The 144,179-nt window shown below is 38.3% G+C and overlaps 2 protein-coding genes across 3 annotated transcripts; both read right to left on the reverse strand.

Annotated features, from left to right (window-relative positions):
- Positions 1 to 30,522: 30,522 nt before the first annotated feature.
- On the reverse strand, positions 30,523 to 73,275 carry plod2 (procollagen-lysine, 2-oxoglutarate 5-dioxygenase 2). Of its 2 annotated transcripts, XM_079863150.1 has the most exons (20): positions 72,883 to 73,275; positions 55,904 to 55,995; positions 55,575 to 55,711; positions 52,594 to 52,757; positions 49,691 to 49,803; positions 49,414 to 49,477; positions 48,130 to 48,227; positions 46,043 to 46,144; positions 42,680 to 42,805; positions 42,463 to 42,584; positions 40,505 to 40,609; positions 39,504 to 39,629; positions 38,403 to 38,544; positions 36,802 to 36,864; positions 35,490 to 35,603; positions 35,175 to 35,240; positions 33,875 to 33,979; positions 33,463 to 33,609; positions 31,460 to 31,585; positions 30,523 to 31,361 (listed from the first exon to the last, which is right to left on the reverse strand). In XM_079863150.1, exons 1-20 carry the CDS (start codon positions 72,977 to 72,979, stop codon positions 31,206 to 31,208), a joined length of 2,265 nt encoding a protein of 754 aa, XP_079719276.1. In that variant the 5' UTR covers positions 72,980 to 73,275; the 3' UTR covers positions 30,523 to 31,205. The 2 variants fall into 2 exon arrangements, with proteins under 2 accessions (XP_079719276.1, XP_079719277.1); XM_079863151.1 differs by lacking the exon at positions 36,802 to 36,864 and having other exon boundaries at positions 72,883 to 73,274.
- Positions 73,276 to 86,444: 13,169 nt separating this feature from the next.
- LOC307154042 (phospholipid scramblase 1) lies at positions 86,445 to 97,748 on the reverse strand. The gene is made up of 7 exons (XM_079863938.1): positions 97,642 to 97,748; positions 97,017 to 97,105; positions 96,405 to 96,447; positions 96,060 to 96,280; positions 94,338 to 94,499; positions 87,715 to 87,873; positions 86,445 to 87,622 (listed from the first exon to the last, which is right to left on the reverse strand). The coding sequence occupies exons 2-7, from the start codon at positions 97,092 to 97,094 to the stop codon at positions 87,593 to 87,595; spliced, it is 693 nt and encodes a 230-aa protein (XP_079720064.1). The 5' UTR covers positions 97,095 to 97,105; positions 97,642 to 97,748; the 3' UTR covers positions 86,445 to 87,592.
- Between the last annotated feature and the right edge of the window lie 46,431 nt (positions 97,749 to 144,179).

Genomic DNA, 144,179 nt, shown 5'->3' on the forward strand with positions numbered 1-144,179 from the left:
GAAAAAAAAGTAGATTTTTGACTTCTGCACCTGGTCAAGCTCCTTTTTCTAAATGTATTGAAAAACAAATGTGAGTGTGTGTCACCACATTTCATATAAACGACCCTTGTTAGGGCAGACATTTAAATCTTCATAAATTAAAATAAAGGCATGAAGGATCAGAGTAGTGTTTATTCAGTAGCGTGTGTACCCATTTAAAACCCTGTAGTACTTTCATTTTCACAACACATCTTCCAGAGTTGTTTGTCAGCATCATTTTGTTGGGAAAAATTTTCAGGGGTTTATCAGCTGAATGTTCTTTTGACACAACTTACCCAATATTTAAACAGAATATGCTCCCACCAGTCCTGAGATCTCTCTCGCACACAATAACTGAAGCATATGTGCAGGCTGCAATGATGGCACTTTTCGTCCTCCTCCGCCTCAAAATCATGGTGATGTTTGGCGAACTTTGCATAGGCCTATATTACAGAGCTAGCATCAAGCATATTTCACGTTCGTCCATCTGTGCAAGATAATTTAACCCTTTAAGCGATGTTTCAGATAGTATGGCAAGTGTAAATACATGAATCGGATACAGTTGAAAGAATTGGACATCAAGACCTGCAGTGTAAACAAGGCCATATTTTCAGAGTAATAACAATTTAACTTTTTAAATTGATTAATTGAAAATAATTATTAGGCTATAATTTTTACCACTCTCCGCGCCTCCCCTGGCATGCTCTGGTGCCCCCCTGGGGAGGCACGCCCCACACTTTGAAAACCCCTGTTCTAGAGCTTAAATTGAATTGAATTGTCATTAATAAAATGGAATTTGGCATCAGTCTAACACCGTGTCCTCACCAGACGCGATGCGATAAGATTCTAGAGACAAGCAATCTGCCTGTCCAAACCAGCAGCGACGCAACTACGAGATGCGTCGAAATCAATCAAAACCCACAACCAATCAGAGTGGGCGGGCGGGCTCTCGCGGCAAGTGCGCAGCAGAGAATCTTGACGGCACTCACAAGAAAATGGAGAAGTACATAATACAATTCACAAATATTACACCATTTAAACATTATTAAAAAATCCATAGGCTGAGTTACTAAAACAATCTTTGTCAAAGAATACACTTGTTTGTTCACAGTTTGAACGTTCTTGTTTCCATTTGTTTAATTTCAAGATCTGAGGTGAATTATCCTTGTTGTTTTATACAGCTAAGCTGGGAGCACTAAATGATATTCAAAGTCACATTACACGCTTTTAACATTAAATAAAGCACATAAACAGTAGGCTACCTGAGATTATCATTGCTACACTTTGTATTTGTTGTTCCAGCCGCGACGTCGCAGAAAAATAGAAACCGTTTCTAAAATAGAATCGTCGTGTGTCGCCGTCGCGGCTGGTTAGGACAAAAACTCTGATTAACATGGAAAAGATACATTTTATCGCGTGTCGCGGCACGTGTTAGGACACGGTGAATCAGAATCTCTGATTCCGTTCTTTTCTCTGACATTTAAGGGTGACATATAGGCCAACAAAAACTCTTTTAGGAGACCCCTGGTCTTGACAATCAATATTTTGCTTCAAGAAGTACATAAAGCTAATCCAAACGAATAAAGCAGTTTTATCCAAGTCTTCCAACAAGACACAGGCTTGATTAATACATTTAATTGAGAAGCTTGAGCTGAGGTTTGTTTATTATGTGTCAAGCACGTTTGAGCTTCCCTTTAAAATATTTGCATTACATGTGTGCATTGTTGAATGTATGTGAATAAAAGACTAAATGAACTTACTTTCTGAAGCTTGAAAATAAAGATTCCCTAGACTTTCAATGGATAGACATAAAATATAATATATATATTTAAAAAAAATATTAAGATTAATAAAATTATGGTTTTGGAACAACATGAGGGTGAGTAAATCATGACAATTTAAATTTTTAAGTGGACCATCCAAGTCATGCATTTATGCTGATGTCATTTAAGCTGATGTAGTCCTGACATGTCCTACTTTGTGTGTCTTGAAATCATCAGCTGACTCTTCCTTTGAGATAGTAATAGACATGTCAGGATAGTTCTGACACGTAGTTCTAATGACATCAATGTCATTTTTGCCCTTGAAGACTAAACAAAATTATGGTAATGTAACAATTAAGCAACATTTATTGACAGTTTATGTTTATAATTCATGAGACAACTTTAAACCACTACAAACCTAGCATTAGCAATTACCTGACACCTTTATACAAAATCCAAGGCAAACTTCAAGTAAGTGCTAGTGGAAATATAACACAGCATTTTTTTTTATTTTTTTTTTTGTATCCATATTAAGAAAGTATACTATAACTAGATTTTTCAAGACTTCACTGGTATTCTTCTGGAGCAGTACAAAATGACTCTGAATCATAGACAGACTGAAATTTAAGTTGAAATTGAATTCTGCCAATACAGTCTGAATCAAAAATGGTGGCACACTTCATTACATCAAACTTCATTGGTCCTTGGATGTCATGATGTTATTCATGTGGTACAAGAAACAATATGGTATGATGTTAGTAGAGGTCAGTGTTATTTTTCGTCGTAGTGTTTTTGCGTAGCGCGTCTGTGTTGCACGTCATCACGCATCACACACATGACAAGCGTCGACCAATAGTGAGCATACGTGGTGACGTGCAACACAGACGCGCTACGCAAAAAAAAAAAACTACGAGGCCCAGAGAGAAGGAAATGAATAGTAGAATAAAGTCGTTCTTTTTGTTTGTTTTTGCGCACAAAAAGTATTCTCGTCGCTTGATAAACTTAAGGTTGAGCCACTGTAGTCACTTGGACTATATTAACGATCTCTTTAATAACTTTTCTGGGCCAGCAAGTTTCAATCACTTAGAAGCCTATGGAGGAGTGATCAGCTCTCAGATTTAATCCAAAATATCTTAATTTGTGTTCCGAAGATAAACGAAGGTCTTACGGGGTTGGAACAACATGAGGGTGAGTAATTACTGACAGAATTTTCATTTTTGGGTGAACTAACCGTTTAAATAATTGTTCATAACATGTGACAATTTACATCTGTACAACACTAAAGCCGATCAGTTTGATCAATGTGAATTCTACTTCGTTTTAGGCTCATAGTATTGCATCATTGTGTTGACATTGATATCACACCACCTCTCACTGCCTTTACTCTGAAAAGACTGATTTCAAAAACATGAAAACCTGTTAGTATGGGTCTCAAATTAGAAAACGTATGAAATGTCTAAAATGTTAACTAATGTTAGCAAAACAGCCATCATTAACGGTCCTCAAGCTACTTTGTTCAACGAGACTTTGGCTGTTTTAGTAAACTTAATGTAATAAGCATGACATGGATATACTAGATACAATTGATTAGAGCCCTGCACGGGCCTCAAATCTAGGCCCGAGCCCGGCCCTGGCCCGAGACGCTCAGGCCCTAGCCCGACCTGTGTCCGACAGCTCATCAGAATTAACAGCCCGAGTCCGACCCGAGCCCGTTTCTTTTTTTTTTTTTCCCCACAGCTTTTTTTTTTCTGCCCTATTTGCAGCCATTAAAATATGTCCGTTGTGTTAGTTATGTTTCTTTTCTTTTCATTTCTTTATTAAGTTAATTTAGACAAATGTTTGGAGCATTTAAAAAAAAAAAAAAATGACGACCAAGCAAGCCGAGCCAACAGCGAGTAAAACATGTTTGATCAATTTAGCCTCTCAAATCAACGTTAATACTTTACTTGGCTACAATAAAATCCATAGATATATAAAACACTTCAAGCATATCACACAGACAGTTAGTTTAATGTTTATTTATTAAACCACAGTGAGTACATTTTTTTGAAATACTGAGGCAGGCTCAGGCTGCTTGCAACAGCGCTCGCAAACGAAATGAGCAATAGCCAATCTAAACAAATTAAATTAAATAAATCAAAAGCAAACTTGCAGGCTATCTTACCTCAAAAATGCACCACAGAACATGGCCATTCTTTTTTCCAGTAGTTTCCAACAGTTAAACGAAAATAAAGTCCAATCAAACGAAAAACATCAGTAGTTTCCAACAGTTAAACGAAAATAAAGTCCAATCAAACGAAAAGTTAGAACAGTCTCTTACAGAGCATCGTGGAGAAAAAGAATAGCATCCACAGTGGAAGATTTTAACCCAGTCCTCTCTTCTATCACTCTGCGATTTTTCTCGTAATATTCTCCATTATTTGCACATGAGGTGAATCGTGGGTCGCGCTGACGGGAAACCTTCTGTGTGTGTGCGTGCGTGAGACTGTCATGTCAATCATATGTCAGTGTAATTATAAGATTATGAAAGTTATGAGGTTATTAAATGTCTTTCTATGTTTGTTTTTCTATCGTCGACATCAACTTCTCATATTTTTTTAATTAAAGTCTAAAAATATAAAAAGAAGGATAACCCAAAAAAGGCCCGAGGCCCGGCCCGCATGTGAACTATGACTTGAAAATTGGCCCGAAGCCCGTCCCTAGGGGCGTAAATAAGTCGGGGCCCGTCGGGCTCGGGCTGAAATGCAGGGCTTTACAATTGATGAAGCAGATCATATAACAATTAACAAAAAGTTTAAACATTGTAATATAGCGAATGGGTGGGTTTGCATTAAGTTACATGTTGTATCTGTGGTGTGAATTACGGTTAGAGAGATGTGGAAGATGGCCCGTCAGCCGTCTCTGTTTAAAAAAAAAAATCGCAGGACTTGTTTATCTTTGTCCAACTGTGAGAAAGCACACAAAATATTTATTAATTTTCCACTGACAAACTGTGGTGTAAAACACTGCATGTTTAACACTTGCCGCTGATAACTTTGATGTAATGGCGCGATGGCTCCTCGCTTCTTTGCTATAGCACATTAGAGTGACTGGGCTGATTAATCTCTGGGCTGGCTGATATGGAGGTACGACAATAAAACATAAAACGTTCAAATGGGCTTTAAATGGGGATAAAGAAGTATTGTTTATGCTTTTATTTGATTAGCTTTTAGTTTAGTTATGAAATAAAACGGCATAATAAAACGAGCCCTAGCCGATTGAAACATGTTCTTTTAAAATGAAAACATCTAGTTAAGCCAAAGAGTAACCGTTTCAAGTCAATTTAACACGATGCAATCATTGAACATGAAACCTGATACAATGGTGTTAAATCAATTTTGGTGTTAAATCAAAATGAATCGTTTAAACAAAGTGAACAGCATCAGAAAAAATTTGAGACTGGCTGTCTTGGATGGAGTTATGGTTGACGAACCTATGGAAAAGTTGTGGTGTAGTGTTGGGTTGACCGGGACAACAAGTAGCTCTGTCTTCGCAAGGTTTAGTTGAAAGTGGTGGTCCTTCATTCAGCAAGAAATGTATTTTAGGCAGGCTGAGATGCGAGCTACCGTCGGATCATCTGGTTGGAATGAGAGGTAGAGCTGTGTGTCGTCAGCATAACAGTGACAGGAAAAAACATGTTTCTGAATGACAGATCCTAGTGATGACATGTAGATGGAGAGGAGAAGTGGTCCAAGCACTGAGCCCTGAGGCACCCCAGTAGCTAGTTGTTGCCCACTTACAGTTGCTGTCACCTCCTGTTGCTTGACTGCTTCTTCCTGATGAATGCTACAAACACACTGTATATATGGTGTGAGCTGGCTTAGGTCACGCCTCACTACTGAAACTGTTTACCAACGTGAACCAACGCAAACAAACGAGACTTCACCAACGTGACTATAGCACGTGAGCACAGTAAACAAACAATGTTTCCTAGCAAGTACAACAATGTTAAAATCAAATGAGAAAAAGATACAAACACACTTACAGTTACTGTCACCTCCTGTTGCTTGACTGTGTGGGATAACAAATTTAAGATTAGCTGATCTTATGTCCTTACATAATTTAACATGAAAACTAAGGTACAGTAGAGTACATTGAATTTAGCATTTAAGATGATGATGATATCAGCTGTTAAGCAAAGTTTCCAGCAAGAGATTCCTGCCAGTCCTGTTCTCTCTATTGTTAATTAAATTAGTTAGATTACTGAGACTCTCACCCTTTGTCTTTAATGGCTCTTGGAGCCCCTGTACCAGTCTTTGAATAGATATGCTGATTGGATTAGGATTGGTAACACTCTAGAGTCTGGGGTGGGTTCCTATAGCTGTATACTTCATTTGCATGCTTTGTTTAAGGTTGTCACCCAGATGCTTTGTCTCCATTTCTAAGCACTGCCCTCTAAATGTATATAAACTACAATGTACACTGCTTTAGTTTGATTTGATGACTGCTCAATAAAGAATCCTGCTGAAGATACAACCAAGTCTCCTGGTCTTCGCTTCTGAGTTTCCTACAACTGCTTCTTCCTAAGTAACAGCAAGTAATAGTGTTTAGCCAAATGTGGTACTTCACTATTAGCTTATCAATAACTGCTATTGTTTTCATACATCCCAGAGGACTACTAAAATTACTATATTCAGGTTCATAATTAACATGAATAATGCAAAATATATAATTAAATAATAAAGTAAAGATCATGGTAACCCACTAGTAATGACTCAAGTGTTACTACATCCTTCAGAAGGAACTATTCATTATTTGGATCAGTATTTTAAAGTGAAAAGCATTATAACTCTCTAGTAATGACTGAAATCATTGTAAGCTTTTGAGGTTCTTGTATGTTTTTGTAAGGTTTTGGATAGCAATCCCATCCGATGGATTTAGTGACACTTGCGTCATGTGGGTTACCATGATCTTCACTTTAGAATACTGATCCAAATAATTAGTAATTCCTTCTGAAAGATTTGGTAACACTTGAGTTATTACTAGTCGGTTGCCATGCTCTTTACTTTAGAATTAATTATACATTGTGAATTACACTCATTAATTATGAACCTATATTGTAGTTCTTAGTAGTCGTCCTTATAGTAGTTATTGATTAGCCAATAGTGAATTACCTCATTCAACTGTGCTCTATTACTTACTCAGTAATCAGACTTTTTTAATTAGTTCCTGTGTAGTTATTAATTACAGAATAGTATGCTAAAGTGTGACAAAAAATCCACTCTTGCTTTTCCACAACTAGTTGGAGATATGCAATTTAAATTTAACAAGAGCATCCAAAATCAGTCAAACGTTTTGTAAACCCACCATGTCCTTTTTTTTTTTTTCGTGATACATCAAAGCAATTGACAGGTCTTTTTTCTGTTCTAAGCTCCAATACATGCATCCTTTTTCATTTTCTTTCACAGTTGTCACTGTATACTGTGTGTGTTTCCCACTTTCTTGGTACTTTTAAAATCACCCTTCCGTGACATCACTATCTACAATGCTCGAGACATATGCAATAGTATAGGCTAAATAAATATATTACTTAGCATAATATATTGGTAATGTATAAATGTGTTATATATTAAACATCATTGTGTCTTTATTGTTTTAAAACAAGTAAGCCTTTTGAGGTTGTGTTCTACATTGATTGTACCTAGGTTAGGGCAGTTTTCGCTTCGTTGTTTACATAACATTTCTTCACCATGGTAAAATAACTCTAAAATATGGCCATGCGTGGCTTATTGCTTTAATTTATTATATAATAGTATCTCTTCGAAGTTCTTACTCATATATAGCAGTCGTGTGGGCAGCTTTGGAAAGTGACACAGGTATCAGGGTCCTTAGAGAGGTTATTAAAGTGAAAACCCCAAGCTGTCACATTTATCTGACACAAAAAGCAGGACCAGAGGCATTAGGTGCTGTGTGCATCTGTGTGCTGTCTCTCTGGGCTGTAATGTGAAGAGATTAGTGAGTTCTCCAATGATTTCCTGATATTCTTCCACATTTTCGGTTGTATGACCAGACACCTTTGGCTCTGGACACTTTTCCTCCATAGATTTAACCTTGAAAAAAATCCTTGACTTTCCATTAGACCAGAAAAGGCCTCATAGCAGAAGTCATCCATGGTCATCAATCCTGTGTTCCTGGTCAAAAACAAAGTGAGGTTATTTTTCACACACAAGGATACTGTGCAACGGTGGTGGCCTCCCTAAAATAAATAAATAATTTTAAAGAAAAACATTGGGCGCCAGACAGGATTAAACCTGTCAAAATTGAAATTAACCCAGGATAGCAAAAAGTAACCACCTGTTACACAACAAATCGCAGTAATAATCCCAGAAAAGTTCTGTTTACAAGGTATTTTTTCTCTAATTATATAATCTCCACAATAATAATAATAATAACAACAAAAAAAAGGAGAAAAAACAACAACAATCCAAATAAAGTTCAACACTAGCAGTAGTAGATCAACTCGGTCTTTGAAATCCGTGCAGAAAACGCGCCACGCTAATCCACGTTTGCAGATTCGTGTCCAAGTTCATTCACAAATAGTCCATAAAAAAGAAAAGAGAAAAAAAGTAAACATGTGATAAACATTTCATTCATTTCATTGTAAATCAACAACATCAAACAATAATTTTGACGGGCAGCAACAATTACGAAAAACACTAAGCACACAGAATGTGCGAATGTGAAAGGTATGTGTGTGCGTAATGGCGGCGCAGAGGTACTGACCAAGTTTGCAGGTATGAAGGCAGCTAGAGAGTGTTGCGGGTCATCGTCAGACACCAAGATAGGCGGATAAGCAGCTTTGACTTGTCTTCAGAACAGCTCAAAAACAGTCGGTCTAACTTCTCGAACTTTACGACGCACCAGACATCAAACACAGGAAGCATCAGATTGACAAGTGGCCGTCTTTCCACGACAATCAATCACTCTCATTACTGGCAAACCTTGCATGCAAACTAACGGATGGCGCGTCGTTTCCAGGTACGACACACTTCCCAATATCCAACTTCCTTCCTTCGTTAATTGAAACACTCCACCCATTCACACAAAGGGAAAGTTAAAGTAAAACAAACAATGTTGTGGCACAGATTTTCTTCACTGCCACAACTGTTACGTCACTGCTCTGACACGGTTGGGTTGAAGATCCAAATGCAGCTTTATTGGGACAATCCAGGATCGTAATCCATATAACAGGCAAAGGGACAAACACATGGGCAAACAATCCAAACAAAACAAGGTCCAAGAAACAGGGTAAATCAGAACAATGGTAAGAGAATCAAAAACCAGCACACAAGGAAACCAGGATGTCACTCAAAATTTCAATGTAACACAAATACAAGACTTCGCAGGAGTCTAACCAGATAATGAAACACAACTTAATGTAATCACACATTACGAGAACAGACGTTGGATACTGGGAAATGAAGTTCATGGTGATATAGCACAGGAGATGGAAGAAGTGCCCTCTGGTGGCGATCATGAGCACTCCGGATGTGACAGATACACACATCTTCCATTAATTGAATGTGCCAATGCTGAGCTTTTGTTACTTGACAATAGCCTCTTTTCCACCGCTGGGCCAACCTGGTCTTGCTGCTTAACGTTTCCCTTCCGTGCCGATCCGACCCAGCTGGTACGGATATGGTTTCATTTTCCACTGTAAGGCTGATAACAGAGCTCTTTGGAATGCAATTCAAATGCATCAGTCATTGCCTTGGTAATACAAGAGTTTACAGACGATATGAGACACGACCATCTTCGCTCAAATACTGTGCCTGGCAAGCTACAGAGAAACTGGCAGCCAGACAACAGACAAGTGAACAATCCTGAGTGAACAATAATCCTGCCATGCCAAGCTCAAGTGGGAATATAATGGTTCCATCCTTAAATTCTTAGAACCATTGAGCCCAACAGGGGAAAAGCAGCTAATGTACAAGTTTGGTTTGCTTGTTGACAGGGATTGCTTTTCTGCCTTTTTTCACCATGTTCAGTTCAGTTCTTTTAGTAGTATTTTAGATTTTATTTTGGGTAGATTACACCGTGTCTACACCAGACGTGAACGTTGCAATGCACCAAAAGCCAATAGAACCCATTATAATCAGTATTTCTGTCTATACTAGATGAGAAGTTGCGCAACGAGTCCCCAACAATAAACTGATGTCTCATTGTATTTATTACGTACACCGTGCTTGAGCCACTTCTGACACAAAGGACTAATGGATTTGCAACAGGTGCTTTGACGGATAGGATAGACGGCCTCAAACTGTTTTGGTGCGATGCGACACATCAACGGACGTGGCCCGTCTGAACAGTTGAACAGAGTGTATTCTGTAACGTGACTGGTGCAAGTTACAGGAACTGCAACAAACAAAAAACAAACAAAAAAACACAGAGTAAATCAAACAATTTTCTGCTTAAATTGGCAGTTGGACTTGACAGAGGTCCTTAAAACTTACTAAAGAATTAGTGGTCAATGGACATTTTATGTACCTGATTTCAACAGAGAGGAAACACATAAAGCAAAGCCTGAGCCCTTTATCTGCTAGATTAGATGCCACTGACCCCAAAATATGAACATCCTTGTGTGAGGGACCCTCATACTAAAATTTAAAAGGCATCTGTATTTTATAAAGACCTGATTTATACACTGAAAAATATTATAAATCGAAAATTAGTTTCTTTCAATTTACATTGTTCTACTAAAGTAATGTAGCCTACTATTAAATATATATTTAAGTTTATTTATTTATATTAATCAATTGTAATATATTAATATATTTAATATATCAATAACTGTGATGTGATGCATCTGTGATGTCATGTGCATATCGTCTATAATTTCATGAATCTGAATATCACTGGTATATCACAAAATTTCCATCTGAATTTGTTCAGTCCAGTTGAGTCGCACCTTCTGCAGATGATTCTGTCATCATCTATTCATCACCATATTGCTGAACTTGACCTTTTTTCCCATGGAACACAGAGTCCAACCTAATCAAACATACCAGAACAAGATAATCACAAAGTTTCTGACCGGTCGATTGGAGCTAAACTCTGCAGGACAGTGGACCTTGAGGGCCATACAGATAGTACATTTGGTTTAAACCTTACTTTGCAGCCATTAAAAAAGTAAGTTCTATGTATAACTTACAATCTCATCAGAATCAGAATCTAACCAGAAGTAGTATGTCATCTGGGTGCTTTTCACCTACTGTTTTATGAATACTATGAATTCAGACATACTGTACAACTCTTTTCACATAGCCTACTGTTTGTTTTATTTTTATTTTACCTACTTTTATTTTATTTTTATTTTTATAGGCATATTCAGACAGAGCCTAAATGTGTGTGTGTGTGTGTGTGTACATAGTTGACTGTACAAATATTATTTTGTTTCTTTTTCTATGTTAATGTATTGTCTGCCAGAAGAAAAACAAATGAGCAAGCACTCATAATTAAAGTCATTAAGAAAAAATAGCTTAAATACCTCAAATTTATTGGAAACCAATCTGCAATGAGCTTATGTTCTTGTGCCAAATATCATCTTTCAGGCTAATAAAATAATTAGAACATGGGATTTCTTAAAGAATAAAAATACAGTTCCAAAAAAAAAAAAAGTCATTAAATTAAGATCAAATATTAACCATTTTTCACTCAGTTAACCATCACAGCTAGTTTTATTATTAACAAGTAAGTGTACATTTTACTCATTTTGCTTGGTTGTTGTTTGTAGTTATGTCGGTGTCTAAGGTGTTCAGAGTAGATTGTAGCACATTGCTATGCGGTTGCTTGGATGTTTGTTTGTGTGTGTGTGTGTGTGTGTGTGTGTGTGTGTGTGTGTGTGTGTGTGTGTGTGTGTGTGTGTGTGTGTGTGTGTGTGTGTGTGTGTGTGTGTGTGTGTGTGTGTGTGTGTGAGTGAGTGAGTGGTTACATGGTCATTTTTAGATGGATACTATGGTGGCTGCTATGTGAAGTAGCCCATGTTGTTTGTTCAAACTCCTGACCCCAAGTAAAAGCCAGTAGGTATAGTCGCGTTATCAAACATGACTAATAATGTTTCTGCGAAGTTGGGGACAAGTTACCAACGTTTTCATTGAAAGCTCTTTGGTTCCTCCTTGTGGTACAAAGTGGTGCAAAAATCCGTTGTTTCTGAAAAACATTTATTTGACAGTGTTTAGTATTTTTAGCCATAGTTTATTTATTTTATATTTCTTTATTTCTTTATTATTTTAGATTATGTGGTTCATGGTTCTAATTCTGATTTACTGGTCCTATTTCTGCACTTATCCTCAAGGGGGCAGAATGTGGATGGGGATATGGATTGTGTGTGTCTAGTGAGGTTTACCCTGTAGATATAGTGACACCTTGTGGATGATTGCTTAGGTCTGAGGGATTAAGGCAGGGTGGTTCAGAGTTTTATTGCAGCCTCCAAACGTATTTGTGCACTGCACTGTACGGACCACTTCTCTGTATCTCTTAACCATGCTGATTTTTAGTCTTAGCTGGTCTCCCAGCCTGGTCAGTTGATCTGCTGGTTTTAGAGGTTTGGCTGCTTATCAGCCGGTCAGGATTGGAGATCAGCTAACACCAGAAAACCACCTTTCACCATACATGGTCAATATGTTTGTGTAATTGCATATTTAACATGATTTTCTTTTAATTTGAATTATGTCTGATAATTTTTTTTTTTTTTTTTTTTTTTAGGTGGCACAAACCTACCAGCATAGGGACCGATTTCATATGTTTTTCTTAATACAGTAGAATATTTCACCTGACACGGTCAAACAGTAGCATCTCTGGTTCTGGTTATGATTTGTGCTTGAATAATATCCAGTCAAGATAAATGCGCAGACTTCTACAACACTTGATCTGGACTCCCATGCATTAGTGGACTTCATTCCACTATTATTCCACTCCTAGTGCATTAGTGCAATCCCCACAAACTGTAAATGCTGAGAATTAAAGTGGTTGAGGTGCAGTACATTGATTACTTCAAAACTACAAATTCAATTGTACAGTATAACTGTCCATTGTTTCACTGAAAATGTCATATGAGGTAAAAAAGCATTACATCTAAACAGCCATATAATATCAGACAAGTTACTGTATTATAAAGACACTTACTGATTATAACCCCCAGTCAGTTCTGATGTATATATGTTTAATTTTTGCAGATGTTAACAATGTGTCTGGTGATTTTGTAAGGGAAACCTAACACAATCTTTAATAACATGCTAACAAAAGATAGAAAAAATACAGGGGAAAATGGTTGTTGTCCTATTAAATTATTACGTTATACATAATGTCCAAAGATCCTATTGCACCAAGACTGGAAGGAAACAAAGTAATTTACTTTTCAACTAATGTGCTCAAAAAGCTCAGAAATGTCAAAAGAATGTTACGCTCAGTCTGAGATTTGAACTATAATGTAAGCTCATTAATTCTAATGGGCTTTGCAGCCATTCCTTCTTTACAGAATCAGTTCCACTTGGTCAGCACTGTCATGTGAAACTGAACACCAGTCATGAAATACATTACAATTCCTCTCAGCTTTCATTCAGGCTTTCTGAATAGCCCACAATTCACTGTTCTTAGAGCAGACACACTGGAACCCCACAGGTTGGCAGTGGGGGGGATTCAAGCCTGCTGGCTGACTGGAAGGGTAATATGTTGTCTGCTTCTCACACCCAGGTCTATTTCATGCATTCAGACCTTCCTAGCTGAGCCGTGTTATTTTGGCTAGAGAAAGATTTGTAAATTCTACTTGCTCATTCACAGTTTGGACTGAGAAAACCAAAGCCCCACCATTTCCAGGGGGCTCAACTTGAGGCGGTTAGCAATTACTTAGCAATTCCCTTGCAATCACTTATCGACCACACACAACACCTTGGCAATGACCTAAAAACAACACTGTACACCTTAGCAATGTCTTCACAAACACCTGGAACAGTGGCAGCCACCTTACATATATTTTCTGTTTTGCTTAGTTTTTTCCCTTATTTCCTCATTATGGCTAAATATTTCCCATGATGTTTCCCATTAAACAAACCTTGCACCTTCAATTAGCTCTGATTTGATTGTGTTCTTCTATATTAGCTCATTTGTAAAGCCAAACTTATTTTTTCTTTAAAAAATGTGTTAATGGGAATTATGTGATGTGAATTTCCATTTTCATTCTGTGATATGAATTCCATTTATCTGAATTTCTGAACCTAATTTCACATGACTCATTAGTCTGAAGTTTGTAAGGCCTTGAACTCAAATTCAGCGGATCTGTGAATTGAATTGAGAAATGTAATGTTTAATCAAATGTTTATATTGTTTTTAGTCATCTCTGTATCTTTATTTGAATGATCCTTTCAGTCCTTGTATGCTCAACGAATCTTTCTTGTACATCATGTCTGCAAGTGTGTTCACTACTAACTTTGTAAACCAATCTGTGACTTATTTACAGCTGACCGTAAGTTGATCACAGGGTGGTCAGAAGTGTTTTATGGCTTTTCTGCTCAGTTATTTGACCACAGAGAACATTTTGGACTGATCTGCTCAAGTCCTCTTTGGCTAATTTAAAACACTGGTATAAATGGGAAGGACATGCATCTTTAACATCAACGTGTACCTCTACTAAATGCTACCTGTCTGCCATTTAGAAGGTATGCAACATTAACTTACAGTAATGACACTCATTTCTCATAAAACGTCCGGCAATTTCCAGGAACCTACAATATAACTTGATGTAGTAAATATGGAAAGAAATGCTTTTAAGTAATGATTGCACAGCTGAGAGGGAGAGAGCAGTTTGATCCATTAAACATCACTTAGTGTGGTTAGTGCTGTGTTTTGTTGAAGAAATTCCAGATGCACAAGGTAATGACATCATGGAATGTGAGCAGGTCTGAAAGAGCAAAATAAATTAGAGAGCTGCCAAGAATGTGCTCTGACAAGAGTCAGAGTCCACTGCTTACATGTCCACTAGGACTAACAACCCACCTTCAGAGGCAGCCATTAGTCCCAATAGCACAGTGTTTGGCAGGAACAAGAGAACTGGGAAAGGAATAAATGAAGGAGAGTGAGCTGTTTAAAACCCCGGGTAAGAAACAGCAAATCCTGTGGCTAAGAATATCTCTGTGATGTTTGAAGTTATTGGATTTTTATTGGTTTTCAGGGAAAAGGGGGTTTTAAGAAACAACTTCAGAAAGAGATGGTGCTTCAGAACAGCCAAACGGATTTAGCTGCTTCGTCTCCATTCACTTTGTCTGTTCTGAAGTGGCAACCTATTGTTGTTTAGTCTAACTGCGTTTCTCCAGCTCATTTTCCTCCCCATGTGGCTGCTTTCCTGGAAGACCTTGCCGGTTGCCATTAGCTATTGTGCTCTTTGAAATCCTAAAACAGCAGAGGACCAGCCCAATGAACCCGTTCTTACTGTAATGATGGGGCTAAAATAAGATGCTTCCAACTGGACTGACAGAGAGTTGGAGGGGACAAAGAGTAAGAATACAGGATGTCATGGTTATTGTGGTAAATGCCTTTGTTGTTAAATCGGTGCATAATGCAATACGGTTCATGCTATGCATCCATCACCAGGATTGTAAATTTATACAAAGAGAAAGGGAGAGAGGAATGGGAAAGGCACAGAGCCCAAAAGTAAATTAGACTTGCCACAAGACAGAACCTCAGTCTTCTGTCCAGGATCCACTGTGGCAACGGTTTCTAGAGGCACGCAAGCAAGTCTTGAAAGAGAGACAAGAAGAAAAGTGACATCTAGGACCAGTGTTTATGAATGTCTGGTCAGGATCTTTGGAGATTCTGATGTTAAAGTTACTGGGTTAAAAAGCACAGCTAGATTTGATCTCTTTGTGGTCTTTGTGGTCTTGGAGTAAAGCTGTACTAGGTACTAGTGTTTCCACAGGAGGAAACAAAGGGTGATGGGTTCATGCTGCACCAAATGTACTCCTCTTTCCCAGACTTTGCTTCTGCATGCATGCAGCTGGGGACTTGGGGAAGTGCTAAATGCAAATGAAACAAACACGGGGCCAAAAGAAGTATGTGATTACCATATTCAACTAGAGATGCACAGAATTCATGGAACTTGGCTAAGTCTGGAATACGGCCGCATGATTGGCTCTAATTGAATGGGTTATTCACTGTCATGGATTGTCAGCTTTGATATAAACCACAGCAGCAAAGAACTCAGTCTGTCTGTGTGAGATGTACTCTCTCTAACATAGTGAGAGAATTTATCATCCTTTCTAATCATGGAGACCCGTGATTAGCATACCATATTTAGGTTTGACTCAATGTTAGGTTTGTACTAAATCTGATATGCCTGAAGGTTGTAATGTAATTGTACTTCTATGAGGTTTTCTTGGCTAGATCTAACCATTTGATGATATACTATCAATTGAGTCCATATGGTGCTTTTTAATTACTGATGCTGAATGTTTGATTAATTCCAACAATTATTCTAGCAGTTGCTTAACTTTCTGTACGTTTGAAGTATTTCCTATTTCTTCTTGCCAGAGAATTCAACAGCCATCTCATTTACTAAATTTGAAGAGAACTTATTCCTGTGAGACATTTATCTTAAGCCAAGCTAACATTACAAGACTGAAGCTTGTTGCCTATTCATGTTTTTAGTCTGCAACAAAAATCCCCGGGTTGTAGCTAACTCTCAGCATGTGCCCAACCCAGACGGTCTTCCAGTCTAGTATAAGCAGTTGTGAGACGTGCTGTGACTAGTCACAGATGCTACAACAGATTTCAGACTGTTTTGAAATTTGTCCGACTAGTCAGGTCCACTGTCTCTACTACTGAGAAACAAGAATGAGCAACAACCAATGAAATTACAGGACAGCAAACAAATGGGAGAGAAAGGTAAGGCAGGATCAGGAGCCAAAAAAAGATCCCATCGTATTGCCCCAATCATTGAATTAATCATATATACTGTTGGTGAGGACAGTGACCCTATAAAAGGCTCTTTTTTCACTTGACATCAGGTAACTTCTGTTCTCACTCGAAGTGGGGTATGCTTACTTTTGCCAGCGTAGTGGAATGCTAGCACCACCAGCATGGAGGGTTACACTTTATTTTGATGATCCACTTTAGACAGTCTACTAACTATAAGTAACTTTGCAGCTACAGTATGTCAACTAACTCTGGTTGGAGTATTAGAAGACTGTAATAGACTGTTAGGTTAGGGTTGGGGTTAGTAGAATAAGTTGACGTACATTAGTTACAAAGTTACTTAAAGTCAGTAGAATGTATGTTGGGGGACCATCAAAATTAAGTGTTGGCAGATATTAAGCAGACATTCTATTAATATTCTAATGACTGCTAGTTGACATGAAGTTGCAAAGTTAGTTAGTAGAATGTCTAAAATGGACCATCAAAATAAAGTGTTACCGCATGGAGCTCTCCCAGCCCCTTGTACTACCTGCCACAAATTCGACCAGTGGATTGCAGCATCTATTCTCATCTAAATTTGAGGCAAGTTGTTTGGCATCACAAACGATTACCGATCAGGAAGATTTGTCGCTTACAGTCGGAGGAGGAGTTGTAAATAGAGCAAGCAAGTCGGACTCTTTATGCTTACCGTAGTGATGCTCGCACAGTGTTTGCTGTCTTTATTGCAGAGAATGTGGATTAGATGCAATATGTGTCTAATATGCAGACGTTTCAAATGTTTACATGTACAGTACAGAAACACTTTTTTTAAATACTTAAGTACTGTTTAAAACAGAGCCTTGACCACCAAAATCCGACTGTTCAACTCCAAAGTGAAATCAGTACTGCTGTACGGCGCTGAAACCTGGAGGACAACCAAAGCCACCAACAGTAAAATCCAAACCTTCATCAACACCTGTCTCAGAAGGATTCTCCACATTCGTTGGCCTGACACTATCAGTAACACCAATCTATGGGAAAGGACCTGCCAACTTCCAGTGGAGGTAGAAATCTGGAAGAGAAGATGGGGTTGGATAGGGCACACCCTTCGCAAACCGCCAACAAACATCACCAGGCAGGCTCTCAGGTGGAACCCTCAAGGCAAGCGGAAGCGAGGCCGCCCAAGAAGCACATGGCGTCGCGAACTCGACGCAGACGTCACAAGGATGGGCTTCAAATGGAGTCAACTAGAAAGAATGGCCCAGGACAGAAATATCTGGAGGTCTACCTTTGGCGGCCCATACCCCGGGAGGGGTGGAGGGCATAAGTAAGTAAGTAAGTACTGTTTAAAACAGCGTCTGTATGTATAAGAATAAAGTTCAACATAAGCCTATACAATTTCAATACCTTCAATAACTTTAAATGACTTGTTTTTTTTTTTAACTTAAGTAACTTAATTTTTATCAGTTTTATTTTGTTAAACAATATAGTATTAATATTACACAAAAAGAGTTTTTTACTATTATAAAACATGGTTTCGAGAGGATTAGCAGAACTGAAGGTGTCATAATAAACAAAATGGATGTCATTGTTGTCCTTTTTAATTTAATACCACATAGTGCATAAAACAAAACAAAAATATTAGTCATAACAATAAACAATAAGAATACGCAAACAAAGAAAAAGGGAAAACAAGAAAGAAAAAGTAGGCTATATATACATGTATATTCAAATTAAAAGGAGGAATTTGAGTCATTGTATATGTCCATAATCCTAATGGCTTTCAAAATAAAATAAAAATAAAATACAAATTCAAAATATTCTTGAATTGTATAATATTAGGTTTTCTCTCAGACCACTTACATTTATGCATGTGAAACTTACCATGAAATATGAGAAGATTTCATATATAAATATGGCTCTTGTTTATGTCTTTTTTCCCGTAGTAAAAATAGCATCACCGTTGTTGTACAACTCCATTCAATTACATTATAAATTGATGTTGTTGCTATAGCCTACTTTCCATCTAAGGCAGTTGCAGATTATTAAAGCTAGGGTAGGCAATGTTTTTCATAAACTCTGTTTGTTATACTTATTGAAACTCTTTTCACATCCTGATAGCAAACAATAATTGAAGCAGTCTAAATATATAAAACAATAAATTTATAAAAGGAAAGGTAAACGTATGCAAAGGTAAAATTAAAGTACTGATTCACTGCTCTGTGGAAAGGCAGAAGTTAATTGACGTAATTGTGAAAAGGGCCTACTTAATGTTCCCAACCCTGTTCCTGGAAGCACACCAACACTGCAGATTTTGGACATCTCCCTTATCTAACCCATCTATTTCAGGTCCTAAAGTCTATGCTAACAAGCTAGTGAATTTAATAATGTGTGTTAGATTAGGAAAAGATGGAGTGCCTCTAAGAACAGGGTTGGGAAACACGGCCATAATTAATGCACCTATAGTTCATGAATAGTTGCGTGAGGTGCACATTAACACTAAACAATAAACTTTAAATCTGCACATGATGACGACTTTCAATCTTATACTGTGAGCCTTGGTTTTATACCTCAAAGGAGGGGCAGTTTGTGTGAGGTTTGGGAATTTTGTGTTTTGGGAAGATGTGTTGTCATATGGAGACATAGGTGCAGGACATGTAATTGTCTGGGATGTATAGTTTGTGGGTATGTGTGTCGTATGTTTGATGTGTACGTGTGAAGAGTACTCATTTTGGACGTCTCAAGAGAGACGGCTCCTGCATGGGCAGCAATAATCAGTAATAAACACTGAGCAGACAGCCGTGACACAATATCAGCACAAATACAAGATGACAGCACTGCAAACAAACATGACAGGGATGCGCCCAAAACATGCAGATTATTCCCACTGCTGTGCGCAACTAAAAACGATTTATCAGACATATATAAGATGAACAAGTTTACTTTGTTGATATCCCTGAGACTCACTTCCACATACATACCTCAAAGAACCTGCATACATCTGTTTGAAAACAGCTGTCTTGATTATTTTGGTCCTCGTAAAGGTTTTCCCACCGCACTGTTTGTTGAATTACTGAGGACTAGATTTTTGTTTGGTCTGGTCATGATTTGTAGCTGCTTGCACACATGTGATCCGGTTGATAGACATTGGCCAAATCGGGCAGAAATGAGTGCTGAGGTTCACTTTGTGGAGTTACGGCCCTGTTGACTTAGGCCTTCAGATTTGATAGAGGAGTGTTTCGGTTCGCTGCTCAAGCTTGAAAAACACATTACATCCACCCCGAAGTCTTCCTCTTCCTCAATGTCTGGCAATTCAGAAAGAGAAACACTATTGTGAAAGAAAAAAAATAGGCTTCATTGGGTCCATTCATCCCATAAAACCACATAAAGTATGTGTCTTTGTCAGAACAGACTGTTTGACACACAAACCTGACTGATTCTCTATGTACTCAGTGTCTGGCCATGGTTGGCACACTGTGCTGACAGATTGGACCTGTAGGCATCCTGTAGGCATTTATGATTATGATCACACAAACACGCATGTGATCTCTTCCACTTTCCAGAAACACCTCAATGTCAACATCATAAACCCTTGCCAACGGCCCTGTTAACCTCAACTAGACTCATAAATCCACTGGAGTGAGGGTAGGTATTAAAGAAAGAAAGAAAGACCGCCTTGGAGACAGTGCCACGCACCCTTGCTCATGAAACTGTTTGTGGGTAAAGATCTCCTTTTGTGTCTTTTCCATAAGTTGAAGGATACATGTCTGGGAGTGTTCGAATTTTAGATTGTTTTTCCAGAGTGTTGCTGTGTAATTTGACTAAATGGGCTTTGCCCTGCATTTAAAACAATCCAGTAAAGATTCTCATTGCTGGAAAGTAAACAAGCTGATGCACTCAAAAGCATACAATCAACCCTAATTACTGTTTATGAGAAAGGATATACCACTCACCTGAAAAAGTAGTAATGGCTGGGTGTTAGCGTCAAATGAATGGTCTTAACTATGAGGGCAGTAGGCATTTTCATCACATATTCTGCACACTGTGGTGTCTGTGTTTAGCTCTACGGCCTGTGAGTGGTCTGAAATGGACCTACAGGGCCCCAGTAGCAGCTGCCCACATTCACTGCCCACTAAATAAAAAGAATGAGAGGCCTTTTATGGGGTGTTGGCTGTGTTGCCCAGAGGCTGAATGTCCTTTAAACCATCTGGAAGTCAGTGTGATGTCACACCCTTGGACTCTGAAAAATATGATAATGCCACATAAGCAAAATAACACAGCAAAAGGAGAAAATGTAGAAAATGGTTTTGTTCATATATAAATGATAGGGCTGCTTGGTTGAAAAAAGATACAATAGCTGTGAAATTCTGAAGTTATGTTTAAAAAATGAGCAGCGTTTTTTCTTCTTTTTTTAAAAAAACAATGTAGATTCACTTCCAAACGAAGCTTTCTCAAATTGTAGGTAGTAAAATTATTACTTTCTAAGACAATTCATTATTGCCATAAGTTGAAGCAACATTGCATGTATATATATAATGAATAAGTCAATCATATGACATGTTGCAATGTTCCCAGCAAATATCAACATTTTTAATCAAGATTCAGAAAATCTGATACAGTATGTATTTTTATTTGTATTATGTATTATTATGTATTTCTAAGTAGGCTATCAGTAGGAAAAGTTAAATACAATAAATCTAACTAGTTTTTGAGTGTTACTTTTGGACAGTATTTTTAGAGTAGCCTATCAACTTGTTAGCTTAGCCACATGCTAACATATCATCAGTTACAACAAGGTTCTGTTTTTATTAGGATGCATGTAGGCAATAGACACTGAATCAGCTCTCCTGGATTTTCAGAGTTAGAATAAGTATGTAAGCTTCTTTAAAAAAAAAAAAACTTTCTCTCTTATGTGAAAATTGTGTTTACCAGTGGGGAACCTCATGATTTTCAAACATTTTTAATTGGGGGCATGTCAATTTAAGAATAATGGCAGAATCAAACTGCTATTTTTCATTTTTAATTAACTGGTAAGTTTTAATTGTGAATGTTGACAGTACAATTAGTTTATACACATTATGTGTACTGTTGAAGAATAGCAGTAGCACTTGCCATCTAATGTTAGATCATTTTCTGAGGTAGCATGAGAAGCCTAAATTATTCACCTAATGTGCTATTTTCTTTTTTTTTCCTTTTTTTTCTTTTTAAAGAAAGAAATTAAAATACCTAAATGATTGTTATATTTCAGCCAACTTCCAAACACACAAGTAAGACTTTAAGGCAGCATAAAACTAGGTGTTTAGCATGGCTAGAACCTAAAAGTCTGTTTTTGTCTTGAAGTTTACTTTACACAAAGTACTTATTGAACCATCCATACTACATTCAGAACTGCACACACATACAATAACATGTACTGGTATATTAACATACACTGTTATATTAATAGGACAGCACCTCCTCAAGATTTGTCTTCTCTTGACTTTGTTTCTCATCATTTTCTCCATCAGTACTTTTCCATGTGTCAAAATATGGACTGAGTCACTAGTTCATCTTTTCCCCACCAAGCTTTCCGTGCCGGTCCAGCTGTGGTGAAATTCCTCTAACTGAAGATACAGTGAAGGCCTTCGAATCACACTCATCAGTCCCACATTACATTAGAGGGGGAGTTAAGTGAATGCAGGGCTCATTTAAAGGGTGAGCATTTCTTAAAACATCTGAAATGTCTACATTGCTGCTCTCACATGCCTGATGTCATGACTCAGTTTCAGTATCCGATTTTTCTTTCCAAACCAGGAAGATCTTAATGTTCTCATCCACCGTTAAAAAAAAAAAAAAAAACTAACCAAACTAATGAACTAAACAAACCCAGTCATGGTCAGATAATTCATTTAATTTCTGAAAATAACATATGAAAAAATGAAGGTTGGATTTCTGGTATAGGATTGTTTCTGTCTTTAAGGACACTTTTTTTTTTCTTTAAGGACAATTAACTTGTTTCTGTCTTTAAGAACACCTCTTAACAAGACCAGCTTTGACCAGCACAAATTCCATGTCAAACAGGTGTACCAGCAATGCCTAGCTGGTGAATGCCTAGCAAAGTCTACCAAAATATTCATCAACTTGAAAACATAGAGCCATACAATAAACTTCCAATAATGTGATTTGTTAATCATAAATGCATTCAGAAAATGATACAGTTTTGAGTTGGCCCTGAGTTATGGAAACTACATGATTGACTTTATACACAGTACATGCCATTGTAAAAGTTGTACTGTTGGTCTGTCCCCTCACAGCCGAATTTTTATCCACGAAAAACAAATCAATATGGCATGCAAAATGCACAGCCTCAAACAGAGAGAAAAGAGGTGCATTTTCAGCTCTTCAGATCCCAATAGGCTGTTCCCATTCACCAAGTTACCCCGGTTACCACCCCCTGCCTTGAATTCATACATTTATAGCGATGGATAAGTCAAGTCCCACCCTATAGCTTTTAGCTTTCGAAAAGCACTCAGAAATATGTCACAATAAAGAAATCAAGTTGACCATAAATTTCATTACTTTCGTTTTCTGAGCAAGATACTGATTATGAGGTGACATGAAATCAAAAATCAAAATGGCAAGATGCAATAGAGGTTAAATTTAAAATTTACATTTTTTATAAGTTAAAAAAAGATTTACTTAATGAATTACAGTATTGTTTAATTGGACTCTTTTGGCCTTTTGGACTCAGACTTAAGTTTAAATCGGCCCATTTTGGACTCAGGCTTGACTTAGACTCGATTGGTTAAAGGCTCGGTGGACTCGAACCCAACACTAAATATTGGTAAGAATGCTGGTGGTTATACCAGAATACAGCATATGATTTAGACTAGTATGCAAAATATGCTAGTCATTTTAGTAGGCTATGAAGAATTTTTTTCTTCTAAATAGTGGTATGAATAGCTGTGCCGTAAACTGCAGAATATTTTCAATACCTAATCTCCAGCTTAGGCAAACACTATTTAGTCTGCTGTGTTGAATGGTTGGAACTGGTTTGTGAGCACCGGCTTTTATTCTGCCAAATGCTATACAAGAAACTCCACCTTGATGCCTTAGAAAACAAGGTGGTTCCACTCTGTGATAACTCTGAGACCAGGATTTACCTCCACTCCACCCCATAATAAATGTGTGAAAGTGTAATTAGAGAAAAAGAGAGGGTACTTGTGTGTCTGGATTTTTTTCTTAGACATAAACAGATGGGTGGCCAAGTTCCTTATGTGGTCAGGCCTGCACTGTGTAATCATTGCCGGTCAGTGGGCACTGCACTTGAAGGGACACATCAATTGACTTACGCCAGGTTCAGAATACACATTATGTTTGTCTGTTACGGTAGTCATTGTGTCAGATTATGCAATTTTGACTCCTTAATTCTTGTCATGTCGTGGACAAGAAATATGTCAGACTACTCATTGCTTCCTGACCAATCATTGCTTGCCGTCTTTAATGAAGTACGTGATGTCACAGACAAGGTGGTACTAGGGACTGACTTCTGGAAAGAAGACCGTAAACAAACAATGGCTACCGAAGCAGCATGTTAGCATAATGCTAAATACAGTTGCTAAAGCTCCTCCGCTATCGTTCACCAGCATTTATCTTTTTTCACTCTGTCATGGTAGTCCCTCGAGGAAACAACAAAAAGGCAGGATTATTGTTGCAATAGCTCCACAAACATTCCTTCCATTGCATATTTCCTCCAGGCAGCACCAGTACAATCGTCTCTCTTTCATTTCATGTTTCAAATCTGTGTACAGAACAGTTGGAACACAGTTTGGGACTTTAAGCTGTTTGGGAACTGTCGTGTAAGATATATACCAAACCACTTTGAAAACAGACTTTGCTCAGACACAGAATGAGCAAAACAGCATTTTAGATGCTGTGCAATGAGAATCGGTCCGCTGGTTGGTCAAGTTATACCATCCCATCGCAAAGTTACATAGGCCTATATTTTTTGAAGTGCATCAGGAAATTGATTAGGTAAATTTGTTTCCATTGTAGTTTATACTCACGTTTTCTTAACGGATAAAAAGTTTATCCGACTCAATTGAGTGCTTACGTTTTTTATCCGCATTTTTAGAATTTATGCTTATCCTTAGAGTTTCCATCCATTGTTTTTGTATGTGATATCTCAAAATGTGCATAAAAATAGGTGGATGGAAACATTGCTATTGTCATTTACGTCAAACGGATTGTGCCAAATACGGACTGATATCGTGTAGTAGTTGGAACCCGGCATTACACGTTCAATAACGACTCTTCACAAACCATGATTTCCTGTCTTTGACCTTAAATGGACACATTGAATGCAAAATTTGTTAATAGCTGTTTCAAATAGCTGTCTTTACAAATTAAACATTGGGTAAGCTATTCATAGTCTGATTTCCTGAACAGTGGAACTACCTCTTTTTCCGAAGAATGGAAGATGCGGTAAATGTTTAGAAGACCTTTTTGAAACCTTTTGAAGCTACTCTATCAGTATTTTTGGAATTACATTTGGTGTTGCAAAAATTACACAAAACGGTTTTAATGCTTACCAACATGTAACATGTAGGACCCTCTCGTTGAATGTGCAGAGTATCAGAAAAATAAATAAATAAAGTAAAGTGGCCTGATCTGACTTCACACTTCCTGTTCACTTTCACATTTTACACTGATCGTCTTGACTACAGATTTCCCTCTCAGCTCTGTTTGATAAGTTATCCTCAGCAAACCTGTAAGTTTATTAACCTTGCAAGTTTCCTGTGCCGCTGCCCTGCATCAATGTCATCTTTCAGAGCCATGAGCAGGGAGAAAGCAGCCACAAAGGGGTCTTTCTGTAGCTTGCTGCTGCGCTCGTGTCTCTGACCTACATGCCTCCCTCCTTCGCTGCATTTCTCAGCAGCTTTTCAAACCCGCAGACACAGACGGAAACATTGAACAAGTCAGGGATCTCTTCCCAGCAAGCCCCAACCAACAGACGAAAGATGAAGGGAAGGAAAAAGATCTCACACCTCAGCATTAGTGGGCATATCCGCTACCTTCCATCTCCATGGCAACTTTCAAACTTTACTCTGTGGTCTACACCGAAAGTGCATTCACATAGACAAGACTTGCAGGTACAAAGAATCATAAACTCATTTGCTTTCAATGACAGTTGAAGTCACATGAGTTACAGAAACTGCTTGTACAACATGTATCAATCTACACATGACTGGGTTGTTTTCTACTTACATTTTATTTATTTTTATTGGACAGGAAAGTATAGAGCAGGGTTCCTCAAATCCGGCCACTGTCCTGCAGAGTTAGCTCAAACCCTGATCAAATTCAACTAACTGTGATTTGCTAGTGATCCTGAAGACTTTGATTAACTTGCTCAAGTGTGTTTGATCAGGGTTGGAGCTAATCTCTGCAGGGAACTGGCCCTCCAGGGCAAGATTTGAGGAACCGTGGTATAGAGGATAGACGGGAAGTACACGGTGGAGAGAGGGGGAAAGGATCGGCAAAGAACCTCGAGCAGGGAATCGAACTCGAGTCGCTGGAGGTGCAGTTGCATTATATGTCGGAGCGCTGCCCACGAGGCTATCGGCATGACTTTGACTGGTTGATTATATGAAATTAGGTTTTATTAACAAAGTTCAGGTGGAAAACGTTCAAATGATCTATCCAGTCAGCATGAAATGAGGCCAATATACACTCACCTAAAGGATTATTAGGAACACCATACTAATACTGTGTTTGACCCCCTTTCACCTTCAGAACTACCTGAATTCTACATGGCATTGATTCAACAAGGTGCTGAAAGCATTCTTTAGAAATGTTGGCCCATATTGATAGGATAGCATCTTGCAGTTATGGAGATTTGTGGGATGCACATCCAGGGCACGAAGCTCCCGTTCCACCACATCCCAAAGATGCTCTATTGGGTTGAGATCTGGTGACTGTGGGGGCCATTTTAGTACAGTGAACTCATTGTCATGTTCAAGAAACCAATTTGAAATGATTCGAGCTTTGTGACATGGTGCATTATCCTGCTGGAAGTAGCCATCAGAGGATGGGTACATGGTGGTCATAAAGGGATGGACATGGTCAGAAACAATGCTCAGGTAGGCCGTGGCATTTAAACGATGCCCAATTGGCACTAAGGGGCCTAAAGTGTGCCAAGAAAACATCCCCCACACCATTACACCACCACCACCAGCCTGCACAGTGGTAACAAGGCATGATGGATCCATGTTCTCATTCTGTTTACGCCAAATTCTGACACTACCATCTGAATGTCTCAACAGAAATCGAGACTCATCAGACCAGGCAACATTTTTCCAGTCTTCAACTGTCCAATTTTGGTGAGCTCGTGCAAATTGTAGCCTCTTTTTCCTATTTGTAGTGGAGATGAGTGGTACCCGGTGGGGTCTTCTGCTGTTGTAGCCCATCCGCCTCAAGGTTGTGCGTGTTGTGGCTTCACAAATGCTTTGCTGCATACCTCGGTTGTAACAAGTGGTTATTTCAGTCAAAGTTGCTCTTCTATCAGCTTGAATCAGTCGGCCCATTCTCCTCTGACCTCTAGCATCAACAAGGCATTTTCGCCCACAGGACTGCCGCATACTGGATGTTTTTCCCTTTTCACACCATTCTTTGTAAACCCTAGAAATGGTTGTGTGTGAAAATCCCAGTAACTGAGCAGATTGTGAAATACTCAGACCGGCCCGTCTGGCACCAACAACCATGCCACGCTCAAAATTGCTTAAATCACCTTTCTTTCCCATTCTGACATTCAGTTTGGAGTTCAGGAGATTGTCTTGACCAGGACCACACCCCTAAATGCATTGAAGCAACTGCCATGTGATTGGTTGATTAGATAATTGCATTAATGAGAAATTGAACAGGTGTTCCTAATAATCCTTTAGGTGAGTGTATATTCGTAGCTGACTCACCTATGTTCCTTGACAATTTTCTGCATCCCTCAGCCACCCTGACTGCTCACTCTCAGCTGGTTTCCTATCCCAGGCAGGGATACAAGGGGGTACTCTGGGTTCGGGCCAAAATACTAAGCTCAGAGCCCCTCCTCGGACAGCACGCCAAAGACGCATACTCTTTACTCTATCTGATTATTTGTAAGTATGAACTCGTGAAGTGACAGTTTTGTGCCACTCACTTATACCATTCAGACAATAATAATGTAAAGAGTTTAACCCTCTACGGCACACATTTTGATGGCACATGATAAAAATTACCATACATCATGTATCCTAATCATCCCCATATACACTATATTGCCAAAAGTATTGGGACACCCTTCCAAATAATTGAACTCAGGTGTTCCAATCACTTCCATCACCACAGTTGTATAAAATCAAGCACCTAGGCATGAAAACATTTGTGAAAGAATGGGTCGCTCTCAGGAGCTCAGTGAATTGAAACGTGGTACCATGATCAGATGCCACCTGTGCAATAAGTCCATTCGTGAAATTTCCTCAATACTAAATATTCCACAGTCAACTGTTAGTGGTACTGTATTATAACAAAGTGGAAGCAATTGGGAGCAACAGCAACTCAGCCACGAAGTGGTAGGCCACGTAAAATCTTAGAGTGGGGCCAGCGTATGCTGAGGCTCACAGTGCGCAGAAGTCGCCATCTTCAGTCAATAGCTACAGACCTCCAAACTTCATGTGGCCTTCAGATTAGCTAAAGAACAGTGCGTATAGAGCTTCATGGAATGGGTTTCCATGGCCAAGCAGCTGCATCCAAGCCTTGGGGCTTGGCCCCTTAGTTCCAGTGAAAGGAACTCTTAATGCTTCAGCATACCAAGACGTTTTGGACAATTTCATGCTACCAACTTTGTCAGAACAGTTTGTAAATGGCCCCTTTCTGTTCTAAACATGACTGCGCCCCAGTCCTGACTATAACCCGATAGAACACCTTTGGGATGAATTAGAGCGCAGACTGCGAGCCATCTATCACTCTTTCTCTTCTCCACCAATAAGATGGTGTGTGGTGGGCGTTCTGGCGCAGTATGGCTGCCGTCTCATCATCCAGGTGGATGCTGCACATTGATAGTGGTTGAGGAGATCCCCCCTTTCTATGTAAAGCGCTTCGAGTACCCAGAAAAGCGCTATATAAATGTAACAAAATATTATTATAATTATGTAATAAAAAAAATGTAAAAAATAAAAAAAAAAAATTTGTGAATGTAATTAAAAAAATTAAAAAAAAAATTAAAAAAATAAAACCTGCCAAAAGGCTTCTCTACACCTTCATACACACAGATATTTTTTTTTTATGCATAGTTCAAGTAATTTGAAATAAGATTCCTAGAGCAAATACTCTTGTCTTCTTCTCACACCATGTGCTAATGTGACCATGTGTCAGAAAAGGATGTCCCACCTTCAAATGGTGCATGATAGTGACTCCCAAACCTTATTAGAATGTTCTTTGATACTTTTTCAAACATTATAATTGGTTGCAATCATTTAAAGAAACATGTACTGAACATAGGACTTAAGAAAACTCTCCATTGCCTGAGGGCAACATTGTGCGAGGGATAAGCTCATCTCTGATTCCACTTAAAATGATCCAGCTGCATGGAAGGAGGAACCAGTTTCAACTCCCCCGCACAATCCTTAAATTGTTGCGTTAAAATTGTATCTCATTTATCATACGAAAAGACAAGTTCAAGTATGTGTATCTGACACTGACCATGTACTGTAACAGCGATTGCATCAGTCTGGAGATGCATGAACACTGTCAACACATTCATTTCTCAGCTGCGATGACTGACTCTATGCATGGTTTGACAAGCCCAGTGGCATATACTTTGACAAGCCCAGTGGCATCACATACACATACTGTATTACATTAGTATGACATGTGGAATGTGCATGTTTCAAGATTTGAACCATAACTGAACTATGGACTATGACGCTATTTTCTTGTAGAAACAAACTTTGTTGCATTATTTTCCTGTTATCACTGTAAAGCTGCTTTGCTAATCTGCTAATATGTATTGTAAAACGCACTATATAAATAAAGGTGACATGTCATAACATATTTTCTTAAATTAATGGTGCAAAAAGAAATCATACTTTTTTAAAGCTGCATTTTATTTTACAAGGTCAGTGTCTAAATTATCGGAATGTTCCCAATCTTTATCTTGTCTTGATCATATTTTTAGTGCAAAAATCTTTTTTATTAACAAATTTCAACACAAAGCATTTATTGTCAAATATAAAAAACTTTTTCTCTTTAAAAAACATTTTTATTATTTCAACAATTTCAAAATAAGTTAAGAGTTTGACCTGGCTGAGACATTTAAAAGGAACAAGAAAGTAAAACATTTGACATCTCTGAGATATTCTCAGTTCAGAAAATAAGGCATATTTTACCTTGTTTTTACAGTAAAAAAAAACAAAAACACCTACAGCAAAACTTTGAAAAAAAAAAAAAAAGAAAAAAGAAAAAAGAAAAAACACTTAACCAGAATTAATTTAAAATCCTGTCGTTTCTTGTTGTGCAAACATACAAAATTATATGTATTTTGTTGACAGCATATTCATAGTTTCATAGTCATGTAACCTTGTCATGTAAGTAATGTAACATTACCTTCATGTCTTTAAAAACATGGTGCTACAACTGGAACTATTGAAGTCATGTTATTTCATTGCCAGTAACAGCTCTATAATCTATATTATTTTACAGTAATCTAGATTATTTTACAGTACTTGGAGCTCACCTTCCTTTGTACCAATTATCACACACAAAAAAAAATGTTTTTTAATTTGAATTGAAAACTGAAATTAATAATTTTACCTTTTTATTTTATTTTACTGATCGTAGGAAGCTGACAGTGTAATAATTGCTGCCTTGAAATCATGTTATGAGTATTGTTCATTTGCACACTTTTTTATTTTTTTGAGTTGGGGGCATGTCAGTTTGAGAATAATGGTGGAAGCTAATTCATATTTATCATAAAGTTGTAACTCCCAATATTGATGGTACAATTTAGTTTTATGACATTCAATGTAATGTGCTGTTGATGTAGAATAGCACTAAAGTTTGCTAGCAAATAAGGGTGAATGGGAACTTTCCAGGAGGACTTGAAGACAGCTATTATGAACGAGTGCCAATGCTAAACACCCCGAACCAAAGCTGTTTAAATGAAGAGTTACTGAGCTCACCTGATTTCTTTGTCAAAGTTATAGTAGAACAATTATGATCAAATATCTCATGTAATTTTGAGTACTGACCGAGGTTTATATGTATGAAGTCTGCCGGAGTGAGTATGTGTGTGTTTGTGTGCACCCACTTTATTAAACTTCTGATGAACAGCGTTTTCTCTTTCGACAGTAGTAAATGTTTCAAAAGACAGCAAACACAAACAGTCACACAACACATAAACCAAGAATAAATCAGTAAAAACAAACAGCTGACACTACACAAACATATCAAGGCTAGTAAATTTCTAGTGTAGAACTGCTAGAACTACCAGGGAGTCTAAGGATCTATGAAGGACACTGCTATGTAGCGTGTGCCGTTGGTCGTAGGTAGTCCTTCGTGAAGGTGGGTGAGTCTACCTGGATGCATGAAGCTCCAGCCTTTTCTAGGAGACTCTATGGAACAGTTATATCTGTGAAATCGGCAACCTCCACCCTGAAATAGAAGGAAAAGTGTCATAAGTTTGACTACATGTGATTGAAGTATTTCAAATCTATTTTAGGAAAAGTAAGGCCAGTATATCACAAGCTTGCCTGGAAATCTAAGCCCTTGTTGTTGAGAGCAACATTAATGGTGAAAGTTGAGGAATCGTGATGTGGCCTCAGATAGGCTTGTCTGTTTGGAGTGTACTTTACCACAAAGTTCATAATCGCATAGCCCTGAAAGACATAAAAAGATAGAAGACGCAATCAAAACCCAATTCAGATTTGCTTGACAACGATGTACTAAAAACATTTTTTCTTGTGCGTTTTTCTCATACAGACGACAATGTAGTCGATCTGTCCTTTTAATGGATGACCTACAAAGAACTCAGACTCATGGTGCAACTGGAGTTCACATTCCATGAGTCAAATCAACCAGTGACCTAATAACACTCGCCCACTCAATAGAGCACAGAGCCTTCCCGAAAGAACAGCGAGAGAGGGAAAGCTGAAAATTACAGAGAGAAAAAGATGACTTGACTCATTCCATGAATCACGTCAACCAAAGACCTAACAAAGCTCATCTAGCAAGCTGTGTTTTAGCTGGCTGCTGTTATAAGCCTTCGGAAATCATGCAGATGTGTAATGTAGAAAAAAGATCCATGTGGCTGACAAAAAAAAAAAAAATCTTTAAATTGCTCAAATTATATAAAATGCCCTATTTAAAACTAACAAGCAGCAGCTCAATGGTTGCATTAGAGTGTGAAGTCATGAGTCAAATCATCTAGACTTAACGGATGAATTTCAAGAAGCCTGTCAAGTAATTGTCTGGCTCATATTTCACCCCACAAAGAACAAAAATGCTGCAAGAACCAGTTATGAGTTCAAAACCAATAGTTTCCAATTAAAATGGTGGAACATCTAGTGTGGAATTTAAAAATACTGTGTGCGTTTCACAAAGAAAAAACGCACTGAAAATGCAAACAATGAAATGCAAATTTGCAATAATTCAACAAATAAAACAAATTTCCCCATCCTTACTGGTGTAAGGATACAGCTGGCTTTAAGTCTTTGGCAAGTGTTTTGTTTTGAGCATGCCACCTGCGTTTGGTTTAAATTTGTAATTTCAGATAATAATACAGAAAGACCTTTATAACTAAAACATGCATTACTGTAATGACAGTGATTAACTGTAATAAAAAAGTCACAACACACACACACACAAAAAAAACATTTATGATCTTTTGTTCTTAAAGGAATAGTTCACTTTAAAATAAATTATGTCATCATATACTCACCCTCATGTTGTTTCAAACCTGTATGAATTTCTTTCTTCTGCTGAACACAAAAGAAGATATTTAGAAGAATGTCAGTAACCAGACAGTTTCTGGGTCCCATTGACTTCCATAGTATATTTTTTTCCTACTATGGAAGTCAATGGGACCCAGAAACTGCCTGGTTACTGACATTCTTCTAAATATCTTCCTTTCTGTTCAGCAGAAGAAAGAAATTCATACAGGTTTGAAACAACATGAGGGTGAGTATATGATGACAGAATTTTCATTTTAAAGTGAACTATTCTTTTAATGTTTTCAATTGCCTTAAATCTTAAACTATTTTGATTTGGGGGTGAAAAATAGCCATGATTTTTCTATAAGCTTCACAGATGTTTTTTAATTGTCTTTTTTATATACTTTATGTAGGCTATTAACATTATGCAACATCATGCAGTTGTCATGTAAATACATGTGCCATACACCTTTGAGCAACTGCATACTGTCTGTGTAAATAAACATGCCATGTCAGATACAGCTTTTTTTCCACCTTCGAAGACTTTTGTTGATTTGGGGAAACTGTCTATAGTATTCTGGTTGAAGTAATTGATTAAATAAAAGATGACACAGATACATTTCATAGGGTAATCATACAAATTACCTTTACAAAGTAAAAAAAAAAAGGCCCCTTAATTGAAAAGTTGATTTTTTGACACTGGTTGCAACCTAATAAACATAGGAAGACATAATACCTTACAAAAAGATGAAGTAGAGGTAGAAGAGACATTCTGATTTAACAGCTGATTATGACTCAGTCTAGACCCAGAGAGACTGGCTCACCTTGGTGTAATAGCCAGAAAAAACCTTGAGAGTGACGGGGGAGATGAATTCTCTGATAAAGTGCAGCCATTCCTTATCGAAATTGATCTGTTTCATATGAATGTCATCTGTCGGGACACTCTCATAGCCTCCAGTGATACGCTTGTCCTGCAAAGAGAAAACACAATGACTGGGCAAACAGTCAATGATAAAAACTGCACAATTGCACTGCTGTGTAAAGTCTATTTTAAAGTTAATTTACACTGGAGAAAACAATCCCCAAAATAAGGATTAAATATGTGAGTAGATATTCACACATTTTCTTCTGCTAAGAATTTTCTTTTGTATTTACACATTTTTAAGTAATTTTCATTCAAGGGTGATCCCTGTACAAAGTGTACAGACTGTTTTAAGGCCGGCGGGTTTATCTGACCTGGTGATTTCCACCAGACCATGATCCATACTTTTCCATCTCCTCCACCAGCTCATCGCAGGCTTTCTCCGAGAACACGGGGAACCAGAAAACATCTGGGCATGGCTGCAGAAAGATAAACAGGTCCTTAATATCTTCTTTTTTTTTTTCTTTTTTTTTTTTTAAAGTATTTCATGTAGTGATACTGTAGCTCCCAGCCCAGTCCACAATCCAGAGGAAACCCAAACCAACATGGGAAGAATATGCAAACTCCACACAGAAAGGCTGGGACTCAAACTAGCTTGGATATTTTTTACACTGTAAATCACCAGATCCTGCCATAAACTTTGTCATAACTGGGCATCTTGGAAACTGCTGGTATGAATCCTATCTCCTCTGTATTTGGAGAAGTTGCCATCAAGTAACCACAGTGGACTCTGGGTTCGGCTTTGCCTTATCTTTTTCTCAATATACACAAAGTTGTTTAGACTTATCATTAATAACATGGATTTTCCTAACACTTCTATGCCAGAAACACAGTTCTAATTCTCATTCTTGCCTTTGGAATCCCAAATCTAGGCTCAACCTAACAAACACAAAGCCTCTTGTCTTCAGCATCATAGTTCAGCTAGGCCCATTATAGAAAACAACATCCAGGTCAGACAAGAATTTGGAGGGAGTGTTTGATGACCAGTTTAGCTTCACGCACCATTGCAAAGGCTGTCCAGACATGCAGATTTACACTTGTGCCCCTCCAGTTCGAACCCGGGCCCGTCCACATGGCAGGCGGGCGCGCTCTAACAAGGAGGCTAAAGACCGCAGTCTCTAGTTTAATTCGCTAGAGCGCCTCTTGAGATTAAGGGAGTGAGGTTTACACGCACAGCTCTTACTCGCCTACGTCTGTTACACACTGTACTTCATCAAGAAGATCAGGTCTTATCTAGTTCTTATCTAAACAATGTGCACCTCTAGACTGGAATATTGCAATGCTCAGCTAGCTGCCTTCTTGCATGGACACTTAAACTGCAGATGTGGTTCATTTGGTCTTCAGAAGAGTCTGTGCTAAACACTACTTGCTTTGCTTCACTGATTGCCAGTTGCTGCCCTCAAAGTTCAAGGTACTGATGCTTTCCTATAGAACAACCACTGGTTCTGCATTTGTGGCCTCCTTATTACATCCACTTTTGCAAATCTTTCCAATAATCTGGTCGATAAGAGAGTGAATGAAGTCTCTTTCCGGAATATTAAGTTTCAATGTACATCCACGGTGGAATGATCTTTCCCACTCTACCCAAACAGCATCTACTAAATTAATAAATACCTGCTCCAAGAGGTTGTCAGTAAAAATTCGAGTGTAGTTGGGATGGATGTATTTCTCTCTCCAGTCCTGTGTAAAAGAAAGAGAATTAGTACTCGGGCCATTCACTGACCTGCATTGCAAAAATTGATAAGCTTCTCAGCATTCATTCGGCAGCCTGACTAAAACCGAGATGGAGGTCAACACAGACTTATGTTTACCCTGTCATCACTCCACTTCATTACTGATGACAAATGAACCACTAAATAGAACTTCTGGGTTTGTAACAGACAATTTGTATACAGAAAACATTCAATCACAAATTGTGTAGTCACTCACCAGAGGGTTTTCAAATATTTGCCAAAGGTCATTGTTATAATGGGATGTGTTATAGTTGGCAGTCGAAATAATCCTTCCAAACTCATGACGATTTGTAACATACATAAAAACTCCCTGTAGCGGACAAAGGAAATGTAGTTAGATACTACAAATTATATTTATAATGGAAAAAGTCAAACATTCACAATTCAAAGAAAATATACACATGTACTGTACATGTAAAATGAGCAATAAACAAAACCCTAATAATTTAAAGTCAATGATAAAAGAAATCACAACAAAGCATCATCATCTTTTATAAATAAACCGGGAATGGTTGGGAACGGCTTTGAGAGGGAATGGAACGGGAACACAGGGAAAAGTGCAACTCCAGGAATCAACATTCCTGTTTACTGTACTACAAGCAGGGACAAGGTTTCTTGCATCTAAATGTGGGGAGATCCAGGCTTACTCTCAGTCTAGGTTTTTCCAAATCATTTTGCACCAATCTCAAAAATATTAGCAGAATTGTTGAATCCAATGCAAAAATACAAAAGTAATAAGTACTACATACTGTAAGTAACTAGGCTGAGATAAGTCTTGAAGCTTATGAGGGTAAGTTTCATGTTATTGGTATTGGTGTGCTTGGGAGAGGGTTGCTCTTGGATATAGAAGTCACTGCAGGGAAAACTATAATGCAGGATATCTATTAGATCCTTCATTGGCTTTTCCACCACTTAACTCAGAAGGGGTGTTTAATTTTATGGTTCTGTGTATATGTGTGTATATATATATAATCTGGTGCTTTGTCCAGGTTAACCCCATCAAAAAGCAGAGGTAGCTTATCAAAACAATGGCGTCAATTTCCCAAAGGGTTCCGCTGGTTAGCTGAACACCCTTGTCACTGCAAGATGTATTCTAAAATGGCGTTATGTTTAAATCAAATGTATGAATTCCTACTAGGACATGCACATAAATGTATGGAATAGAAAAAAAAAACATGAAACAATCACACTGAGCATAAAATGGGGGTTTATGGTTTTTCCACATGCATAGTAATTTATCTCAAATCTGGTTTACACTTTCCTTTTGATTACATGTTCTGTAATCTGACAACAATGCTTGTGATCTTGAGATTACATATATGTACCTCAAGCAAGCAAATATTAAATGTTAGTGGGTCTTTTACTTCCAAAAATATGCATTTATTACTTCATTTAGTATTTTAGTATGGCTGGAATATAACTTTCTAAACATTTGGAAAAGTGACGCCTTGCTTTATAACATTTGAATCTTAAATTATATAAAATAGAATAATCAAAACAAGAGGAACCTTTGGGGGTCTGAGCATATGGAATCTTTCCGGAGAAGGAGATTCTCTTTCTCTGTGTACTGTCTAAAACGAAGGAAAAGCACCATGTAAATTATATAATGAGACATAAACCGTTTGAGTAACAGAGAGAGATTAAGAAATTTGCATATTAGGGAAGAATGCCCTTTTAGGACAGTTGAGGTGCCTGTGTTTTAGTTGGCTGATTTTCTGTTTAGAAAAGAGCTGTGCACTGCCTTAAGGTGCCCTAAGCAGTAGACAGGAAGTATTTTAGTTAGAAAAACAGCAGAGTTAGTTATTAGTGGTGCAGGATGTTTAAGGAAAGGCAAAAACACACAGCCAGACATTCCCATTGGTTCAATGTCGTGTTACTTGTGAAAAAGGGAGAGAGGAAAAGGATGATGAACACTTTGAATGCATCACAGAGGCTGCCATAAACGGACAGAGAGGTCATGCCTTCACAACAGCACATTGATATACTTTGAATACTTGCCAGTTACATCTTGGTCACAGAAGTGCAGCAGATGTTTAAAAGCAATGAGAAATCAGGCTAAAATGTCATATGCAAACTAATACAGAACAATGGCTGTTTAAAAGGTTAAGATTTATTATCCACCCTCCTACTTTCCCCCTTAGTCCAACTTAAATTCTATCGACATAATCTGTAACATGCTGTCAGTTACCAAAGACAATGAACTGATCCCTTAGTTTGTAAAAAACAAATATCTTATTAGCAGTAATGAATGTACAATGGAAGTTTATGGGGAAATGTATTCTAGAACTGGATTTAGCACTGGATTAACTAGTTATATGTTACTAACATAATTAATGTGGGTGGAGTTTGAATATAAGTAAACAGTAATTGTAAGCAGTAAACAGTGTAATGTAAACATAATTTATGTGTGTATCATGTTTCCGTGATAACGGACTCTAAATGTTCAAGATAAAACTTGAAATATTGGCCATAACTTTGCACAGAAAAGTTAGTTATCAATTATACCACTCATGATAACACATAAAATGTCGTGACTACTTTCGAAATGGTATGTATTTTAACAGTTTTCCATTGTAAGTGCATTACTTTAAATGTGTGTTTTATTTCTTATTAATAAACAGCATGTCATTTATGCTGTTGATAGAGCTTAACTTAAACATTAACCCCCAGTTTCACAGACCAGGTTTAAGATAGTCTGAGACTAAAATGCATGTTTGAGTGTTTTAAATGAGGGCAACTTATACTGATATTTCTTAAAATATGTCAGTGCCATTGTTTTGTCACAAGATGGACACCAGTAGCTTTTTTCTAATACACGTTTATAAAAGCTATTTAAATGTCCTAATTGATCTAAGGCCTAATCCTGGCTTAGTCTAAACCCTGTCTGTGAAACCGGGCCTTTATATATTATACAATATTAAATATATAAAAAATTTTTATTTAGCATGAATTTTTTTATATTAATTGCACAGATACAAATTATATTAAATTGACATTGCATACCTAAATACTTGAAACCCCAGACTATCATTACATAAATTATATAATTGTAGCTGATCTAGATTACATTTTTTAATAATTGTACAACTTTGTGTTCCAGCGGTCATACCAAGTCTCTGGCATTCCTACACATGGCCATGTCAGGGTCCAGTCTCTCCAACACAAAGACATTCCTCTCTTTGAATTCATTCCTCAGAGTCTGGCCCTTTATGAGGTAGATGTGGGCCATGAAGGGGATGTTCCACAAACCACTATTTACACAAGAAAAGACAAAAGATTTGATTTATATATTCCATAAAAATATTAAGCGGAAAAACTGTTTTCAACATTGACAACAATAACAAATGTTTCTTGAGCACAAAATCAGCATATTACAATGGTTTTTGAAGAGGCATGTGACACTCAAGACTAGAGTAGTGATGCTGAAAATTCAGATTTGCATCACAAGAAATAAATTACATTTTAAAATGTATTAAAAACAACAACAACAGTTATTTAAATGTGTAATAATGTGTCATAATACTACAGTATGTACTGTATTTTTATCAAATAAGAGACTGTTAAAAAACGTTAAAAATTGCAATTATTAACTTTTGACGGGTTATATGCTTGTATGTGTGTGTGTGTGTGTGTGTGTGTGCGTGTGTGTGTGTGTGTGTGCTGGGAAACCCTACATTATGGGGACAAAATGTCCCCACAAAGACAATGATTTTGGGTATTGTGATCTTTCTGGGAATCCTTGTTTTTGTGGGGAAATGTTTTGGTCCCAATGAGCAAAAACAGCTTAGAAAACTTTCCGCATTTTTACATTTTCATTAAAACCATCTCTGTATGATTTATGTGACGGTTAGGTTTAAGGTACAGAATATAGTTTCTACAGTATAAAAATCATTATGTCTATGGAGTCCCCGCAAAGATACTGAAATGCGTGTGTGTGCATACGTAAATTATTTATTGTCCAATGAGAATAGAAACCATGTTTGGTATTAAATAGTCATATTTTAATAGATAGATTCAAATAGATTGACTTTGTTAAAGAAGTGGTCTGGTGAGAAATGTACATGCTAAAAAGCAATCTGAGTTTTAATAAATTCCTCTTTTTGATTCGGAGAAGGATAATTATGCATTTTCTTAATTGTCTAATAAGATTATATACATTGACATTTTAGATCTCAATAATTTCTGAATCACATTCTCTCAAGTCACTCACACACGCTTTCCTTGCACGATGTCAATGTAGTCTTCAGATCTTGCATAATAACCATCTAGGCTCAGGGCTCCCCAAAAGTTGGACCACAGTTTTCCGTGACGGGTGACAAGAGGGCCAATTATTTTTCTGAGGTGGAGAAAGATAAATGACACAAAAATCAGCATCAGCTCATAAATGTACAATATACTGTAGGTCTACTAAGAAGGCCTACAAGAAAATCTGATGTTGAAAGATGACCGCAAAACAGGTGTAGATTTGATGTACGGAATTTTTGCAAGATGACACTATAGCATATTGCTTTAACATAGCACAAGTAAATGGTTAAGATGATTCACAACCTCACACAAGAAAAATGTTCTCACTTGAATCATCTTAACCATAGTTAAGATGAAATAGTTCATCTTGCAGTTGTATATGGTATCGTTTTTATAATCATGAGGGTGACCCTGAAGTAACACATTCAATCCTTCACATCTAGTGTGACCTTAAATCTACAAGCATACAGAATATCACTTTACTGAGGTAAACATGTCATTCAAAACACATTAGTGGAAATTATAATGTTGGTCAACGATGTGAAAGCAAGCAAGTAAAATTCCACATTTCTATGGTCGCCAGTTACGATTTCACTCCTCAAGCCAGAAGCCAGCTGAGAGAGTTCCCAAGACCTCTCAAAATATCCAAAAAGGGCTTCCTCTATAGTCATGCGAAAGAGCGCTTAGGTTGTCACGTTAAATGTGACTGAGTTCAGGCTTGTTTTTTAGTTCGAGTCAAGTGCCATTTTAAGAGTTCATGCGATATAGAGCAGACTGTTCCTATGCGCCATGGGAAAACAGGAAGCCACCCATGCTTATTTTTAAACCGTAAGGGATTTGCATTCAGTCGGCTGTAATGTTCCTGTGGTTTTAGCACTTGAGGGATTCAAGTCCTTTCCCTCAGACAAAACGGTTACTGTGGAAGATTCCAGAGTATTGAAATGCTTAGCATCAAAGTGAAGCTACCTGTTTTGCTCGATGAGGAGTTTCAGGGTCTGTCGGTTGGTGAGCATCACATCTGCATCAATGCTGAAGTAATAATCACAAGAAAGATCCTTTCGGCACAAATCCCTGTAAGAAAGCAATGAGGGTGTCCTTATTAATACTGGAAACATTCTGTGCAATGTTGATTCTCTCAACCTCTTTACATGCAAAGATCACCATTCTTATTTAACTTTTTCCCCATCAGCATTTAAAAAAAAATGTTGCCAGGCACCCGGCAGCCTTTTTTTACCAAAATTCCATGGCCCTCAGAATATTTTTTTGTATGAATATCTGAACATGCAATATTTCAAAAGAAAGAACAGAGCATCTGCTTTTAAACAAAAGAAAATTATTTGATTCTGAGATTCTGTACTCTTTAAGATGTGCAAAAGCATATCTACCGAATATCAGTGGAAACACGGAGAGCCGGAAAATTCCATCAATGGTGGGGAAGCGTTGTCTCATAAATTACGGAAAATTCCGTCAAAGGTGGGGAAATAGTTAATCTTGAAACTGTGTATCATTAGAAAGGTTTAGGACTGTAGTTTCAATATTTGACCACTATTTGTGATTAAAAAAATGGTTATAGTGAAAAATGTCATAATTTCTGTCAGTAGTGAAAAATCAACTTGCAAAATCAATCCGTTTTTGATATTTCATATACAATAACAAGGCACAATCGCATCTGCTCTGGTTTATTTGTGATCACACGGGTCCGCTTCACAACATCCTTTAGTGCTGTCACATGTTTACTTGATATTTCAGTAAGAAAAACTGAATTGATAGCAGATGGAACATTCTGCTGAAGTCTTCTGTCTTTTAGTTTAGTTTTTTTCTCTCAGAATTTTGAAAAACTGCTCATATTTGCGAGAAATATCAATATCAAGTCAAAGTCGGAGATCTGAATATAAACACAAACATTTCTCAACATATTCATCCAAAACCAAATTGTATGAGCCCTTTTGTCCCACATTTCAAGGTATTTTAGAATAATATCTGAGACAAAGTTGATAATTACATTAAGCAAAGGACAATCCAAGTGTCTTTTAGTAATGTTCATTTGAGTATTTATTTATATATTACTCTATGTTCAGCTCTGAAGCACAATAATAGGTGTCTGAAACGATTTTTTTTTTATGTCTGCTCTGATGTCTTATGCAAACCAGCATTTTTCGAACCTACTAATTAAGACAAACAACGTGAGTGATATCACCATGACAGCAGCCACTAATGCCAAACACAGACATGCAGAGAAAATAGCATCAGGACCAGCTAAGATAATCAACATATGTATTTACACATCCCACTGAGTAGTCCTAAAACATATTTGAGTGTATATGACTTCATAAATTCAGTAAAATGGATGCTAGTTATTGGAATTGTCTGTGCAAATCTCAAACTGAAATTTAATATCTGAGTTTCGAGGTTTCCTGAATATGAACATTAGTAGTAGTGACACTTAAACAAGCAGCAATAATTACATTGGAACCAGCTGGTTATAAGTAATTGTGAAAAAGGCTCAGCGAAGTCGATTGAGAAAATATCATGACATTTATACTTGTATTAAATGTGTTAATTGCTTTTGGGGTCACCATATGAAAGCGATCATGTACAAGCAGATTGAAAGGGTTCTGGAGTCGAGCTAGGAATCTTGGAGACAGCTGTGCTAAACTGAGAGCAAATAGAAGGGTTCACAGGAGTGTCTTCTGTGTTTTGTTGGTACATTGCTAAAGGAGGGGCAGATTTACTGCTTTGTGGCGAGTCGGAAGTTGTTCCTGTGTTTTTTATTTGCAAGGAGCTGAAAGTGTGCTGACATGTGGCAAAGGTTTGTATTTATCTTTGATCAGGAGTTAGAGCTTAAATTGCTCAGATTTGCATTGTAATTTACTTAGTTATTTGCATATTTTCAAGAGTCACTCTTAAATTAAAGGGACGCTTACATTCCCATGTTCCTTGCTTCTCCTTGAGTTAAGCTCTCCTCTGGGCCAACAACCTTAAAACTGCGGAATACATCCTTGTTCTCTTCCCAAAACTTCTGTATGTGCTTCTCATGGTAAACCTCCTGAAGAACAAGACATGGAACAAGAACGGTCAAAGACAGACTCTAAAATCCAAAAGGTCAAATGCCTTTCATTGCTTTGTCAGCCAGACACTCACACTGTTATGAACAAAGAGATTCAGTTTATCTTTGGGATAATCTAGATTTAGGATCCGTCCGAGGAACTCCGGCAGGAATGGAGTTGGCTGCTCGATGTATACACCAACAGTCACTTGTGGAAATTCCTGTTTGGATAAAGAGAATAGTCTGGTCAATGCAGTTGAGTTATTCACAAAGTTTTCACTAAGGGTGGGCGGTATAACCAAAAAATATCACAGCAGGAGTCATTTTATTGCACAGTGATTATGTATCGCAACATAAATATTTTGCTGGAAAATTCAACTAAAGATTGTCTATTTTTTAATAACCATGTTCCTCCAACCATTCTCCTTGGGCCGAAGGATGGATAGTCAATCCATCACAGGGCTAACACACAGAGGCATACTTAATAACCATGTGGTAATGCTTATTTTTTTTAATAAACCAGTGAACTAAATATTTGAAAAACAAAAGATAGTTAATCTAATTTGATTATTTTGTCTTTTTATTTCGTTGATGCAAAAGAAGATGAGGTTATTCATAAAAAAACAGTCTACTATCAGTGCAAAAACAGTATCACATTATGTAACACTTAAATGAAAAAACCAAAAGACTCAAAAGAGTAAAACAACTATTAATTCTGAAAGGATGAACTACAATCAAACAGTAGTAAAATAGCTAATGGCCTATACCACACCCTTTCTCTTACCCTGGCTTGTTTTTGCTCTTTCACATTTCTTTATGTTCCTCTCTCACATGTAAATAATGAAAAGCTGTCCTGTCCTACACACTTATTATGGTATAGCAAAATAATATACAGTACCATCATACCATCCAGCCCTATTTCTCACATAGAAAGAAGCGCTGCTGGAGGTCTTCGAGAAAGTAGAAGCTTCTTTCCCATGACATTGAGCTTAAGGTTACATGGATCGGTCACCACTACTTTTGTGGTTCTTGACCAGTCTACACAGCTCACTAGATGAAACGGGAGCTGAGTGGCACCATGTAATTTCCTAGTTCCGACCTTGGCTCTGGGTTCCTGAAGGGAGTGTCCTAGAATCGAGCCAAATGTCTTTAAATTGTTACCGACAGCAGAGCAGGGAATAAACAGGAGACACAGGGGATTCTGCGGAGTCTAGACCAGGACAGTTTCCTTTAAAAGACCCTTTCAACCTCTGCATAAGCAGTGTGAGAATTTGAACTCTAGTCCCTTATTCAACAACCAGCCCAAAACCACTGAGCAAATGAGAGTGGTACGACCTGGCCACTTCCACGACAAACAACAGACTTTGGGCTGGGCCTCATCTCATCAGCCTTTCCAGTGCGTTTTAGCAATAAATCAAATGTATCTGATAGACATACACTATATTGCCAAACGTTTTGGGATGTCTGCCTTTACATGCACATGAACTTAAATGACATCCCATTCTTAATTTGTAGGTTAATATGGAGTTTGCCCACCCTTTGCAGTTATAACAGCTTCAACTCTTCTGGGAAGGCTTTCCACAAGGTTTAGGAGTGTGTTTATGGAATTTTTCGGCCTGATGTTGGACGAGAAGGCCTCGCAGTCTCCGCTCTAATTCATCCCAAAGGTGTTCTGTCGGGTTGAGGCCAGTCAAGTTCCTCCACACCAAACTCACTCATCCAACCTTTCTTTGTGCACTGGTGCGCAGTCATGTTGGTACAGGACGGGGCCATCCCCAAACTGGTCCCACAAGGTTGGGAGCATCAAATTGTCCTAAATGTCTTGGTATGCTGAAGCATTGAGAGAGAGAAAAACAACCCTACACCATAACCCCCCCTCCACCAAACTTTACACTTTGCACAATGCAGTCAGTCAAGTACCGTTCTCCTGGCAACCACCAAACCCAGATTCGTCCATCGGATTGCCAGACAGAGAAGCGTGAAGCACTCCAGAGAACACATCTCCACTGCTCTAGAGTCAAGTGGTGGTGTGCTTTACACCACTGCATCGACACTTTACATTGCACTTGGTGATGTAAGGCTTGGATGCAGCTGCTTGGCCATGGAAACCCATTCCATGAAGCTCTACACGCACTGTTCTTTAGCTAATCTGAAGGCCACATAAAGTTTGGAGGTATGTAGTTATTGACTCGGCAGAAAGATGGCGACTTATGCGCATTGTGCTCCTCAGCATGTGCTGACCCCACTCTGTGATTTTACATGGCATCCCACTTCTTGGCTGAGTTTCTGTTGTTCCCACTTTGTTATAATACCACTAACAGTTGACCGTGGAATATTTAGTAGTGAGTGAATTTCCCGAATGCACAGGTGGCAACATATCACGGTACCACGCTTTAATTCACTGAGCTCCTCAGAGCAACTTCCATAGTATTTATTTTTCCATAATATGGAATGGTGCCCCACAACTGTTTAGTTACCCATATTCTTCAAAATATCTTCTTTTGTGTTCAACAGAAGAAAGACATTCATACAGGTTTGGAACAACTTGAGGGTGAGTAGATGACAGATTTTTATTTATTTTTTGTCATGTTGTTTACAACTGTTAACTGTAAGTTGATGTTAGCTCAGGTCCATTAAATAATATTAACAGATACAACTTTAGATTTTAATAATGTATAAATAAGATTAATACATGCTATTTTTATTGTAAGTTCATGTAAACTGATGTAGTTGGCTTATGTTAACAAATGGAACCTCATTGTAAAGTGATCCTACTCAAATGTACAAATCACAATGCAGAAAGAAATATCTGTTGCTGATTCCGTTTCATTGTGACTTTGATAATGCTCTAAAAACATTAGCAGTGTGTTAGGAAATGCTGATAAACAAAAAAGTTCAGCTCCAACATTGTGGTGAATTTTGCACAGGCAAGTACTAAAGCAGAAATTAGTTATTTCTGAATCAGTAACTCAAACTTAATGTATAGAACTCAAAGTCCTTTTCGGCAACCTTAGCTGAACCCTACGACACATTATCAGGACAACCGCTGTAAGTTGCCCTGTGGATAAAACCCCACATTGAGCTGCCCGCTAAAGAGAGGTCTGGTTGGCAGCAACACCCCAGTAAGTGAAACCGTTCTAAAACCAAAAGCCATTTCCTGCACCACAGCAGTGTACAACTTCCTCTTCCTCAAGTGGCTTTTTAGGAGTGTTTAAAGGAACATATGGTGCTTAGGATGCATGTTATTGTTGGAAACAACACAGAATTTCCATGCCTCACTTTTTTACCTTATCTCAAAGTGAAAACTGGAAAAAAAAATTCACTTAATATTTTCAAACATGTATTAATAGTGTTGGAAATGTTTCATTGTTTTAAATGGCAGTTTTAGGACATAACTTTCTGGTGCTGAGAGGAAAAGGAACAAAAACAGCCACTGTGGCTTTCACTGGATGACTCACTTTAAGCTGAGACAAATCCACCATGTCTTGGTCACAGATGGTACAGCCTCGCTCATAGTTCCACACATTGGGGATGTAGTTGGCTAAGTAATTCAAGTATATCTGTGGAAAAGAAAGTCATTTTAGTTTAGTTATTCATTTTAAAATACATTTCAAAATATCTAAAATATATATATATAAACAAATATTTTAAAATATTTATTCTACATGGTCCAGATGATTTAAGCTCCAGAATAGGAAATGTCCACCCATATTCCAGCCCAGCCTGTAGTAGTTAAATCCAATTTTGGTTAGGACAAAAACCCAAAAATGAATCCTGCTGTCAAATTGTCATGAACTACTGTAACTAGAACTATAATTATTGCTGGACTGTTGCTTTAGATGTATCACACAACACACATTAAAGAACAAGTTTTGTATCTCAGCTGGGAATTTACAGGACATCATCGCCGGGAGGGAAAACTTCCATCTGGTGGTCATTTTGTATTTAAACAGTGTGATTGATCAAGCAGATTAACTGTGTTGAAAGGAATAATGTTCTCGGTCTTGTGTGTTGGCTTGTTGGGAAACGCCTCTTTATCTTAGTTTAGGATAATGAAATTAACTTGTTACCATAAACAGGTTGCCTCAAATTTTGCTGAAAGAGTAAACCTTAAATATTTATTTTTGATTGGTGAGATAAAGGCATGCATTTTCCAGGGACCCACCCCTCTGTGAAGCCCATGGGACCCCAAATCAAATATTATTTACACTGACAAACATTTATCACTGCTGTATATTTGTTACGCAGACACAGACGACTACTGTCATGAACATTAGAAGTAGGGGAATCTGTCAAGATACAATGATAACATGTTTCTATGTAAAACGACATGCCTTTATATACAATTGGATATTTGCTAAGTGATATTCCACCTTAATTTAAAACTGTCCATGTGCCAAAGATTTGAGTTTTTGTTCGCTGGAACACAAGCCCATATTCCTTGGTAATTTGTTCACTGACTGCTGGATACAGATTTTGGCAGGACAACTGCACACTCTTGTCATGCTGTTTTCGATTACAGGAAGTAAGAACGTAATTGTAAGGAGGGGATCTTCAATTCAACCCAGCCTCAACCACATTACAGATGGTATCCAGATGCAGTCTCGTCTTCGTCCCATGTTACATAGTTTTAGTTAATTTAACATTTATTGTTGACTGCTAAGACAGACAACCCCTTGGAGACACAGGTCATGACCTCTAGGTCAAAAGGTCAATTGTTTAAACATTACTGACAGAAAATAGATATTGCTCACAAATTCCAAGTGAAAAAAGGCTATAAACCAAGCCGTTGACTTCATGTTCTGGTTGTAAGCTACTACTGTGTATCCTTAAGCCTTGTTACTTTTATTGGACCTTGTTTTAGTATTTACGAGAACATCTGTATTCCCCAGGGCATGTTTAAGACACTGGAGATCAGAGAGATCATCAGGGACGGACACAGGGCAGCTTGAATGAATCAAAGAGCATAAGGGTGAGCTCTGGATGGATAATTATTCATTAGAAACAGCACAGATGGTTGGATATTAGAATATGGCTCCACACAGTGCTGTGTTTATTTAATCTGTCACTGAGACGCAGATGGAAAAGCTCTACGGGCTTGAGATTACATTATCACCAAGGCATCCTGCTGAAATGTCAAACTCTACTGCTAGGCTGAGAGAGTTGGGCAATGACTGTGATATTCCGGCCAAAGGACTGTCTAGTATTTAGTCACTAACTGTACAATTACAGTCAGGGGCATCACTTTGAAAATAAGTCATGTTGTGTTTTACTAGAAAATATTATTAGTTTCGAGGAAGATGAAATGAATGAAAGCAACTGCAGAAGGTGCAACTTGAATGGTCAGACCAATTTAGACAAGCGAATATGTAAGTTCTGTCAATTGAAAACCTCATTAAACCTACGTTCAGAACACTTTGTGTTCAAGTGTTCAATATCTGTTAGAATATGTGCATGAAGACATAACACTAAGACAACAGGAAACTACAGGTATTTTGATCCAGGTCTTCTTTCTGCACTGTTTGCATTATTCATTGACGCTTACCTTGGTGTTCACATTTCCATGGATAACCGCTGGCAGACTGTTGTAGACAGTATTCCTCACTCGCACTCGCTCCGTTCCAAACTTCAGGAGAACTTCATCTAAATTTAAAAAATGGATCTTTACATTTTTACATTCAGTAAGTCCATGGATTTCAGTGTTTTATTGCCCAGCAGGCAACAATTGTAAGTCTGGGCACTGAGACTGGATATTGTACACCTCTTCTCAAGTAGGCCACATAATTTGAGGTGTCTGTAGAACAAAAGGTGTGGGTGCTTTCACACTGACAGTTTTACAAGTTCACACTTACAAATAATCAGATCAGAGTAAAGGTTTATGCGTATTTGGTGTTTTGTCCGGGGGAGGGCTCCAAGCTTGGAATTTGGCCCGAACCCAGAGTCCTCCCCCCGTATTTCTGGTTAAGAAAGTAACCAGGTGAGTGTGAGGAGACGGGGTGGTGGAAGGATGCTGAAAATTGTCGAGGAGCATAGGTGAGTCGACTGTGCATATAACCCTCCACTCATTTGCTGATTGGGCAGACATGTTGATTACTGATTGTTGACAGCAGGTTGGAATGACGTGATGATTGGAATGATGTGATGATTGGAAAGACGTGATGATTGGATAGATCATTTGCATTCAGCAGATGACGATGTATTTAGTTCAATAAAACACATGTAAGGGATGATAGTGTTGATGGTTTACCTTGGATACGAGCGAGAGTGAGCCTGCAGTGTAATCGAGCAGAGCGAATGCAATCAGGGCGGCAAATGAATGTCTATCCGTTATCTCCTCTAAAGATTCCATTTGCAAGCAGCAGAAAGCCACCTTCATGCGACACACATACAGTAAACCCAAGTGTCGTTAAATTTGCTGCGCATAATAGCACCAAATGAATAAAAAAAAAAATATATATATATATATATTGACTGCATTCTGTTTTCTTTCATGCAGCCTGCACGTTTGTGATGACGTACAGTAAAATGAACGCAAGGGTTCGATGGAATCAAGTTGAGTTTGAAACCAGACCAACGCTGCAGGGGGCGCCGGGAACAATCGAGCTCGGATCCGGACCACAGCAAGCGTGCCCAGTGTGAAAGCACCCTTAGTGATGCTTGCCTTAATTACTTGATTACCATGAACTAATACTGAGACCAAAATTGTTTTGATGCAAAATCTAAATCAAACTTTGGCAACCCTTTATTCACCAGTATGATGCAATATATGAAAAAAAAAAAAGAATTGTGTTTAATAGCAAGTTTTACACAGCATCTTGGATTGACTCACCTACTGCTCCATTCAAATTCTGGAAAATCTCGCACTTGTGGTCCAAGGTCATATTAAGCCTTTCCTAAAATAAAGAAGAGAACACACTTGAGTTTGTGTAAAAGTGACGGTATGACCTTTGTCCTTGTGTAAACTGTTTATAGTTTCGTATTTTTAACCAGTTTGTTTTCTTTTGAATGGTATGATATGGTTGTAAGCACTTTATAAGTGCATGTGGTCAAGTTACAAGCACATTTGTGTTCTCGCAGAGTGCCTTAAGGCTTGTTTCTTCACTGACCCTCTGAAGTGGATCCACGTAGATCTTCGTGTAGAATAGCTGATCATCATCGTTATCATGAAGGTCCCACTGGTTCATAATCTTCTGTATGTATGGAGCATAGCCAATAAAGCCTGTGAAAGACATCACATTGGTTGTTTTATGGACTGTCTGTGTTGTAAAAGAAAGTATACAATGTAAAAGATATGTGTAAAGCGTTGACATTATGGGATGTCTGGATACAACAATTCCAATTTCAATTATGCCTTTTCTGAGAATCTTAAATCTCACTCCCAATTCTTGTGCGGTTCCTCAAACCCTCAAAACAGTGGGAAGTCTGGCAGAAGTATCTGACCAACAAGCAACAAGTGTTGTGTGGCCACGTCTAACCTCAGAAGGCACAGACTTTCTACATCTACTCAGGACGGAGGACTCTGATCAGCATATGTGCTGGCTCTCTGTGTTTCTATAGTAACCTGCGTACGGATTTCTCATCATTTTCTTAAAGCTCTAACCACAGTTGAAAATTGTAGGGCTTGGTTCTCACATTGGCCTCTGTGCAGTTTTAGATACCACCATTCCGCAGGAATTAGGAACTATTTTAAGTAACCGCCCTAGACATTTTTAATTCCTAATAACCTTTTTCTATTGCCTACATTAATAGGCTGATCTGAAAACCATTTAAAACACATCAAATTGATGTTTCCAGTGGCTTTAGTAGGAATCTGTACAAATCTGTTTAGAAGGCACCATCACACCTCAAATGATTTTACTGGAAATCGAGACTTGAGATCTTTCAATGAATCACCAATCCGCTAGAATGCAGAAGAAGATAAACAAGGCAAGTTTTCAAGCAAATATGATTTACATGTCAGTTCATTCACTAAATTAGCAGATATTCTTAGTCTGAAGGCGGTCACCTCAGATGTGGTGACATGAATCTTGTTTTATTACAGTGCAATAAAAAGTAAAACCCTTGACATAATGCCCAGGTTCGAAAGCAATAGCTGAAGCCAGATGTAATGCATCATGACATGTGGTTTTAATTTAGAATCCAGAATGTTTTTTTTCCCACAGATCAAATCAACTCTACCTTCAAGAAGCTTGAATTTGGGCAACACAAGGGATGATCAGAAAGAGACAAGCTGTGCAATGCAGTCTTTCTTATTTCCACAAATGCACTGGTCAACATGACATTTCTGGTCCAACTGAAACAAAACGGTAGTCACCACAATCTACGGAGCAGCTGAAGGGATAAAACCAACCTTCAATTTTGGATGTACAGGCAATCAAACAGGAAGTCCAACACAAACAAACTTGTCCTGTTAATGACACAGGCTCAACGCCCTGACAGGACACTACACAAGATGAAGTGACCACTGCAGTCAAAGCAGTAATTGACCAGATGAAAATAGAAAGAATCAGGACTACAAAGTTTAGACGAGCAATGACCACAGGGTTTTTTGAGTACAGAGGGGCTGACGTTACTGTTCTTCAATGGACAATCTGAGAAAGATGGGTGGATGCACACGTACACACACTCAAATGAATGCACCATTCATGAAGACCCCTGTATGAATAGTCCACTATGCCTGGTGGCCCTCAGGAAATTCCACAGGGTGAGTTGCCGCTTGGCAGTTTACACAGAAAACACTTTCTCTATCATATTATACAGATAAAAAAGTTCCACTGTTTGTACTTCGCTCTCTATAATCACCCTCCTTGCTTTGTTCTAAATCCTACCAGACCAAACAAACCCACACAGAAGTGTCCGGGGCAAACTGCACTGTGATGATACGGCTGAATGGCAGCTGGCCATGACCTCATGTGCATAAAGTCTTCCAGTGATATGCTGCCTGAGTTGAATTCTTGAAGACTGACCTCTCAAACACACAAGCAAAACATGCAAACATGGGATGTTGAAGAATGTAAACCATAAGGTATTACAAGCTGTGAAGAACCAATAGCACGTTTACAGACTAAACAGTTGTACAAATCAATTGTGCACAATCTTAACGTGCATGTGCTCTTAAACCAGATTCAGGTAGCCTGTTATAAACAGTACATGTCAACCGTTTAACTAACTGTCTCAGCAAAGCTGTCTTTATCTGTTGCTGAAACAAAACCTATTTCACACTGGTCTTTATAGCGCCCCTTGTGGTAACAGTGTGTTTGACACATGTTGGATGATGCATGAAAGCTAAAAACATTTGTTCATATACTTGAATGGTTTGTTTTAGTCCTTACATTTGCAAAATGCAAAAAGTGTTTACAAAATGCTGATTAGTGAATGTGAATATCTATAACACAACAAGACCATCGGTCAGGTTTTGACATAAAAATATAAGATGTGTACACAATGAATAACTTACCAGATTGGCAGTAAAGGTGCTTACATGCAGAAATTAGGGTAACAGCCAAAAATGTGTGCTAATCAGATTTTGACCAGTTATATACAAAAGTCTGTTTATTTATACCAAAATTGGTGAGAAGCTCAAGCACATTTATGAATTTAAAAATATCATGTAAATGCAGCAGATTTATCATTGTGATACCAATAATTATGTCTGAAACACTAACAGAAATGTTTCTAGCTTGCATGTGTGGTTTCCATGTGTTTATGCCTTTCCATTAAAAAATAATATTGATTAAGGCATTTACATTACTTTGCATGACCTTTATTTGGTTATTTAGCATAATCAGTATAAAATAACACAGGTAATGCCCTCATGCTGTTTTGATAGAATATAAGAGCTGTAGAAATCCAATTGAACCGAACTGAAATCTCAGTAATTGAGGAATTCTTGAGGAATCTCAATAATACAATGGCTTTGGGCTCATCTGATAAACCATTATGAGTAACTATGAAGCAACTTTCCTATTTTCAAATCCTATAGATATTTGCCATTCCCATGTTTACACACCTCCAGAGTTAAGAAAGCGTTTCCCACTCCGGACAGAAGGATACTTCTCCGCCAGTCGAGAATCTGGCCAGATGATTCCCTCAGCAGCGAACGCCAGCTTATGATTGGTCTGCTGGAACTTCCTGAGAATCTCCTCAGGTCCACCAGCAAAGATGAGGTCATAACTAAAGAGGGGAAATAAGTAAATTGTTACGTTCACTAAGCGTCCCAACGGATCAGTGATTTTCACATTTAAGACATTATCAAGCAGTTGCACAAATTATGTTTGCTAATCCACGTCCAGTTAATTTAATATGCTGTGTCTATTTTCACTGAACTGCTGGAAGGGAGTGGAGGGCATTTCTTAGGCATTTTGGTCTTCTATTTCAGACACTATTAATATGCCTGGTAACGTTAGTAACTATAAATGTCATCAGAGGAAGTAAACTGTGAGGGAGGCACCATGGTTTCCTCTCGTCTGGGGAACACCTGTGCACACAAATCATTTCCCTTTTTTCTATCATGACTTAAAATTCATCTCTGGAATATGTGACACAGCTTTAATGTGGCAAAATGGTCTCAACTACACCTGTAAAGGAAATAATACTGTAAAATATATTTCAGAGGAACCCAGAACTCTGATTTGCTAGCTACTTTCCTAAATGTTTAGCTTATACACAATGCTAGCTATTCACGAACGTGCGGCCCTGAATGTTATTCTAAACTTTTCTGAACTCTGAGCTGTTTAGGAGACCTAGAAATATGTGTAATTCCAGATATGGGTGTGTATAAATAGCTGCTTCAGAGTTCAGAGAGTTCTACAATAAGGACTTGATTCGATTTGAGGTGATTTATATAAATGACCCCTTGATAAAATGGCACTGCATGTGGCAGGTAAGCATGAAGTTAACTTCAGACACTAATCTTTTACTGCTTTGTGATCATAATAATCACTCACAATTCTGTAGAACACACCCAGACCTGCACAGCAAAAAAAAAAAAAAACTCGCCACACTTTCATTATAAATTGGCATGCTGTAATTTCCCTTGAAAGATGAAGTTAAATAACGTGCAATTTATTATGGTTGATTTGCAACAATTGAGCAAAACGCCACGATTTCTGCAAGAGCCTTGGTTTTAAAGGTAGGTCTACAGAATTGTTGAACAAATTCCCGACTTTTTTGCCTTCACACAGTCTTGATGTTTCCCATTGAACTGGAAATGATACTGCAAGATTTCTCTTACTGAGGTGGGTTAAAAAGGATATGCATTTACACTTATGACACATTTGCTATAGTTGATGAAAAACTACTATACATTTAGCCAGTTATTTTGCCTTTATCTAGACTATATATTTTTCTGGGCATAATTTACTTTAAATTACAGGTAATTACTAAGTAAATAATTATGGTAAGTATTGAGGAAAAGTAGTAAGCATTTTATGGCAGATTAGAGTCTATTCACAGCTAGTACCCACATAGAGAAATGGATATTGGAACCTTTTCTGTCTCTGGAATGTGGACCAGTATTTTTACTGTCTAGTAAGTCTGATACCATTTATGGGCCTTTCACACATGAATTGTTAACAAAGTTTATTAATCCCTAACACTTAATCTTGGGCTGTCTTGCTTCATGTTTCAGATTGTTCATATTTTACCCAGTAATAGTTGCCATGCAATGCAGTTTAGGCTTGTCAAAGGCTTCATAATGTAGAGTCTAAAGCGTTGCTAAACCCACTTTCAAAATTTAATTTCATATTTTGTTTTTCCATGGTTAAACGTGTATTTAACTAGTAAAAAAAAAATAATAAAAAAAATAAATAATAACCCAGGATTTAGTGTAGTATTTTAACAATACAACAGCTATACATCTTTGCTAAGCATCTCAAACTTTTAAAGTTGTTAATGTTCAAGTTCATGATAGTCCACTTTAGACATTCTACAAACTATAAGTAACTTTGCAACTACATATCAACTAACTAACATGTCATGAGAATATTAGTAGGCTGTTAGGTTAAGGATACAGATAGTAGAATAAGGCATTATTTTCACACTGCACGACTATCTGGGGTAACATTCAGTTGCTGCTGTGTGCACACTGCACGATGGATCGGCGACAGGGGGTTTCACATTGCATGACTTTACAAAAGAAAGAATCGCCGACAACTTCTGTCTGGTCCGCAAACTACGTTACACAACCAAACCTCTTTGAGTTCTCGCGGGAGACTGAAATTGTCATTAAAAATGATAGCCCACAAGAAGCTTGCGATCCAAATTGTCTGTGCACTGATTTGCAACGAAAAGGAGAAAAAAACAAAGATTGGGGAGGATGCGGGGAGCAAGGATTGTGTGTTCTGCTGTTGTACTGTTGCAAATGTACTGCTGTTGCTGCTGGTCAAGCAAATGTTTGTGCTTTGTTTCTGTTTGATATAATTGTCAATATATCTATTAAAATACTGATATTCTGGCCTATAACTCCTCCCCGATCATCCCGCTGCCCTGTATCTTGCTCTCTCATTGACTGGTCAGGTCCAGGTCCTGACAGGTCCAGATATTTAGCATGCTTTAGCATAATTCACACTGCATGATTGTCACTCGTGTGAACGAGCACCGATTTGCCAATGATTTCAGGCATTTGTCGGCAATCTCTCAAAACCTGTAGGTGAGTGAAAATCGGGGCTAAAATCGTGTAGTGTGAACTCAGCATTAGTTGACATGCACTTGCAAAATTACCTATATTGAGTAGAATGTCTGTTGGGGGACCATCAGTCTACTAATACTCTAGTGACTGGTAGTTGACCTTAGTTACAAGGTCACTAATAGTTAGTAAAATGTCTTAAGTGGACTATCAATATAAAGTGTATAGCCTGATAGCCAGACCATCTGAAAAGTTCTCAAAACCTGTACAAACCCATCAAACTACTAAAAGAAACCAGCTCCATAGCCAGATAAATATCATCCAACTGTCTTTTTTTTCAACAGGCAATTGACAAGCACACCTACCTGTCCACAAACAAGACCACTAAGTCCTCTTGGTCAGCCAGAGACTCCATGGCTTCCTTCAGCAGTCGAACCTTTTGACCTCCACCAATGGACCGACCGACATCCCCTCCTTTCCACACCTCTCCCATCCCCAACACCTGCATTCAGCATGTGTCAGTTCAAACAGCAGCTCAGTCAACATACTACCATCACACCTCCATCTACCTGCATGTTGTGAACGAGTTTAAAAATTAAGCACCCAGGTGAGAAGCAGTGGTCTCGCATTGGGGCATTGTGTGTTTTTTGGGTTTTTTTTGTGTGACATAAATGAAGTGTGAAATAAATCTTACCTTCACATTGAAGTTGAAGTAGTTTGCTGACTGCATGAAACGGTGGAAGCCATCCGTCTCCTCCGTTGCAACAGTAAGTACAAGCAGTTTTTCTGACAAAAGATAATCAAGAGAAAGAAAACAATTTTTAGAAATTAAGAGGTTCCAGGGCTGTATTCCTTGAAAACCTGAAGATATTTAGGATTGATGAGGTTTTCCAAAACCCTGCCATTCACTAAATAGACTCCTTACCAATATATGTATATATATATATATATATATATATATATATATATATATATATATATATATATATATGTGTGTGTGTGTGTGTGTGTGTGTATATATATATATATATATATATTATATATACACACACACACACCCATATATACATATATATATATATATACATATATGTTGCTTTTTGCCTACAGTATGAAGTAGAGGGTATCTTGTTACTCCAAACCAAACTACAACCAAACCTCAAACCTATGTCAACACTCACAAGACTGATTCCCAAAGTTCATCCCCTCCTCCTGTGAGGATAAATGCAGAGTAAAGTAAAAATCACCATGATTTGAAATAGTTTTGGCAGGACGTGTTCCATAATGTGTACAAGTGTTACATCTGATGGTGGTAACAGTGGTGCTGATGGTTAGCTGCAGAAGAGGGTCTTAAGTTTCTTAAGCACCCACTACATTTCCTCTGGACGTGCCAGTGAGCAGGTACAGACCCTCTAGTAGAGCACTGTGGGAAAATAAATTCCAGACTGGGGTGTGAAGGGCTGGGTAACTTCAATCGTCCGTCATCTCTTGGTTTGGAAAACAGCCCCAGAGAAATCTTAAGCAAACTTAAGAGTAAGGAACAGGATATGTGTACGTCAGCTGTAACTCTGTAACACAGTGTAGGTTTTACAACTGTACTGATTCAAACAAATGACAAGCATGTATAGAATAAAACCTCAATTGTTCTTGTACATGATTGTGTGGCCTTTGGAAAACTGCTTCAGTGCTTTGATTTACACTTAAAAGTCATATCCAGATACATTAGAGTGTTTTGTCACATGGTATTTGCGGTTCAGGTGATTGGCTTAAAAAACAGGTATACTGTACTGCTCATGAGCAAAGGTGGCACAATACTTGTCTTTGTTGAATTAACTGGATTAGAAGAAACTATTTGGGTTACCATATAGTGTCTTCACAAGTCACTTTCACTTTTTGACCACTAAGAAAAACTGCATTTAAAATGCTTTCTCTACAGTAGGAACTACGTTGGAGGGTTTCTAAATACACTGAACATTTAAATGGGTGGGTTTCTAAATACCCAGTCTGCCACATATGTGGCATTGTGCTGTGTGATAAAACTGCACATTTTAGAGTGGCCTTTTATTGTGGCCAGCCTAAGGCACACCTGTGCAATAATCATGCTGTCTAATCAGCATCTTGATATGCCACACCTGTGAGGTGGATGGATTATCTCGGCAAAGAAGAAGTGCTCACTAACACAGATTTAGACAGATTTGTGAACAATATTTGAGAGAAATAGGCCTTTTGTGTACATAGAAAAAGTCTTAGATCTTTGAGTTCAGCTCATGAAAAATGGGGGCAAAAACAAAAGTGTTGCGTTTATAATTGTGTTCAGTGTATCTCTGGTGAAAATCAAGTTGAATGAGAAGTCACAACTGGTCAGTGCCTGTGCCTCATTCATTTTGGAATGGGTCACATTATTATACATTCAGCAGTAAAATAAAAGTTATGGCAGGAGCAACAGGATTTCTCACCTCGTAAAATGGCTCAACTGTGCAATTTCAGAATAGTGTTAGTACTCCATATGTGCTGAGCAAAGCATGGAAATGTAACATTTACTATGTTTTATACATTCCTATGTATTCCTTCTCTGATGACGTCAGTTTGACGGCTATAAGGCCATTGACCACATCCTTAAACACTCGCCTCCAACCAAGATGGCAAGGAGGTGAACTTAAATCAAGCCTCAATCTCTGTTTCTTCTCATTTAATATTAAGTTTCACTACAAAGTCAGAATACTGAATTAAATTCTATTACAACATCTGGTTCATACTGACATTAAAAATCCAATGATTTCCACGCGTTAAGAATGTAGCTTACTGAAAATAATCTATCCCTGAGCCCTTCTGAAAATTTCATGGTTAGATGTTTAAAACGGCCCATCTATTGAAGTTGGAACAACAATGCCTACACGATGAATGTGCAGTATTTTGTCCTACAGTTTTTTCTTCATCTTACTTTTTTTTTTTTGCTTTTGGGCTTCCATTCTAGGGCTCTTAGCTCTTATCACCATTAAATATGCTGGCAATATGATCAGTCACATGGCTTTATGGCTCAACTGATCCAAAACTGAGAAAAGATGGCATCCTCCAGGTCACATATTTCCAGTGGGTCATGTACCATCCGAGTAACTGCCATTGAAATGAATGGAAATGACACCATATAGCTCTCTACAGGTCTATTAGATCTATTAGACTACTTGTTTCAGCTGTAGATTAGGGTGTGATACTTTCAGCAGATTTTACCATATTAAAGCCAATGAGAGAAAATTCCACTGAATTTCCTCCACAGTCAGAACTCAGTAGTTAGAAAAATAGCACAGCTTCCATGGAAGCATAAATAAAGTATAAGTCAATGTATGAGAAAAGAGCCAAAATATTCTGAAGAACACAATACAATTGCTAGGGACTTCTCAAGAAAAGGCTGAAAGCCCTGGAGACCGTCACAAAACAAGCTTCATTGCGTTTTTGTTTGAACTGAACTATGATCCCTCTGATTCCTTTCTAAGTTCCAGACTGAAATGCCTGGTTCCTCTCACATAGCCTACATAAGCTACAGTATGCTGTTCTATAAGATGCAGTAAATGTTTGATCTGGATGCTTAGACGGTAATGTTATATCCAACGTAAGGCCACTAGAGTAATGATGGTCACGCCATGTGCACATAGCATTCTATAAACGCCCAGGTCTCATTGAGCTTCATTGTCTGAGAAAGCCCCTTTCTAAAAGCAGCTTGAGTTTAAAGTAACAGCTGGGGAATTCTATACAATGAAATTGTCTGGACAGCTGTTTTTGTTCAGTGGTTACTTCAGCCTTAAACATGGGTCATGTTAAAGAAAATCTTAAGGGTCTTTAATCATTTTACACTCCCATGGGCAAGAAAAAAACCCTCTTTAGCTCAGTTGTTTCTCCTAGACAGCAACAAGATTAAATACAAATAGTGACCAAATGGTGACGTGCATTTGAGGTTTTAGGGTGCTGCAGCATCTCCTCAGGTTCAGAAAAGATATGCCTTGATTTGCCAATATGCCAAGTCTTCTATCAACATCTCAATATGAACTCAGCCTACATTTCGTATCAAATTCTTCCAAGATAAAATAACCTTAGCTATTATGGCCACATTCATTTTATAGCTCCATACATATTCTTACTGTATACCAGCAAATGTCTCCTTTGTCTCTATTTTGATTTCTCTTCTGGGATTTTATGAGAATTATCTGAGTTATATTGCAGTGAAGAATCAGTTTTGTCTAAGATCTTAGAGATCTTAAAAATCTTTAGAGCTTTGAAAGAGCAACCACAGAAAAATAAAATTTTCATGTGGGATTTGTAAATCATGGATAAATCAATGATTGCTTGTTTAACCAAGATATACTGAGCTATGTATCTTGTTTGGAATCGACATCTAAATGTCATTATTTTCAGAATACGCCAACGTTTTTCATTCACGTATACTTCATGCTTTGCCAATATAGAATTTATTACACCACTGGGACTGTGCCGGCATGCATCTTTCAATGTCCTTAAAATAAATTTTCACAATAATCCATGTCTGTGTATAATCAATCACAGCACGATATATATCTGACTCTATTTCATTCTGGCTATGCAGATCTGAAAAGTTACACCAGAAAATAATTTGGAGGCTATTTCCCAGCATGTCTCAAAACATTTACATAACAGATGAGGGTGGGCGATCGGGGGTGGATTGTTACATTGTCTGTAGTCGTCTCCAAAGGCCAACAAATAAACACCAATTGCTTTGACCCACAAGTGACCTAACCTTCCCCTGATCCTTTTAAGACAACATCAATAAATAAATGACCGCAGTACCCGACAATGCGTACACTAGCCACTCTCTTTCTGCTTGCCATGCAAGAGAGATTGAGGGCTGGATCACAAGCCCAGCTCACCAAACTTAGAGACAATCAGTTGCCATGGCTATAAATATACAGTACACACAACAAGTATGTGATGACGCACAACTTGTGCTGTAATGGTCGAACAGCACCGTCCGCAATGATATGAAGATAAACAGGTGACTTAAACATTCCACTCAGCTCAAATACAAGATTTCACGGGAAGATTTCTCTTCTGTCTTGTATCATTTCTATTGCTGTTGTTAAGGTGTTTAGAGTAATTGATTTTACAATGACAATTACAATGAGGGTTCTAGGTGGTTGATTGGGTACTGTAAGGTCAAAGATGGGCAACTTTGGTCCTGGAAGGCCACTGTCCTGCAGAGTTGTGCTCCAATAATGATAAAACTCACATGCCTGTAGCTTTCTAGTAATCCTGAAGATGTTGATTAACTTGTTCGGGTGTGTTTGATTAGGGTTGGAGATAAACTCTACAGGACAGTGGCCCTCAAGGACCAAAGTTGTCCATTCCTGTGCTAGGTGGTTGCTAGGTTCTTCAGTAAAAAGTGATCAGTTGGCTTAACTTAAAAAAGTGAGGAAACTCGTTACCTTAAAATGATTAAAGGGGGGGTGAAATGCTATTTCATGCATACTGAGTTTTTTACACTGGTAAAGAGTTGGATTCCCATGCTAAACATGGACAAAGTTTCAAAAACTAAGTTGTACGTTTGAAGGAGTATTTTTGTTCCAAAAATACTCCGTCCGGTTTGTCACAAGTTTCGGAAAGTTTTTTTCGAGTATGGCTCTGTCTTACGTAAGATAGGGCGGAATTTCCTTATATGGGTTCTAAGGGCACTTCTCCGGTAAGATCGCGGCCGCGCGCGCACTCATAGACTAGAGCAAGAGAGTGAAAGCAGTTCGCCATCAAAGCGCCCTGCCCGGCTTTTGGGAAGTCAATGTCACCAAAGAAGTGTGTTTTTGGTTGCCAGGGCAAGACAACCCTGCACAGATTCCCAAAGAACCCAGCGTTAAGGAACCCGTGGATGGAGTTTGTTTTCCTGAGCATAAACGGAGTTGTGTTGTAAGACTGTTGTTCCCTGCATTTCGACGATGATTGTTTTATAAACAAAGCCCAGATCTACGGATTTGCAGATCGTCTAATGCTTAAGGATCGAGCAGTCACAATGATAAAGTTTCGCGGTTGTGCGTTGGAACCGGACGGTGAGTAAAACTGTTTGTTGAACAAATGTCTCTGTGTGTTGTCACTAGCTTGGCGCGTTAGCACAGCTAAGCTTCGCCCACACGGCCCGCCCCCAGCCGCTCGGTTTTTTCCGGAAAGACTCGGTACAGCCAATCTTTCTGTTAAAAATTTAATAAAACAAAAGACTTTTTGGAGATATGAAGGATGCAATATTACTCTATAGGTACTCAAGATTAACAGGAGATTGAGTGAAAATGAGCATTTCACCCCCCCTTTAATAAAATGTTTTCACACATAACTTTTTATTTTCAATTACGGATGACATTTATTTACTTAATAATTTTAAGGCAATGGGTTTCCTTTTTTAAGTTAAGTCAACTAATCACTTTTTACAGTGTGGGTGGTTGACAGGATGTTTCTTAGTTGTTGCTAGGTTGTTCTGGATGGTTGCTTACTGGCCAGGCAAAAACTGAAAGTTTGATCAATTAGAAAAGCAATAGCATCATTAATCAAATGATTTGAGGTATTGGTTGTGACAGTCTGAGAAGAGTTTTCCACCTACATTTAATACTTAAGGTGTTTCACATTAACCATTGTTCAGCACATTTTCATGATCGAAATCAAGTAATTTCAACAGGGAATTCACTGCGTGACGTACATTTTTACAGATTTCGCATAAAGGCAGGGCCACACCAAGCCGATGGTCAGCTGTCGGGCAACGTCTGGACGTTTTTTAATGTCTGTCTGCTTCGTTTTTGGTGTGTTCTGCAACGCTGGCACTAGTCAGATGTCATTGTTTTGTTTTTTGGGGTGTGCGATTCAGCATATTGAATCGGCGTCAGGCTGTCTGTTCAGCTTAGCGAACGAGCCAGTGCAGGAGAATAAAAGCAAAAGTGATGAAAATGAGCATGTGCTAGTTGACAGTTGCTTTTAGTCCTTTTGGTGACCAACAGAAAGCTGCCTGGTTCGAAAAATGTGATTTCTGTGTGAGCTGTGCTCCCTGCATCACTTTAATAGACAATGGACAAACCCTAAGCTTAGCTTTTGAAAAACCAAGTATGATCAATAGTAATAGTGAGGCTTATTAAAATAATTTTCCGCTCAACTAAATGTGATTTCTAACTTGTGAGATAATAAGATGTGCTGTTTCTCTTATTTCTTTCTCAAAAGCCACTTTTGAAATGGTAAATAATGAATAATGATGTGATATTAATCTTGACATGTCTGCCATATGGAGCTTCACGGGAAGATGAAGATGTGCTTATAGTGGTTCTAAAGTATCTTCTCAAAGACAGAATCCTAGCCACCACATAGTGTAATCACTTAAAGCAGCTGCAATATGCACTCGATCGAGATGTATTTTCCATGATTCATTTAGCCTACATGTAAAACAGTAAGAATTGCAAAACCAGAATAATCATATTATGGGAGTGTGCACCTTGTAGGGGCAATAATGTCTGTTAATGGAGTCCACAGATAGTGCGTAATGTAGTGCAGGCAGACATTCAGTGCAGACAGAGAGGTCACTGTCCAACACTCCAAAGAATTTCATTTTCCGCTCCTTGATGTAGGAACACTGTTTTTAGAGCAAAAAAAAAAAAAAAAAAACTGCGGAAAAAGCTGTGTGGGCTTTTAAAAGATGGCTATTTTGAATGTAGTACATAGTCTGGGCTGACTTGAGGAGACAGTGTTTGACAGATCAGTGTGAACTGCTGAGGTCCAGAGGAATGCTGCTTGAGACAGGCTAGCTGTTTCATTTCTCAGTGTGGTGCTTTAAAAGTTTTCCTGCTCACACAGTCCAGGGCTGTCTGTGTAAACTTTCACAATGCACTGGAAGGGCACCGTAATACGCTCAGAACTTCTACCACAAAGAACAATTAAGTCTCAGTGGGAGAGTCAGAGTCCAAGATAAAGCAAAAGAATGCCCCTTAAAGTAAGCATTTCTCAACAAAATGACTGGAAACTAGAGAACACACTTTGTTTTCTCTGTGGCCCTCTCAGCTTATCTTCCAAGTAATGCTTGAGGCTCTGGAGACGGGTGTATGTTTAAGTAAGCTCTCAGTCAACAATAACATGACCTTTCACACTTTTTCGGTCAGCTCTCTGGTGGCTCGACATACATCAGGTGGGTAAATCATATGGGGGAATGAATTAAGAATGAATTGTACTTGCATGGTGTTATTGCCCATCTGGTAAGCTGGTTCTGATTGCTTGTTTGTGAAAGATAACGCAGATTTATCTGGAACTGTGCGTTATCACTCCAGGCACTTGAATGGGCTCTTTAAAATGCTGAAAGTTCTTGACTACACAGCGCATCTGCATTAATTCTGGTAATGGTGCTCTTCTCCATCATTTCATCATTATTTGATGAATTATTGACGCCATGAATGATGGTGAGGTGGTGCAACACTATCAGAGCAGAGTTTTGGCGAATTTGGCCATATTTTACAGGCCTTATTCTAAAAGCAAATGAATAATGATGCAAATGATGTAGAAGAAATGCATATCACTATTCAGAAATACAAAACAAAAATGTGTCTATTAAAAGTTTTTATGAAAGTTAATTTGAACAAGCCTTTGTTAAAAAAATAGTAGAATAAAATTGTAGAATTGTGCATGGCCTGGTTTCACAGACAGAGCTTAGATTGAGCCAGGATTAGGCCTTAGTTCAAATAGGACATTTAAGTAGCCTAGCTTTTATAAATGTGCGTTAGAAAAAAACAACAATACTGGTGTGCATCTTGAGACAAAACAATGGCACTGACATATTTTAAGATATGCAAGTGCAAGTTGCTTTCAGTTAAAACATGCATTTTAGTCTAGGACAAGGCTTAAGAGCCTATTTTATAAATTAATACTAATATTTACTTGCACTCCAAAGTCAACATTAATCTTCTCAAGAGGGTGCAATAATGGTGGGCTCAAGAGTTGAGGATTTGGAATTCTAAAAGAACAGTAGTCGATTGTATCCCAACTAAGACGATGTAGGACTGGATTGAGTACTGAGTCCTTGCAATTGTTGCACTATAAATGGGTTTTTGTAAAAGTAAATGATAATGTTATCATAAAAGATAAAGTTTTTCAGCCCATCAACTGCAATAATTCTGCAGTCTGATTGCATCTATTCAAAGCAACACAACCATTTGCATGCCATAAATGCGACATCATATTTTATTTATAATATTTTATTTTATTTCATATATAGTTGTTCTTATCTCTATTCCGTCACAATGTGAAGAAAACTGGCCAACCAATAATATTTGCACTTTTGGCGCATTGGTCTGAAAAAAAATACTATTTTTTTTTAATTATTATAATTTGAATCAAAATTACTAAAACTTTATAGAAAATAGAAAAACAAAATCTAATTCAAAATATTAACAAAACATATATAATAAAATAAAACTGTTTGCACACTGATCAGAAGCTACAAATGCAGTATTGTTAAACCTATTGGTCTCCTAAAGCAACAGGATGAAATAATTTTGTTTAGGAATCTAATAAAGAATGAAACTGAAAAAGTAATTTTATGTTTTGTATTTTTGCTCAGAATTGATTTCTGCTATAAAATTCTTAGAATTACTAACATCAGCTAAATCTATTTCTATACATGAAGCCAGTTTTAATAAGAACACTGTGTTACGGCAGCAAATAAAATGGAGGCTAACAGAGGTGATCTCACTTCAGGCAGTTCTGGGAAACACAGAAACATTACTGAGTCATATATAACTGACCTCATTAGGCAGTCTGATCCCTCAACAGCCAGACTTTACCACAACACCCATTCATTTATTCATTCATCGTAAGTATGTCACTATGTTTCTTCAACAAACCAGCACTTCCGAACTGGTGTAGGGAGCACCCTGTTCTGCCCGCTTAACATGAGCATGTTAGTTCAAACTCAACCAAAATCACCAGAATCAACTGCCAGAACATATATACACACAAATGTCTAGAGGTCAGACTTACCCCTCATTACACTGCAAGAAAAAAACGGAATCGTATCAGAAGAATTTGAATGTAACCACAGGTAGCTGTGACTCAACAACGAGATACTTATCTATAAACACAGACATGCTGATATTCCAAAATGCTCTAAATCTCTGTCTGTAGCCAGGTGACTGCCAAATGTGTTATCACTTAGGGACCAGAAACCAAATTTAAAGGCTGGGTGCAAAACAAACAAGTGGAAACTGGTGGTGGGGTGATTGTAGACAGACATTATTTCAGCTGTTTGCAACTTATATAGAAAAACTTTCTCTCTTGGGGCCTGGAAATTTCCTTGATTGTTTAAACATGCCCCTGTGTCTATAACCCGAGAATCTTGTAGTACACTGGCAGATGGGGTTGTGCTTCAAATGCACCCCTTCCAAAGCAGCTGTAATTGCCTCTGAAATGGAACATTGCATGACATCAGCAGCATCTGGTTTAACATGGGCCTGCCCACAGTATTTCGGTTGGGGCTTTAACTTACCAGTAACTCTTATTTATTTTTTCCTTGGCTGGAAAAACAATCACAAATATGAAGAACAGAGAAAAAGGAGGAGGATATTTGGTTAACATCACCAAATTTGTGCCTGCCGTGACCTAAAGCTCGTAATTACTGTGATCACTTCCTGTGCTGAGCTGAGTTGAGCGTTGCCATGGAGTTGCTGTTGGCCAGAGCATTTAAACAAGCCAAACAGAGGAACAGCTTCTGTTTGATTCTGGAAACCCTCGTAACCTAGAGATTGAAGACCGCACACAGTTATAAGAGTTGGATAAGGATATGAACTACGAAGGCAAGCATCACTGCTCATTTTTAGAGTTCCACTGTAAGCATACACTTAGTATTCAAAACGGTCATAACTGAAGTATACTTCGGCCTTTTCTGTGGATGTCTGTTCAGTGCTGCTCAAAATTCAGTCAATCTATTTAAACAATTTGATACACTTTTGTTAACCCAACTAGTCTAGTCAGATTGACAGCATCCAAACTGCATTTGAAAAATATAGTTGTAAACCAAGACAGACGTCACTACCTGCACCTCACTGCGACTAGCTGTCGTCCAGCTCCTCATTTTGCATAAAGTCCCGCTTTTCTCAACTTTTGGGCTAAACCATTCCTAACGCTTTCTACGTAAAAAAAAAACCACAATCCAACATGTGGGTACATGTATTCGTCCCGAACTTTAGCCTCCTTGTTAGAGCGCCCGCCTCCCATGCAGACTCAGGTTCGAGTCCCGCTTAGAGTGGGCGGTTCAAACTGGAGGGGCTACAGGTGGTGCCATGACCCGGATGGGAGTGAGGTTTAGAGTAGTGAATGTAACAGACGTATGCATGCATGCATGTAAACCTCACTACCCTAATCTCAAGAGGTGCTCTAGAGACTGCAGTCTTTAGCCTCCTTGTTAGAGCGCCTGTCTCCCATGTAGATGGGGCTAGGTTCGAGTCCTGCTTAGAGCTGGAGGGGCTACACAAGAGTACATTCGGTTTACTGCTTAGTGCTTAATACACTAAAGGATACTGTACTGTACCAACTACCTCAGAGGGGACTGAATGCCACAAGGTGGAACAAAGTCTAATTTGCACTACTGTCTGTTCAAAATTAATGAAAAGAAACCTAGCATTTCTTTTTCTGGTAGCACTTTAATTTAGGCTCCAATTCTCACTATTAACTAGTTGCTAATTAGCATATAAATAGGATATTGGCTGTTTATTAGTACTTATAAAAAAGCACATATTAGGGGCATATTACCAGCCCTGACCAAGTTGCTGCCCAAGGCAAGATTGTACCTGGTGCCCCTTGTTTCACAGCCAATTCCACCACTGATTATTGTGTTCAAAGACTCACACAGAAACTGCATAAATACTGGAGTATATGTGACCATTGGGTGATACAATTTTACATAAAATGTTGCTATTTTAAGGTAAAAATAACTGACGTTAACTCTAGCTAGATAGCTTTTTCAAAACAACCAACATCATCGTCTGACTACTATGCAATTAGATAAAATGTTCATTCAATACATCACATTACCCCTGTCTATCTCCCTTTTTCTTCCACTTCTCTTCTTCTTCCCTAGGAACCAGAGGGCTTCTTGGTATCTATGGCAGGCTAATTATAATTTATCAAGTGAGTGTGGCCATCTGTCACAATCAGGTAATTGAAGTTTGTAGTAGGTGTGTTCGACTTGAAGCGGCGCTGCGCAGACCGATTGGTGTATGACATAAAATTATCGCGAGAGTGATTAGAAAGCAGAAGGCTCTGTATGATTTCGAAAAAGCTCCCGCAGTACTTTGATGTCATACACCGATTGGTCTGCTCAGCACCGTTTCAAGTCGAACACACCTACAAGCTTCAGCGTGGGCACCCCTATGGATGGGCGGCACCCCTAGCATTTGCCTATTTCGCCTATGCCACAGGTGTAAGCATGGGTGTAAGCATGCCACAAGCATGGGTGTGCATGCTTTTAATTACGATTTAATGGATAAAGTGATTTTTAATGGTAAAATCTCACAGACTTCCATTGAAGGAGGCAACAAGCCTGCTCTAGTAACCAGAATAAAATAAACCCCAACGAAGAACATTCTCTGTGTTTTCACCTTAGAAAAATGGTTCTTGGCCAGATGAACTGTACACAGTCCGTGCACTGTCAGAGAAAATGTCCAAAAATTGCAGCTTTAGGGGTATAGCAGCTTTTCACTGGGGCAGTACCCTTAAAAGGAAAACGTTGTACCTTATCTACCCCTAAAAGGTGCATTTTAGTACCTTAGAGTAGAAATATGTACCCTAAGGTACTACTATGAACTTTAAAGCATAAATAATGAACAATTTCCTGTTGTACCCCTAAAGGTAAAAGTGTTGGAATTTTTTTTTTTTTTTCTGAGAGTTATTGTGTAAAGAATAAAACTCTTGTCGAAATATTTACAATATAGTAATGTATTTTACTGTAATAGTCACTTTAACATGCTGCTGAAGGCTGATGTCTTATGTGTTGTCTACAGGAACAGAAATGCTTAAGTGTCCCTCAGAGCTCATAGTTCATCAAATAAAAGTCATAGGAAGATAAATGGTCATTTCTGCCAAATCTGAGCAGCTGCCTGCAAAACTTGATCAGAGAAAAAGTAAAAACCGAGACTAGAGGCCACAAGGTTGTGGCACAAAGTTAAAATTTGACGATAAAACTGTATTTCTGTTTATGTGTCTTTTGGCTCGGACAGTCATTTAACGGTTTGTCAAACACAGCAGACATCCATCTAAACTGCTTTTACAAAACCATACTTCTTTAATCAAGAGTGTGGTTGACTGACACCATGTTGCACAAGACCAATTACAGGCTTGTGCTGCCAGGTCCAGCAGTCAACACTATAGACTAGCATATACTATATATGTTCTCTTTTACTGGGACTCGAAAGTTGTAAATCTCACACTGCAGTTCAACTCACAGGGCAGTATTTCATTGTGAAGGGTTCACAGAGGGATAAACGTGGGTGGACATTGAAAACTCACAGAAGGTGATAGTTCACCCACCGGCATTTGTGTAGAGATGACGTTTCTGGGCTACGCAGGCTGAAGGATGGGTTTTCAGACTGGGGTGATGTCATGCCGCAAACACTAGAGATTTCCTGTGTCGTTCACTCCCTTTCTGCTACATGAGCCATGTATTTTTCTTTCTATATCTTCCCCTGCATTTAGGATACCATGCGTCATCTACATACCAGTAACTGTTAATGACTGTAGCTTAAAGGGGGGGTGAAATGCTCATTTTCACTCAATCTCCTGTTAATCTTGAGTACCTATAGAGTAATATTTCATCCTTCATATCTCCAAAAAGTCTTTTGTTTTATTATATTAATCAAAGAAAGATAGGGTGTACCGAGTCTTTCCGTAAAAAACCGAGCGGCTGGGGGCGGGCCGTGTGGGCGAAGCTTAGCTGTGCTAACGCACCGAGCTAGTGACAACACACAGAGACATTATTTGTTCAACAGTTACTCACCGTCCGGTTCCAACGCACGACCGCGAACCTTTATCATTGCGACTGCTCGATCCTTAAGCATTAGACGATCTGGGCTTTGTTTATAAAACAATCATCGTCGAAATGCAGGGAACAAACAGCTACACAACTCCGTTTATGCTCAGGAAAACAAACTCCATCCACGGGTTCCTTAACGCTGGGTTCTTTGGGAATCTGTGCAGGGTTGTCTTGCCCTGGCAACCAAAAACACACTTCTTTGGTGACATTGACTTCCCAAAAGCCGGGCAGGGCGCTTTGATGGCGAACTGCTTTCACTCTCTTGCTCTGGTCTAAGAGTGCGCGCGCGGCCGCGATCTTACCGGAGAAGTGCCCTTAGGACCCATATAAGGAAATTCCGCCCTATCTTACGTAAGACAGAGCCATACTCGAAAAAAACTTTCCGAAACTTGTGACAAACCGGAAGGAGTATTTTTGGAACAAAAATACTCCTTCAAACGTACAACTTAGTTTTTGAAACTTTGTCCATGTTTAGCATGGGAATCCAACTCTTTACCAGTGTAAAAAACTCAGTATGCATGAAATAGCATTTCACCCCCCCTTTAATTACTGTGTGCAAAGGTATGGAAAAAAAAAAAGTCAAATCGGGGGCAATTAAGAGACCAATTTAGATTTTAATCTGCTGTGCACCTTAAATTTGGAAATTTACAGCCGGATTTCTTAAGGTCAGAATGTGTCAGTGCAGGGGTTTAACCGACAGCTTACGAAACGTGGTACAGTTTAAAGTCAACATGGTCAAAATGTATTTTTTTTAATGCATGTCAGTTGTCTTATTTTGTGTGATTCATCTGTGGATGTCACAAAATCACATTTTGTCATCAAGCCCTCTTCTTTTTCAGCCCCTCCCCTCCAACTATCTGGCTTCCATGTGACCTCTTACAATCCTATCAATTTCTGATGGATAAAACCAAGTCACTTTTTCTGGTTTCACTCATGTTTCTGATTATGGAAGTAAAATGGGTAACAAATGGTGTTGTCCATAATGAATAGGCTAATGCACGCTTATATATATATATATATATATATATATTTAATATGAAATATCATCCACTATTCAACCAAATAGAGGAGCCTAAACAGGTACAAACACATTTGATAGGTCAAGAGAGCTGTCTCCGTCCCCTCTTAGACAAGCCTAAACTTGGTTCATGGTATTGGCCTGGTCTGTTGGCAGATTTTAAAGAGAGTTGGGCTTTTTTTAGCAAATCAGACTGGGAGACAATCTTAAACAAGCTAAGACCAGCAAACAATCTTAGGTTTTTGTAAGCAAGGCTATTTGATTGATTATCAAGGAATATAATTTAAATGGAAAGACCAAAAGATCGAAGAACAGTTGGAGTAATAAAAGGAAATAAATTAAATAAATATGTGAACTGGCAGTAGATTTCTTTTGCTAGAAAATGAAAAGAGTGGGGGAAAGGGAAAAAAAAGCGAATTTTTCGCAATGACAAATGATATGGAAACAGCACTTTTGGCGGGTGACAAGGCTCATTGACTTGTACAGAAAAGCCTTGCAAAGGCTTCAAATGTGAAACAGAAGATTGACTCCTTGAAAACAGTACTTTAGTTGTGTTATACTAAACGGCAGATGTTACAAACGTTCTCAGCAGATAGCCTATACATACTCACATGAAATATTCACACCTTTGCCTTCCATAAAACTGTGAAATCACAGTCGTACAATACTCGAATGTGACATATGGCTGCACTTTGGGGTATTTGTTCTTGGAAAGTTTTACCTAGTGACCTTTCTAGAAAGATGCTTTTTAGATGTGATGTTATTTAGTAAAGCTTGCAATAAAGTTCTGACACTACATTTGTCCAGAACTTGACTTACATGTCATTTGCATTGCCTATAACTGCATTAATAAAACCTAATTGACTTTAGTCTACAGGCCCAATTAAGAGCATTGAATTAAATGATCCAGAGCACTGTCACAGTGGTGTTTGGTTTAGTTTGTTTTCATTTGGACTGTCACTGTCATTATCACTTCATTTGTATCACCTGTGTTTAGTCAATCATCATTATCTGTATCACCTGTGTTTTGTTAATCATTGTCATCTGTGTTTGCATTTAAGTTCCGTTGGTTCAGTCAGTCTTTGTCTGATCTCTGTTGTAAAAAGTGTGTGTGTGGGGCTGTCTATTCTGCTGTCTTGTATTTTGATCATCATTCAACCTTCAGCTTCTTCTGTCTTCCTGTAACAAGCACACAGGGTTGTTTTCTAAAATGTTTGACTTTTTTTTTTTTTTTTTTTACCAAAAAATTCCACTCTTAAGCACACATCACTTTGTCTCAAAGCTGGGTTGATAGATGCGTCAGGCTTATCGCCTTCTGCGCGCAATATAAATGAAGCTCTAGGACAGTCAAGTTTAAAGATTGACACATTTCTGTTGCATGGAAATGAATGAATGCCAAAATGAATGAAAACTGTATGGGGTCATATTTTTCTTTCTGACTAGGCATGTTGAAACTCAACAGAGCGACTTTATTCCTGTACAAGTAGCCTAACTAAAAAGTGCACAGGCAACTGTGCACAAAACATAGAGACGTTTTAATTATTTAAACAGGTTTTTATGCTGTTAATGTTTTACTATTGCAAATGACTGTACAACCTAATGGAATCCAGAAAGTAATTAAAAACTTGTTTGAGCTTCAAAGAAATGCTTGACTCATTATTGTGTGCATTAACTGTGTGCTTTGCAATTTTATAACAGTGTAGTTATTGCACTAGACAACTACTCTCAGCCTTGTAGTTTGAACAGCATAGTGTTATATCTCTCACACACACATTCCCTCACAACACAAATGTGTGAAAAAAGGTCTACCTGACATCCCTCACGTCCCAGCAAGAAGCAAGGTGTTCTGTAGTGGAGACTGAGGCTAGTTTTCAGACTTTTTATTCTCCAGTGAATATTTCTCATGGGGAGTTATTTTTGAAAATCATTTTCTGTCTAGGCACAAACATTAAAATCTTGACTACAAGAAATGGCAGCCTTATTGGGGAATATTGTCACATATGTGGGCTATATGAGGAACCCCTCATGTTAGGTTTTCCTGTTTTATGGGGACATTCCATAGACATAATGTGTTTGTTTTTTTTTGTGTTTTTTTTTTATACTGTACAAACTGTATATTATATCCCCTAAGCCTATACCATTACAGAAAGCTTTCTGCAGTCTTTTTTTTTTTTTTTTTTTTTTTTTAAACAAATCACTTAGTATGATTTATAAGCTGTTTTTGCTCATGGGGACCAAAAAAGGTTCCCACAAGGACAAGGATTTTGGAAATTGCAACCTTTGAGGGAACATTTTGTCCCAATAACGTAGGATTTGCCAGGACCACACACACACACACACACACACACATTGGGTGACTTAAAATGTTCCCTTGTGACAACTTCACCATGTGACTATCTTTAAAGGGGCATAATCTATTGATCAGATGATAATGATTTAAGGTTGTCATTGGTAATTAGAGTTACCATATTGTTCAGACCATCATTTTTAAAGACGTTTAGAGGAAGCTTAATTCTAGTTCTAATTCTAGTTCTAATTCTAGTTGCGTCGCATTCAGTGTCACAGCAGAGCGCGCTCCCAATATAACGGGCTCGCTTACCTGTTGGAATATCCTTGTTCCTCTCCATGCTCTGGGAATAATGAACACAGGACATCAGCACCAAAACGAACGCGCAAAAGCACCGATAATGCTCCATCGTCGCTTCGGTGAAGTCCTCAGGGACAGCGTGGACGAGCAAGTTTGCAAGTTTTGTTTAGCTCTGCTGCTGGTCAGCGCGTGGTGAGTCCGAGAAGTCCTGGGGTCAGTAGCTAATAAAATATTTCTCAAACATGTAAAGTCATTTCAATTGGAAAACAGTAGCAATACACGTGTTGATTAGTCCCTCAAGAACGAGCTGCGTGTGATGGTGCCCTCGATGTTCCCCGGACAGGGTGACAGGAGCGTGTGTGATTGAACAAGTCCAGCTGTGTTTGAGCTCCCCTCCTCCCTCCTGCTGCAGTCCTCAAACACGAGCTCAAATAATGCCCCCCTGCACCGCCCAATTCACACCCAGAGTCACGCTGCGTCCACTGTAAAATAAAAAAAAAATGTTTAAAAAGAAAGAGCACACTAAAAGTGAAAACTTGCTCTTATTTTTTAAATGCTGGTGTTGGAGCACTTTTTGACCACTTTGAAATTAGTTATAGATTAATAAAACGAAGTTAAAACTTTGAAAATGTAAAGAAATGACAAAATAGAAAAACCTTGTGACGTGTTAAATGGATGCAACAAATGATGTTAGAATAAAATAATGGCATTTTTACAGAGTGCATATGGGTGATTTTATAATTGCAGGTGCATTTTGTGTCCAAAGTCTTTTCTTTTTTTTTTTCTGCTCTTTTCAAATGGTTATATTTTAAATTATTTTATTAATACTCATTGTCATGGATCACAAGACGTTAAATACCATAACAATATAATATTTTATGTAAAAAATGTCTTATCTGAAAATCATGATTTCTTGTTGTCCGAATGAGTCAGTGCATTTTTCCCCATCGTGTATCATTGTGTAATCAAAATATTTTATTTGACTTTTCTTTTGGTAATATTTCATTTATTTTATTTATAAAAGCCCTAAATAGTAATTTTCCTAATTCTACCACATTAAATTATTTATAAATAACTTTTATCTTATACAAATGTGTGTCTAAATCTTGCGTCAATTCTGTTACCATACCATACTTTGCCTTTAAATTGGCGCAATTATCTCCCATAAGATACCGGAAAAGATGTCACTTTCCCTCACTGAGAAGATTTGAAGCACTGGAAGGTCTCTCTGAGAAAATATTTTAATCTAAAAAGGTCTTACACAAGTTATTTTGTGAAACGTCAAAATTGTTACCACAATATCAAAAGAAATACAGTGGGTTGTTTAAAAGCCTCTTAATCATGATTTCATTAGTGCCATGTGCTCTTAGCATTTGTGCTAGCAAGTGGAGTTTTTGGGTAAAAAGTTTAAAATTGTCAATTCTGTTACGGTCAAACTCTGTTATCAAGGTAGAGTAACAATGTTGACATGTAACAGAATTGACAGTTGACAGACAATACTATAGGGAAAACTGTGTTTTTTATGTGAAAAAAAAAAGAAAAGAAAGAAAAAAAGAACTGAATTATTAAGATTGAAGAATTTTTCCTTAACAGTTTTTTCCCTTAACTTTTTGAAATGTAAAATATCTCCAATTATAGAATCACTCATTTGAGAAATAAACTGAATGGATAATGTCACAATGCCTGTTTGTTTCTAAAATCAAAATAAGTTGAACAAAGCAAGATAGTAAGTAAAACGTACTTGGTTACTAGCATAACCTCGGTTCCCTGAGAGTAGGGAACGAGTATTGCATAGCTATACGCAGTGGCGTCAGGGCTCATTCCACAAGGGGCATGGCCTCTTCATGGGCTTGGTCCAATGGTGTACCAATTGAAGACATTTGTGCGGCAGCCAGCTGGTCTTCGCCGTCCACATTTGTAAGATTTTATAACTTGGAAGTGCCAGCACTGCAGACACGAGTGCTTTCTATCTGAGAGGCCTTGGCCCCTGAAGGTGCCTCAGGCTACACAGCCCCAGGTGATAGTTCAGAGTGAAGTCGTCAGCCAATAGCACGGCGTTTTAAAATGGGTTCCTACTGCGTATAAAGCTACGCAATACAAAGTGAACGTTCTCGATTCCTCGGTTCCCTGAGAGAAGGGAATGAGTATTGTGTAGCCAGCCGTGCTATTAAGCTGCACTTCAGGTCTGTCGCTTCATTTGTTTTAACCTGATTCCTATTGCGAAAATGGTCAGCTTATATAGTCAGCAGCCACGCCCATTATGGCACACTTCGGCGGCGCGCAACGCGGGAAGCGTCCTGATTGGATCGCGCTTTCTCACCGCTTCGCCATAGGTTCGTGCAGTTCCCGCAGCCCAGCCAATCAGCACGCTAGACAGCTCTGCATTGTGCTGGCTGTGCAGCTGCACTGCGTTTTAAATTAAAGGCTTCAATATTCTCGAGAAAAGGAGTTTTCCCACTGCGTATAGCTACGCAATACAAAGTGAATGTTCTCGAAAGGGAACTTAAAATTCTTGTGGAACAGTTTCATAAAGGAACTAAATAGCATCCCATTTCAAATGCCAAAAGTTTGGGTTACCGTAGAATTTACAGTTAGCTTTATCTAAAAGGAGGTCCTCATCATCATACAGAAGCAAATGTATGTGTGTAGGCGGTGGGTTGGGCTTTACATTGTGAGCACCAAATGACCCCCAAATGACCATAAAACCGAAAATCACCTTCATTGTGTGGAGCAGCCAACAGCCCTCATGAGGAAAATAGCTTATAAACATACTAAATGATACTTTAATGGAAATATAAAAGCTTTGGGGGGTAAATTTATAGTAGTGGATAGAAAATATCAGTGGTTCAACTATGACAGAAAAAAATATGAGCATATATAACTCATATAGGTAATATAAGTACCCTATAAATATTATGGTACTTGAATGCAGTACTGTACTAATTTACAGTAGTTCCATGCAAGTTTCTTTATTGGAATTGATGGTTCCGTGAAGAACCCTTTACATCCATGTAATCTGTCCAATGCACAGGAGGTTCTTTATAGTGGAAAACAGTTTGGTTACACTTTTTTTAAGGTGCCCGTGTTACAGTGTAATTATACATTTAAGTACTGAGTAATAATAATTAACTGCATGCACTTACTATTAGGATTAGGGTTTGGGGTTACACTTTATTTTAAGGTGTCGTTGTTACAGTGTAATTAGACATTTAAATACTGAGTAATAATAATTAACTACTTATAGGGTTAGGGTAGGATTGAGGGCTAGTTGCATGTAATTATGCATAATTTATAGTTATTACTATAGTAACTACATGTAACAATGACACTGTAAAATAAAGTGTTACCGGGTTTGGTTTAGGGTTAGTTGCATGTACTGTAAGTATGCATGATTTAAAGTTATTACTACAGTAACTACAGGACACTGTAAAATAACAAGGACACTGTAAAATAAAGTGTTATCAACGGTTCCTCTGATTACTAAAATCTTCTTATCACTAGAAAAAAAGTGGTAATTTTAAGAACTGTTCACTGAAAGGTTCTTTGAGAAACCCAAAATGGTTATTCAATGGCATTCAGCAAAACCCCCCTTTTGTAACTTTTATGTTTAAGTGTGATATTATCATCTGAATTCCATTACATGATAACACTACTGTACTTTTTTTGTGAAGATAGCTACTTTGTGGATCAAATTGCTGATAAGATAACTATACTTAGTGGATAAAATTGCTGATAAGATAACTATACTAGTGGATAAAATTGCTGATAAGATAACTATACTTAGTGGATAAAATTGCTGATACTGCCTGCAGAGCATTCTTTTGGGGATGTCAGCTGAAAGAAAATGGTTCAAATATACAACTTATTTCACTTCTAAAGTGTATTTTAGGGTTAAAGTTGTTATTGTTAGCAATTTAAAAAAAAAATATACGTCATTTATTAATGTTAGTTAATATTAATTGCTATCTAACGCTAAATACTGTAACAAATGTAGCTATTACTTGAATGTCAGTTAATGCATTAACTAATGTTAACTAATTGGACCTTAGTAAAGTTTTACTAAATGTATAATACCATAAACAATCGCCTGCATTGTGAGAACCAGACAACAGCCCCCAATAGGAAATAGCATATAAAGCTTAATAAACATTCTACATAATGTTGTAATGAAACAGCTCAGCGTTAATACAAAAGAAATCCCCAACTAGGAAAAACGAATGTGTTGAGGCTGCCCACATACATTCCCTGACCGCTTGATTACTGCTGTACTTAAATATTATATAATTTTCCCTGCGGGCATATAAATTGAGCTCCATTGCTTTACCACAATGACATTTCAGTACATTGAAAAGAAATATCATCTGTGCCAAACAAAAACTATATGTCAGAGTTGGATCTTGATCATGCCATTTATGCATTTTATTGTGGTCTCAAGCTTTCAGACATATGGTGTTGTTGCACACAGCGTTATAATGAGGTAATCTGGTTCACGTCCAACATTCTTAATAGCCACTGATTGATATCACTGAGGCCAATGTATTCTCATTCATTCCTTTTTACAAGATTCAGTTTCACTCATGCATTTAGCAGCCGAGCAATACAAATACTCAAAACACAAGTTCATCAAAGGTTCACAGTTCTCTGTGAGCCATTGACATGTCTTGTCACAGTCTTTGTCACTGCAGATGGAAAATGTTTCAGAGATAAATAATGGCAGGAATGATAAATAAGTGCAGAAATGTTCTCCAATAGATACTGTGCATCCTGTGACATTTCACAGCTTTGTGAGACAGAGGGGTTTGTTTGGACGGATTGGGGGGATGGAAGCCGGGGCCACTACTAAAGCGTGAACAGCTGAAATCACATATGTATTATACAGTTAGAAACACATTTGCCACATCTGGTCTTGGCTATTCATTGAGAATCAATATAGATGTGAGCATGGATGTGCAAATTACATGCATTTTGTGTGGGCAGTCAACTGTATGAGATTGCTTTTACATCGTTATAACTTTAAAATGAAGTGAATGCATATCTTGATTCACAGAAGACTGCCAGTGATTCAGAAAAATCTGAAAAATGTAATTATGATGTTGTCTAAAATCTGTCAATTCAAATGAAAGGGTTAATCTCACAAAGCCACACTTCATATGTCAACCCAAAATCAAAAGAGAGCATAAATAATAATTTAAGACTGACATTTTGCTTAAAGAAAACAATTATGATTTTTCTACATTACATTTTGTAAGTCAGTATAACGAGTAAAAAAAAAAAAAAATTGAATTTAATCTGTAACATTTTTACATCACAGTAGTATTTATTGTACTGCCTTTTAAGTATTTGCAACACTTTACAATACGGTTAATAATGTAAGTTTAGTGCATGTAATTTAACATGAACAAAAAATTAACAATACTTTTGCATCATTTATTAATCGGTGGTAATTTCAACATTTACAAATACATTTTTCTTTTAAATTGTATTTGCTAACATTTGTTAAAGCACTGTGAACTAACATGAACACACAATGAACACTTAGATTTTTACTAACAAAGATTAACAAATGCTTTAAAAAATTATATTGCTCATTTTTAGTTCATGTTAGTTAGCTCATCAACTAATGTTAACAAATGAGACCTTATTGTAAAGTGTTGCTAAGGCTAATGCACAACCTCTACGTCGGGGCCTTCCATTTTTTTCGCGATCTCCACACTTCCCCTCGCGAGTATGGCCCTCAGGTTTTGAATTATTTGAATATCCTGGGGTTGAGAGACTATGGTTATGGCGCAATGCCTAAGGTGGAGCAGACGCTTGCGCACAATCTCTCCCCTGACACAACATTGTCCCTCAAGGCCCCCGACCCGACCCTCCAAGCCATTTAGAACAACTTCGGCTTATACGACAGCAGGTCAGGCCGGTGCATGCCTGCACACAATGAGTATACTGCAGGCATACTAGGCCGACCTGCTAAAAGACCAGGATGAGGGAGAGGGAGTTAATGTGAGAATTACCCTATTTTCTATTCTTACTGGCCAAGGTTTTGGTGTCTATTCAAGGCAGTTTAAGATTTTATGGTGTAAGATCCGCTAAAAGGGAAATAAAGTTAATCAAAGTGTTTCTTGTTGTAATTCCTTTGAAAGGCAAAGAGATTAGTTTGAGGAGACATTGATGTCTGCAGGCAATATGGCGTTCATGAATCTCCATCTATATTTCCATTCATCGGAAATGTCAAGTACAGTGAATGTTGATGTTGATGACAGAGTCGGGCAGTGGTAGATCCAATAAATGAATCAGGGATAAACATTTTAACAGACGTTGAGACCTTTTGTCTTGAACTACGCAGTAAGACGATCTAAAAGCATTAGCCCACCTAGTTTTTTCCCCTAGTACAGGGAACAAACCGAAAATATATATACGTGTCTTTTTGTGGTACTGGCAGGCCTGGCAAATGGTTTCTCGATTACAATGATGAGTCACCCATCCAAGACGCCATGATCTCATGGACCTGATGAATCCTTTGCTATAATTTTTTCCAATAATAGCTTTTTTGTTTCAAATATATGCCTTTGATCCTGCCACTTTGCGTTAATTACAAACTGGCAACGGTAGAAGACCAATGCCTCTTGATAGACCAGTCGCTCTCAGTCTGACCACCTCATTTCCACATCTGTATACTGGTTTGAGTGAAGTTAAGATGGGAAATCCCACACTTCAGCCAAAATCACAAAGAGAACTTGACCTCCAGGGAAACACATATGTCATCTTGCTCTATAACCATCCTTAAGAACCCATCATTCATATGGGTGGCAATCTATGCATCCGCAATGGCGCCATTTCCAAGACTGAAGACAGGCAGATAACAGTGTTTCAGAAACACACAATATATTTCAGAAACACACAATATAGGGTATGGAGTCAATTGGCCACACAAACAGGAAAGCTAATTTACTTGAAAAGACTACTCTTGTGAAAAACTGTACATAATATTAATACACATATTATTAAATCAATGAAATATAAAGCCACTAAAGTCTACTTAAAAAGAACAAACTTTCATCTCTGTTTCTTAACACACTTTGATGATTATAACTTTAGAATTTGTGTTATTTGATTTTACATTTAGTTACTGTATATTTAAATATTCTTAATTCAACTTCTTCATTACAAATGTGTAAATACAAATATATACAAAATACTAACAATGTAATTTATAAATATTGTATTGTTATTGTCACTGAAAATCTTGACATTTGCTCATATTTAATTTGAAATCCTGCATATTCAAACTTGCCACATTGATTGGTCATGCAGGAATCAATGGTGTTCAATATTATAGACATCAAACCTTAGGTAATATGTTTTCGCACTGAATATGAATATACTTTAAATAGAATTTGAATAATTTACAATTCAGTCTGTTTCTCACACATGCTGTCATTTGACATGAGATGAATTAGTGCACAACCTTTTAAGTATGGGCTACTTGGTGCATTTTTGGAGTGTACTTTTCAGTGACCATTCGAGACATGGTCACACAACGGCATCATACGTTTGACCAAAGAGATGCTTATAAACCAATGAGAACTTAGGTGGAGCCAAGGAAGGACTCCATTGGGTAACTTTAGTTGTCCTCTTGGGAGACATCTTCATTTTAAGTTTAATTATACAGGGTGAGCTTCATGAGCAGTCTCTCATTAGAGTAATACCAAACATGATCATTAGAGAGGCCAGCCTGAAATGAGATGCTCGGAAATATATTTATACACCCTGACCATCACCATTTCCAGGGGGAAAAAGAAAGGACAAGCCTTTTGAGGAATGTGCACTATAAGCAGGATTTAGAGTACATGGTTAGAACAAAGTATATCTGAGAAAATCTCAGGGGAGCCCTTCACATGTGGACAAGACCCAAGAGGAGAGTCTCACCACGGCATTCTCTAACTCTGAACAATAACTCAGCTGGAGTGGATGCTTAAACAGTGCAGTATTCAGTGGATTCATTCAGCTGCACTGTATCTCGAGCCAGTTCTCAATGTCCCATCCACTGGAGACTGTATCTCCAAGCTTTGTTTGCACAGATGTTTGTAGGACCTCTGTTTGACTGTGTGGTCTTTACACACTGATACAGGAAATTCCACAGAGTGTGTTCTTTCTAGGGGTCCTTGAAGTTTGTATATGTAAGCAATGACATAATTTATTTGTTTGCAGGTATGTCAGCACATTCCTAAACATCCTTCATATACAGCAATCAAGTAGCCTGGTGACTGAAAATAATTGCACTCAAATAAGAAAACTCACACTGTTGTTTTTTTTTTTTTTTTTTTTTTTTCTGACATATGCACTTCAGTTGAACCCTATAAATCAAGGTCAAGTGTGAATTGTATCTGGAGCTGAGGTAGTGTAAATCCCCCGATCTTCTAGGAGTGTTCTGGTATTTTAGTATCAGCTTGGAGAGTTGTCTATCATGGAATTAATTTAATGAGAAAAGTGATGGATGTCTTAGGTTATATTAATTTTTGAAGTATTACTATCATTCACTGTATCATAGACATAATGTACAATATTATGTTCTTGGTCACTTAAGCCTTGGGCGGCTTACTGTGATTTCGCCAAGTGGGACATGTTGCTGGATCAGCATCCTTGTTGGTCTTGGAACAGCATTTCAATGATTTTCCATTCAATTTCCCACTCCTTAACCTAACCCTGCTAGTGCACTGTAAAAAAAAAAAAAAAAAAAAAACCTTCCATTGCTTTAACTTATCAAAATAAGTTAAGCAATTTTCAACTAGTCATTTTAATGTAATTTAAGTTGAAATAACAAACATCCAAGTTGATTGTTTTTGTTTTTTTCAGTGTGGGGCATGAGCAGACCCTAATACAGACAAATTCATCACAAATTGTCCAAAATGTTAAACAGTTACGAATTGCCATGATAGCTTGTTGGCTCTGACACTTCCAGTGAGCGTTCTCTTTCAGCGTACATGCACATTTATAATCGAGCTACACTGGGTTTTTGCGTATTTGAGCAATTGTTTTCAGTTTTCCAAATAAATATGACACAATGCATAATCGAATGTTTGAAGGATTAAATACATGCCGCATGTCACCTACTGTATATCTTTCGGAGCAGACCCACAATGGCAAGGCCAAATGTAAACTGATTAATGTGTATGTATACATTCTGGATGAAGCCAAGCTACCATCAAGGTTTATTAGTCCAGCTTTGCAAAAAAAAAACAACAACCTTTTTTAATAAATTACCTGGTACATTGTATGGCTTCAGTAATAAGATGTGAGAAGATGGCTTTTATTCAAGGTTAACCAGCATCACTTAAATGATGACTGAATGATTATAATTACTTTTTAGCAAAAGTTTAAATGTGATCGGTTAATTTCAGACAGTGTACTATGCCCCATTATAAAAGGGTGTGTACATTTATGCAACCAGGTCATTTTATACTTTATATAATTACACACCTATGTTAAAGTATGGGTATTGTGTAAAACTTAATTAAAAGTCAAAGTCTCCTATTAAAGTATATCACTTTAAGTAGTATTTAAAATAAGAAAAATTTTCAAATGAAGAAATGAATGAAGAAACTAATGAAGATTTTCAAATGAAGAAAACAATTACTTGATGTTGTAAGGAGTACAATTTATCATTTTGGCTTAGAATTGTAATTCATTACAATGACTCCTGACTGTGACATTTGTGTTCACTTACATAAATATATTGTCTTGGGTGGCTTAAAAAGATTTAGCTAACAGGACATGTTCCTGGATCAACATCCTTCTGGTCCTGAAAGAACATTCCTCTCGACCATATTTTAAAGACAGAGAAAGACTCTTCCTAGAGAACATTCTTATAAACCAATTTACTTTGATATAGGGGTTGACATAAAGGTTATTGGATAAAGTTGTTGCAGAACAAACAGAATATATTTCTCCAGGTTTTAGATGAGAGTACATTGAACTTCCAGGGAACCATTTCTTTCACTGTCATTGCACAAAAGGGGAGACACAAGCCAGAGATTTTCTCTTCACACCGATCGCAGCTTAAGTAAATATTTAGCTGTTTCAAACCAACCCAGCTCTTAAAGTTCAGTGATGAACGCTTTATTTATACCATTCTCCCAAAACAGGAGATTACAGTACAGCATCAGGGGTATGTATACATTAGTCCTTGTCCAAAAGTAAAAAAAAAAAATTTGAAATAATTTAGAAGTCATGAAGAGAATGAGTACACAGGTCTCCTTAAAAAAGGCTCAAAAAGGTTCTCAAAGCCACCGTACAAGGTTTGACTATCCAGATAACATTCAATTATAAAAAGAAAAATGTTCAAATCATAAAATCTGGGTCATTGCACATGATGACACCACAATGGTCTTGGCCAGATGTAAATATCCCTTTATAGAAAAAAGGCAGGCTCTTCAAAGGGAGTCGCTTCAATCCGTCATCTGATTTTTTTGTTACTCATAGCGGTTTGTGGTAAAATATTGCAACACTGGCCTGTAATGCTACCTGAGCAATTATAATTCTTTATTTTTTCTTTAGAAATGAATAGACAGCACACAAACCAAGCTTCACTCAAGGACATCCGAGAGGAAACATTCACGTCCTCATTCTGCTTGGCAGACTGATTTGGCTCTGTCCAATCTTGGTATTTTGAGTGAGTCGTGAAAGCCAGTTTGCCTAACTGATTGACTTAAAAAATTCTTCCTTTCAATAACAACACTGTAACAACTCTGACATTTGAGCCCCCCAACAGTCTTTCCAAAATAGACAATATTAGTCCAAAAAATAGTTTTGCTCCCTGAAAGCAGTTATTGAATGACTATAAACTCACAGCAGATTAAATATACAGTACATGGAAGTGAAACAGACTATAACATATCATAATAGCAAATAAACCCATACAGGTAATATTGTAATAGAGCATCACAGTAACACTACCTGTCTGAAGTGACATAGAGGAATAGTTCATAAGATTCATCATTTATTTACCCTCAGTCATCATATGACTTTCTTCTTTCTACTCTGAAACACAAAAGGAGATATTTATATCAAAATGTTTAAGCTGTTTTTGTTTTCCTCCACTCAATGAAAGCCGGCTGTTGAGCAAAATGTTCAGAGCAAGATAATGGAGCACTTTTACATTTCTTGTAATCATTTAGCAGACGCTTTTATCCAAAGTGACTTACAAATGAGGAGAGCAATAGAAGCAATCAAAGTAACAATAGGGCAACAAATATGCAAGTGCTGTGACCAGTCCCATTTAAACAGATATTAAGTGTTAGTATTAATGGGCCAAGTGTTGCCGAAAGAGATGCGTCTTCAGCAGTTTCTTGAAAATGGCTGAGTTAGGCAAGTCATTCCTCCAGCAGTCCATGTCCAGGTAAAGGTCCATGAAAGTGATTTTGTGCGTCTTTGAGATGGCCTCGCCCTGACCTCAAAGCAATATCGCCTCCCACTAGCAACTGACGTTAGAGACTAAGGTCTTAGCGACTTGACTGCACTGACCCTATTGGATGAGAACTGAACTGAGCTGGATAATCACTGTTTTATCCAGAGCTGCTTTATCTGTAACCAGTCCTACTTGATCTGCTTCGAGCGGCATTCGAACCGGTGTCTCCGGCATGGGAGGCGGGCGCACTGACAAGGACGCTAAGACCGTAGTCATTAGCCTCAGTCGCTAGTGCGAGGTGATCTTGCATTGAGGTCAGGGGAGTGAGGTTTACACACACAGCTCTTACTAGCTTGCCTCCATTACACTCACCCCCTTAAACCTCGCTCCCATCCGGGTCACGGCACCAAATGTAACCGGGCTTACTTGACTCGCTCAGAGCAGAATGACACAAGACTGCAGCCACTGCTTTAACGCAATAATGACTGTTTACTATTGCCTTTTGGCTACGTTCAAACTGCAGGTTGAAACGATCCAATTCCAAAGCCCCTATGCGACCTGTATCTGATCTTTTCATGACAGTCTGAACGACACAGATCCAATCTTTTCAAATGCGACCCAGGCCACTTGGGTATGTGGTCCAAATCCGATACGTATCTGATCTTTTGAAATGCGACTTCAATCTGAACGGCCAGGTCGCATGTATCCGACCCGCACGTCATTGATACGCGACAAACGTCATAATTCTGCGTTGAAGTAGGCGGGAATGAGAAGGTAAACACGGAAGATTGTAATTGTGCTGACTCCGTTGGGAAAATAACTTTAATATCGCTAAACGAGCTCCACTGTTGACATCCATGTTTAGCTACTTTCGCAAACAACAAGTGACGTCGTTGACCGTTGAGTACTCTTCTGCGCATGCGGGTCACTTCTGGGTCATTTCACGTTCACACAGGAGATCACAAAAGGTCGCATTTAATTGGAAATGTGAACGGCCTTGCAAAAAAATTGAGCATTAAGCCCTGCAGTGTGAACGCAGCCTTTTAGAGCTGTTTTAAACCATAATTTAATTCTGTTTGCATCATTGAATTATTATTTTCCTGTTTATCACTGTAAACTGCTTAAAAACAATCTGTATTGTATAAAGTGCTATATGAATAAAGGTAACTTGACTCGACATCTATTTTCATTGTATGGAAGAGAACAGCTCAGACATTCTACTAATCTTCTGTAATTGTGTTCTACGAAATAAATAAAAGGTTTAGAAAAACATGAGGGTGAGCTGAAGTAGTTTTTTTTTTTTTTGGTTCCAACAAAATAGGGTTATTTCATAATTCTATTAAAAGACAAGCAGTGACACATTACGAATGGCATATGTGCAGTGTTTGCTTTGATGCACTTGGCATTATCCTGCAGGATGAGAACTGAATATCAGGGCCCAGGAGAAATGAATCCTCAGCTAATTAATTATCTTTATTGCATTCCAGAGATCAGTGCCTCATGCGTTTCCATTACACTACATTTCTACTTTCTCTGCACTACTTTCTTTGTTACTTTCTTTGCATTGATGACATGCTTGACTGAAAACTCTCTGCTAAATTGCAATAAATATATATTTTTTCTAAAACCAATAAACAGCTTTTGTATGACGTACAGCCATGATCTCTTACATCAGTATTCATAACTCAGTTCATTAGGAGGCATTACTGCTGACTTGTTGACTGTAGCTTGAGGGTAAAAAGTTTCCACCAAATATTCATATCCACACTGCACAAACAAAAGACAAAAAAACTTTCTTATTTGGTATTTTTGTCTTGTTTTCCAGGTACAAGAAACAAGATACATTTAGCTGAGAAGCAAAATTACTTATTATGTTCTTTAAAAAACTATTACAATTAAAACAAATCTGATTCCAGGGGCAGATATTTGTTCTCTTTTTAAGCATAAACTCACTTCATTTAGACCAATTTTTCAGAAAACTTTTTTTCAATTTCTTTAGGTAATTTAGTATCTCAAGTAAATGTATCTTGATTTAAGAATGTTTAGATATTTGTACTGGAAAATAAGACTAGAGTAGGAAATTATTATTATTATAATTATTATTATATTTTTCTGTGGATACACATGCATATATTCCCTAAGTTCCCCAACAAAACAACATTTCAATTAAGGGTTTATGCAAGACACAATTTTGTGTTGTTGTTTTTTAAAGACAAATTCAATCAAAACATTAAATTACAACTAGTGATTGAAAATAACAGTACATCGGCTACACAATGCTTAGACAAACGTGTGTAAGTTTATAAAATTATGTTTAGCACTAGATATAATATATATATAATATACATAACATTTTAAACAAAAACAAACATAAGAACAGTGTCTTGATAGAAATACATTCTGTTAGTCAGACATAAACTATAACAGGCATTCATGAAGCGTCATGAAGATGAAGATATGCCTAAATTGCAAACCTGAGTCATAACAAACATTAACACTTAATAATAATTAATATCTTACCTAAATAACCTAAAACATTGACATTTTTATATACTTACAGTAAAGACCAGCATTGCCCTCTTCTGGAGAATTTGAGTACAACGAAAGAAGTTCTTTAAAAAACAATCATATTTATAAGCTTATTGTTGACACTACAAATTAAACAAACAAACAATATATAAGCAAAATCAATCACACAATAAATAACAAATTACTACATGTTCATGAACATTTTGACCAACTGTTTAGCTGTTCGCATGCAAAATATGTTTTTGTGAAGTAATCAATAAAACTAAGTGTTGAAAACACTGTTTCACAATGAATTATAATGTTGTGTTGTAAAGGATAATACTGGTCATTCAGAGCAGGTATTACTGCAAAACTGAATATGCATAGTCGTACTGACAGCTCTTAAAGGAATAGTTCACTTTCTGTTCTTCACACAAATCTCTCGTATGGCTGCTGTGTCTATTTAATCTCATGGTGAAAAAGGAGCAGCCAGGACATGCGCAAATAGCGACAGATTTATTTATTTTGGGGTGAACTATTCCTTTAAATGCCATTCATAGCATGAGTTATTTTTATTAATCTGTTATGTGTCAATACAAATATAAAACAATGCACTTTAATCGGTACAACCAGTTTTATCACACACCTGAAGCTATTTCAGTCTCTAAAAGCACCGTTATTCCCTTATACTTCTGGCTTTATATTCACATGCATTCCATAAGGTTTCACAGATGTATGAAGTGCAAAGGTAAACATCTCTTTTCACCCATTTCCACAGAGCTGGACGTTACGACACCCTCTAAATAGCAGTTAGTTATTCGACTCAAAAAACATAAAGTCCTGGAAAAAAAAAGAACATAAATGTCATTACTAACACTTTCTTGGCCTTTCTCCCACACTACAAACCATATCATCCATATACTCCAACTCACAATGAGAAAGCAGGCTCCGATCATCACTGCCTTCATTCTCACATCAAGATCCATAGGGAACTGTATCCCAAAGTTGTCTGAATCCGTGAAAGCCTCTCGGAGAAGTCCTGTCCATTGTTTGCTGATCTTTCCGATGCCAACTTCATCCATGGTTAGAATCTAGACAGAATAAGTAGTAAATAACATTTTCAATTGTACTTACAGGGATAGTTCACACACAATTTAAAATTCTATCATCTTTTTCTCATCCACATGTTGTTCCAAACCTGTGCGAGTTTCATTCTTCTGTTGAGCATAAAAGGAGATATTTTGAAGAATGCTGATGGACAAACAGTTGATGGACCCCATTGACTCCCATAGTATGGAAGAAAAAAAAAGAAAAAATACTATGGAAGTCAATGTGTGTCCATTAATTCTTATTTACAAATATTCTTTAAAATATATTTAAACCTGACTGCATCCACACAAGCAGTGTGCATATGATAGAGCGTGCACAGTATGCTGCCTTAGCAAATCACGCTACGTTACTGCCGTTCTCAACTATGTACCTTGGGTTTTAGCACTTACTAGCATGAAGAACAAATATAGACACAGACTGTGCATAGAGATCGATTTAAGACTCGGATGCCGTTCGATACAAAGACACACCCTGTTTGAGAATGTTGTTTTTAAATTTCATAATATATTATACGAACAAGAATGCATTTTTTTTTTCCCGAATATCCACACGATTGTCAATGTGACATTTATTTTATAAAACAGTAAGGTAATATTAAGGTAAGGTAATATTAACGACAAAATATTATATAAAATATTATATAAAATATGGTGCTCCCCAATTGACTTTCTACTGAATATAAGTAACTTTGCAAGTACATATTAACTTATTCTACTAACCCTAACCCTAACCTAACAGTCTAATATAGTCTACTAATACTCTAATGAGAGTTAGTTGACATGTAGTTGCAAAGTTACTTATAGCCAGTAGAATGTCTAAAGTGGAGCAACAATTTCTATTTAAAACATTATCTCATAACATTATTTATACCATTGTAATTGCATTCATACCACCTCTGAGCAGCATTAAACAGTGCGTAAATACATCTAGATGTGGTTTGTGCCACTGCAGTACAAATATGGCTTTTGTTGATACTGATTTGATTAATAGGGTTAGAAAAACTATCTTGACTGAAAATCAATTTAAGGGGGCAAATATTGACCCTTAATGGAAAAGGTGTGACTGCAGTCTAAGTGGAAGTATGCAAAAGGATGTTAAATGCCTGAGTGGTATGCCATTCTAAAAAAGTTTGGGAACCACTGATCTCCTGAATAACAGTTCCCCCTAGTGGGCATTTATAGACAGAGCCAAACAGACAGCAGGCAGAAACGGAATGGCATATAAAAACTTACACTGGCAAATAAAAAAAAATAAAAAAATAAAAAAACCTTGCACTGGCATATTTAAAAAAATGTCAATGCCATTGTTTTGTCTCAAGATGCACATCAGTAATGTTTTTTTTTTTTAAAGACACGTCTTATAAAAGCTACTTAAATATCCCTGTCTGTGAGACCAGGCCTATAACAAAAGTTTTTTTTATGATTATTATTTATATACCTTTTCTGACAATTAAGCATGTTACATTGTATTACCTGTATTGCAAAAAACTTATTTTCTAAATAAAATTAGCATAAATTAAAGATGCAACAAATAATGTAATGATGTATAATTATTTTTAATTGAAAATAAAGTAAAACAATCTTAATGATCCTAAAAATAGGCTTTATGTTCTTAATGCAAAAAATAATTTGTATTGTTTTTGCTAAAACATCAGTCTCAGTTTGCCAGCCTAATCAAAGCTTTCAAGGGAATTAAAGGGTTAGTTCACCCAAAAATGTTAATTCTGTCATAACCCTCATGTCGTTCCAAACCCGTAAGACTTTCGTTCATCTTCGGAACACAAATGAAGATCTTTTAGATTAAATCTGAGAGCTTTCTGTCCCTCCATTGACAGCTACGCAACTACCACTTTGATGCTTCAAAACGTTCATAACGAGATCGTTGACGCGTGAGAACAAACCTCATTGGTTCTTGCTGAAGCTCAAACGTGCTGCGTAACACAAGAATGAACCTCATTGGTTCTTGCTGAAGCTCAAGCGTGATGCGTAACACGAGAATGAACCTCATTTGCTCTTGCTGAAGCTCAAACGTGTTGCATAACACGAGAATGAACCTCATTGGTTCTTGCTGAAGCTCAAACGTGTTGCATAACATGAGAATGAACCTCATTGGTTCTTGCTGAAGCTCAAACGTGCTGCGTAACACGAGAATGAACCTCATTGGTCCTTGTAGAAGCTCAAACGTGTTGCGTAACACAAGAATGAACCTCATTGGTCCTTGTAGAAGCTCAAACGTGTTGCGTAACACGAGAATGAACCTCATTGGCTCTTGCTGAAGCTCAAACGTGTTGCATAACATGAGAATGAACCTCATTGGTTCTTGCTGAAGCTCAAACGTGCTGCGTAACACGAGAATGAACCTCATTGGTCCTTGTAGAAGCTCAAACGTGCTGCGTAACACAAGAATGAACCTCATTGGCTCTTGCTGAAGCTCAAACGTGTTGCATAACATGAGAATGAACCTCATTGGTTCTTGCTGAAGCTCAAACGTGCTGCGTAACACGAGAATGAACCTCATTGGCTCTTGCTGAAGCTCAAACGTGTTGCATAACACGAGAATGAACCTCATTGGTTCTTGCTGAAGCTCAAACGTGATGCGTAACACGAGAATGAACCTCATTGGTCCTTGTAGAAGCTCAAACGTGTTGCGTAACACGAGAATGAACCTCATTGGTCCTTGTAGAAGCTCAAACGTTTTGCGTAACACGAGAATGAACCTCATTGGTTCTTGCAGAAGCTCAAACGTGCTGCGTAACACGAGAATGAACCTCATTGGCTCTTGCTGAAGCTCAAACGTGATGCGTAACACGAGAATGAACCTCATTGGTCCTTGTAGAAGCTCAAACGTGTTGCGTAACACGAGAATGAACCTCATTGGTCCTTGTAGAAGCTCAAACGTGTTGCGTAACACGAGAATGAACCTCATTGGTTCTTGCAGAAGCTCAAACGTGCTGCGTAACACGAGAATGAACCTCATTGGCTCTTGCTGAAGCTCAAACGTGTTGCGTAACACGAGAATGAACCTCATTGGTTCTTGCAGAAGCTCAAACGTGCTGCGTAACACGAGAATGAACCTCATTGGTTCTTGCAGAAGCTCAAACGTGCTGCGTAACACGAGAATGAACCTCATTGGTCCTTGTAGAAGCTCAAACGTGATGCGTAACACGAGAATTAACCTCATTGGCTCTTGCTGAAGCTCAAACGTGATGCGTAACACGAGAATGAACCTCATTGGTTCTTGCAGAAGCTCAAACGTGCTGCGTAACACGAGAATGAACCTCATTGGCTCTTGCTGAAGCTCAAACGTGCTGCGTAACACGAGAATGAACCTCATTGGCTCTTGCTGAAGCTCAAACGTGATGCGTAACACGAGAATGAACCTCATTGGTTCTTGCTGAAGCTCAAACGTGTTGCGTAACACGAGAATGAACCTCATTGGTTCTTGCAGAAGCTCAAACGTGCTGCGTAACACGAGAATGAACCTCATTGGCTCTTGCTGAAGCTCAAACGTGCTGCGTAACACGAGAATGAACCTCATTGGCTCTTGCTGAAGCTCAAAAGTGCTGCGTAACACGAGAATGAACCTCATTGGTTCTTGCAGAAGCTCAAACGTGCTGCGTAACACGAGAATGAACCTCATTGGCTCTTGCTGAAGCTCAAACGTGATGCGTAACACGAGAATGAACCTCATTGGCTCTTGCTGAAGCTCAAACGTGATGCGTAACACGAGAATTAACCTCATTGGCTCTTGCTGAAGCTCAAACGTGATGCGTAACACGAGAATGGACCTCATTGGTTCTTGCAGAAGCTCAAACGTGCTGCGTAACACGAGAATGAACCTCATTGGCTCTTGCTGAAGCTCAAACATGCTGCGTAACACGAGAATGAACCTCATTGGCTCTTGCTGAAGCTCAAACGTGATGCGTAACACGAGAATTAACCTCATTGGCTCTTGCTGAAGCTCAAACGTGATGCGTAACACGAGAATGAACCTCATTGGTTCTTGCAGAAGCTCAAACGTGATGCGTAACACGAGAATTAACCTCATTGGCTCTTGCTGAAGCTCAAACGTGATGCGTAACACGAGAATTAACCTCATTGGCTCTTGCTGAAGCTCAAACGTGATGCGTAACACGAGAATTAACCTCATTGGCTCTTGCTGAAGCTCAAACGTGATGCGTAACACGAGAATTAACCTCATTGGCTCTTGCTGAAGCTCAAACGTGATGCGTAACACGAGAATGAACCTCATTGGTTCTTGCAGAAGCTAAAACGTGCTGCGTAACACGAGAATGAACCTCATTGGCTCTTGCTGAAGCTCAAACGTGCTGCGTAATACGAGAATGAACCTCATTGGCTCTTGCTGAAGCTCAAACGTGCTGCGTAACACGAGAATGAACCTCATTGGTTCTTGCTGAAGCTCAAACGTGTTGCGTAACACGAGAATTAACCTCATTGGCTCTTGCTGAAGCTCAAACGTGATGCGTAACACGAGAATTAACCTCATTGGCTCTTGCTGAAGCTCAAACGTGATGCGTAACACGAGAATTAACCTCATTGGCTCTTGCTGAAGCTCAAACGTGATGCGTAACACGAGAATGAACCTCATTGGTTCTTGCAGAAGCTAAAACGTGCTGCGTAACACGAGAATGAACCTCATTGGCTCTTGCTGAAGCTCAAACGTGCTGCGTAACACGAGAATGAACCTCATTGGCTCTTGCTGAAGCTCAAACGTGCTGCGTAACACGAGAATGAACCTCATTGGTTCTTGCTGAAGCTCAAACGTGTTGCGTAACACGAGAATGAACCTCATTGGTTCTTGCAGAAGCTCAAACGTGCTGCGTAACACGAGAATGAACCTCATTGGTTCTTGCAGAAGCTCAAACGTGCTGCGTAACACGAGAATGAACCTCATTGGCTCTTGCTGAAGCTCAAACGTGATGCGTAACACGAGAATGAACCTCATTGGTTCTTGCAGAAGCTCAAACGTGCTGCGTAACACGAGAATGAACCTCATTGGCTCTTGCTGAAGCTCAAACGTGATGCGTAACACGAGAATGAACCTCATTGGTTCTTGCTGAAGCTCAAACGTGTTGCGTAACACGAGAATGAACCTCATTGGTTCTTGCAGAAGCTCAAACGTGCTGCGTAACACGAGAATGAACCTCATTGGTTCTTGCAGAAGCTCAAACGTGCTGCGTAACACGAGAATGAACCTCATTGGCTCTTGCTGAAGCTCAAAAGTGCTGCGTAACACGAGAATGAACCTCATTGGCTTTTGCTGAAGCTCAAACGTGCTGCGTAACACGAGAATGAACCTCATTGGCTCTTGCTGAAGCTCAAACGTGCTGCGTAACACGAGAATGAACCTCATTGGTCCTTGTAGAAGCTCAAACGTGCTGTGTAACACGAGAATGAACCTCATTGGCTTTTGCTGAAGCTCAAACGTGCTGCGTAACACAAGAATGAACCTCATTGGCTCTTGCTGAAGCTCAAACGTGTTGCATAACACGAGAATGAACCTCATTGGCTCTTGCTGAAGCTCAAACGTGCTGCGTAACACGAGAATGAACCTCATTGGTCCTTGTAGAAGCTCAAACGTGCTGTGTAACACGAGAATAAACCTCATTGGTCCTTGTAGAAGCTCAAACGTGATGCGTAACACGAGAATGAACCTCATTGGCTCTTGCTGAAGCTCAAAAGTGCTGCGTAACACGAGAATGAACCTCATTGGCTTTTGCTGAAGCTCAAACGTGCTGCGTAACACGAGAATGAACCTCATTGGCTTTTGCTGAAGCTCAAACGTGCTGCGTAACACAAGAATTAACCTCATTGGCTCTTGCTGAAGCTCAAACGTGTTGCATAACACGAGAATGAACCTCATTGGTCCTTGTAGAAGCTCAAACGTGCTGTGTAACACGAGAATAAACCTCATTGGTCCTTGTAGAAGCTCAAACGTGATGCGTAACACGAGAATGAACCTCATTGGTTCTTGCACATCAAGCGAACATGCTAAAGCTTCCGTTTACCACAAATGATGTGAGTTGATGAATGTTTATATGTAAATAAAAGCCTAAATTCAATCTGTTCATCATATAAAGCGATAGTGTCTCTTCAGAACATGTGGACTACACCGCTCGATCATATGGATTTAGTTTACGATCTTTTGAACTTTTCAAAGCGTCAAAATGGTAGTTGTATCTGTCAATGGAGGGACAGAAATCTCTCAGATTTCATCAAAAAGATCTTCATTTGTGTTCCGAAGATGAACTAAAGTCTTACTGGTTTGGAACGACATGAGGGTGAGTAATTAATGACATCATTTTCATTTTTGTGTGAACTATCCCTTTAAGGGCTGTGTGATACAGAAATCATTCATTTTCAGTGAATGTTAGAAGTATTTAGTGTCTGTGAGCATTTAATCACAAATGTTTGAGTTGATGTACCTCAAAGTCCACGTCTGGCAGACAGCTCCAACCACAGAACGGCCCCTGGAGCTTGAGAACCGGCTCTCTGTGCTCATTCTGTATAGTAAACTTGGGTAGGAATGGGTGCCATTGCTGTAGAACATATCCCACTGTGTTCCCTGGAGGAGCCTGGATCTCCAACTAAGAGAGGAGAGGAGATGGTGAAAAGAAGGAATCAACAAAACTGTACCATTAATCATAACTATTCTGGTATGTTCTACATGGTCTATATCAAAGCATACGACATCTGCAAACAAATGCTGCAATTCTCATAACTACAGTTGTTATCAAAATTATTCAACCCCCATTGCCAACCAGGTTTATTGGCAAAATGTGCAGACTTTCAGCTGTTTGCAATGAACTAATCAAATAAAACTAATTGAAATAGTTCAACACAACAAATGTTTCAAGTTGTTTCCCCAAATTCAACTGAAAATGTAACTTCTAATGACTTCTGCAGTGTCAAAATTATTCAACCCCCTGAATAGAATCCCTCACAACAGCACAAATCTGCAAAACAGGTGTTGTCTCAAGAACACCTGATGCAACTAATCAAGGGCTTCATTAGTTGCACCAGGTGTGCTTGAGCTAGAACACATGCAATATCTGGCTAGATATTAGTTTTGTTGAGTGTCACGTTTGACTGCATGTTAGAAATATGGCTAAAGAATGGTTCAGAAAATATCATCGTCCTTCACAAACAAGGAACAGGAAACAAAAAGATAGCGAATGCACTAAATGTTCCAAGGTTCCATTGGAAGCATAGTTTGCAAGTTCAAAGTTAAAGAAACAGTGGTTAAACTACCTGGATGAGGCAGAAAAAGGAAGCTATCAACGGCTGCAACCAGATTTCTGAGAAGGCAGGTTCAGAAAAACCTTTGAGAGACTTAAAAAGACCTGCAGCAAAACTTGGTAGCAACAGGCACTGAGGTTTCAGCTTGCACTGTAAGGTGAGTACTAAACACATGCGGTTTCCATGCCAGAACTCCAAGACGTACACCAATACTGAGCAAAAAGCACAGAAAAGTGCTCAAAATCATAAAAATAAGCCACATAAGTTTTGGGATTCTGTTTTTGGCCCTATGGATCAGCAGTATGTCTGGAGGAAAAATAATGAATCATATGCTGAAAAGAAAACTCTGCCTAAAGTTAGGCATGGTGGTTCTCAGTGATCCTCTGGGGCTGCTTTGCATCCTCTGGCACTGGAAACATGCAGCGTGTGGAAGGCAAGATGGATTCATTGAAGTATCAGGAAATCCTAGGAGAAAACGTCATGCCGTCAGTGAGGAAGCTGAAGCTTGGGCGTCATTGGACCTTCCAACAGGACAATGATCCCAAGCATACCTCAAATTCCACCAAGGCTTGGTTGCAAGATTCCCACAGTGGCCATCACAGTCACCTGACTTGAACCCCATAGAAAATCTCTGGTGGAATTTGAAGAAGGGGGTTGCAGCACGCAAACCCACGAATATTACTGAACAGCAGGCCATTGTTCATGAGGAATGGGATAAGATTCCTCAGAAACACTGCCAGAAGCTGGTGTCTGGTTATACATCTCGTCTGCAGCAGGTCATAACAGCAAAAGGGTGTTCTACTAAGTACTAAAGATGCTTGCCATGAAGGGGTTGAATATTTTTTACACTTTCAATTACAACTGCATATTGGCTATTCAGAGCCATTTTAGCCTTCCAGGCAGATCACCTCTTGCAGACAACATGGGAAGAAGCAGGACATGCATTTTAGAGGACGGTTGACTGTGATGATTTCCTGTCCGATGTTATCGAGGACACGGATGGTAAAGGATCTCAGCGGGCCGCAGCACTGACGGGTGAGACAGTCGTTCTCCTCCACCGCATAAAACACGTTCTGACCCATGGAGTTACGGATATCATATTTATTGTTGCTTTCAAAGCCTGCCAAAGCTGCATAAAACACACAAAGGACTTATTATTATTAATGAAATATAAAGTATTTCTATTAAATTACTTATGCATATTTAGGTTTAGGGCAAAAATAGGTCCATCTGTAATAAACTGTTATGCATACCTTCAATAAGCTCAACTTTCTGTTTAATAAGAAGTTGATCTATCTGAGAAAGTTGGAAAAACAGGTGATTTATACATGTCATACATATACATATTATACATATATATATGTACACACACACACACACACACACAGTACAGTACAGTACAGTACAGTAGTGGCTAAAAGTGATGTCCGGTGGGAATATTTGTTTTTAATTAATATGAGGAAAGAACAAAACACAAAACTTGGTTAGCCTAATGTTTTTGTTTTTTTTTCCTGTCAAAAAAAAAAAAAAAAAGAGACAAAGACAAACTACAAAAAAAAAAAAAAAAAAAAAATGCATAGAAAAACAAAAAGCTCACAGGAAAACACATACATTGACTACAACATAATCAGTTATTAATATTTTGTTAATTCTCTGTTGTTTTTGCATGTGTTCATAATGTATATGCATCACAGCCAGGCCAAATATTATGTCCGCACAATTTGGCATGTTTCATTGCGTTATCACAAATAAAACAATTGACTCCACAACTATTTAAATGTTGCTACAGTAGGCCAGATATCACGTTTGACCACCTGTACTATACATTCAATTTTATTTTTATGATATTGATGCTGTTATCTAACCTGTGTCAGGTACTCTAATCCCGGTGGACAGCCTGGTATCCCTGGATTGGGAACCATATACATATCCATAGGATGCATGGCTGCCTTATCTTCGTGGTGAAGATGAGAAAAGAAACATTTGTGTATTGGTCAATACGTTTTAGCGCCAACTACAGGTGGTTCATTGACAATAAACAAACATGGACATGAATTTAAATAGTCCTGCATAATTGTTCAATAATTCGAAAATATAGCTTTTGTAACAATAATACTTATCAAAAACATATATAATAATCATAAAATATTATCAGAAGAGCAGCATTCATTGAGAGAAAAGGCAATAAGTCATCAAAATCTGAACCAGATAAACATATGAGACAATTTAAATCCTAAAATATCCGTGTATGGAATAGCATGGAAATAAGAAGGTCATAAATCATAAAATGATTGTAATTTAAGAACATAACAACAAGAATCAGCAGTTTATGTCATTCCGCGCGTGCGTTCAAGGCTGATCTGCCTGTAGTGACTGACCAGATTTATCCCTCGTGCAAATAACAATCAAAAGTATGATTTATAACCAGAATGACGCTTTCGGATGTGTTAAATCTACAGTACAAATCTATTTTACAAGATCAAAACTCACCTGCGTCCTCTTATGATAAGGAGTATAACGGGCTGACTTAAGAGTCTCGGGATCGGCCCCATATTAAACACCACATCCTATTGGCTGGCATGCTGCTCGCGTGCTCTAAAACCGTTTTTACGTCATTACGCTTTGGTCGAGATTTCCCGGAAGCGAATTAACAAATCCTACTATGGTAAAGCCTTGAGTCATAAATATTAATTACGTAAAATGTAACATTCGCCATGTAATTCTATCTGATTGGCTCAAAGGAAGACGTTTGCAGAGGACGTTTGTAAGTGGGCGCTAGCAGAGCCTTCAACCATATGAATCATGAATATTAATTTAGCCACGGGTTGTCTCCAACGTCAGCACGTCCTAATTAATATTCATAACGCATTTGCTGGACGCAGACTGTGGTCAAGATTACTGTCACCTCCGCAAATCATCATAACGATATTTGTTTTATTAGAAATGGATCAGTATTGAATGTTGACTTGAGTCATCCTATTATATTTATTGTTTATACAAATGGATGTATTATGCATTTAAAATGTCTATTATTTAAAGTAATAAAATAATTAGGGAATTGAGTAGCCTACTTGAGGTTGTGTGATGATAGCAAAAAAAAAAAAAAAAAAAAAAAAAAAAACCTCAGTAAGAACAACCTTGCTTTTCATTCTGAATTTAGCCAAAGAGCTGTTATTTAGACATTTCTGATAGCTTGGTGCAGTATAGGTTCACCCAGGGCCGTTTCTAGCAGGAGAGATTATTGAGACCCCCATTTTAATTTGACATTAACAGTTTTACTCACTTAAAAGGACTTTGTTGCACTATGCTGGAGTAAAGTTCATAAATGATCATTCTTTCCCTTGATTTTGTGCAACTATGTTGGGTGGACCTCTGTCCCTCTAGGGTGGTTCGGGGGCATGCTCCCCCGCAAGAACATTTTGTACATTTTAAGGTTAAATGCATCAATCTGGTACACTTTAAGAGCTCAAAATTAAGAGTTTCCTTGAACCGGCTTCAACCCATGAACTGTGCACATTGAACAAAGAAAAACCATTGACTTTTACCTTAAAGAGGGCTCAAACATCTTTTTAGTTATGATATAGAGTCTCAGTCTACATTACATTATCACTGGTGTTTATGATTTATATAAGTATTCCTATACAATCCATATAGCCTATTAATGTACTGTATTAATGAAAATTAATATTTCAAAAGTATATTTTACATTACACTATAGTATAGGAAAATTACAATACTTTTGTCCTAATTTCTTCACTTGCAAGAAATAAACCCTTGAGCTTTTATTTTGGAGAAAACACCAGATCACCATGCTGATCGCGTGAGCAAAGTGCGCACTTCTCTTTAAATCACGCAGCACAAACAGAATACTTATAGGATACTTAAAGTCTTGTGCTGTTTTATAAAGGCACCTCACGCATTACGACCTATGCCACCAGGGCCGGAGTGGGGCCACTTTTAAGCCCAGGAGTTTCAGGCCCAAGACGGCCGGCCGGCTCTTTTTCCATGGTGGAATTCCAAGGAGGGGTGGGGTGAAGCGGCCCACCAGGAATTCTCCCGATTCTCCCGATTCTCCCGATTACCCACCCCGGGCCTGTATGCCACTGTAGATATTTAGTGGCGGGTGTCTTTTTGCCAAAAAGACAGGCACTAAGTGCAAATATACGCTTCGTTATCGGAAATGTAGAGTTATAGAGTGGTGCAGGTATGACACTGGAAGTGAGTTAGCATTTTAGCACTCTTGGTTCCATCGTCCTGAAGTCATGGGTTTTTGGTTAAATGGCAGAAATAAGGTCTGTGCTGAACACAAACTCAAGACACTTTTATGCTTTATTCTACGACATAAAATAAATCAGTATTACCCCACTTGTGATTTTTTTTTATGCTGTTACGTCTTACGTGTCTTGAAAAAGGTTGTTAACAAGTGGCGAAATGGAACTACACTAAAGGCGAAGCTTGATGACACTGTGAATGAGTGGAATCATGGGAGTTGTTGTCTTCACCTCCACAGCTGCTGAAAAGCAATCTGACTGGACTGGCATAAATCTTGATCATGGCTGAGCTAATGTATTAAAGTTATATTAAAGTTTTGTGGTATGAAGCAGGGTGGGGCCGAGAGCCCGGGACATTTTACATTGCTGTTTGAATTATGTTTACACGCCACAGTCGGCCACTGCCGCTCCTTTCATTTTGTTGTTTATTTTACATTTAAAGTTAAGTTTAACGTCCCCCTTCTTCCCTGAGCTTGAACATTGTTACAGTTACGCTTGATCACTTAAATTCACATGCTGAATTAGCCTAATCATACAGGTCACTTTATTTGACAAATTGAAATTGTAGGGTAATGCAACACAGTTTTTCTTGGTCAAAACAATCATACTAATACATCTGACTGTGTTGTACGTTACTCTGTGCATTCGCTCGGTGGCTGCATGAGACCCTTGTTACATATTGCAGTAAGCTAGATCGATATTAGAATAGCCTATCATATTAAAAAGCATGATTACTTGTTGATGACAACACATGTTGTCCTGACTTATTGATCATAATTTATTGCTAATTTCAATGGTTTTATTTACCATTATTAAATTTTTAAAACATCATAATAACTCTTAATTATAATAGCTTGGAACCCACAACAACTATAAAAAAACAACAACAAAAAAACATACAAAAATGTATTGTCTTATTTATTTTCATAGATTATAACAGATAATATTTCATATAAGATTATATTTTGACAACTGACCAAGGAAATGTCCCTTGTTTTAATTCAGAAATCTGTACATCTTAGCTGAGTATGAAGCTATTTTCCCTTTGTTCAGATTCAGAGTCAGACTGATCCACCTTGGTTTGGCTTATGTCTCTACATGGTCTCTAGAAGATATTTCAGCAGTGACCACAGGAGTGCAGTATTGAGCTAACACATAGCCGTGGCTGTAATGGAGAAACGGTCCAATAATTGTGATCAGGTTGTAGGATCACCTGGGTTGAGTCCAAGGCTATGTTGAAATCCCCCCTATACCCACACTATTTGAGGGGACAAGAATTTGTTTGTGTCCAAAACCAATTCAATCCCATAACGCACCTAAGAAACGAGTGTAAAATCAATGTACACTGAATGGCTTGCTGCTAGACTAGAGAACACCCATGATCCACCCACTGAATTCGATCACTCATTTTCATTCAGTCATTCAGCAGACTATATTAGTGGAGTCATGTAGGGAACAGTGAATGAGGGTATAGGAGGTGATTTCAGATACAGCCCAAGACTCCTGTGTCTGACTACAAACCAGTTTGACCAAACCGTTACAAAGACCAAGACTGTCAGCACAAACATTTAATGCAGAGGGGGAAAAACAGCTCAAATATTAAATATAATTTTGTTTTTAGGCTTATATTCATGCTGGTTTAAACCAGCTGTTCTCAACTGGTTAGTCGTGGCCCAAAAATGGATCACAGGTCTGTTCTGATAGAACAGAAGGGAATATACTAAAACACGACCCAGGATATTTACTTGCAACATGATTTGTGCAGTCAACAATGCTATCCAGCAGCCTACCATTTTTAACTATGCTTGGACTATTACCACCTGAGATATTACCACCATTCGGAATAGGTTGTATTTAACTATGACTCAAATTCGGAGCATGTAATGTTTGCCTGTCCTACATAATACTAGGGCATGATAACTTTTCAAAATTACGAGGTCAGAGAGCATTCTGTTACCGAACAGGCACAGTGTGGACTCATGATTAAACCTGTCTGGATAAAAATTCTCTCCACTCAGTAAAGTAGGCTAAACTTCCTCTTTGCTGGTGCTGAAAATGTAGGCAATGGCAACTTAATCCAGTGTATTAAATTGTTTCAATCTGTCCCTGTTTTAGTCCAAAAGACAAATCGCACTTCACTTCCTGGATGACAGTACCCTTATGAAAAAGAAGTCTATTTAAGTGTGCTATTAGTATATATATATATATATATATATATATATATATATATATATATATATATATTTATTTTTATTTTTTTTTTATAATAATATTTTTATGTACCTCTAAGAAATATACTTTATGTACTTCTCAAATTGCACTTTATATAGCACAGTATATCTATATTTGTACTTAATCTTTTGATGGTGATCTACTTAAAAGTATAATAAAACTCGGTTTGATTTTTTTCCTGAATTTTTTGGCAATCCATGTTTACAGTATCCATGATATACAGTAGGGGGCGCCATTACGCATCTTCTGAAATAGTACAGAATCTCCGGATCAAAACACTGGCGAAGAAGAAGCAGAAATAAATATGGACTAATATTTCTAAGAATTCCATCACACATCTCCATAACCAGTCACAGGAACGAAACAAAAGATCCAGTTGCGAATGAAAGATAATTTATTTAATTAGACAGAAACAAGATCAAGACTGGATGGACTGATGTAGAGATGCAGGTCGGTGTTCAGGTCTTGGCAGCGAGGAGACTGCAATGGGGCTGAAGTCCGACGACCCTCGTAGAAGTACATCAATAGTGAATTGATCTGTCCAAGTCCAAGGCTAAAGCAAGGTGGTTACTCAGGAACTGGAGACAGAAAAGCACTGACAGGACAAGGAGACAAGGCGTGAGCAGTAGAACGATCTGACACTGAATACGACAAACACAAGACTTATAGGACACATAAACGAGCCACACCTGCGGCTGATCTGATTACTCGTCAACGCAGTTGGTAATTAAGCGACGCTGATAGGCAATCAGACCATTTTTGACCAACGACGTAGATGGGAGGCTTCGACCGGTGGCGATCGGCCTGGGCCTTGGTGCGCAAACTCACCCGGAGGAGAGTCTCTCTGGCTTTCCTCCAGGTGTGTTGGCACCTCTGGACAAAGGCCTGAGCAGAGGGAACCGCGACTTCGGACTCCAGACTAGGAAAAAGGAACTGACAAAGGTTGAAGGAGCCCAGCAGAAGGTCGATTGGAAGTCTTACAACTGGCACAAACCGAGCAGGCCAATACAAAACAACGTGTGTCGCGAGCCATAGTTTGCCACCAGAACTATTGCTTAATAAGAAAAATGGTACGATTAACCCCCGGATGACCAGCCACCTTGGAACAATGACCCCACCGAATGACATTGGACCGTAATCTCTCAGGCACAAATGAACGATCCGGTGGTCACCCGGGCAGAGGCATTACCCCATGTAAGGCCGTGTGGACCTTCGACTCGATCTCCCAAGTTAGCATTGAAACAACACATCTCTGTGGTACGATGGACTCGGGAGAAACCGGGCGTTCAGATTGGTCAAAAACACGGGACAACGCACCAGGTTTGATGTTCTTGGACCCTGGACTGTAGGAGATAGAAAAATAGAAGCAACCAAAAAAAGTACCCACTGAGCCTGCCTAGAGTTTAGTCTTTTAGCGGATCTGATGCATTCAAGATTCTTGTGATAGGTCCAGATGATGAAGGGTACCCCCGAACTAATGACGCCACCCCTCCAAGGCTAACTTGACTGCCAACAATTCTCTATTACCAATGTCGTAATTGCGTTCAGTGGATGACAAACGATGAGAAAAATAAGCGCACAGATGCAACTTGCCATCCGCGGAAGAGCGCTGGGAGAGAACCGCACCAACCCCCACCTCTGATGCATCGACCTCCACCACAAACTGACGAAAAGGATCAGGGCGTTGTGTAGGTCCAGCTTTGTGAAAAAAGGAAGCACCCAGCAGTCTCTCGAAAGCCGAAGACATCAGCAGCAAAGGATATGTATTCTTTACCTTGATGCTGTTCAGTCCTCGATAATCAATACATGGACGCAGGGAACCGTCTTTCTTTCCCACAAAGAACCCCACCCCTGCAGGGGATGAGGAAGGGCGGATGAGTTTGGCTGCTAGAGAATCAGAAATATTTTTCTCCATGGCCTCCCTCTCAGGAGCGGAAAGTGAATATAATTGCCAGACGTACCTGGCAATAAGTCTATGGCACAGTCGTAAGGACGATGCGGAGGAAGAGAAGCAGCTCGAGACTTACTGAACACTTCCTTAGGTTGAGGTACTCACTGGGCAAATTAGACAGGTCTGCCTGTTCATTCTGCAACACAGAACAAGACACAGAAGAACACACAAACAATTAACAAAAAAATTGATTTATTCCACATGGTTGCCTGATGTGATGAGACTCACTGGTCCGGTAGAGTGTGTGATGAATGACAGAGGTTGTCCACCCAGTGCATTGACGGAGATGGGACAGTGGAATGACTGGAATCCTGAGTCTGTGGGCCAGGTCTCGGTCCATGAAACTCCCCTCTGCTCCAGAGTCCACCAAAGCGTCACACAGATGATGCGTAGCAGCCCATTGCAGTCTGACCAGGAGGAGCGTGGCAGATATAGAGGATTTTTCCAAGGAAATGTCACCCGTAAATGTAACCTCTTAACTACTGACGGGCTTTGACTTTTATGGGACACTTCACAGCAAAGTGTCCCGCAGCTCCACAATAGAGACACAGTCCCCGTGTTCTCCGTTGCTCCTTCTCCTCCCAGGAAAGACGAGCTCTGCCCACCTATATGGGTTCAGGATCGAATGAGTAACCACTGTATCACAGAAGTTGATGAAGGGAAGATCCCTATGGAATCCCTATGGAACCCGCTATGGAAGCTGGAACCAGGCTTCTCTGGACATGATGATCTCTATGCTGCAGCCACTCATATGGCCAGATCAATCACGTCATCTAATGCTGTGGGTAACTCCAGGGCATAGATCTCGTTCTGGATACGGTCAGCCAATCCATGCAGAAATCTGTCCCACTGCGCCTTGACGTTCCCCTTACACTCCGCAGCCAGCGTGCGGAACTCGATGGAATAATCAGTGACGGTCCTGTTACCCTGACGTAGATCTGCCAACACTCTGGCCGCTTCTCTGCCTGACACGGCACGATCAAACACCTTCTTGAGTTCATCACTGAAGGTCTGAAATGAGGCAAGACACTGATGTCCCTGTTCCCACACTGCTGTTCCACTTGCTCCCGCTTGTCCTGACAACAGTGTTATCACGAAAACCACTTTGGACTCTTCAGTGGGGAATGATGTCTGCTGTAGTGCAAAAAACAGCGAACACTTGGTCAGAAATGCACGGCACAATTGTGGCTCACTAGAGTAGGCAGCTGGCGGTGGCAGTCCAGGTTCTGTGCTGCGAGTGGAGCGGTCTGCGAGAGGAACAGCGGGTGGTGGGTTGGGCGCAGTATGCGCGTGGGCAGGCTCGGTATGTCTTTAGATGTTGTAGCTGGGTGGTCAAGTCCGAAACCTGCGCTACCAAGGCCTGAACAGCACAACCCGTAGCCATGATCTGATCTTCTTGACGTTCCAAGTTATTAGTCAGAATGTCTCTCAGTTCAGCAGCATTCGCTGGATCCATAATGGTCAGATCATTCTGTCACGGAAACAAAACACAAGGAAACACAACACAAATTTCGCGAATGAAAAAAAATGTATTTAAGTAGAGAGAAACAAGATCAAGACTGGATGGACTGATGTAGAGATGCAGGTTGGTGTTCAGGTCTTGGCAGTGAGGAGACTGCAATGGGCTGAAGTCCGATGACCCTCGTAGAAGTACATCAATAGTGAATCGATCAGTACAAGTCCAAGGCTAGAGTAAGCTGGTAACTCAGGAACTGGAGACAGAAAAGCACTGACAGGACAAGGAGACAAGGTGTGAGCAGTAGAACGATCTGACACTGAACACGACAAACACAGGACTACTTTTTTATTTTATTTTTTATTTAACCTTTATTTAACCAGGTTAGTCTCATTGAGATATAAAATCTCTTTCTCAAGAGAGACCTGGCCAAGATAGCAGAACAAATTTGATCACACAATCACAAAACAAATACAAAAGAGGCAAAGACAACTCAAGTGCATTTCAATTAAATAAAAAGTGCCATTAATTAAAACATTTGCACTTGTGGATGAACTCACGTTCTATAGTTTTAACATAACCTTTAAAATAATTTAAGGAAATTAGACACTGTAGTTTAAGTGTTTTCTGTAGGTCATTCCAAGTCGAAGGTGCAACAAACATGAAAGCCTTTTTGAACAACTCTGTCCGAGCTTGAGGTACATTCAATGGAATAGTTTTCTGGGACCGTAAACCATAAGTACTCTGTGTAAAAGAAAGAAATTCAGATATGTAACATGGGAGCCTGCCTCCCTTATATATAAAGATATAAAGGTGAGTAAGTCGGCGATTTGACTGAGAGGGCAAATTCACTGTGGAGTAAAGTGTACAGTGATGAGTGAGGGCTCTGCAATTTGAAATAAACCTTAAAGCTCCATGAAACACAGCATCCAACATCTGAAGACACTTTGATGGGGGCCATGGGAATTCATATACAACAGATTACCATAATTAATAATAGAGAGAAATGTGGTATCGACTAGCCTTTTTCTGGCAGAAAAAGTAAAAGAAGATTTGTTCCTAAATAAAAAACCTAGCTTCAATTTCAGCTTTTTTTTACTGGATTCTGTATATGAAGCTTAAAAGAAAGGTGATTATCAATTAAAAATCCTAAATATTTTTAAGATGAAACTACCTCAATTGTTTTACCCTGATCAGTAACAATATTCAGGTCTAACAAATTTTTCCTTGAGTTTGAAAAGACCATTACTTTGGTCTTCTCTGCATTAAGCACAATCTTTAATTGATAAAGCTGTGCTTGCACTCTGTCGAAAGCAGTTTGAAAGCATTCATACGCCTTCTTAATGGTGGCTGCACAACAAATAATTGTATCATCTGCATAAAAATGGAAAAATGCATGTTGGACATTTTCCCCCAGACAGTTTATATAAATGGTGAATAAAAGTGGCCCCAGAATGGAGCCCTGTGCGACCCCTTTACAGATTGATACATATTTTGACATTAGGCCATCAACTTGTGTAGCTTGAGTCCTATCAGCGAGGTAGTTGATAAACCAGCCTACAGAGTGCTGAGACATACCTATACTGATCAGTCTCTGAACTAGTATGCTATGGTCAACAGTGTCAAATGCTTTGGACAGATCAATGAACAGAGACACACAGTGTTCCTTATCATCAAGTGCTTTGACTATATCATTAATTACTTTTATAGCAGCAGTGGTAGTGCTGTTTTTTTCCTGAAACCAGATGGATGCTTAGGTAAAATTGACTGAGCATTTAAATACTCTTTCATTTGTTCACTAACCAAAGATTCCAACACTTTGGTGGGTCTGTAATTATTAGGCAAGGTAGGGTCACCTCCTTTCAAAAGTGGTAAAACATAAGCAGACTTCCATACCTTGGGAATTTTGTTTGTGAACAGTGAAAGATTAATAAGATGAGTCAGTGGTTCAGCTATATCCACAGCTAATTTCAAAACTTATAGGACACATAAATGAGCCACGCCTGCGGCTGATCTAATTGCTCATCAGAGCAGTTGGTAATTAAGCTACGCTGATAGGCAATCAGACCAGGACAGTACACACAAACATGAACAGGCAAATCTGGGAACTGTGACATAACCTTTACAAATCAAAAAGATTTGGCACTACCTTCAGGTTTTAAGCACTGTCCACTGGTTAGAAATTTCAGGGGGAGTCCGTGCCAAACTCAGTCTGGATTCGGGTGCTCTTGAGGCTCGATGGGATTACTATCCAGGTTCAGATAATAGGTATGAAGAAAATTTACTCTGAGACTTGTTTTAGAGATGTTTATGAATCACCACATTCAATGGTTTCATTTTAATAACAAAGTACAGAATAAATAATCTGCATAAAAAAAACAAACAAACAAAAAAAAAAAAACACGAGAAGTCTTCACCACGAGGTCACTGTCATTTTATACTCTTAAGAGTTACAAGATTTCCTCTAAGTACAGCATTTGGAATTTGGAATAACAGAAATAAAGCATTCAGCAAATTGATCAGTTTAGGCTCCTTGGAGTTCCTAGAACTGTGTATACAAGTTCCTCTTTTTCTGGTCCCTTGTAGATGCAAGTTTGTTGACATAACTGAACATTTGCTGAGCTCTTCTTGCCTGCAGCAACGGTTTTTCACACATTCAACAATTTTCATAGCAAAGCAAATGCTATATATGTTTTGCAAGCTCTGTTTGTGTTTTTACAGCAAATGTATGTATCAACACTTTAGAAAATGACAGGGTTGCATGTTGCTTCCATCTCTAACGGACAGTATTGATGTTTCTCTTTTTTTCAGTAAAAAGATCAACTCTCTCTGTTAGTTTTTCCATTTCATATTTTAAACAAATTTCTTCACTATGCTTTTCCCCAATTAACTGTTTTAGAAGTTTCATCAATCTTTTATTTAATCTTTCTTGTTGCCTAATTATTCACATCATCATCTCTCTTTCTTTGAGGATGATTTTCTTCTTAGGAGGATTTTCCCTTCCTCCGTCTTCGTTCCTTCTTGGCCTCCTTCTTTGCTTTTTTGTCTTGTTTCCTTTGCAGATTTTCTACAATCAAATCATCCATAAAAATTGCAAGTTTTTTACTTGGTACATTTCTTTCCTTTGCGTAGCAGAAGAGTAGACAAACTTACCAAACAAACTAACACATCATCAAATTGCGTATTTAATGGTTGCTCTCTGTCGCTTAGTTACACGGATCCTGTCATGTAAACTGACCTGTCAATCATCTTGTCATAAAAATATCCCCACTGAAACCCCGTCGATCAGAGTGTGGCAAGCCGAAGTGGTGGCCAAAAATTGTTTGAGAGTAGCAGGACATGTGCCTGCTGAGAGCTTTTCCTGTAGAAACTCCAGCTCTGAAACAATCTGGCAGTGGACTGGGTCTGCATGATGTATAGTGCACCACCTTTCAAAGATGCACCACTTAAGGGCGTATATTCTTCTAGTGGAGGGAGTCCTAGTGCTGGGAGTCCAGCATCTTTTAGCCGGTCCCCTCAGGGGCCAGACCTGAAGGTTCCATAGCTCGGGCCAGAGATGGAATATTGTCCCCTGCGCCTGAGACAGGAGATATCGCTCAGGGTGAGCCATCGAGGAGAAATATTATTTCCAAGAACTAGACTCTGGTCGGCCAACGAGGCGCTATCAGCAAGAGGCATGACCCTTGTTGACGGACCTTTGCCAGGACTCCCGGGAGCAGAGTGATTGGGTAAACGCATGTAGGTGCTTCCTGGGCCATGTGTGGGCCATGGCATCCAGACTCAGGGGGGCTGGAGGAGTCAGTGAGATGTAAAGGGGACATTGCACTGCTTCTTGTGAAGCGAAGAGGTCCATCTCTGCTTCGTAAAATCTTCCCAGATCTGATTGACCACATCGGGATGGAGCTTCCAATCCCTGTGAGTGACCTCCTGTCTGGACTGCGGTAGATTTTCCCCTACGTACCTGACTTAAAGGTGCTCTAAGCGATGATGGGTGACGTCACTTCTTGTTGACGTTCGAAGTAGCTCAACCCTCCCCCTCCTCATCCTGTCCCTTCCACCTCCCTTCCGTGGATTTAGAAAAAACAAACTGGATTTACCCACCTGTCCAGCAAAAACAGAGCCACCTGAATGTCGGATTGGAAGCCCTTCTGCCGGTGGAGTTCTCACCACCTTTTGAACGCTTTTCCGATGTAAATTCGGGACTTCGCGTTCCTTCTCCTTTTCCCTATTCTTTGTTATTTGTTCATCGTAACGTTGTCTCTTTGGTCGTGGGTCGGCCATATCAAAATTCAAGAGAATATACAATTTTAACTTTAGTTGTTGTTAGGACATTTCTCCTCTAGCTAACTTCTCTCTTCATGCTTCTCTCTCCTCCACTCCCCACACACCCCTTCATGTGCATGCGCACTAACCCCCCAAACCCCACCCCCAAATCAATCTTGTCGGTTATTGGCTGGAACACTGTTTGCTTTGTTTCATGGCCAAGGCTGGGCCGTTTGTGGAGCCTGGGCTGTCTACAGAGACCGCATTTTTTTTACAGTGTGTTCAGGGGACAGGCAGCTAGCGGATAGTGAGGAGATGTGACAAAAAATGTTTTTGCCCAAAAAACGCGTGACATCACTTAGAACACCTTTAAGGTAAACCGAGTGTCCCAGACACCTATGAATTTATACTCTACTAAGTGTACTTCAATACCTTTTTGAGTCAGCCGACGTTTCAACCTTTTTGAACACTATCACTCAGGAATAAGGTCTCTAGTGCTCCACTAAACAGTTTCACTTGAGAATAGAAGTAAGACCTCTAGTGTATACTCTGCTGCGCAGAAATAATCAAACAGACTCCAAACAATGCCTACGAATATGCTTTAATCATGGCCGGAATATCTCAGACCAATGTCAGAGAGAATCCCATCAGCAAAAAGAATACAACAGTTTTAGTATAGAATAGGAGCATGGCAAAGGTGACATGATTCATTACATCATTTTTCTAGAATATGATTGGTTCTTCAATCTGTGTTGAGGAAAAATTTGATTCATTCATTGCTATAGGAGAGGAAGAATTTTCTAAACTCGTTAAATCATCTAAATCGATGATTTGTATGTTAAACCCTGACTAAGCTATTGAAAGAGATACTTCCAGAGGTCATAGATTCTCTTCTTAATATCATTAATTAATCTTTGTCATTAGGATATGTACCAAAAACTTGCTAAAAAAACGCAACTTGATCCTACAGAATTAGTCAATTACAGGCAGATCTTGAATCTACCTTTTCTGTCAAAAATACTAGAAAAGGCAGTATCCTCACAACTATGTTCCTTTTTAGAAAGAAATGGTATCTGCAAGGATTTCCAGTCAGGATTTAGACTGTACAATAGTACTGAGACAGCTCTCATTAGTCACAAATGATTTGTCAAGTCATCTTCATTTATATAGCGCTTTTAACAATGTAGATTGTTTCAAAGCAGCTTTACATAGATAAACGTATAATTTAAGGTAACACAGATTGTTTTGGCTTTATAGCGGTTCTTTAATAATGTTATTTTTCAGCTAAAGTTAGTTTTGATTGATTCGCTTCCGTCGCAACGATCATTTGTTATTAAATTAGGGGCCGCTAAGACTACACCATTCTCTCTACACAGACTTTAAACGCGAACCTGTGATAAACGCTGATGGTGTTCACATGCGCATTAAGAATTGGTTCTATAGTTATGTGCATTTGAATATATGTACACAGGTTTGTAATTCCCTACAAACCAAGCCTAAACAAAGTACTGGCCTTTCCTTATAAATTTTGATACAGAATCTTATTTTGTCACTTCGGGGTAGGTACGCGAAACGAATTTTCCCGACAACGCTTTATCTGGAGTGGTAAAGGGATCCTCCATAGGGAGAGACTAGTTGGCACTTCAGCACTGCGTTGTCATCGGGTCCAGGCGAAGGTCCTTCTTCAGATCTGGATACGGCCTGGATTCGGCAGGCTGCGGGAAAACCTTGGGATAAACAAAGACACTAAAATTAGCGTAGATGCCATTCTTCTTATGATGTAACGAGTACATCAGGATTTATGGGAAGTGTTCCCGGTTCCGTCTGACCTAATCTATGCAGCCTAACATTGAATTATAGAAGTCTATAATGTATTATGTGAATGCTAGGTCAAAGAGATGTGTCTTTAATCTAGCTTTGAACTGACAGAGTGTGTCTGCTTCCCGGACAATGTTAGGAAGACTGTTCCAAAGTTTTGGTGCTAAATAGGAAAAGGATCTACCGCCAGCAGTCGATTTTGATATTCTAGGTATTATCAACTGGCCGGAATTTTGAGATCGCAATAGACATCAAGGTCTATAATGCGTTAAGAGCTCGCTTAAGTGCTGCGGAGCTAAACCATTTAGTGCTTTGTAAGTAATCAGCAGTATTTTAAAATTTATGTGATGTTTAATAGGGAGCCAGTGCAGTGTTGACAGAACTGGGCTAATATGGTCATACTTCCTGGTTCTGGTAAGAACTCGAGCTGCTGAGTTTTGAACTAGCTGTAGTTTGTTTATTAAGCGTGCAGGGCAACCACCCAGTAGAGCATTACAATAATCTAGCCTTGATGTCATGAACGCATGAACTAATTGTTCCGCATTTGTCAATGAGAGCATATGGCGTAATTTAGATAAATTTTTAAGATGGAAAAATGCGGTTTTACAGATACTAGACACGTGACTTTCAAATGAAAGATTGGTATCAAAGAGCACACCCAGGTTCCTAACCGACGACGAAGACTTAACAGAGCAGCCATCAAGCGTTAGACAGTATTTGATGTTATTACGTGAGGAAGTTTTTTGTCCAATAATTAGAATCTGTTTTTTTCAGAATTTAGAAGTAGGAAATTACTAGTCATCCAATTTTGTATATCAGCTATGCATTCCGTTAATTTTGTGAATTGGTAAGTTTCGTTAGGTTTTGAAGAAATATAGAGCTGAGTATCGTCAGCATAACAGTGGAAGCTAATTCCATGTTTCCTAATGATATCTCCTAAGGGTAGCATGTACAGAGTGAACAGCAACGGTCCTAGTACTGAGCCTTGTGGTACGCCATACTGAACTTGATCGATAAGACATCTCTTAATTTACTGCTACAAACTGATAACGGTTAGATAAGTATGATTTAAACCATGCTAATGCAATTCCACTAATACCAACATAATGTTCGAGTCTATTTAAAAGAATGTTGTGGTCAATGGTGTCAAATGCAGCACTAAGATCAAGTAACACTAATAGAGAGATACAACCATGATCGGATGATAAGAGCAAATCATTTGTGACTCTAATGAGAGCTGTCTCGGTACTATGGTACGGTCTAAATCCAGACTGAAAATCCTCGCAGATATAATTTCTTTCAAGAAAGGAACACAGTTGTGAGGATACTGTTTTTTCTAATATCTTTGACAGAAAAGGTAGATTCGAGATCGGCCTGTAATTGACTAATTCTGTAGGATCAAGTTGCGTTTTTTTAACAAGCGGTTTAATCATAGCCAGCTTAAAGGTTTTTGGTACGTATCCTAGAGACAAAGATGAATTAATGATAGTAAGAAGAGGATCTATGACCTCTGGGAGCATCTCTTTCAGTAGCTTAGTTGGTATAGGGTCTAACATACATGTTGTCGATTTAGATGAATTAACGAGTATGCAAAATTCTTCCTCTCCTATAGCAATAAATGAATCAAATTTTTCCTCAGGGAGACTAAAATGCACTCCCTGATGTGATACTGTAGTAGACGGTTGCATAGTTATAATTTTGTCCATGATATTATCAATCTTATAAGTGAAGAAGTTCATAAAGCCATTACTGCTGTGTTGCTTGGAAACTTCTGGGCTTGAAGCTTTCTTTTTAGTTAGTTTAGCCACTGTTTCAAATAAATACCCAGGATTATGTTTATTTTCTTCTAATATGGTTGAAAAATAAGCAGATCTAGCAGCTTTTAAAGCCTGTCTGTAAGTAATCGAGCTCTCCTTCCATGAAATGCGAAATGCCTCTAATTTAGTTTTCTTCCAGTTGCGGTCCATTTTTCTGGCTTTTTGCTTTTATCATCCAATCGTGGCTGTATCTCTCTATTAGTGTTGCTCAATCTTAGTGCTGCATTTGATACTATTGACCACAACATTATTTTAAATAGACTCAAATTATGTTGGCATTAGTGGAGTTGCATTAGCATGGTTTAAATCATACTTATCTGACCGTTATCAGTTTGTAGCAGTAAATGAAGAGATGTCTTATCGATCAAGTTCAGTATGGCGTACCACAAGGCTTAGTACTAGGACTGTTGCTGTTCACTCTGTACATGCTACCCTTAGGAGATATCATTAGGAAGCATGGCATTAGTTTCACTGTTATGCTGATGATACTCAGCTCTATATTTCTTCACGCCCTGACGAAACTTACCAATTCACAAAATTAAAGGAATGCATAGCTGATATAAAAAACTGGATGACTAGCAATTTCCTACTACTTAATTCTGAAAAAAACAGAGATTCTAATTATTGGACAAAAAAACATCTTCACGTAATAACCTAGAATTACTGTTTAACACTTGATGGCTGCTCTGTCAAGTCTTCGTCGTTGGTTAGGAACCTGGGTGTGCTCTTTGATACCAAACTTTCATTTGAAAGTCACGTGTCTCGTATCTGTAAAACTGCATTTTTCCATCTTAAAAATATATCTAAATTACGTCATATGCTCTCAATGATAAATGCAGAACAATTAGTTCATGCGTTCATGACATCAGTGCTAGATTATTGTAATGCTATTATGGGTGGTTGCACTGCACGCTTAATAAACAAACTACAGCTGGTCCAAATTGCAGCAGCTAGAGCTCTTACCAGAACCAGGAAGTATGACCATGTCAACCCGGTTCTGTCAACACTTCATTATACACTGTATACATTTAAAAGTATTGCTGATTACTTACAAAGCACCAAATGGTTTAGCTCCCCAGTACTTGAGCGAGCTCTTAACTCATAATAGTCCTTCACGTCTATTGCGATCTCAAAATTCCGGCCAGTTGATAATACCTAGAATATCAAAATCGACTGTTGGTGGTAGGGGTGTAACCCCGGCATCCTGGCCAAATTTGCCCCTTGGCCTCTGTCCATCATGGCCTCTTAATCATCCCCATATACTGATTGGCTTCATCACTGTCTCCTCTCCACCAGTAAGCTGGTGTGTGGTGGGCGTTCTAGTGCAATATGGCTGCCGTCACATCATCCAGGTGGATGCTGCACATTGTGGGTAGTTGAGGAGATTCCCCCCTTCCATGTAAAAGCGCTTTGAGTACCTAAAAAAAGTGCTATATAAATGTAACAACTTATTATTATTATTATTATTATTATTATTATTAGATCCTTTTCCTATTTAGCACCTAAGCTCTGGAACAGTCTTCCTAACATTGTCCGGGAAGAAGACCCACTCTGTCAGTTTAAACCTAGACTAAAAACACATCTCTTTGACCTAGCATACACATAACACATTATAGACTTCCATAAATAGGCTGCATAGATGTACTCCTGATGTACTCGATACATCATAAGAAGAATGGTGTCTACTCTAATTTTAGTCTCTCTGTTTATCCCGAGGTTTAGGTTTAGTCCGCCGGATTCAGGCCGTATCCAGATCTGATGAAGGACCAGCACCTAGACACACACACACACACACACACACACACACACACACACACACACACACACACACACACACACACACACACACACACACACACACACACACACACACACACACACACATACATACACACACACACACACACACACACACACACACACACACACTCCAGATCTGACGAAGGACCTGCACCTGGACACGACGACAACGCAGTCCTGAAGTGTCAACTAGTCTCTCCCCTGTGAAGGCCCCTTCTCCTTCCCTTTACCTCTGTACAGATGTTGCACAAAATAGTTCCGGTTCACATGGCTACGAGGAAGCGATTAATAATTCTGTATTATAAATTTTTTAAGGCCAGACAAGTAATTTGTTGAGGTCAATTTGTAAAGAAAGACTACATACGCACATGTATTTTAAAACGTGCATACCTATAGACTAAACGCGTAATACGCATGTGTACGCCATCAGCGTTTTCACAGGTTTGCATTTTTAAAGCTTACGCAGAGATAATTTTTTTTTTTTTTTTTTTTTTTTTTGTGTCACGGGGTGACGTGAAGCAGAACTATTTTTGCCCAATGTTGTTTCCCTGTGGGAGCGATTTCGATGTAACACCAGGCCGGTTCCGGGTTCTTCCGTGTAAACAGTCCGGCCGGGCTTAGTAAATGGGGAAATGAGCGTCAGCTGTGTAACGAGCGGAGATTGAGCCGTGAGAGAGACGCATATTCGCGAGGGGGATTATAAAAGGACATGTTTGTGTGGAGAGAGAGAGACACAGAGCGGGGAGAGACTGCACATTAGGAAGAAGGAGCCTAAAATCAGCGTTTTGATGGATCTGGATCCACAAAGGGAGATAATACTAACAGAGGAGGAGAGGCAGTGGATCTATGTTACTTCGTCAAGCAGTTAAGTGTCATCTGTAATTCTTAATAGGAAACCTAATGCCTTCAGTACCCGCTGTATATAACAGTTTGGTGAAACTGCCCCGGAGTTTATTGAACTCTGGTTTGAAGCCTCTAATGCCAGTTGTGTGTTCATAGTACACTTCCCACACAGTTTGGATGTACAGTTTCGTCAATTGAGAGGAGGGAGTCGGCTGGGACCGCGAGTGGAGACCTTATTCACTGTGAGTTGTTGTGAGTTGCAGTGCTTAGTGTGAAGTGAACACGTGTGACCATTTGAAGTGATTGATGCATGCACAGGTGTGGACATTTGTAATTTTGTGTCTGCCCGTGTCCCCAGTTGGCATACTCGTTGGTCTCGAGTGCCGAATTGAAACTAACTAACTGCTGTGTGTTGATTGTATGCTGTATCGGATTGCAGCTCCATCCTGTCCGAGTTGAAGAGGATTTGTTGAATGTTCATGCATCACTGTTCGACTTCCTGACTCGAAGAGGAAGCATCATCTGTCTATTGAGCTGTTCACACTGAAGAGGAAGCATTATCTGTCTATTGAACTGTTCACACTGAAGAGGATCCCTGGCGTGAGTACCTGATTACTGTCTGACGTGAAGAGGATTTGTTGCACACTCATGCACTGTTTGATTCCCTGGCAAGATTTGCTACCAGGCTACTGAGTTGTTCCTGTTGGAAAGGGCCCTTCGCTCGACTATCTACCCTCGGCTGTCCAAAGAGGAATCGCTGTGTGAACCCTGTACCAGTGTCTGCTCCATCACTCACCTCTGGCTGCCCGAAGAGGAACCGCTGTATGAATTCCTTACCAGTGTCGGCCCCAGTACTTACCTCTGTCTGATTTGAAGAGGAACCGCTGTGTGAACCTCCTACGCAGCCTGACGAAGAAGAGAGTCGGAACAGCCCGTGTTTTTAGTTTAGGATTTAGCCTATTTTAATTCAATAAAATACAAAGTTTAATACTGATTACCTTGTCTGGTCTCGTGGTGTCTTTCGGTAACTCCTCGAGGTGGTACGCTTAATAGGGGTGGTGCGAGACACGGTGGGGGAGGCCACCCCGGCCTGTGATACTTGCACCTTGGAACCTATTTCAAGTTTTGCGTTCTCAAGCCACCAGGCACTGTTGTTGTGCGAATGAGCAGGTCGGAGTGCATTAGTGGTTTTCTGTAGAACCTTGTCGTGTGATCCAACTAATGATCTTTGCAACAGAAGTAACTTTAGCTGGACAATAACTTTATTCTAGAGCTGCTGTAAAGCCAAAACAATCTGTTACTTTCATTTCCTATTACCACTGTAAAGCTGCTTTGAAACAGTCTATATTGTTAAAAGCGCTATATAAATGAAAGTGACTTGACTTCATATGTATAATCCAGCAAACCCTTCTGTTATTAGGTAGAAGCAAACCCTGAATTCTTTATTACCTCACTTTGTTACTCAAAGTCATGAGTTTATATATTTAGACATCTGTCTAGTTTCATTTATTCTGAGGAATGTAAATCGCCCTGATTCCAAAGCAGTACCTGGTGCACTAGGTTGTTCAAACAGCGTAAACGTAGTCTTCCCTGGTGATTTATATAAGCGACTACCTACGACCCCTAAATACATTGTTCTCTGGGCTGAAGAGAGAACGATTTTCTTGATGTTGAGTCTCAATCCTAGAGTTTGATGATGAGCTAGAATGATGTCTCGATGTCCTAGCGCAAGCTCCTGAGACTGGGCGAGTATAAGCCAGTCGCCTATGTAATTCAAAATGGGGATGCCCTGGAGTCGCAAAGGAACAAGTGCTGCATCCGTAAATTCTGTGTATGTGCTGGGTGACGAGGCTAGGCCGAATGGAAGAACCTGATACTGGTAAGCTTTGCCCCCAAAAGCAAATACCAGGAACTTCCTGTGTTGTGGCAGAATTTCTGTGAAAATATGCGTCCTTGAGGTCGCAATCCAACCATTGTGTTGAATTTGAGACACAATCATTCTGACCGTCAACATTTTGAACTTGAAACTTCTGAGTGAGCGATTTAGCTTGTGAATATGTCTTGGTCCTGGGCACAAAGACCTCAGGACTTTTTCTCTTTGGCGGAGATCAAGGATCTCCATCTTTTTCTTTGGAGGCTGAGCGTGGCACGCCAGTCCCCAAACTTTGCGAGAGGGAGCACGACTCGCCATGCTCTGTTTCTGACCATAGCACCCATGGAACGGCCGATGGCGGGGGGCCGTTTGCTTGGTCGTGTGCAAAGACAAATCTGTGGCTTGGCACAGCTCAGCAAAAACCTCCTCATTGACATTTCCCCCACACATGCTCAATTCCTTGAGCAGGTCAGCCTGGTACGTCTGTAACACCGCCATGGTGTGCAGGGCAGTACCAGCCCGACCCGCTGCCTGAAAAGCGTTCTCCACCAGTAACGATGTTTATTCTGCATGGTCTGGAGAGAAGTGCAGGCTTCTTTAGTGCTGATACGCTGCCAGGGGAGAGATAGCCCGCAAGTGTATCTTCTACCTGGGGCATCATCGTATACCCCTGTGTCTTCACACCAATGATAGTCGAATATAATGATGTCGCGGGCGCGAAGACGCATGAGAGGAATATGGTTTACTCCATGACTTTTGTAATTCCTCATGGAGATCTTGAAAGAAGGGGAGACACTGTCTTTCTGGTGCTTCCCCTTGGCCACCCGACAGAAATGTCGTCTAATTTAGATTGTCTTGGGGGTCTCTTGTTCTTGTGGCCAGTCTAACTGAAGACTGTCCACAGCACGAGTGATAACCTCGAGAAGCTCATCGTAAGATCTATACGAGAGGAGCACTCGGAGGCACCCCACTTGACATCTATCTCCCCAAGAGAGCTTGTGTCCTCAGCCCGGTCTGAAGAAGCGCCGGTGCGCGCTACAGAAGCTGGCTTGCGGACCACACAATCTGGTGAAAGAGCGAGAGAAAGGGAAGGACCCGTATCCTGCTCTTCACACAGATCGACTCGCGAACCCCATAAATGCATCATTGAGGACGCGCAAGCTCGCTCTTGTCTGACATATGCGAGCCTGGAGCAGTGCACTTTGACGGGAAATATCTCGCAGTGCTCACACTCTGCGTCTTCGAGGGCTGATAAAGTGTGTGTTTCCCCCAGACATTCTACACAGAAGTCATGCGGATCATCCGAAATGGGCCGTGAGCAAGGGCGGCACACATTTCTTTGATTCTCTCGGCATGATTCTTTTTTTTCTTCTTCTTCTCTTTTTTTTCGTTACAGAGAAAGAGAGAGAGAAAAAGGCGACAAAGCTAACTTCTAACAAAAGGGATAGTTTTCAAGAGATTGAGTGCACACACAGACACAATGCATTTCTGAAGATAAAGGAACCTGACAAGCGCACCTGTCACACGTCTATTTATAGCCTCTGACGTGCGCATTCAGATGACGTCATCATCAGTGGTTATTTAAGCCAAATTCTTTGGCGTGTTTGCCACACGTGTTTGCCACACGGTCAAACGAAGAGGTTTTCCCCATACCGCTTAAATCAAGTGCAACATTGAGAGTAGCTTTTGAAAGGGAACACACATTTACATATATGAAATAATACGATATCTTCTTTCTCCCATACAAGTACAAAAACATGTAAATGAAACTTCCAAGCTCATTTAAGTGAGTTAAATGATGGTCAGCTGGAATGCAAATATTGATCCCTCTACGCATCTCTAATGAGAACATACGAGCATCTTCAGCTATAAGCATATTAAACTATATTCAATAACCTTATGTACACTTGCATGCAAAGTGCCACTAAATATTTTAGAACATTACATTTTGTATGCACAGGTGTATAGATAAATACATGGAAAAAAAAAGTATACATTATTAATTAAGCTGTCAAGGCATGCCCTGTGAATTGGCATCATTTGGAGTAAGATTCTCTCCCATTTGTGTCACGTTAAGATCAAACAACATTATGCAATGTGTCTGATATGAACCCAAAACACCAACTGAACAAACAAACAGAGTCATCGGGTGCCTTTAAAAGCATGTGAGGTTGTCTGAGTGCACATTTAAGCCTTGCTCCCATAGTGAGCGTGTGTTTGTGTGTGTGTGGCTGTGTTTATTGTGTGTATTTGAGCATATGAGGGTTCTGCGCTTTATTCACTTGGGTAATCTGGCGGCCAGTCCTAACGAGCTTGTCACAAACCCCCATAATGAGCCTCAAAAAGATGAATGTAAAAATGTATCCATTACGGGGCCTTCATCTTCCTGTTCATTAGCTTAGCATAAGGTTACAATACATTACTCTAGCCCCTAACAACATCTCTTTCTACCCCAAGGAAGAAAAACTCCATTGAGTGAGTAAGTCTAGTCTCATGAAACAACTATGCACATTCGAGAATTATCATGATGGCGCTCTGCAGATATGCTGTCTCTCTATTTCTCATCTTTCTATTGTATTTCTTCTTTCTTTGTCTTGGTGTCTTCTTTTGCTGAGCGAAGACAGTATGGTTAGTTTTTTTGGCAGGCGGCCTCTGTTTCCACGGCAACTTTATAATTGCTTTGGAAGCGGTCCAGACGCTACTGGATGCCGAGGAATTATTGATGTCAAAAAGAAACATGTATGAAATGAGGAAATATGTATGCAGCCATATGGTCCTGTGCACATCCGTGTACAATGAAATTGTGGCGTTGCCTTTGCGATGTTTTTCAAAGACAATTAAAATGTCACAACACATGCTCTGTAAAACGCTTAAATGATTGGGCGTATTATGACTCAATTAGGGCATTTTGCATGTCACAATATTACTTCACCTGATGTAAGTGTGAGATTGTTGTACTTAATGGCTGCAAAATCTCCAAAGCCATAAAGGTGACACTCTATCTGTGTAATAATGAAAATACTGTATACACTTGCACAGTTTTGTGTCAATCCAAATTAAATTCAATCAGGATTTTCATTTATGGATGAGAGTATGTAGCAAATTTGTTGAGAGAAATGTGTCTTGCACTTTACTGTGCATCTATGAGAGAAATTTGTTTTCAAATTATTTCTTGAATTTGTTTTTCTGTTTAACAATATTTTTATAGATTATATTAAATAATATTTGTAAAAAAAATGTTTAATAAAAATGTAAAATCTAATAATAAAAAATATGAAATATTTAAGCATTATTTAATAGATCAAAATTGTTATTCTTGTCTGAAACTGATTGTAAGCTGAATTCTAAACTGAAAAAATAGTTTTTGTTAATTGAAATAAAACTGAAATTAAAATAAAGCTAAATGAAATTATAAAATACATACTTCAGCAGAATTGAAAATATAAAAATAAAACCTAATTCAAAATATTAATAAATACTATAATAATATATACTGTGTAAGAACTAAGTGTAATGGATCAGTACCTCTTTTAATCAAATTTGATTGACCTCCATCAGCTAATATTTTTCTAATTCCAAATGAGCTATTGGAATATTAGGCCACATATAAGATATATGGTAGCACTTCATTTTACAGTCCTGGTCCCCATGTACATACTATGTACGTATTACAGTAATTACAATATCTGGGTAATAACTATACTAACTTTGAACCTACACCTAAACCTAACCTTAACTATATTTTCCTTATATTACCCAGTAAGCACATGCAAGTACACATACTGTAAAATAAAGTGCAACCGTAGCTACTGCAAGATTTTCTACTTTGATTTGTGTGAGTAATGTCTTCAAGAAGTAGGACAGCGCCGGTTTGACGAAGAATCTTCTAAGTTACATCACCTCCTCTGTAAGATGTCCCTAATGCTGCAAGAGTCATAGACACATTAACCCGGGCTCTGGTGACACTCATTAACGTAACATATAGTGTCCCTAGGTGAATTAGCAGGCAAATGCGTTATTGCTATGCACGAAAATAACGTTATAGTGTGAACGCAAAACACGTAGTCCCCTTCGTCTTCAATACCGTGGCTGTTTTTTTATTGTGTTATAAAGAACATGTGCTAATAAGAGATGAAAATGACTTCCTCGCAGGTCTTTTTTTTCCCCTCTCTGCTTTTTGTGAGGTTAATTTATGCCCTGTGAGCCCCTCTTGAGTTAGAAGAGGCTGAGATTGGTGTGAAGTTTGCTGAATGGAGCAGGGGCCAACAGGCTCGCCAAACACACACACACACACACACACACACACACACACACACATACACACGTGAGCGCTAACAGTACAAAGACAGTATTCACAGCTGTGGGCAGAAGAAATGGGCTACGACAGGGCTGTGCTAAATATTTGAGCTCATCAAAATCGCAGGTCAAGATCATGTCACCGCCCAAATTAATAGTTGTGTTTGCTAAGGCAAGTATCACTATTATGACAGTCCATGCCTATAGAGATAGCATTTTCAAACCCTTAGTATTCAACTTTAGTATGTAACTTTAGCATCAATCTGACTAACTATTTTCACCTGGCAGAAGATATAATGAGCTAAACAAATCTCAAAGATTGAGGGTGTGTTCACACTTGTAGTTCGGTTCTCTTGGTTCTTTTGGTCCAAAAGCAATACATTTAGTCCTGGTTCGCGTAGCATTCACACTGTCATTTTTAACATCGAATCTAAAGATGAAAAATAAATAAAAAATGTGTTATGGAACTTGTTTGAACAATGCTGTGTTCTGGGCTAAATTCACTCGCTGTGAGTATATATGATGGTATATGACGGAGCTGACAACTTGTGAAGGGCTTATAAATGTGTAAAGGAGTCAAAACAACATCATCTTTCAACATCATGTCCTTTATTTATTTATTTATTTATTTTTGGCTCATTTAGATGTCTTTGGTCTGTGTTGCATTCATATTTCAGTCGAACCGCACCAGAGTTTATTTGAAAGCAGACCGAGACCTATATTTTAAGGTATCTTGGTCCACTTGTGTGGTGTGCACCAGGGTTCACACCTATTCAAATGAACCACACTAACAGAGCAATCGCAGCAGTTTGTTTTAATCGAACCAAACACGGCAAGTGTGACCACACCCAAAAAGATGCTTCACAAGTAGCGGCTGCGAAGCAACTAACACAGGCTCATTGAAAAAAAATTCTGGAAGCTCATTTCTGCCACTGAATATTTTTTTTTTTTTAAGTTATTGCGACTTTTTATCTCACAATTCTGACATTTTTCTCAGAATTGTGTGATATAAACTCGCAACTGCGAGTCCAACACTGAGGGGAAAAAGACTGACTTTTTTTCTGTGATATAAACTCGCAATTCTGACTTTATAACTTGCAGTTGTAAGTTTAAATAGTCAGAATTGAGACATACAGTAAACTTGCTATAGCGAGAAAAAGAGTTTATCGCAATTCCAACTTTTTTTTTTATCCTCATAATTGTTTATATCTCGCAATTATGACTTTTTTTCTTGCAATTGCGAGTTTATATCCCGCAATTCTGATTTGTCAGAAAAAAGTCAGAATTGTGAGATAAAAAGTCACAATTATATTTTAAATAGTTTTATTCCATTAAAATGTGCTTTTCGCAAAACTCAAATCACTGCAGTTTCCAGCTGAAATGAACACTAGAGGCTGTAACTAGAGATTATTCATTTTATAAAGACTTCACACAGTTCTCTGCACAATATTCTGTTATGACCTTAAAACACTTTTACCATTCACTCCCATTATAAAGCTTGGAAGAGCCAGGATATTTTTTTAAATAACTTAGATTGTGTTTGGTTGAAAGAAGAAAGTCATATACACCTAGGATGGCTTGAGGGTGAGTATAAATGATGGGATAATTTTCATTTTTGGGTGAATTAACACTTTAAGGTAGCTGACGGCTAGCTAAATGCGCATGCCACAAGCCATTTGAGTTGCGTGAGAGAAATCATCTAATGAATAGTCAGTGTATAATTTACACACTAGTTGCAACAACTTAGCATAATGGCACTGACTTGTGCACAGGCACTCACACTTTCTTGAGGAAATGTAAAAAATCTAGTTATTATTGTCCTGGAAGGCAAATGCTGAGAGAAATTCAGTAATCAGATCAGGTTTGCATGTTACAGCTCTGAAACTGCAAGTCCTTTCACAAAGAAAGGTACAAATGAAGTGAGAAGAGTATCAAAATACACACGCTCCTCCGAGCCTGCCAAAGCCAATGGAAAGGAAAACAAGCCAAAAGCAAGATCACCTTTGCAGAGGGTTTAGTAACTGCAGGAGACCCACTGCGGCACGGGAATGCTGGCTGTCAGGAGCGCACTGTCAAAAAGCGGTTATCGACTGTCAGCCACAGCTAAAAATGATTTCAGAAAGTGGGGTTAGAAGTTCAGCGCTCTGCTTCTCCCCATCGCTCTCAGGCGGCTGGAAGGGGAAACCCTGTCACCAGCACTGGCCCAGTAGTGATTTATTCATCTCTACACATACTCCACAAGACCACCACATCACGGTCTGGTCTTTAGGTTTTCTACAAGCCACCACTGACACCCCTGTATCAGTGCTGTCAGCTGTTTTGAACACTTAATGCTAATTACTGCCAGCATGCACCGTTTCTTTCTGCCTGTGCGATAAACAACGAGAAGAGTCCAAGAGGACATACAGTGCAAAAACAGTAGTTCTCTTCTTAATCAGTGTCTTTGTGTAGATAGAGAGCAGGGTGGCCGAGGACTGATTTGTGGGATACAGTAGAATATGTAAATGAGATGTACACAAAATTGTGCTTATTTGACAAAATATTTACTCCAAATTCATTGAAGAATTAAGACAAAAACTGTCTCTATTATATTTGACATGGTTCGATTATGGAACTGAGATAGGCTACCACTTCTTTTAGTCAGCCGCATGGTATAGCAGAATGCTATTATCACAAAACAGCCAAATATTAGATAATTAGCCTGGCCAATCTGTCTATAATTCATGTAAATATCCTTAAAATACGATGCATTTACTTGTGAAGCAAATTTGGATATTGAGCCTTTTTTCAGAGAATATGTTATTTATAGAATCACAAACCTTATTAAATGTGCTATTGTGTTTGGTATTTCCCATTGTTTCCCATGTAAAATATATGAACCCTTTATAGTACAAATATGTTTTATTTTTATCTAAGTATGAGGACATTTGCATTCAGTTATTATTTTAAAAAGTATTTATTAGATTTCAAAATATTTATTATATGTTGAGCAACGATTAATCGCGATTAACCTCATCCAAAATAAAAGTTTGTTTACGTAATATATATGTGTGTACTGTGTATAATACTTTTGTATATATAAATACACACATATGCATGTATATATTTAAGAAATATTTGCATGTATATTCTGTATATATATATATATATTTAGACATAATTTATATTATATATAAACATAAATATTTTATATATAAACAACACATTTATATGTGTTTATATATACAAAGTAATTATACACAGTACACACACATATATTATGTAAGCAAACTTTTATATATATATGTTTGTTTACATAATATATGTGTGTACTGTGTATAATTAATTTGTATATATGAGTATGTGTGTATATATATATATATATATATATATATATGTATATGTATAATGCATGTTATTAATTTTAAATTATTCCAACTTGAAGCTTAACTGAAATTTAAAAATAAATCAATCAATCAATCAGTCAATCAAAAATCACATTTGTTGCATTTCTTTTTCCCAAATAAACATTTTAAATGTTCTTTCCATGCACTTCAAGTACTGAATCTTAATCACAGCAAACAGTAATTGTAAAATGTTCAGACATTTAGTTAAGCATTTAGCAGCCTAATATGCGTTTGCTTTCTTTGCAGGCAGGAGATTCACAACAATCATCCGCCGCTCCCGGGAAAACTTGTTTCCGTGATAGAGGATGATATTTTGGCATTAATTCAAAGGCCACTCTCTCCGTCTCTCTCCCGTGTTTCTGTTCAGCCAGAGATTGCTATCCGGTGGCTCTTTCTATGCCATCTGCAAACCACGCTCCATCCCGAACACAGGGGATCACAAAGGTGTTATTTTTCAAAGCAGGCCCGTGCGCCTCCTGCTGGGACGGCCCAGCCGTTCTTCAAGGGAGAGGAGGGAAACTTCTGAGGGCGTGTGGCCCTCCCTGTCGCCCGCCTCCTCCGGGGCAGCCCTTTGAGGGGGTCATAACTGTGGCCTGTATAACATGGGTTACTGCTGATGCTGGTTGGTCACACTTGATGAAGCCTTTAAAGAATTCTCCCTTTCATGCTTGGTTTCTATTAAAATTCTGCAGTGGCAGGTCAAGGCCTGGTTCCCAGACGCCAGGGCTTCCACACGCTGAAGCTAGGGGGCACTGTCTAACCACGTTTCATCGCTTCAGCTCTCACACACTCACTCCAAAAGAAAAAGAGTATCCACTCTCCATTTTAGCTAGAGCCATCGTGGAAGTGTGAAGAAGATCCTCTGCTGGTGCTTCACAAAATGAGAGTCTCCTTTCCTTAACGTGAGAACATCCTGTTCAAACTGACACTCTCAACACACACATATCTGGTGTTGTGAGGGTAGATGGTGTGTATCAGTATGTGTACTGTATGTGTTTGTGTGTGAGAGAAAGAGATGGGGAAAAAAGAAATATTCAACGTTTGTCAAAGCACATCATTTATATCATGCAGTCAAGCCATGAAACTATACTGTAAAAGTATAATTCAATTCAATTCACGTTTATTTGTATAGCGCTTTTCACAATGCACATCGTTTCAAAACGGCTTAACAGAAAATGCACATAGAGTCCACATTACAATTTAGAGTGATCTGTTATCAGTGGTAACTGTCTTAGCTATGTATTTCAGAAATGTACATATACAAATCACAGTTAGCAAAAAACATATTCATTTAAACAATGTAAAAGTCATGGTGATATAAATAGAAAATAATAGAAAATAAAAAAAATTGAAACAACTGGCTTTTTCAATGTTGTTCTAATCGGTACTATTAAATACTGTACATGCGTAAACATTTTAATATTTAAAAAACACATCTTAAAAGGATTCACAAGAGCCACATAAAATTATGATCATGTCGTGGTGTTATTATTATTATTTTAGTAGTAGTTGGTGTATTTTGTGTTTATTTATTTTCTAGATTTTGTAATTGTCATCAATCTTCAGAGACCAAAATATTGTACATTAATGTAATTTAAAAATAACACTTACATTTAAACTTTTTCAACTCTACATTCAACAACCCTAGTAATTGGTGACATATAAGGTAACATATAGGCTATATTTTATTTAAAAAAAAATAAAGAATTTTGACAAGTTTAAAAAATACCACTTAAATTCTGCATTCAACTCTAAAATCAACAACAATACTACTACTAATAATAATAATAATAATAATTATTATTATTATTTGTATTATTATGTAAAATATTAGACACTAGATAACACATGGATGATCAAATGCAATCCTGTCATATTTGCAATACTCATGATAATTTTATTTAAAAAAAAAAAAAAAATATTAGACATGATCATTTTTAAATAATATATACAAAATAAAATATTTGAAAGTACAGCTTGCTAGAGTTGTAAAGTGAACTTCCTCCCTCTGACAGGACTGTAGCAGTGGATCAAAAGAAAATCATATTGCTTAGTGTGTGTGTGTGCCAAACGTGCTCTTCAGTGCAGCACGCAGACAGGACGAGGCCGAGAGACACTGAGCTGTTTGCCAGAACAATTCGCAGAGTTTCAGCACTTTTCCAAACAACACAGCAAGACAGGCAGAGGTCGGTCCCAGCCTGGCTCTCCTGAGACACACACACACACACACACACACACACACTCAAGGCAGCGAGCAATCGCTGTTCTGTTTACACTGACATACTGTACACACCCTCTAACATCACCAGAGTCCATTTACATATTTACACACTCAGCGTGGGGCAGAGATGACTGCGCTCCAAATGAATACAAATGTGAATTGGTAGAACTTGTTTTTAATAGGTGTATACTTTAATTATATATATATATATATATACACACACACATACATGTTCAGTAATGATATTTAACTAGTGCCAATATTACATGAACTGAACTACCCTTTTATGTATAGCCAGTGTCATTTTATATAGCATGTTATTATAAATTCTTTCTTAAATGTATTAAAATAAAGTATTTCGTTTTACAATAAAACTTTTTTTTTATCTAGATTTATATTTTTATATTATACACGTGATTCATTGTGTGTGTGTGTGTGTGTGTGTGTATATATATATATATATATATATATATATATACTATAAATCCAACCCCCATTAATATACAAATCATTATTTTCATGTGTCCCGATCTTAAATATTTTAAATATTAAATATAATAATATATTAATATTTGTATGTCCTTTTTCTTTATTATTACTACTCTTATTATTGATCCTCAGAGCAAATCATTATTTAAAGTCATAAAGTTACTAAATATGCATATGTGTGTGTGTGTGTGTGTGTGTGTGTGTGTGTGTGTGTGTGTGTGTGTGTGTGTGTGTGTCCATATACACTATAAAATGTACTTTAAGATGTCTTTTATTTTCTTGAAAATTGCATTTCATAAACCGGCTTTAATATATATATTATATATGTACTAAAAAGTTTCATTCCAGCTTCTACTTTTATACAAATGATTATTTTCACGAAGTGGCCTGATCCGAAACCCGAGAGCCTGAGAAACTGACAGTTTATTCTGCTATCGCTGGATGTCAGGCATCCATCCGACAGTGTTATTCCTTAATCCGATTCATTTGGCCTCAGCGTGGACTGGCGTTGTGTGTTTGGAAGGGGTTCATGTGCATGATGGATGTTATTGTCAGAAATGCCAAGGTCAATACACAACGCTCATGCAAAAAAAAAAAAAAAAAAAGGGACTTACTTATTTCAAAAGCACCTCCCATGTATCATCCTTGCAATCTGACCTTGCCTCCTTCTGTAATAACATTCTGCGAGAGGACAACTGCTGCGACTGTTCTGCTGTTCTGCGGTGCTGGCGTCGGGCTGTAAAGCGGCTCTTAGGCCAGCTGAATAGGCCTGTCACACACACACACACACACACATAGGGTACAGATTTCAGAGATAGGCCAGTTTTGGTGTGAGATATAAAGTACAGTAAACTTTTGGTTGGGAACGGCATATAGCTTGATGGTTTTAGGTTTATTCTTAAGTAAAAGGCTAACAGCTAACACACACACACTCTCTCGTATTTTACCCAGCGTGTCTTGTGAAAACATCATGCATAACTTTAATGGACTTGTTTCACAGTATGTTCGACTTTCTGGCCAAAAGCAGGATCCCAGTAGCGGTCAACGCTATATCAGATTGATTGACAGTGTCACTCACGGTTAGCTTAGCCATACATTAGCCCCTTGTATACGCTACTTCTGTTAACACAGCAATTCTGTGGTCATCTGGAAAATTCATAGCCTGAGTCAGGCCTCTTAGTACAGCAGCGGGCGGCTACAGCGCTACACCAAATGACAGTTTTTTCCTTTCGTCTGTATGGGATAAAACCATATCACTAAGTTATTATCATATGCTGTAAAAAAAAAAAAAAAAAAAAAAATCCATGAAGTTTACAATGAAAAAAATAAATAAAAAAGCAGCAAGCTGCTGTGGTTCCCAAACCTTTACCATTAAAATATGGTAACAACATTTTAGGCTTTACATATTTAACATATATTTTATATATATATATATATATATATATATATATATATATATATATATATATATATATATATATATATATATATATATTTCATTACCTGATATAATGTTAATATACCAACCAGTTGTGGGTGTAATGTATCACTAAGTAATTAATTAATACATTTTCCCTTGAAAAGTAAATTAACGGATTACTCTTATTTTTTTCCTGTAATTTAATTACAGTTACTTCTGATGTAATTAGCCTAAACACTGTATAGACTACAGAACAAATCTACTGTATGTAAAACAATAGTGGATTTAACATCAAAAATGTAATGTCTAATGGTAAAATCAGTTCAAGAATATTTTATGCAATTTTATTTAAAGTCCTCCTGTGGTGAAAATCCAGGTTTTAATGTTGTTTATATGTGTAGGTATTTTAATATGCTTTAAGACAAACCAAGTGCAAATTCATAAGCCAACACCATTGCTGAGTATTTTCTCCTTAAAACTGCAGTGAACCAAAGACAGTCTCCGAAACACGGTTTGAAATCGCTGGTGTTTCTGATGTCACAAACTACCTTGTAACCAATCAGGGGTGCGTTTCCCGTACAACGACGTAACTCGCTGCTTAACTACCATAGTGTGATGCATCGCTGAAGAAATCAAGCTAGTCACGACTGTTTCCCGAAACCATATTGTTGCAAAGTGGTCTTTTAACCACGTCAGTTTATGACGTCACGCAGGTGGTGGAGTAATACCTTCTTTTAATGAATCTGTTTGAGATCGAATTAACGCTTGATGTTTTGATATAAATTACATCTGAGGACTATATTTCAAATTTTTCTGTTATTTTGCTTTATTTCCAGATTCAATCTCGTTCTTACGTAATAGAGCATGTATGCACATGCGCAGTCTTCAAAAATGACACTTTAAATTGCTTAACAAACTAAAAGACATAAATGACATTTGTATGTATTATAAATAAAAGATATAGATTGTACTGAATGTCAGCTCACTTATTTTGCTCAAGATAAGGATTTATTAAGTCCACATGTCATGTAAACGAGAAACTCTGCTTCTAACCACAGGTCGAGAGCTGTCGTTCCAAACACACAACTTTGTGATGCTGTTTGCCAATGTTCGTTGGAACGATGGTTTCAGGAAACACCGACTCGTTGAACTATGCTGATAACGACAGAACTTGCGACCATAGTTGGCTAACGATGCTTTCGGGAAACGCACCCCTGGTCAACGTGTGATCGTCATCGAGTGGATCTCTGAGCTGGTGTGAGTGAGTGGAGGCGGGGATCATTTGCATATTCATAGAACCGCGTATAGCCTACTAAATGAGGCAAGGGTGTAGAGTTACATTAAGGCTATTTAAAGGCATGACAAAAAAATAAAAAAAAATAAAAAATCAAGGAAAAAAACATTTAAATATGTCATTTTGATGATCAAAGATGAGTTTTGAGGGACGAAATGTTTGTCTACAGGGGGACTTTAAAATAATTAAAAGAGCAGTTTCATGTATATCCTTGTGTTGTTCAACTGGTCGAGGTTAATATGGGATTTAGAAAGTAATTCAATACTTTTGAGAGAGAGTAATTAGTACAGTAATCTAATTAGTTGAAGATGTAATAAGTAGCTATAATTCATTACTTTTTTTAGAGTAACTTAGCCAACCTACTGAAGAACTAAAATCTGTTTTGTTCCTTTATAACACACCAACAACTATCTTAAAAAACACAGGTGATAATGAGAAAGCCACTTGTAAAATCAAAGGAACATCACAAGAAGCTTTTCCTCAAGCTGAGGGATATTATATATAGATGGTGCAGTGTTTTACATACGATACAATTACAAAAACATCATCTTGGTTACACAAATGACCAATGTTGGGGGTAACACATTAAAAAGAATGTGAATTATGTAATCAGATTACTTTTTTTCAAGTAACGCATTCGAGTTACTTTTTCAAATGAGTAACGCAAGTTACTTTGTTTTCCCATTTATTGACTGACCAGGTGTCAGTGACACCTCTCCGGTCCCATGTTGAGGGAAATTGGGACATTTCACATTGAAACTGACGCGAAACGTGCGCGACGCAACGTATTATGCGTTTTGCTAAAATGTTGCCAAAGGTACTTTTTTCTAATGAGCTTGGGCTGATTGTAACATATTTAAAAGTGAGTTTCCCCAACACTGCAAATTACACTAAAATAATGCAATAAGCATTAATTAAATTAATCAACATAAGATGTAACAAAAAACCCCCTACATGAATGAGTAGGGGGGGGGGGGGGGGGAATAAGAAGAAATAATTATAAAGAATTCCGGGAATGTCAATTTATGTTTTTTCACTGTATCAGATGACTTGTTCTTTTTTTCCCCCAAAAATTGTAAAATTAACAATATTTTACTGCAAAATGTCCCGTTAGATTTATTACAGTTTTTCACCGCAGTGAACAAGTGTACAATTAACAGGTTTAACCGTAGCATTTTTACTTTTACCATTCAAATTGTGATCATTTTTTCAATTGATCATTCCTGCGGGATGATGGTAAACAAGTGATTCTGAACAAGAATCAGTGGCCTTTATACAGTAAGAGACATAAGTGCTTCTTTCTTTCCGGATGGCGTTTGGTTGGTCGACGCGACCTCGAGTTACCAGTCCGCAGCCCTCACCCATGTCGCCCTATGAAGATTGACCTCTCCAGCTAATGGGAGGAAACACTCAAACAGACAATTAAATGGGGCCACTTGTGTGGTTGAAAATGGAAATGTTCCATTGAAATTCAGCTTGGAGCGCTCTGAGTGCTAAGTTTCCCTCCAGGACAAAAGAGGGAGCAAACTACCCCGGTCTAAGAAAATGACTTCAATTAGCCATAATGTTAATCACCATAGCTCAGAACAAAAAAAGTCAAGCTGGGAAATCCCTTGATGGAAATTGTTATAATTGCCCCTAACTACAGGGAAGAATATTTCTCTGTTCTTAATTACATGTGACTTAATATTTAAATATACCATTTGCCAGGGTTTCAAAGTACCTTAATCATGCCCATTAATTTTTAATATCTAACATTTGGAGTGGCAGCTCGCACAGATAAACACATTTTACAGTTTGACTGGTTACAAGCGGCAGGTAAGAGTAACAGAATGTCAGCCTTTCATTATTCATGAGGCCTCGCTGACAGAACGGGAACGCTCCGACAGGAACAGGTAATTGTGCCATCCACCGAGGTGGTAGGGAATAATCAATAGCGTAGAGACTTGAGACGAAATCCATTCAGTCCTGCCTCATTCACTGTCACCGCCACGTATACACTGTAGACCGATACATAGGGATAATGTCATTATAGCAAAATAAACCGGGCAAAGATGGTGACTGTACATCATTCATTTTTATACAGCTACTTATCCAATGAATAAATAGGTGGACATGAAATGTTGGTTTGAAAGTGTTTTGTTTTGTTTTCAATTTGAGGAAAAGGAGAGCAGAGAGGAAAATATGAGAAACATGGTACAGCAGTTCATAGTGGTCATTATACAGCAATAGCATTCATTATGCAACAATATTTATTTTGAACACAGAATGTTGCAATTCACTAATCACAATCAATTAGAGCTGTGTAATAAAACAGTATAAGATATAAAATGTAAAGTATAAGTAATCAGTGCAGGTACAATGTGCAAAGCAAACAGTGGGAATTACATGGTAACCAGTTTCTGATCAATTAAACAGTTATTAGGACAGTCCTGGAGAAGCTCTTTGTATTCATGTTGGTTTCATGTGAAATACTTTGACCATTTTTTTAAGTTTATTTAATTTAATGACTCTAAAATTTCAAGTGGTGTAACCATCAACTAAAAGTTAATAACATATTTTCCTTACATTTTTATAATTATAATCGTAAGTATTATCATAATCATTGATGTGAAACAAGTTTTAAATACATATTATCAATGTATTCTTCATTTATTTAGAAATATCATAAATGTTTAATTTATAATTATTTTTGGGAGTTGCATCATATGACATTTTACCAGGTTAAATTATGTCATATTTTAAGATAATTTTTTAGTCATTTATAGTTTTATGAATTAATATTATTTTTATTGTTTCTTTTGAGCCACATTAAATTACGTTGATTTGGCGGACATTTTATTATTATTATTATTATTATTATTAAGCATTGACAGTTACAAAAGACACTGTAACAGTCTGTCACATGCAATTCTAGTTGCATTTTTCATTAATTAATTTCCTAAATTATCATTTGACTATGTTCTGGCCCGCCATCCAGTGGCAAAAATTCTTTTTGGCCCGATGCAAAACTTACTTGCCGACCCCTGCTCTATGTTATCTAAACTAAAACTTAATAAATACTATATAGACATATTAAAAACATAACAAAATTAAATTAAAATGAAAACTAATAATCTAATCGTTAAATCTAAGTGTTTTTTTATTTTATTATTTTTGAAGTTTTGAATGTGTGGTCACTGATCTGTACATAATGTGTCTAGAGCAGTGTGGCGAATGAATGACACATGAGCAGATCACAATCAGATATGTAAAGAACAATAGGCACATGGATTGTGATGATCTCTCTCTCTCTCTCTCTCTCTCTCTCTCTCTCTCTCTATCTCTCTGTGTCTCTCTGTCTCTGTCTCTGTCTCTGTCTCTGTCTCTCTCTCAGGGGTCATTACTGCTCTTGCGCCTGCTGGTCATTAGAGAATCTCAGAGTTCTTTAAGCTCTGTAGCAGGGGTGCTAACCCCAGAGTCCTGGCTATAGTCCAACGGAGGCTCTTTCTCAATCTGGCCACCTTAATCATGCCCTTGTCTAATTGGCTAAATTAGTCAGTGCCTCTGCACCCCAGCTGAGACAAAGCTCGAACCTGTCGGCCTAATCCAAACTCTGCTCTGCGCCTGTAGTTTAACAATGGGCTTTCACACAAGGTTGGGTCTGGGTAATTGAAGGTCAGAACACAAATAACATGTTTTGCAAAGGCTATTGATGAAGTACTCCACAATTCATTAGAATTAGCTTTAACAATATGAGAAAAAATGGGGTAAAAATCAAATTCTTCTAAACTTGGCGGTCGAGCTAATGCTAAGCAAAAGACAAAGGTCAGAATTTCACGGGTGGCCCCAAGGAGCCTCGGCCCCTCACGCCGTCTCCCCTCCGCTGTTGTCTGAAACTCGATGAAGCACCGCTGCGATAAACTCGGCAAGGGTCTCTTTCTCTCGGTCTCTCTCTTTCTCAATGTAGTTTGCGGTTGCCAGCGGGCCGGTCTCTCAGTATGTGTGCGACCGTAGGGAGCGCCCGTTCAGAGATGCCCGTTTAATTGGCTCTCATTTCCACAGTCACCTGACTTATTCATCAGTCCAGCATTTCTGCCTTTTCCTCACATCTTTTCCATGATTTCTTCATTCTTTTCTTCTGTTTTCTCCGTCGATCCATTCTTTATGTGTGCAGCTGTTGGCTCGACATCTAGAGCCGTGTTTCTTTGATGGAAAGCACATGGTCAGATATTATCCAGCAGTGTAGTGGAGGAGCATCTCAGCAAGATTAAAACATTTCACAGTGTTGCATTATGGTTGCAGATAGGTTACGTTAGTATATATATATATATATATATATATATATATATATATATATATTACAAAAAAAGTATTGCACCTATTATGTGGCATTTTGATCTTTTGTAACTCGGCGCCAGCATTTGCCAGCCAGCAATTTTGATCATTTTCACAAAAATTTCATGGCCCTCAGAATATTTTGTTGTATGAATATCTGAACATGCAATATGTCAAAAGAAAGAACATACCGTCTGCTTTTAATCAACAACAACAACAACAACAAAATCGTTTTATTTTAGCTTCATCCATTCTTTTTTATCAACACTTGAATGTGGGTAAGTTTAATTAAAAAAAAGCAACATTTTGAGCAAAAAGCTAAGAAAATTATGTTTTTTGTCAAAAACTACATCCAGATCGGATTCAGAACGATGATAAAACATAGATGGAGTCCATCAACACCCCCAAAGCTTCATGGTTCTATAGCTCATCCTGGGTCGACATTTCATTCAGTTGTGATTTATATTCTGTTTAATGTTGGTGATCGCATTATTTTAAGCATATGATTACATATGATATCACTTATTTCTGCATATTTTTTATGTGTGTTTTGATCAGGAGATTCAGTACTCTTTCAGAAGATGCGTAATAGCGCCCCCTGCCGTATAACAGTGAAAACACAGGAAAATTTCGTCAACAGCGATAAAGTGTTTTCTCACAAATGACGGAAATGTCATTTGGGGAAAGAGTAAAAAAAAAAAAAAAAAAAAAACATTTCATTATTTTTTATCAACACTTGCCATTTTTTGGCAAGTTGGGCAAGTTTAATAAAAAAAAAAACAAAAAAACCAAAAAAACATTTTGAACAAAAAACGGAGATTGCATCACCTTGGAAACACCTTTCCTTTTTGCTCTACACCAAACCCTTCTCCTTTATCTGCCTGGACTCATTCCGGTATATAGGCTATACATGACCCCGTCGTAATCCAATCAATTCCTGATGAATTAAAAGTTTTGCCCTATATATTTTTTCTCATTCCCATGAACATATGTATAATTACAAAGTAAAACATGTTATAAACGTTTGCTTAGCTTGACTGTCTTTCTACTTAAGACTCAAACACACTACACAACTTTTGCCCATATTTTTGCCCCGACTTGCAGTCTAGACGACTGGAGGGGAGTTGCCGAAAATCAGAACCAGTCTGCAGATTCCAGACAGTGTGAGTTGACAGATTTCACAGAAATTTGTGCAGCGTGTGATAGTCACAGACTCCAGTTTTAAGCTTCAGACTTTGATTCCATATAGTTTTGTTTTAATTTGTCATGCAACTCCTAACAAAGAGGCGAGTATTTCTGTGCGAGTTTGTTGCGTTGGGAATGATTTGAACATCTGGTAGTGTCCGATCCCTTGTCTTTTCCTTGTCAGGTCAGTAAGTGTGATGATGCGTAATGTTTTTAAAGTATCTTTTCAGTTTCTATAAGTCGTGCAGTGTATTCCAGCCACAGTTTCGGGGTAGCTTTAACAGCTATTACCCCATCACGTTGAGGCCTTATCTTTCAAAATTCAAGACATCACCAGTAAGTGGCGTTTGGGGGTGGAGAGGAGAAGGAAGGAAGAGGACGAGAAGAGTGGGGGATTACACCATTCTCTAATCAAACTCGCCTCAGTGCTCTTGTTCAATCAGACACCTGCTATTAAGTTGATAAATACGCTTTTCACAGTGTGGGGTGGCACTCGTTGAGTAGCCCTGGATACCATGCTGCCATCCTAAATCCTCACGGGCAGGGCTCTAGCCTTTAAACACCTCTTTTCCTATTATCTCACATTTCACAGACAGCACCAGAATACGAGCGAATGCCTAGCCAGACCGGGACGTGGCACCATATCAGTGGCACACCACAATCAGGGCTGAGTGCATCCGAGAGCAGGGGTGGCTTTCCATTAGTACTTTGTCTTCCCCTTTTTCCCTTTTTATTCCTTTAGTGGTAATGAAGGAAAAACCGTAGAGTGTCTCTTTATGGGGCGCGAGATGCAACTCGTCCCCCTTAATCTCTTGTCTCGGCTTTTCAGCGACGGCTGGTGCCCCGCGCCGGGGTGGCCCGAGAGGATGCCCACCCGCTGGGAATCTTACTCAGCGCGGCGTCAGGCCCACTGCGGCGCCTGATAAACTCTAAATAGCCGCCGTCACAAGAGAGTCTCCATGTGTGTGCGAGACAGTGTTTGCCACATTTCAGGTTTTAAGGGTGCTGCAGGTACAGAAATGTCACACGGCTCCATTGTATAGCCGGGACCATTGTGCGAGAGCATTAGCTGTTCCACTTGTTCTTTCTCTCTCCGCAGGGGTTCTGACACTCTCTCTGGGTTTCATCACCCCTCGGACACGACGACACCGTGTAAAGCCGAGCTGGACGCCTGTGCCATGCGACGCGGGGTTGCTTTGTACCGTCACAGATATAAAAGACAAGAGATCCTCGCGGTGGTGATCCGTGTTGCTTCTAATGTGCTTTATCTGATCGGTGCGAGACATCGGGCTGGTAATCTTGCATAAGTCTTTTCTTGCAGATTTCTTATTAAAGTACAAGGCTTGGACTGTTTCCTGTATCTGATCATAGGATTAAGCTCTTCTGATACAAGAACAAATTACAATGGTCTTCCATCACGATCCAGACACCTGAATCGGCTTTTTAAAATGCCAAATGTGCTTGTCTACGCCACGCATCGGGATAAACGCCCGGATATGTTGGTTATCTCCATCTATTGATCCTCGTTTGATTAGTTACTGCTGCCATTACCAAAAGAACATGTACTGAACACAAGTAGTTCTGTAAATAAAGCGGGAGTACCGTTGAAAGAAGTCTCTTATATTCACCAACTGGTATATATTTTAAAATGTAATTTATTCCAGTGCTGGCAAAGCTGAATTTTCAGCATCATTACTCCAGTCTTCAGTGTCACATGATCCAACAGAAATCATTCTAATATGATGATTTGCTTTCTTGTGTTGTGCTGCTTCACATTTTGTGGGAACTGTGGTACATCTTTTCTTTAGGATTTCAGCATTTTTTGGGTCACACTTTATTTTAAGTTGACGTAGTTGCATTGTTTACTCAAATAAGTACTGAGCAATATTAATAAACTACATGCACTTACTATAGAGTTAGGGTTTGGCTTAGGGTTAGTTACCTGGAATTATGCATAATTTACTGTTTTTACATGTAACATAACTGCAGTACGTCACCTTAAAATAGTGTCAATAGTTTAAATGTATTTACTGTCACTTTGGATCAATTTAATACAGCCTTGGTAAATTAAAATATTACTTTCTTAATAAAAAAATAAAATAAAAATACCTCTGACCCCAAATTTTTTAATGATAATATATGACAAACCTCTTCATAAAGACTTTTTTGGTCAATCAAAAGATTTCTCATTTTTTCTCAAACTTGAAACTTTTTCAATGACTAAACATAAGTACTAGATGCACTGATAATCTAGATTTGTATATATCATGACACACAATAATGGTAGATTATCTTCAAGAATTTTTTTTTTTTTTTTGCAAATGTCTCCCTCCCCTAGAATGACATATATAAGTTTGTAAAGTTAAAATTAGAAAAAAAAATTAAAAGTATTATTTGCATTATCCTTGCATGAAATCTGATTTTCATGTGACTGAAATTCAGTTTCCAGAGATCCATTAGAGGTGTTATTATATTTCAGCAAAAAATTCTGAATAAATATTTGAATTCAAACTGATTTCAGTCAAATCTCACAAGAGAAGCCATAGCGACCAGCTCATTTCAAGTGTTGTTACAATCGTGCTAGTCTTTACATTTCACAGTGAAAATGTTTTTCTCTTAAAACAATCTCCAAACGGCGTTTGGAAAGAGGCAATTTCCCTCGTTCGGGGTGAAAACATAAAAACAAGAATATCAAGTGTCTGTTGGTCCTCTTCAGACGTTCTCCACATTCTCCTGTTGCTTCAAAGCCAAAATTCATAACTTTGTGGTTAAAGTTCAAACCCTTTGGAAAAAGAAGACTATAAAGAAAAAAAAAAAAAAAAAAAAGGTGGAACAACACTGTATTGGAGTTCAGAAGCTGGAGTTGGCATATGTCACTGATTGAGTTGCACAGTCAAAGGGAGGAGGCGTCTGGCCCATCAGGAGTCTGTTGGCTGGATCTGCTCTCATACTTGAGTGGAATCCATCATGCGTGGAGGGGCCTAACTGAAGCGAGCTCGACCCAGTCCGGGCCAGACTTCAGATAAGTGATCAGAGCTGGGTCTCGGCCACTATATCACCGGCACTGAATGAACAACCCCACGTTGACCCAACCAGGGGAGGAAAACACATGTTCTCCGGCTCGGCTGTGGCTGGCTACCTGCAGAGAGGGCTGGGAATTCCTCCAGCGGGAGGCCAAGGGGGTTGCAGAGGAAGAGGAACGCTATCCCTACCGCTCGCTGGGTAGCCATTAGTGTGTCTGTGTGTGTGTGTGTGTGTGTGCACACCGAGAGGAGAAATACATGGATGCACATTTCTACGACAGCATTTCACCCTGGGCCCAACCCGTCGCTGCCATTTGATATTTGCTGTATGAATTATAGGAACAGGGTTGATGGGAAGGAACAGGATGGAGATGTGGGATCATACACACCATATATCATTTTAGAAATGTTAACAAAGTCCTTTTCTTTTGATATTGGCATCTAGATACAAGGGTTATTATAGTTTTGAAAGTTTCACTTTTTATTTTGTTTTGTATTCGGTTTTTTGTATCTTGGGGAAACTATAGTCATACTCTATTTTATTAACCATATTTTCATTTATCTAATTTATTCATTTATAATAATGTTGTGCAGTTTTTGTTTCTAATTTAGCACTTATTCAGTTTTAGTTTAGGTTTCATTCCTTTTCAAAATCTAATTTTATCTAGTTTAGTCACATGTTGTATTTTATCTTTTATTTCTAAATTTAGTTTTGTTTATTTTACTTCACTATTAGTTATAGTTTTCATTCATTAAAACAGCAATGCAAATTGTACCATTATCAAATGTATAAGTGGGTTCTAATGTATTAAATATTTAATAATTAATTTATTCAGTTTTTTTTTTCCTAATAATTTTAGTTTTAGTTTAGTTTACTCTCAGTTTTATATATTTTCTTTAATATATACAAATGATACTGCATTTTTACCATATTTATGTACCATGGCATAACCCTTCTATATTCCATAGTACCAACAAAAGATAATAGCATGATACTGTATTTAAAAAAAATACCATGGTATTTACATGGTAGTAATACTATGGTACCTTAGTATATCATTGTATCTACATGTAGGCTTACTCCAAAGTAATTAAAAATTCCAAAGTACTATATAATATAAATATAATATGAAATTTGTTTTCATATTATATGTTAATGAAACTAGTTTTCATCTTTATAATAGTTCTCCATAACAATAACCTTGTTAGATATACACACACATGGCTTTATGTGGGCACTTCTTTGAAATCGCTGAGCTGCTTGACTTTGCTATCGCAAATCATGTGTTCCTCTTTTGCTCTGCTCAGCGAGGACCAGCGTTACCCGTTGTTTTTTTATTGTCCGTAAAATTTTCGCCACCGTCCCAACATATGTGGGATATGTAGCTGCTTAGTCCATCATCTCCTCCATTTTGGGATTTCTTTTAATGGAATATTACTTCCATTTCATATTACAATGGCTTAGATCTGTGTATGTTGTTGAACTTGTAGAGACCAGAAAAAGAATATTTGTGTGTGTCTGCAGGAGTAGAGGAGCCATTGAAGCAGGAGGAGTACTGGTCGAATGGAGAATCTGTCTGTCAGTGGGTGGGGTCAAGGGAAGAGGCGGGGTATTGAAATGAGCCCCATGAGAGAGAACGGGGAGGGGGGCGGTACCTTCGCCCCAGTTATTTACTTTGACCCTCAATCAATGGGGTGTACTCGCAGGGCACATGCCAAACTCCCCAGGCGGGCGGAGCTGCTCTGGCCCTTCCTTCACCTCCACATGTTTCCATCTCAAACACAACTCATAATACCTCACGCAGAAATAGTGTAGGTATAATCTCTGTAGTACAACTATTGATATTTGCTGTAAGAATTATAGGAACAGGGTTGATGGAAAGGAACAGGGTGGATGTGTGGTATCCTGCACACTGTATAGAATTTCAGAAAATGTTAACAAAGTCCCCTTATTTTGAACTTGGTGTCTGTAGACAGATGCAAGGGTTAGCATATAGTTGAAAATTTCACTTTTTACTTTTTCATTTTGTTAGCATTCTCAATTTCAATTTTAGTTGTAATAGTTCATAAAGAGGTGTTTTGTATCGCATGAAATGACCAAGTTTAGTTTGAATTTTGTTTCAGTAATACTTGTCCAAGTGGGTTGGGTAGGCTTTTTAATATTATTTTATTTTACTTAACTTTACTTTATTATTTGAGATATATATATATATATATATATATATATATATATATATATATATATATATATATAATTAAAAAATATTATAGTACCAAATGTTTACTGCATTTATAAAATATGATATTTACACTAGGCCTACCCCAATCTAACTGGAGTGTAAAAAAAAAAAAAAAAAAAAAAAAAAAGTACCATATTTTTTTTGTTGCTAATTTCCATATTTTCTAACTTTATTTTACACAAAAGACTTCCTGCAAGATAATTCCAAAAATACCCTGGTATAACCATGGTACTATTGTCAAAACAAACTTCCAGTAGTTTGGAACTGAATCATTACCACATAATTACCATATATATATATATATATATATATATATATATATTTATTTTATTTATTTTATTTTTTTTTGAAAACCAAATTACTATTCATTTATAATAATAGTATACAGTTTTTGTTTCTAAATGGGCGGAGCTGCTCTGCCCCTTCCTTCACCTCCACATTCATTAATCCAATAAAAAAAAAAAAAAAAAAACCTTTACAATTCCTAATAACACCTCACATAGAAATCACTACTTCAGTGACGATGTGTAGTACAACTAACCCAAACCAGCAGCTCAGTCCCATTAGATGTATCTGTTTATTCCTTAACAATGTGGTTCTCAATTGGATTTGTTTTGCTATGCTAACTACACACATTCACATGCATTTAATTATTTGCAATTATTGACCGTATCAGGACAGATCTGTGATTCACGTTTAGGTTGTGAACGACTAGTTGAGCACCACTGGACTAACAAGCATGGTAACATCATGATCTCGAATAACCTTAAATACGAGGTTAAGAAAGCACATTATCAGAGATTCTAAGGACGAGGTTAATTGCCCCGGGTTTAGCGTCTACGGCGGAGTTCGGGGAAAATCGCACTTCCGACGCCGTGCGGTTGCTGGAGGACACAATTATCCAAATCAATTTCAGCAACAAACTCGCTATTGCAGGAGCCATTAAAATTTAATCCTAAATAAACTTAACATTTGTAATTCGGCGAGACAATTTCATAAACGTGTGTAAAACTATCTGATAAATTATGCATGGCTTCAACTTCAACGCATAAATAAACGGGCAATTAAAAGCAGCATTATGTAGAGGGAAATGGAGAGAGAGGGAAACAGTTTTAAGATGTTAATTATTCAAATGAGGGACGGAGCTCAAGTCTACCTGCCTGCCATTGATGTGATCAAGGTGATTAATATGGCGCTATTAGTACAGTGATCCCATTGCAGTGGCAAGGGACGGCCTTGATTTATTTACTTTGTACAATTAGGCTATGTGATTAGGAGTGCAAACATAATTGGATTTTCAAGACCCTACGCATGTAATTAGAACGGCAATGCATCTTCCTTTGTGATCTGAGCTGACGGGCTATTGGGTGAAGGCTGAGTTTAACCCCTGTTAGTGGCGGAAGACGACTCGCAAGCGTCGCCTTGAACGAGGATCAGAGAGCCGCTTCGTGCCGCTTAATTGATTGTACAGTCTTGTCAGAGTGTCAAGGAGGCAAAAAGCGAGTGATATGAAAGCGTGGGAGAGATGGCTGCGGGGGGAATTGCATCCGCCGCACGTATTGCCCTCGCCGCGGTTAGCCATGACGGGATACGGGCAGGTGAAACCCGCCACTGCACCACACTGGATGTGACACCCCGGTGTTAGAGCAGACGCCAACCGCCTCCATGTCATTTCAATTACCACCTCAGAGGTGCAGCAACCTGAGGAGATGAGGAATCAATGTTTTCACTCATTTACCCGTCCTTAATTAAAACACTGTGGACCTGGATTGTTTGCAAGGCTTCATTTGGCCCTTATGAAACAGTACAGTTACCGTACAGAGATGGTAATATCATGGGTATTTACAGGATACTCCAATGTACTTCGAAGGTAGTTTGATATGTATCACGGTATTTACATGGCAGGCCTAATCCAGTGTAATTTAAATAATACTACAGTACAATGATAAGGTGATATCATTGCATCTACATGGTAGGCACTTAAGGTTATGTAAAAAAATACGTGGGACTGGTATCGTGTAAAATAATATACCATGGTACTTTGATCATTGTATCTACATGAAAGGCCTCCTCAAAAATGATTTCAAAATACCATGGAATACATAGTATTGTACTATGCACTACTAGATTGTACTATGTACAAAATACATAGAATATTTACCATATTTATATACCATGGAATAACTATTTTATATACCATAATACCATGTAAAAAAAAAAAAAAAAGTGAAGGTAAATCATGACACTTTATTTAAAAAAATATCATGGTACTTACATAGTATAATGTCACAAAATGCACAGTAATACAATAGTACTTTAGTATATATTATTAGGTTACACTTTATTTTAAGGTGTCATTGTTACAGTGTAATTATATATTTAAGTATTAGGAAGGATTAGGATTTGGTTGAGGGTTAGTTGCATGTAATTATGCATAATTTACTGTTATTACTATGGTTAGTACATGTAACATACTGTATGTAACAAGGACACTGTAAAATAAAGTGTTACTTATGATTGTATCTACTTGTAGGCTGAGTAATTAAAAAATACCACAGTACCGAATGTTTATCACATGTATATATCATATGGTATTTACACTAGGCCTACCCCAATCTAACTGGAAGGATATAATGATATTGCAATGGTATGTCAAAAAAAGAAATGTAGGTTTTTACACAAAAAACTTACTGCAAGATAATAATAAAAAAAAACCAAAAAAAAAAAACATGGTACTATTGTTAAAACAAACTCTCAGTACTTTGGTACTGAATATTGAAATACCATAGTCAAATGTAAAAAAAATATAGTATTACAATAGTAATACGATATA

Source organism: Squalius cephalus (genome assembly GCF_949319135.1).
Source record: "Squalius cephalus genome assembly, chromosome: 25".
Taxonomy (NCBI): domain Eukaryota; kingdom Metazoa; phylum Chordata; class Actinopteri; order Cypriniformes; family Leuciscidae; genus Squalius; species Squalius cephalus.

Coding starts and splice junctions, on each gene's coding strand:
- plod2 (XM_079863150.1), bottom strand. CDS start 72,979: ATGGAGCATTATCGGTGCTTTTGCGCGTTCGTTTTGGTGCTGATGTCC. Junction 39,630..40,504: donor CTCCTCATCGAGCAAAACAG/GTAGCTTCACTT, acceptor TCTCCACCTCAG/AAAAATAATTGGCCCTCTTG. Junction 33,610..33,874: donor GGTCTGGTGGAAATCACCAG/GTCAGATAAACC, acceptor TTCTCTTTGCAG/GACAAGCGTATCACTGGAGG.
- LOC307154042 (XM_079863938.1), bottom strand. CDS start 97,094: ATGCATCCTATGGATATGTATATGGTTCCCAATCCAGGGATACCAGGC. Junction 96,448..97,016: donor GATTAGAGTACCTGACACAG/GTTAGATAACAG, acceptor CAACTTTCTCAG/ATAGATCAACTTCTTATTAA. Junction 87,874..94,337: donor TGCCAGACGTGGACTTTGAG/GTACATCAACTC, acceptor TATTCTGTCTAG/ATTCTAACCATGGATGAAGT.